This window comes from Arachis hypogaea, chromosome 8, assembly GCF_003086295.3.
Source record: "Arachis hypogaea cultivar Tifrunner chromosome 8, arahy.Tifrunner.gnm2.J5K5, whole genome shotgun sequence".
NCBI classification, from domain to species: Eukaryota; Viridiplantae; Streptophyta; class Magnoliopsida; order Fabales; family Fabaceae; genus Arachis; species Arachis hypogaea.
Genome location: NC_092043.1, coordinates 27,173,176 through 27,282,228, shown reverse-complemented (window position 1 = coordinate 27,282,228; position 109,053 = coordinate 27,173,176). Strand labels below are relative to the sequence as shown.

Genomic DNA, 109,053 nt, shown 5'->3' with positions numbered 1-109,053 from the left:
GAATTAGAATTCTCAAATGAATTCAAATCGTTCATTTGTAGTTGTTCTAAAGTAAGAAAAAGAGTTCAACTCTTAAGTGAATTCTAATTTCTAGCATTTCAAATAATCTCTCTAGGAATGAACGCGGATTGGATCAGATATAGGCAGAATCTTAATTCGATCTGCACTAAACCATCGGATCATATCCAACATCTACAGTTTTTAAGATTGAATCCGATCCGATCCGCATATTTGCGAATCAGATCGGATATCGATATATCCAAAAATACAAAAATATTTTTAAAAGCTTATTTTTATTAAAAAAATAACAAATTAGATGTTTCAACTGAGATAGTTTTTCTCGATAAAAACGTGAGTTTCCTACCACTTTTTTAAATAATATTGAATTTATATTATTGATATTTCAAATGTGTTTATTTACTTCATTTTAATTGTTCTTTGATTTTTGTTTGTCAATTCTAGAGAGAAAAAATACATGTTTCAGTTAAGAAGGTATGTGTCTCGATTTGTGAATTTGCTAAGAGAAAGAATGGCATATCAAATTACATATTTTGGTATTGAAACTTAGACGTAATGTGGGTAACTTCAAGACTACATATCAAGAGTATGTGGTGAATGTAACAGTCCAGACCACCCACTAGCACGATATTGTCCGCTTTGGCACACAAGGCCTCACGGTTTTGCCTTTGACGATAGGGATGATAGCCGAAGCCCCCCACACTCACTCACCAAAATGCGTCATGCTAGGGAGAGGTATCCACACCCTTATAAGGCATGCTTCGTTCTCCTCCCCAACCGATGTGGGACCTTACAATCCACCCCCCTAAGGGAGCCCAGCGCCCTCACTGGCACATCGATCCGGGTTCTGGCTCTGATACCATAATGTAACACCCTCACTATCAGAAGTCACGCTTCCGGCTGCACTACTCTGATAGAAAGAAGTATTACGACTACTTTACATACTAAGTACTAAAATAGGAGCCTGTGACTCGATACTGTATCACTGATTTCTTTGAAAACCGGAAATAAACACTTTATCTTAAGAAAAATACAAACAGGCATAGATAAACTTAAGGAGAAGATCATCTTACTTAGTAAAAAGAGAAAATATGAAATAAACAATTGAGGGAACTAAACAAAGTATAGTTGTTTGCGTTACCTCGAAACTCCGTGACTCCTTATAACCTCGTACACTTACCAAATTCACTTTCTGCGCACACAAACCGTGTCCCTAGAAACTAACACACAAAAAAAAAATAATTTCTTTATATAATTAAAACATGCTTTTATTTAAAAGTACTATTTAGTCTTTATTTATTTTTACCAGAATACCTTTAGATTTTTTCATTTGAACATAATTTGATTCTTTTGCAACATTATTCCAATTTTTATGCATATATATATATATATATATACTTAATTATGTATCTACGAACTCTTCAAACTTCCTAAAGCAAAATTTCTATTTTCATTTTAGTTAATTTTCATTTAATAAATTTCACGCCAATCATTTTAATTTGAATTTAATCTAGTACAACATAATATTTACCTTTGTTTAGTTTTTTTTTTGAAAAATATTGGACTTATATACTTTCTTTAGAAAAAGATAAACCAATTTCTTTAGGTTCAATTTGAAGTTGTTCTAAATTGTTGTACTCTCTTTCCTATTATTGCCCATGTCAAAATTCTTTGATTCAGAACTCCTTCTTAAGCTTTTGAATTAACTCCTTTTACACTACACTTCATTGCTTATATACATCTTTGTCCACATCGGTTGGGAAGGGGAACGAAACATGCCTTATAAGGGTGTGGATAAGGCCTTGTTTGCCAAAACGGACAATATCGTGCTAGTGGGTGGTCTGAACTGTTACAGATGGTATCAGAGTCAGAATCCAGATCGATGTGCCAGCGAGGGCACTGGGCTCCCTTAGGGGGGGTGGATTGTAAGGTCCCACATCGGTTGGGGAGGGGAATGAAGCATGCCTTATAAGGGTGTGGATACCTCTCCCTAGCATGACGCGTTTTGATGAGTGAGTGTGGTGGGTTTCGGCTATCATCCCTATCGTCAAAGGCAAAACCGTGAGGCCTTGTGTACCAAAGCGGACAATATCGTGCTAGCGGGTGGTCTGGGCTGTTACAAATGGTATCAGAGCCAGAACCCGGATCGATATGCCAACGAGGGCGCTGGGCTCCCTTAGGGGGGTGGATTGTAAGGTCCCACATCGGTTGAGAAGGGGAACGAAGCATGCCTTATAAGGGTGTGGATACCTCTCCTTAGCATGACGCGTTTTGACGAGTGAGTGTGGGGGGCTTTGGCTATCATCCCTATCGTCAAAGGCAAAACTGTGAGGCCTTGTGTGCCAAAGCGGACAATATCGTGCTAGCGGTGATATGGGTTGTTACAGTGAATTTAAACCAACGTACTCGTGCACAAACATCTAGAATCATCAAGTATCCCACAATATGTATTTAGTAGTTTTGTGAGTTTTGACACTCTGATCTCAATCCTTCTAGATTCGATTACATCTATTTGGTTGGTAAATTTATTGTTTTAAAAAAAATTATTGATAAATTTATTTATTTTATTGATTTTTTCTTATTAGCATAATTATTAACAAACCCTTTTTATCTTAATCTATTTTAAATATTATTGAACATCTTGCTGGAATTAGTAGTGAGAAGACTCTTGAAAAAGATCATAAATCTATTAAGTAGAATTTTATTGAATTGGAAGTCAATGATAGGTAATCAATTCTTTTTAGACTCTTTAGCTATATATTTAAACCTCTTATTTTTCATAAACATAATTTTTAGCGAATTAATTCAATTCCTTCAAAAAAAATTGTGAATCGAGTTCCTGAAAATATAATTCGCTTATAAATAGTTCATTTTGAATTAATTTGGATAACGTGTGAATAAAATAGAGTAAGTTAAATGGTACAAATTAGTTTGTTTAGAATAATTTTTTAACTGAATTTTTTAATTTTAGTTTATAATAGATTACAATAGCATGTCTATATTCCCTATGCAAGTATTTTTTTTAATATGAATGCTCATCTTTGTATGCTTAGTATTTGACAATTATTATTGCTCATGTAAAATGTCCTTCTAGATAGTATGACTGAAATTAAGAAGCAAACAGAATTGGCCGCTAAAATTTCAACATGAAAACAAAGAATTGAACATGATAACAATTTAAACATGATAATAATTCTTAATTTAAGTTTATCTACATAATAATAAATATATTATTTTATCTATATTTTAGCAATTTTTTAAATAATAATAACAATTAAAAAATATTATGCATTTGAAAGTTTTTGTTAATTAGGATGTATAAGAGTTTACGAAAAACTAAACTTCGAACTATTTTAATAAATAGAAGATTGATACACTATAAGAAAAGAGAGTTATTTTGACATGATTTTTTTTAACGGCCATAGTTAAGTATAAAAATTAATATGTATTTTTGACAAATATCACAAATGTCAAATTTTCTATGTTTTTTGATGAATAATTTGATTGTAGAAAATTACTCCTCAATTTTGATACTTATTTATTTTCAACTTATTCCATTATTCTTTTTCTTCGTTGAATTCCGTCAATTTCGGCATCACACTACTCTCAATTTAGGATCATATTACTCATTCTTCATCTTCAAAATCTCAGTTTATTTTTCAATTTCAAGATCTTATCTCATTTTTTGTTAAAAATTTTTGTTGAAAATTTTTTATGGTCAATAAGTGTCAAAATAAATAGTATTTTTGACAATTAATAAGTATCACAAAAAATATATTCTCAAATTTTTCTAACAAATTATTTTTGACGGCCAATATTTATCAAAATAAGATTTAAACTTTTTTTACAATTACTTATATGTCAAAAATATTATTTTTGACAAAACTTTTATTAACATATTTTCACAATTAAAATAGTGTCAAAAATTATTTTTTTGACGAATTTTAATTTTTTTTGACACATAATAATCCTAAAAAATTGTCTATATTATTGTAATGATATATAAGTTTTATATTTTAAAACAAATATTTATTTTATATTTTATCGGCAAATAATAATAGTTTTTTAAATTCTAACACGATGAATAAGGATGCAAGAAGTTTTTAATAATTAAGGATTCGTGTTAGAGAAAGTTACAAATCAAACGTATGATGCTAATATGCTTAGATTTCTTTTAATGTTCTTTAATTTAAGATCAATCATTTAGTTTTTTAACTAAAATACACAAACCGATCTAAGTTGTAAAATGACGCAAGAACGAAGAAGATTATATTATTTTAAAAGAGACATAATACATGTTTGGGTGTTATTATTTTGTTAAAAAATGATCTTTTTTAAATGAAAAAAAATTATTTTTTATTTTTTAATGTGTTTGGCAAATTTCTATTAATAAAAGTAAAAGTACTAGTAAAATAAAAAAAATGATCTTTTTTGAAAAGCTGTAATTTACATCTTTTTTTAAAAGATATTTTTTTCTTAAAAAAAATGCTTTTCATGTAATAAATAAACAAAAAAGTATTTTTATATTGTTATACTCAAATATAGTTGATAGATAAAAAAACCTTTTTACATGAGATATCCAAACATAAAATTACTTCTTTTAAAAAAAGATAACTCGAAAAAAGATATTTTCTTAAAAGCTCACCCAAATAAGCCCATAGTAAGATAACCATGACATATTATAATTTTCAAGAGTTAAGAGTCGCAGTAGTCTCAAGGTTTTAATTCTGGATGAAGACGACAATCCAAAATCATCAACAACAAATGTCATGTTTAAAGAAGTTTTTAATAATACTTAGGTAACAAAAATAATATTTTCATTTTAATAACATATTATGATAAAGTACAAATATTTACTGTAGATATAACTAATTTATCTATAACTCTACTTTTAGATTTGAAATGAAATGTGTAACAGGAAGCACAATATTATATGCCAATTGTTTTTCTAACGAGGTAAGTAAAATACTAGGTTGTCACATAAATTTTCATTAACCTTTTGTTTTAAAGTTTAGTATAAAATTGATATGATACTATTATAGTTATATATGTTCTTATTTTTTCAGATCTCTTTCCTTATAGTTCAAGAATATTATAGACTTCAAACTGTTTCATTTTTATTTTCCTTTGAATAGAGATAAAACAGCATATTCAGTATGTTTATTGTATAACGACGATGATAGTGTAATATTAAACTCGAGAAATTTATGATTATAAATATTATTTTCAATTTAACATGTTAAATTGAAATGTAAGCCTGTGTGCATCGCACGGGTTTAATACTAGTACACTTCTATTCTCACAATTTTTTCTATTCTTTTTCGTTCTTCTTTTAAATTTACGAAATCAAAGTTCTACTGATATTATTCTTTGTTCAAAAAATGGATCCAAACCAATTCAACTCCTTTTTTAATTACTTACAAATTTTTTCTTAAGTTTTGAATATCCAACAATCTCAAACTTCAAACTCTCAAATTTTAAATCAAAACTTCACACTATCTAATGCATTTCAAAGTTTAAATCCACAAAATTTTTCTAATTTCAATTTTCAAACTCCTTATAATAATTAATTTCCTATTTTCCAACCACATAATCAAAATTCACAAATACCACATTTTTTATTTTCATCCATATTTAACCCATATATCGAAAATGTTACTCCAACATCTTTGCCATTTCCAACTCAATTTAGTGCATCGAGACATAACTCATCTGGTGTTGGTGGCTCTTCTAACCCATCCTTTCAGACTCTGATACAATCTAGTCCAAATTCGTAATATTCAGATTTTGTCAACTCTCGTGAATTAGATGCTATCGACCTCAATGATGATGACATTGAAAATCGTAGGCAAGATAGTATTCAACACTGACAATAGGAAGAATATGAGATGTTGATCAGTTCATGGTTGAATGTTTCAACTGACTCTATAGTATTAGTACTGACTAAAAAGGCGAAACATTTTGGAGTCAAATTCACAGCTATTGTGTAGAATTTAGCACCGACATGAAAAGGAGGATAGTTGCATGTAAGAAACGATGGTATAAGATCAACAAGGCAGTTGCATAATTTACTGGTTGCTACAATCAAGCTAGTCGAAACATAAGGTGTGGTTCGAACGCTGATAATATAAAAGAGTCGATCTATAAAATTCATTCCACAAATTATGGTAAAAAATTCACTTTTGAGAGGCATTGGAATATGCTTTGTTTGGAGTAAAGATGGAGAAGGCAACTACCTACATAAAATGGAGGCTCAAAAAGAACCAAGGTTAGTGCAACTAGAGCATACTCATCATCATCAAATCCAAAAACACCGTTAGCTGACAAAATCAGAGTGGACTCTTTCGTTTGCCCACAAGTATCAAAGAAGAGCAAGAGAAAAGGTAAGGCAAAAGCAAATATCTGAAAATTTTAGCAAAAAGAAATCACCGTTGGCTGACAAAATTGGTGTTTATTCAATGACTAAGAAGAAGAAGATATTGATAGAAATTCTATCCCAACTCCTTATATGCATCATCAAAGATTATTTTGCAAATGAACCGGTGTATAATGCTAACATTTTTTTACGGGGGTTTTGAATGAGAAGACACGTGTTCATTTGGATAATAGATGCTCTCTCAAATGTCTATCCGTATTTCCAATAGAGGGTCAATGTAACTAGGAGAAAAGGCTTGTCACCACTCAAAAAATGCACTACTGTGATACGGATATTAGCATATGGTGTAGCAGCTAATGCTGTTGATGATTATGAGTGCATAGACAAAAACACCACAATTGAATGCTTGAAAAATTTTGTTGAAGGTGTCATTTTGGTGTTTAAGGATGACTATTTGCGAAAATCAAATTCAAATGATGTACGACGCCTACTATAAATAGCGGAGAGTCGTGGCTTTCCTGGTATGTTGGGCAGCATTGACTACATGCATTGGCAATGGAAAAAATTGTCCAAATGCGTGGAAATGTATATACATGAGTGGTTATCGTGGGGTTATAACCATAGTACTTGAGGTTGTAGCATTTTCAGACCTTTGAATATGACATGCGTTCTTTGGAGTTTCTGGTTAAAATAACGATATCAACGTGTTATATCGTTCATCAATGTTCGATGATATTCTAAATGATCGTGCTCCGAAAGTAAATTATACTATCAATGATAATAATTATACTATAGGATACTATTTAACAGATAGTATTTATACTGAATGGGCTACATTTGTCAAATCAATCTCAAAGTTACAAAGGGATAAACACAAGTTATTTGCACAATACTAAGAAAGGTAAAAAAAAAAAGACGTGGAGCGAGCATTTGGAGTGTGTCAAACACGCTTTGCAATTATATGTGGTCCAATACACTTTTAAAAAAAAAAAAAGCTTGCAAACATAACGAAAGCTTGTAATATATTGCATAATATGGTTGTTGAGGGTGAAAGAGACATTTATGCAGAAAATTTTGCTCAAACCTAGAGTATAACGATACCAAAAATGGCTTATCACAACCTTAGTTGGGAGAAGAATATTTTGCACCATACTATTAATTTCTCCAAAAAAATGTCCAACTTCAAAATAGACAGTAACATCCACAGTTGAAAGAGAATTTAATTAAACACATATGATAATTTCACAATACTTTTTGACAAATATAAAACTCTACTATAATTTTTTTATATTAAATAATTTTATAAATTAATTTAATCTCAAATTATATATTATGTATTATTGTTATATATAAAATTATTAATTTTTTAATAATAAATTACTTTTAAATCTATAAATTTTAATAATATTATTATAAAAATAGTAATTACATTAATTTTAACTTTTTTAATTAATTAATTCAATAGAGATTAAAATTAATTTTTAATAGAAAAGAGAGAATTATTTCGAGTTGGTATAAACCTATATTCTAGCACCAAAAAGAAAATGCTAAACATATAATAAGTCAAATGGATGAAAATTATTCCTCACGCTATACTATTATCCATTGCACTTATTTGAAAGTGCTTTGACTCGTGACTTAGTCAACAGTAGAAAATTAAATATATATCAAATTAGAAAATTAAATATATATCAAATTGTAGTGTCCTGGTAACATACATGGCTACGGTTATGGACTTATGGCCACATCCCACATTCCCCCCACACACAAAACCATACAGCAGAATTTAAATGCTTACGCATAACATATGGTTACGTGTGTTCCTGAATATGTCACCATGTGTCGGAGCCAATATTACGCGTGCAATTGTATGTGTAATGTGTGCAGTTAGTGTCTCTGAAATTAATAGATTAACGACAAACCAGACAGCCTTGAAATCAAATTCAAACAATGCATGTATGTTGAAAATTACATTAACATATTGATATTTCCATATATAGTTGACATGGCTATTATTAATTACCTTAATTCATTGCTTCGTGCCCAAGAGTTTCGTCAGGGATGAACAATAAAGAGGCTTAGCGACCAAGAAACATAAATTAACAGCTTGGTCTTTCATGATATGGATATGCATCCAAATATAAAATTATTCTTATCTATGAACATGCTACACGTTTTCAATTCAAGCTAACATTTAGCATGTCACCCCCAAGAAAGTTGACACCTCAAAAATGGTGTATTTCATTTAATTCATGTCTTTTACAATATTCCTAAATCGTATGTCATTATAGTTGATTAATTCACTTAAGCTGTGTTTGTTTGAGGTGAAAATGGGAGGAAAGAAAAGAGAAGTAAAAAAATTGAAAGGAAAATAGTTATTTTTTTTTGTTTGGTTAAGGAGAGAAATGAGAGAAAAAAAAATGGATGGAAAAATATTGGTGGGGTCCACTATTTTTTTTTCTTTCCAACAATAGAGAGAAAATGGAGAAAAAATTAATTCTCTTTCTCTACTTTTAATATTATTTTTTTATTTTTTTAATATATTTTATAATATAAAGATAAAATTGTCTTTTTATATTATTTCTTTTTTTCTTATTTTTCTTTCATCCAAACACATCTAAAAAAAATAAAAATCTACTCAATTTCTTTCCTTTTCTTTCTTTTCTTTCTATTTCTTTCCTCCTTATTTCTTTCCTTCCAACCAAACATAACCTTAAGGCATGTTTTTTTAAGAACTAGGTGCTGCTCAATGTTTTCAAAGTACGGTTTCAAATTTCAACTTCCAAAATATTTTCTCAAATTAATTGCATCTGATCTAATGATCGTACTACTTTAATAACCAAGGTATATGTTATCATGAAGTATTAATTTTATATCCAATTCTATCATATAAAAAGAATACGAGAGAAATGTAGTACATAAATCTCTTTTTGTTAAAAAATATCTTTTATTATATAATGTCGTATAAAAAATATATATTTTTGTTATTTTAAATATTTAAACACAAAATTTTTAATTAGAATATTTGATATTTACTATTTTAACTAACTTTATTATTATTATTATTATTATTATTATTTAATGAGCACAATAGTGTCTATTAATATATATACAAATTTCATAATAATTGTGGTTCTAAACAAATAAGAAAATTATATGTAAAATGTTATTTTAAATTAGTTGAATTTAAACTAAATAATTAATCAAACTATAATATTTTATTTCAAAATGGTATTATTCTATCTTATGTGACAACCTATCCGTCCATCTATCTATTTGTTTTTATTATATAAATATGATACCAAATTATTATGAAATAAGCTTATGTTATATAGTTACTTCCTATAAAAATTATTATTTATATTTATGAATAAAATATATTTTCTATCTCTGAAATTGATCAAAAATTTAAAATTATTTTTAAATTTTATTTTATTTTAATTTTATTCTAAAAAATTTTTATTTTCATAAATTATATTTCTAATAATTAAATTTTAAAAATTTAAGACTAATCCAATAATAATAAATGATAAATATGTTTGATTTATTTGTATTAAAAGTTATTGTTGTGAAGTTTTTTTTTTGAATTGATCATATTTTTTTAAAAAAATTAGTAGTTAGAAGTAAATTTAATGTAAATAAAAATTTTTTAAGACAAAATTAAAATAAAATAAAACTTAAAAATATTTTAAATTTTTTTATAAATTTTAAAAATAAAAAATATATTTTATCCTATATTTATTAATGACTAAGAACCTGTTTGTATGTTAAATAAGTTAAGAAAACAAATATCATAAGATATATTTTTATTTTATTTTATTTTATTTTATTTATTTATTTATTTTTTTTTGGTGCGCAAGTATATCATTAGCTTGTTAAGGACACGTAGCTCCCTAATAAATATTTTAATTTGAGGGATATGAGAGGTAACTCTTAAGAACAATTATTATAAAGATAGACAAATAGGATACCATTTTCCAAATTAATTTTAACAATAAAAAATAATTTTGACAAAAAATAATATTTATAGATAGAATAACACATTGTATATAGATAATCAAAATTTTTTGTTAATTTTATCAAAACTTAAGAGTTCAAATTTTGGATATAGAATTGTTTAAAAAAATAAAAAAAAATTGTAGCTACTATAAAATTAGTAAATAAAAAAAATGATTACACAATAATAGTCACATTAGAATGTCAAATTTATTAAAAATTTTGAGTTTCTAATAATAAATTAATATTTTTAGAGAATATCAATTAAATTAAGAATTTATACTTGATATAAGTGATTATAATTAGTTTCAAAATTTTAATGACCACAGTAAAATAATGAAAAGATAAAATATTAAAATTTTATCTACTCAATTTTTTAATTTTTGACAATAAATTGACAATTCAGATATAACATAGTTGCAGATTTACAATGATAATTAATTTCAGAATTTTGAAGACAATAATAAAATAACAGCAATAGCATCACAACAAAAAAATATCAGAATCTTTGAAGTATCAGAATCTCATCTATTTAGTTTCTGAAATTTCTGACAATAAATGAATGTTCTCAGTCAATACCAGTTAAATTAAGAATTCAGAGTTGACATAAATGTAGGTGATGATTAACTCTAAAATTTCAAAGACAACAATGAAATAACAGCAGCAAGATGATAAAAAAAAACAAAATTTTAGAATCTTATCTATAATTTCATCCTCTTAGCTTTTGAATTTCTGACAATAAATTCATATTTTTAAAGAGTACCAATCCAATTGAGAATTCAGATCACATGATCACATAAATATAGATAATGATTAGTTTCAGAATTTTTACGGATACAACAAAATAACAAAAAACCAAAAAATCAAAATCTTATCTATAATTTTATCCGTTTACTCTCTGAACATTTGACAGTAAATTCAGTTTCTTTAAAGAATACCAATCAAATTGAGAATTTAACTTAATATAAATACAGATAATATTAATTCTTGAATTTTAAAGATAATATTTAAGATAACATTTATGATAACAACAATAAAATGACAAAAAAAAACCAAAATTTCGTCTACGTAATTTTTAAAATTCTGATAACAAATTAATATTCTCGAAGAGTACCAATTAAATTGAAATTTTGGATCTAATATAAATCTAAAAGATTATTAATTCCTCAATTTTAAAGATAATATTTAAGATAACAACAACAAAATAACAAAAAAAAAAAATCAAAATCTCATCTACTTAATTTCTGAACTTTTGATAATAAATTAATATTGTCAAATAGTACCAATCAAAATAAGAATTTAGATGTGACATAAATACAGATTATAATTAGCTCTATAATTTAAAAAAAATAACAAAATAATAAATAAACAAAGCATCAAAATCTCACCCATAATCCATCAACCTTATATCAAAAGATAGAAGAAACAAAAACTTATGATTTTAGAATGATAAAAGTCAGCTTTCATGTCATACTTATTTAGGAAAACCAACAATGTTAAATCACACTCTTTCTCTTATATATTACTCACATTAATAACATTACAAGTGAAATGAGTCATTTAAGATTATTTCTTTCCAAACGAATAAATGTAGAAGTAGAAGTTAATTGTGTTTTTATGAATATGGAGGATAAGAATTGAATTGAAAAAAGCAAATGGCATGTGACAACAATTGTTTGACCAAATAATTTTCACTTGTTGATTCAAATGGGAAGGAAGATTCTTAGGAATAAAAAATCCAAATAGAGAAAATACTACTTTAATAGTCACCTCAGCCTCCAACACCAAACCATGCAATTGCTACTCAAACATTACTCAACATTGTTTGTGACCTTTCATCTCTCTCTTTCTCTCTATCTCTCTCTTTGGACTTTTATCAAATACTTACCTTGCAACCTGCAACCTGTAGCTGGCAACGAACTCCTCTTCGAATTCATGGTCAGTTTTTTTTCTTTCTCATTAATATACCATTTTCTATGTTGCTCCGCTCTTTCTGTTTTTACCATAGCTCTTCTGTTGCTTGCTCTCACTATTTTTTTTGCATGGAAACTGCCTCCACTTTTTTCCCTTTTGGTTTGACTTAACAGAGAAACTTTCGGTGTTGCTGAGTGTTTCTGTTTTCTGCCATGGATCCAAACCGCGTTAGGAACACCGATTACATAAACGCCTACGGATTCGGCGACGATGGTGGTGCTTTGCTTTCAGATTTCAATGATTGGGATCTACACCGACAATATAATCACCCTTTCGATTTAACTCCAAGTAATGCTTTTGATCGGTTTGACGCCGACACATTTGGCTTGCATGCACATGCGGTTTCGAATTCCGGAAGCTCGGAGCCGTTTGTTCCACCCTCTTCCGCGAGCCGTGTGGAAAAATCCATGCCGGGTTCAGCTTTTGGGGCTGTGGCTTCTATGCCGGATCCTTCCGTGGAAGACACGGACTTTTCTGAAACGGTGAGGTACATAAGCCAGATTTTGTTGGAAGAGAATTTTGAGGATAAGCCTTGCATGTGCTATAATCCTCTTAGCCTGCAAGATACTGAGAAATCGTTCTATGATGCCCTCAATCAAGAATTTCCCCTTTCCCCTAATGAGCACCCTCTTGATATTCATCAGAATCTGGAGAGTCCTGATGGTGTTAGTGCTGGAAGCTTCCCCACTGGTTCTTCTGGAGGTTGCAGCAATAGCAACAGCAGTAGCACTAGCAATAGCAGTAGTGAGAACCATTTAAGTTCTCATGACTTCAAGACCCTTTCTCCAGATACTCCTGTTTCCGGTGATAGTTCTTTGCAGTTTGATTCACATTCGCATTTGATTTCGCATGTGCCTTCTCAGCTTCACCTTCCTCAACATGCTTTGACTAGTATTGGTGATGGGGTGTTTGATTTGGATCCTTCTGCAACGAAGCTCTTGGCTCAGAATATCTTTAGTAATGCTGACTCTATCTTGCAGTTCAAAAGAGGGTTGGAGGAAGCCAGTAAATTTCTTCCCCCTGGGCCAAGGCTTTCCATTGGCCTGGAGAGCAGTAGCATGCATGCAGAAGAGTCAAAGAGAAGGGTGGAGAAGGCTGCAGTGCCAGTGATGGTGGAGAATGATGCTAAGGAGAGATCAAACAGAGTTGTTGCTGGGCCATATCACATAGTTCCAGCAACAACAAAAGCTGCAAAAAATACAGCAGCGAGGAGTCTGGATGGGGTGAAGAGTAGGAAGCATCATGCTCGCCAGGGCGATGATGGTGAAGAAGAAAGATGCAACAAGCAATCTGCGGTTAGTGTTGAGGAGGAAAGTGAAATATCTGAAATGTTTGACAAGGTGCTGCTTAGTGTTGAAAATGTCCCACTGTCTGCTGAACAGCAGGATGGATTGGTTGTGGATACACAACTAATTGAACAACCACATTCATCCGAGGGAGGGAGGAGTCGATCCAAGAAAAAAGGCAGGAAGAAAGAAACTGTGGATTTGAGAACTCTTTTGGTTCTGTGTGCCCAAGCTGTGTCTGCCAATGACCAAAGGACTGCTAATGAACTACTAAAGCAGATCAGACAGCATTCCTTGCCCTTTGGCGATGCATATCAGAGGCTGGCTCGTTACTTTGCCGATGGCCTGGAGGCACGCATGGCTGGCACTGGCCCTGGAATTCATATATTCTATGCCTCTCTCAGCTACAAGAAGTTCAGTGCTGCTGATTTTCTCAAGGCCTACCAAGTTTTTATATCTGCTTGCCCTTTCAAGAAATTTGCACATTTCTTTTCAAATAAGATGATTTTGAACATAGCTGAGAAGGCAGAAACCCTTCATATTGTTGATTTCGGTATCCTGTATGGTTTCCAGTGGCCAATACTTATCAAATTTATAGCCAAGAGAGATGGAGGGCCTCCCAAGCTGCGGATCACAGGAATTGAGTATCCCCAAGCTGGATTTCGTCCCACAGAAAGAATTGAGGAGACTGGACGTCGTCTAGCTAAATATTGCAAGCGTTTCAATGTTCCCTTTGAGTACAAAGCCATAGCATCAAGACACTGGGAGACCATTCAGATTGAAGACCTTAACATCAAGGACAATGAGGTAGTTGCTGTGAACTGTCTGGTAAGGTTCAAGAATTTACTCGAGGAGACGGTTGAAGTGAACAGTCCTAGAAATGCAGTTTTGAATTTAATCAGGAGGATAAACCCAGCTATTTTTGCTCAGACAGTCGTAAATGGTTCTTATAATGCCCCTTTCTTCCTCACACGCTTTCGGGAAGCACTGTTCCATTATTCTGCAATTTACGATATGTTTGATACTCTCATACCCCGAAACAATTCATGGAGGTCGATGCTTGAGAGAGAGTTTTTGGGTCGGGAGATCATGAATGTTGTAGCATGTGAAGGTCTAGAAAGGGTTGAGAGGCCTGAAACATACAAGCAGTGGCAGGCTAGGAATTCAAGAGCTGGTTTTAGGCAGCTACCACTGGATAAGGCTTTAATGGCCAAATTTAGGAGCAAGTTAAAGGAATGGTACCAACACCACAAAGATTTTGTTTTTGATGAAGACAACAACTGGATGCTTCAAGGTTGGAAGGGCCGGATTTTGTATGCTTCCTCTTGTTGGGTGCCAGCATGAGAATTATTCTTGTTTCAGAAACTCATGCTGGATTAGACGTATGATTCTATGAATCACTCCTAGTTCTTCCCCGTGTTTTGTTTTGTTCAGTAGTTATTTGATTTATGTGATGTAATAATGATCGTAAGAAGCTTATTATGTTCTTCTATGGTTTTAAGTTCTGATATAACTATGCTTTACTTGCTTAATCCTCAAGTGTTGTGATGAATATTCTTTCAAACGTTTCCACTGGTTCTTCTACCGGATACTTGTAGTGGACCTTCCCAGAATTGGACGAGATCCTACACTGCGAAGGAGGGAGTGTTAGTATAGGAATAGCTCTTAGCATGTTTGCTTGTATGTAGCAATCAAAATGCTCTTCAGGATTCTTTTTAACTCCCTAACCAACTTGTATTATAGTCATTTCTCATTTCGTATGTTACAAATAAATTGGTGAAATGTTTTTTGTAGGATATATCTTGTTTTGTGATGTAAGCTACCTATGAGTTGTAAAGTTGTAATTAACTTGAAATGGATTATGGAAGATTTTCTGTTCTGAAATTTCATTTTAGTGCAACTTCTATGAAATTTCATTTTAGTGCAACTTCTATGAATATTTCTCATTTATGCGCAGTTTCTCAATGTCTGGTAATCGGTTCCTCTAGAAGAGAAGAAATATCTATCTATTTGACTATTTGTTTACAATATGAACTAAAATATTGATCGGATGCAATCATACAAATGGATATCAGGATTTAATGCTTTTGCTGGGAATATCGACATTCTAGAAGCAGAATCTTCTGGAATAAAAGTTGGTCTGATGAAGGGATATGATCATGCTATTTGCTAGCCTGATTTTGCTACTTTTGTCTGTATTTCAGTGGATAATATAGTTGTTGTAGCATTACTTGCTACTTGGATTGGATCATACATGAATAGTTGAGTCCACTAGACCTTATATGTCATTGATGTTATTGAAAAGTTTGAGATAAATATTTTTTGATATTCTCCAAGAGCAAGATTCCCTTCACCCTTTGCCGAAAGGCAAAAAATTGATGCACTTTCCTGTTCTGTAGTGATGAACTGATGATCTCTCCTAGAGAGTTCGTCATTCTTTCTATATTAAATTTAACCTTTCATGTTTTGTTTTGTTTTGTTTTGCCTTGCTTTCTTAGCGGATTGGTTTGGCAATGTTTCGAATACTTCCATTGAGTTGTTCTTTGTAGTGTGTAGTGTAGGACACAGTTGTCCATGGAGCACCCTTTTAAAGACAAACAGTCAAATATCATGAAAATAATAATAATAATAATAAAAATAAGAACATTTTTGTGGTTAGAATATCCATCAGATTATTTTCTCTTATGACTATGAATGAATAATATTTTTTCCTTTGCTGAATAAATTAATATTAGTTTTTTGTTATGACTCAGATAATATGCATTGGCTACTACTGGAGGCATGAGTAGTTTGACGCTCAACTAATCAATTAATATTTAATTAACTGAGTGCATTTGGTGCAATCCATATATATGATTGTTTATTGCAAAAGCCGCCATGCTCTACATCCAGTGATTTATGGCTTTGAAAAGTTTTACTTGTCATTTCATACAAGTTACAATCAGATATGTGCTTGAATTTGGTATTCACAAAATTCACTTTGGATTCATAAATTTTTTAAATTATTTATTTTTATGGATATTATTCAATATATTTGGGGTCAAGGTTGTACTTTTGGTCCTGTATAATTTGAATCACATGTTTATTTAGCTCTCATCATCCGTGTATGAAGACAGTGACCATTACTAATTCACCAGGAATGACTGATTATTATAATTAATTATATCATTATTACAGTAATGATCATCATACAAACCTAAAGTCCAGTAGCAGATATTTACATATCTGAATTTCACTTGATACCATTAATTTTAACTGGTTATTATTCTAGCCAATTTTTTGACGACAATTATTGGAATCCAAAATCAATTATTAGAGACCTTCAACCTTATTTCCAAAAGTTAATAAAAAGAAAGTGGTTTGTAGCAATACCTCCTAGTCTAAAACGTGCTTAATTATTTAATTTAACAAATTAAATTTTCTTTGTTTGGATTGGCTTGGCTCCCACACTTTATTAGTATGTTACTTTCTTTTGCCAAATGATTTACATAATTGATATTTCCACTGAAATATTTTTAATAGTGTAGGTCATTTTGATCTCATAGGGGCATGAATCTGATTTTTTTAGGACAAACATTACTGTTAACTTTTAGATAGATGAATAAATATAAATATAAATAATTTTAATACATGGGAGAAATGTATAATTGAGTGGAGCTATTAGAATAAAACTGATTTATTATTACTCATAATTGAATAAAACTTTAATGTGTAAAAGTTAAAACTACATCCGAATAAATAACATGCATGTGAACATCCAGAAGCGACCTCCAAGTATGATTGATTGGTCACTATAGTAGCCGCCATGCATCTTTTTGTCAAACAGTCAAACTTGATTTAGTCATTTTTGTCATCTTATGATTTTTATTTTTTGTTTAAGTTTAAATAAATACATAAATTTAATTATAATTTTATTTTATATATTTTTTATAATTTTTTAATTAAAAAAATATATAACATAATTTTTTTTAATTTTTTGTACTCTTTATGTACTTTTTTAATTTTATTAGTGTGACTAAATATACATACATAGTTGTATACAATATTTGAAACTTCATGCTATAAATTTATTGTAATATATGTATTGAACACATCTAATTAGTTTGAGTTAAACAAAATCTCAAATTATTGCTTGCATCTATCCTACGAAATTTGAATATAGTATATGTAGAAAGTAATGAAAATAAACACTTCAAAACTAGATTTGTTATTATTCAATAAAATTTATACAAAATTCTTGATTGAAGAAACTAATTTCTTAATTAAAGGCTATTAATCAATCACATCAAGACTTAATTTGTTTTTAACTAAAACTTTGAATTTCTAACTAGGCTGAATTTGTGTCTTCAGTCAAAAAGAGTATTACTAAGGATGAATCAAAATAAATAAACATAAACTTACGTATATATAGTGTTTACAGTTATTTAATTATATTTATTATTTTAAATAATTATTTATATAATTAATATAAAAATAATTATTTTTATTAATATAGTATTGTGATTAAATATATTTTTAAAATTAGTTATTATAAAAAATATATTAAAACTAATTCAATTTATAATATCAAAAGTAGTGAAAAAAAAAAAACAAGACAAAGTCAATACCAAATATTATTTTCAGGACAATGTATCTGGATCTATCTTGTCTTGCCAATTTATTATCACCCATAATATGGTTGAAGTTTCAATTTTCGGGGAGATAGAAAAAGCCTCCTTTGAAATTTCACTTTTTTCTATGCTATGATGCAATGTTGGCAATGTTATTTATTTATTCAGTATTTTATTTATATATATATATATATATATATATATATATATTTTTTTTTTTTTTTCTTTTGACCAAGATAATGATAACAATTCAATGACTCTATTAGACTATTACATTGTGGAATCATAGGACCCAAGAAAACAAAATTCATTGGTGGTCCGGTACATTCACATTAAACTCGAATAACTTAGTGATCAAGGTTTCACCTCCATTTGCCACGTGTATACTTTTTACTACATTCACGGTATGGAGACGGGAAATCACATTGCACTTATCTCCCGTGTAACAAGACAATGACTTCTGTTTTGTTTAGTTGTTTATTTATTTTCGAATAAACTAAAAATTCAAAGTAAATTTAGTCATACTTATCTTATTGGCGAAGATTTATGTACATTTATTTTGTAGATAATTAAAAATTATTATATAATTTAATGTATATAAATAAATTATTAAATTTTTAATTATTAATTTTATATAAAAATAATTATATATAATTTTTATTTATTTTATTAAAGTTAAACTTATTTTAAAATTTTTAATCACTTATTTTCTTATAAAAACATGTGTTTAATATTTATAAATTTTTTGTTACATTATTTGTGAAAAAATTGATTATAAATTTATAATTGATTTAATTATTTTGATAGTTAATGATTTTATTATAAAATATAAAGTAAATTATTTCATAATTAAACTTTTAGATTTAGGAATATTTTTGTATTTTTTGTTTTTACTAAATGCATTAGTCTTCCTTCCAAATCTTGACATTGACTACTACTAACTTTAGTTGTTATAACATTAAATAATTGTACTAGTAAAATATCTAATAAAAATTACACTAAAATATAAAAGGACAAGAAGAGGTGATGGCTATAGCACAGCTTCTTTGATTGTTCCTCACTACAGAAATGGCTTAACTATATATATATATATATATATATATATATATTTACATTTATATTATTCTATAAAAAAGGGCTTGACCCAAAAAATAGCCTTATACCATAGCCGAATATAGGTTACTCTTCAACTTACACAAGTGTTTCATAGATACTGAACAATACTACTGTGTTCTATAGGATTTATCTCCTGTTATCATTGTCAGGTTCTAATGATGATATATAAATCATTGATTAATATCCAAAAATTAAGTTAAAAGGGTTAGCTATTTTGATTTTTGAACCTTTCTTGTTACATATAGATTATATCTTTGTTTAGCCTTAGATTCAATATGCTTTCTACCAATCCTTAGCTAGAAATTTCCCTGGTCATCTGCAACCAACAATGAATGGTTTTCATTCATCATCTTCATCTTCTTCCGGAACCATCTCAAGTGGAGATTCCACTGAGTCTATTAAATATTCCAACAACATCCTCAGATACATAAGTGACATCCTCATGGATGAGGAAGATGACTTGGAGAACAAACCCTGTATGTTGCAACAGTGTTTGAGGCTCCAAGCTGCTGAAAAATCATTCTCTGAGGTGCTTGGAAATTCATCAAATTCTCCACCATCTCAAGGCTGTGATGAAAGCAACCAAGATGGTGATTACTGTCGCAGCACAAGCTTCGAAAGCTATAGCAGCTTTAACACTGATAATAGCTCTTATGAGTTTGATTGGGTCAATCTTGTTGGCGAGTATGAATCGTCTTTGCTACAAGCCTCTCTTCTTGGTGGATCTTACGGAACTCACTACCAGAACATGGTTCCATTGATCAACAATGAAGAGGGATCTAGTCCTGGAACAAGGGAAAAGAGAAGCTATCAGGTTGATGATGACGCTTCATATGAACAAGGCCGAAGAGGAAACAAGATCTCAGCTACTGTTTTCTCCGACGAGTCAGAGCCACCAGAGATTCTTGATGAAGTGCTGCGTATCCGGTTTGGAAGAAGTAAAAAATATTGTTGTGTTGAGCCCTTATCGAAAAATGACATGCTGAAGATGCAGAATGTTGGATCCAATTCGAAGACAGCACGTTCAAAGAACAGAAACAGCAACACAGATGCAACTGTGGATTTATGGACTTTGCTAACTCAATGTGCACAAGCAGTGGCAGACTATGATAAGAGGAATGCATATGATACACTCAAGAGGATTAGGCAGCATTCTTCACCGTCCGGCGATGGACTCCAGCGTATGGCGCATTACTTCGCCATTGGCCTCGAGACACGGTTGAATGCCGGAACACCGTCATATCCTCCCCTTGATATGGCATCTGCTGCAGATATGTTGAAAGCTTACAAACTCTACGTTACAGCTTCGCCTTTGCAGTGGATGACAAATAAATTGGCAACCCAAACAATCAAGAACCTGGTTCAGAATGAAAGCCGCGTTCACATTATTGACTTTGGAATTTGCTATGGTTTCCAGTGGCCCTGCCTTATCAAGTATCTGTCAGAGAGAAACGGGGCTATAAAGCTTCGTATAACCGGAATTGATCTTCCTCAGCCGGGTTTCCGGCCGACGGAAAGGGTCGAGGAGACCGGAAGACGGTTGGAGACTTTGTGTAAGAGGTACAAGGTGCCTTTCGAATACAACTGCATTGCACAGAAATGGGAAACAATCAGGCTTGAGGATCTTAAAATAGACAGGAATGAAGTGACAGTGGTTAACTGCTTTTACAGGCTGAAAAACCTGCCGGATGAAACTGTGTTAGTAAACAGTCCAAGAGATGCAGTGTTGAAGCTGATCAGGAACATTAATCCAAACATCTTCCTGCATGGGGTAGTCAATGGCTCTTATAGTGCACCGTTTTTCCCGACTCGGTTCAGGGAGGCTCTCTTCCACTTCTCATCGCAGTTTAATATGTTTGAAGCTAATTGCCCCCGCGAAGATGCAGAAAGGATGATACTTGAGAAAGGGATGATTGGAAGGGATGCTATCAATGTGATAGCTTGTGAGGGAGCAGAGAGAGTTGAAAGGCCAGAGAGCTACAAGCAATGGCAGATTAGGAACAAGAGAGCAGGCTTCAAGCAAATTCGGGTGGATCAGGAATTGGTGAATGAAATCAAGGGAATGGTGAAGAATGAGTATCATAGAGATTTTGTGGTTGACCAGGATGGCAACTGGGTTTTGCATGGCTGGAAAGGTCGTATTTTTCATGCTCTCTCTGTTTGGGTTCCTGCATAAGCAGAAAGCAGTTAGTAACATAGTTTGGTAATGAGATTCTATACTTTGTTTTTATTTTCTTTTCTTCCTCTATGACGGTTGTATAATATAAGATAAATATTGATGTTTACATCCCTTCTTACTTGTATTAACATAGCAATCAATCAATCATATTCCCTTTATTTGTTTTAGACTTGGCTCAATTTTTTGGATATGAAAATTCTGCGTGTGTTTTGCATGGTTATGGAAGTGAGTGGTGCTAGATATAAATGTAGGGACAGTTTTTTTTAAACTATGAAGTAAAGAAAATGGATTGTCCTGATTTTTTTATTAAAAAAATTAAAGGAGAAAAAATCAGAGGGTTCTATTTGTACTTTTATTTTTTTTTGAAAACAAAAATTGGATGGTCCGATTTTAATATTAATTTTTTTTAATTATCTAAAACACAAATCGAAATCGTACGGTCCGATTTGTATACTGCAAATTTTTTTAATTTTTTAAACACAAATCAGAGGGTTCGATTTACTCTTAACACCACAACAACTATGTAAAACATCCATATACTCCATAATGCGTCCTACCCACTTTTCCTTCTATATCTAAATTAAAAAGTGTGTTTGCTTTTTCTATTGTCTTGTCATTAACACCTTCTAACCTTTTGGTGTAAAATTGTTTTCTCTTAAACAATGCAAACAAAATCAAGTTTAACTTCACACACCTAGTATAATTGGGATTTTTTCTATTTTTATTTTTTTTTAACCAAAGACAAAGTGAGATGAGGAAATTTAATTTGAATATGGAAGCAAATGAATGAAGTGCTGGACTCGCGTACGGGGAGGAGGGGTGTTTCACCTCGTTGTGGGATCAGAGGAAGCAGAATTCGGACTCTCCAAGTTGTGTCCCTTAAAATGTAAAAAAAAAAAAAATCCAAAACAAGAAAAACGAAGGGTCCGAATTCCACGTTTCAGATTTTAAATTCCATCAGCTGCAAATCGGACCATGCGATTTGTGAAGCAAAATTTTATCACCAAAGAACTCGCATGGTCCGAGTTGTGTACTCTGAGTTTTTTCAATTTTTAACACAAATCGGATCCTCCGATTTGTGTACTCTGAATTTTTTTCAACTTTTAAATACAAATCGGAGGGTCCATAATTTTAAAAAACACCAAAAATTATCATGTTAAAGTATATCACTCATTTTACTTCCATATCAAAATTTTTTAGCCGTGAGATGACATATATGATATATCAAACATGAAAATCATAGATGTATAATTTTCTGACCCTTGTTTAGGAAAAAAATAAAAATAAATTAAAAAAGACTTTGAAATTTAGACAAATAAACCCACCTAAAAGACTCATTTTCACTTTGATTTCTAGAAATATTAAGCTGATTGTTGAATTTTAGCTTCTTCCTCATTTAATTTCTATAGAGCCAATGCTTGATTGCTTGGTCATTAAAGCATTATCACAACAAAGAGCAAAATATTCAGAATAACGAAAAAGCTTTGAAATTATTGATCTTCACGCATATTTAGCATATGTATGATTTCTCTAAAGTTGATAATTCCAGATTAAAAAAAATTAGATACCAGATCTGAACGAAAACTTTTGGCATGTGCATGATTTTATCTAAAGTTAAGGGTTGGTATCTTATCACGAATAGTAACATATGTTTAAATTTGTAGGGCTAAAAGCCTTACCACACAAATTGTTATTGGAAGAATGGTAGAGGGTTATCAAAATTTATTATTTTTTGTTATTAGTATATTTAAAAGTATAAAATAAAGTATATTGTTAGATTATTCGACTAAAATAAAGTATATTATCAGATTACTCACTAAAAAAACTAGATTGAAAGAATTGAGTTAACTAAGTAATTGCAAAAAATAAGACTATATATTTTTATTGCATTGCTACTTTGCTAGTAAAAAAAAAAAATTATAATAACATTTTGATTAAATTATTTTATTGATGGATTACTTTATTTAAAAATATATATAAAAAATTAATATATTATTATAAATATTCAAAATATATAATAATTAATTTTTTGTGTTTATAAATATTTTTGTAATTTTTTTATCAAATAAATTAATCTTCCTTTTGAGCTTTGACCGTGCCTACCACTAACTCATCCTCTATAATTGATTGTTAATATAGCAGTAATGCTTAGGAGTCATAATTTAATTTTTAATTATCTTTTTAATACTTAAATGAGTAAGAATATAAATATATATTATTTTTTAAAATTATAAAAAAGACAAAAAATTAAAACTTTTCTATTTAAAAATTAAGAAGATAATTAAGATGAGTTATGATTTTTAATGATGTTTTTTAAAATAATTGTACCATTAGAATATGAAAATGGCAAGTGGGGGTGGTGGCTATGGCACAGCTTCTATGAAGGTTCCTCACCACAGAAACCGCTTAGTTTCATGTGTATTTATATTATGCTATAAGAAGGGACTTCACCTCAAAAACTAAGCATAGACCATATCTGAAAAGCAGCTGATTACTCCTCACTTAGAATTCATAGATACTGAATAATACTACTTTGTTCTATAGGGTTTATCTCCTGTTATCATCATCTTCTAATGATATATCATTGATCATTATCCAAAAATTAAGAGGTCAGCTATTTAGATTTCTGAATCTTTCTTTTTCCTTGGTAGATCTGTTCTTAAGAAACAACCTTGTTACAGAATAGATTCTCTCTTTGTTTAGCCTTCAATTCAATATGCTTTCTACCAACCCACATCTAGAAAATTTCTCTGGTCATATCTCACTGTTTTCTAATCAGGAACCAATAATGAATGGTTTTCACTATGAGGGTTCATCATATTCACCTGGAACCAGCTCAAGTGAAGATTCTGCTGAGTATAATAAATATTCCAACCCCATCCTCAGATACATAAGTGACATCCTCATGGAGGAGGAAGATGACTTGGAGAACAAACCCTGTATGTTGCAGCAGTGTTTGAAGCTCCAAGCTGCTGAAAAATCATTCTCTGAAGTGCTTGGAAATTCATCAAATTCTATACCCTCTCAAGGCTGTGATGAAAACAACCGAGATGGTGATTATGGTCGGACCACCAGCTTCGAGAGCTATAGCAGCTGCACCACTGATAATAACTCTTATGAGTCTGATTGGGTCAATCTTGTTGGTGAATATGAATCTTCTTTGCTACAAGCCCCTGATAATGACTCTTATGAGTCAGATTGGCTCAATCTTCTTGACTCCCCAAATGATGGATCTTCTGAAATTCACTACCAGAACATGGTGCTACTGACAAACAATGGAGAGGGATCTCGATCTGGAACAACAGGAACAAGGGAAAAGAGAAGTATTCAGGTTGATGATGATACTTCTTATGAACAAGGTCGAAGAGGAAGCAAGATCTCAGCTGTTTTCTCTGATGAGTCAGAGCCACCAGAGATTCTTGATGAAGTGCTGCGTGTTCAGATTGGAAGAAGTCAATGTTTATCTGGTGTTGAACCCTTACCAGAGAATGAGATATCGAAGAGGCAGAATGTTGACTCAGTTGGATCCAGTGGAAAGACGGCAAGATCAAAGAAAGGAAGCAGCAGAAATAGCAACACAGGTGCAACTGTGGATTTATGGAGTCTGCTAACTCGGTGTGCACAAGCAGTGGCAAACTATGATCAGAGGAATGCATATGATACACTCAAGCAGATTAGGCAACATTCTTCACCAGCTGGGGATGGAATGCAGCGTATGGCGCATTACTTCGCCATTGGCCTTGAGACACGGTTGAATGCCGGAACACCTTCATATCTTCCCCTTGATATGGCATCTGCTGCTGATATGTTGAAAGCTCACAAACTATATGTGACAGCTTCTCCTTTGCAGAGGATGACAAATACATTTGCAACCCAAACAATCATGAACCTAGTACAGAATGAAAGCTGTGTTCACATTATTGACTTTGGAATTTGCTATGGTTTCCAGTGGCCCTGCCTTATCAAGCGTCTGTCACAGAGAAATGTGCCTATAAAGCTTCGTATAACCGGAATTGATCTTCCTCAGCCGGGATTCCGGCCGGCAGAAAGGCTCGAGGAGACTGGTAGACGCCTGGAGAATTACTGTAAGAGGCACAATGTGCCTTTCGAATACAACTGCATTGCACAGAAATGGGAAACAATCAGGCTTGAGGATCTTAAAATAGACAGGAATGAAGTGACAGTGGTTAACTGCTTTTACAGGCTGAAAAACCTGCCGGATGAAACTGTGTTAGTAAACAGTCCAAGAGATGCAGTGTTGAAGCTGATCAGGAGCATTAATCCAAACATCTTCCTGCATGGGGTAGTCAATGGCTCCTATAGCGCGCCGTTTTTCCTGACACGGTTCAGGGAGGCACTCTTCCACTTCTCGTCACAATTTGATATATTTGAGGCTAATGTCCCCCGCGAAGATGCAGAAAGGATGATACTTGAGAAAGGGTTGATTGGAAGGGATGCTATCAATGTGATAGCTTGTGAGGGAGCAGAGAGAGTTGAAAGGCCGGAGAGCTACAAGCAATGGCAGATTAGGAACAAGAGAGCAGGCTTCAAGCAAATTCGGGTGGATCAGGAATTGGTGAATGAAATCAAGGGAATGGTGAAGAAAGAGTATCATAGAGATTTTGTGGTTGACCAGGATGGCAAGTGGGTTTTGCAGGGCTGGAAAGGCCGTATTCTTCATGCTCTCTCTGCTTGGGTTCCTGCTTAAGCACTTAGTAACTTAGTCTTGTAATGAGATTTTACATTAGGCCGGTTGAAACAATACCATAAAAGTTCTGTTGTAATATTTTCTTCCTCTATGATTGTAAATATCTAGATATTGATGTTCAATTCTCTTCTTACTGATATTAACCTGGGAATCACATTCCCATTGTTATTTTAGTTATGAAGCACAACAAACTTGCTTTATTACTGATCACCACAGAAGCAAAATGACTTAAAGTAGAACACACAATATTATTAATGATCAACTGTAACACATATTATAATAATATAAAGATAAGGTAAACGTAAAATACATGGACTTCTGGCCTAAAATCATGGTAAATCATGAACCTCAACTATAAATTCAGATGAAGAGGTCAAAAAAGCAGATTAGTTGAATTACAAATACATTGATGTATCTAAAAATACAAAACGTACAAACACAACTAAAGCACGTCACGGAACCAAAACTAACATCTTGTAAGCAATCCACATGTCCAGTGAACTCATCTTTTTTGTTTGGCTTTTGACGATCGAAGGACATTCCAGTCCAGCTTATCTACATTTGGTTTTCTAAAAGTGCCCAAACTATTTTTTGGAGTAGATTGATTATCAACATCATCATCATTCTTGGGTGATTTGTTTGGATATTGTTCTTCACAATTAACTTCAGCCTGTTTCCTTTTCCCATTGCCATTAACACGTTCCGAACCTTCTGTTGTAGAGTTGTTTTCTCTGAACCAATGAATCAAATTTAAGTTCACACAGTTAGTAAAAATTTCGGCCTTTTCTATTTTTATTATTTTCATTTAACCAGAGAAAGTGAGGATGACATATAGGAGACATGAAAATCATACATGTATAATTTTCTGATCCTTGTTTGGGAAAAAAAGGGAAATAAATTAAAAAAAACTTGGAAGTTTAGACAAATAAACCCACCTAAAAGACTCATTTCCACTTTGATTTCTAGAAATATTAGTTTCAGCAGCTGGCTGCTGAAGTTTAGCTTCTTCCTCATTTAATTTCTACAGAGGCATTGCTTTGTCATTAAAACATGATCACAAGAAAGAGCACAATATTGAGAACACGGAAAAAGCTTTGAAACTATTGATCATTCACACTCACATCAACAGAAGGATTAAAACTTTGAAATGACATACGACCTCTTGCTGCCCCTGGATGGGGATCACCTTCCATTATGACCACACTGAATAGGAAAATAAAACAGCAATGAAAATGATAGTTCCAGGTTAAAGGCAAATTATATATCAGATCTCAATGAAAAATTTTAGCATATGCATGACTTCATCTAAAGTTGTATCACGTAAGATATAATAACATGTCCAAATTTGTAGGGATAAAACCACCCAACAGTAGATACCCATATTCGTCAGACCAAAAGTAATTACTGCCAACCATCTTAGAACCTAGAAACAATAGTTATTCTCCAAAGCTTAATTATCAATATTAGAAGAACACCGCTGATTTAGTAAGCAGCAATCAAGAAAAACCAATGCCATTACAATTCACAAGTTACTACGAGGATTCTGACTGTTCATTGTTCAGTAGATGCAACTCAATGTTAAATAAGAGTTAAGACCACATAATTGCAATTAGGAGGTTTTCTCCTTTGAAACATGGGGAGTTTAATTCATTATACACCAATCACTAAAGTAAAAGGCTCAATTCATTCAAGAATCAGGAGTTTCTAGGAAGTGGGCAGTGGAATGAAAATTCAGTAGGTACACACTGTCTTCTGTGTCATAGAACACAAATCAAATTATTGTACAGAGCTGCACAATTTTTTTACTTCACCAAGAATTTTCATATTTTTGTGTGGTTTCATCATAACAATTCCAGAATAGTCCAAAGGCTTGATGCTGATGTTTGTCTTCACTCTTCACTCTTCACTCATCATCAAGCACATTGAAAATAATGAAATAAAATGGGGAAAACATGGCGCATAGATAACTCTAAGATGCATACAACTTTGAAATTTCAAAAACAATAGCTAATCTGTAATCACTAATCATAAAACAATGAGCTGAGAATTCAATAATTCAGTAAAAAATTGTTGAGCTGACAAATAAGCTACATTAATCAAATATGAGAGAAGAAAACGAAAAAAATACCATCTTCGAGTAACGGTGGTAGTTGCAGCGAGATCAGGTTGGAGTTCCTCTTTCTTCGTTTTCTCTTCTCTCAGCGCCGCCCTCTGCATGAACTGCACAATATCCAAACAAAAACAACCAATAACACCGTTACCTCCCCCTCCATTAATCAAAACAATAAATTGTCGTTAAAAGAAGCAGCAGCAGCTAAGATTTCAGCTCAAAATTGGAATCTGGAAAACAAAGGGGGCAAAAAAACAAGAGGGCGTTTGCATGTTGATGTTCATTTTTACCTTCAAGTTCCTCAAAGTGCTAGAAAGCTCTCGCTTCGCCATAATTATAAACTTGCAGCTTCAAAGTCTCAGTCTTTCAAATTCTCTCTTCGGCTTCTCCACAAAAAATCAACAGAATGAAAGAACGAACCTTAACCTAGCTAACAAAATTATTAATTACTGGAAACTGATTATCTGTTCATTTATCTTTTTTTAGACATAATTGGGCCGAAAATAATAAATGTGGGCTTGATCCAATCCAGCCCAGGTTTGGGCCCAAAAAAGGGAGAGAGGTTATCTTGTTATGGAAGCCGAAGATTTTTTTAATTTTCACTGAAAACCAAACGGCAGAGGTCCTAAACTATAAAAACAGCGAAACCTTGTGTTTCTGTGTTCATCACTTTCCTCCAAAGTGAAAACTAGCGACCACACTGTGTTTCTTCTTCCAGGTTGTTGTGACATTACCGATCACTCATTCTTTCTTGTTTTCTCTTGTTACGCTCACGTTTCTTCTCCTTTTACTCTCTATGAAAGAAAAAATAAATAAATAAAGGAAGCACCTTTTCCCCCTCTTTTGAGCTGGTGGATTTTCATAGGATTCATGGGTTTGTAGTGAGATTCTATGAGCTGCATGAAATTTTGATTCTTTATCTAAATATGTTTATTTATATGGTGGATTATTTTGGTGTTTGTTTATTTGGTTCAGGAGCACTTTCTACTGCGTGGAAGCTTCTCCCTTTTATCCTTAGCTATGGTATGATCACTAGTGTTTTTCTTTCTTTCCTTCTTTCTTTTTTTGTGTATTCTATAGTGCTGGATTAGATTCTGAAAATAAAGCATAAATTTTAAACTGGAATGGATTGAAGACTTCGTTAATCAGTGTCATTGAATACTGTCTTACACTCTTGCTGTCCCTACCTTCTTTTTTCTTTTTAATTTGCTGTGACAGTTTTTTTTTTTTAACTCTTTTGTTCTGGTTTCTGTGTCGAACATTGCAGGCTTTCAGTGATGATGACCAAGATACAACGTTTGAACAGATATATCGTTGTTACCCTGTCTCCTTCATCGAGAAGGTACCTCATTGTTTTGACTTGATGCATCTCATAACTCTCTTTCAAGCCAAAGCTTTCCATTCTATTCATAAGACATTGTATACATTTCACTTAGATTTGGGTTTATATCTGCACTTTGTAATAGCACCCCTTGCTGGAAAGAAAAATAAATAAATAATCATAATGGGATCTCAAACTGATTATTATTTCTCTTGATCTTATGCAGTCAAATCTGGAAAAGGGTGATAAAAGTATGTGACATCTTACATTTTGCATCTTTGGTATTATAGAAATTTGATGTATTTATTGTGCTTATAAAATTTCTCATGACAATTCTTGTTGCCCCCAGTCATCATGCCCCCTTCAGCTCTCGATCGCCTCGGTTAGTTGTTATTCTCTGGTTTCCACCAATCAATTGTTGTTTTTCCCACTCTTGAATTACCTGATTTATTCATCTGAAGACTTGTCGTGATATTTACTAATGATGTTTTTCAGCATCCTTGCACATAGACTACCCTATGTTGTTTCAGCTTAGCAATCCTTCCGCTGGGAAAGTCACTCACTGCGGTGTCCTTGAATTCGTATCTGATGAAGGGATGATATATATACCATATTGGGTATGTGATCTCCTTTCCTTGATTTCTTTAAAATATTTTTTACCCAATGAAATCACTTATTCTTACAATTGCTAGTTTTTTTTTTTCCGCCCATATCGCCAGATGATGGAAAACATGCTCCTACAAGAGGGAGACACTGTGTGTGTGAGAAACACCAGCCTTGCAAAAGGAACATATGTGAAGCTACAACCTCACACCAAGGACTTTTTGGATATCACCAATCCAAAAGCTATGTTAGTATTCTTTATACTTCTCCTACTTCTTCGTCTTCTTTTGGCTCAACTGATATTTCCTTTCTTTCGCCTGGTTGACAGCCTAGAGACTTCCCTAAGGAATTACTCATGTTTAACAACCGGTGACACTATAATGGTTGCTTATAACAGCAAGAAGTATTACATTGACATTGTTGAAACAAAACCCTCTCCTGCAGTCAGTATAATTGAAACAGATTGTGAAGTTGATTTTGCAGCACCTCTTGATTATAAAGAACCTGAGAAACCAGCACCCTGTGCTCTATCCAAAAGGAAACATTCGGAAGGTTGTCCCTCGTCAATCAACTTTGAAATATTCAGAAGAGTTTGCTCAGTTTTCTTTAGTGCAAAATTCTTTAACAGATTTTAAGTTTATTCTTTACATTTCAGTTGAAGATGATGAGCCACCAACGACAAAGGTTCCGCAATTCAGTCCATTCACCGGCTCCGGAAGACGTTTAGATGGAAAACCTTCAAGTTCAACACAATCAGCCGATCAAACTTCCTCTCCAAACAAAAAGCAGAAACAAAGCAACGATGAAACGGAAGGCTCTGATTCTAAATCATTGAATACCACTTCACGTAGACATTCTGGAAAACTTGTGTTTGGGTCAAATGCAGCTAAATTTGACACTCAGAGACCACTGCCGAAGGTAATTTTTCGCCATATTAATCTCCCGGAAAGACAGAAAACCCTTCAATTTCTGGTTCATTGATTACCATTATTTGTATTAACATTTACCTTTCTGAAAGTCCAGCTAATCAATTTTTCTCTCTTATTATTAGGCTTCTGAGAATATCACTAAGCAAGATTCATCACAGAAGCAAGAAGCACCGAAATTCCAAGCTTTCACGGGAAAGAAGTATTCATTGAATAGTTGATCCTTATTAAGCTTTTTTTTTCTATTGATTATTTTGGATATAGTGAAATAGAATTGAGCCTGCTTTCATTATGGCATATCATGATTCTTCTTGTGTAGTATATTGATCATTCTTAGTGTAGTAGTACCTCTTGAATCATGAAATTATCACATCTAGAAACTAAGGAATATCTCTTGTCCATAATAGCTACTACATTTCGGACTTATTTGTGATGCTTTATTAGCCAATTATTTTCTCAATTTCTTCTCATTACTTAATATTTTGTGCCACAGAAGTATTTGGCTTTGCCTTTACAAAAGGAAATAACAAGTTGCTAATAGAAACTCAGTTATATAATCATAATCTCATTCTTTCCAATAACAATAACATTATTGGATGGTTAACAAAGTAGATGTATAATAAGCTTAAGCTATGACAGATGTTTCAATTGAAACCTTCCTAGAATACTTGACCCCTTCAGATTTCTCAGCAGCTTCCCACAGTTCTGGAAATGCTTCCTTCATATTATGTATACTCTCTAATGCATGATCCACTCCTGCGGTTCTAACATAAGTACCCACCTGCATTCATATTATATTTGGATTTCACATGAAATGTATAGATTTGTATGGATTTAAATGCATACTACAATACTAAATGGACATCAAAATAAAACCTAAAACAAGTTCACTTTAATGCTAGTCATTATGAAAAAACCTAAAACAAGTTTACTTTAATGCTCATAATTGTAATTATGGAGTGAGTAATTACCACTACAGTGTGAAGGCCCAATGATTTGCCCGTAGCTAAATTGCGGATACTGTCATCAAAGAACAACTACAAAAGAAATGAACAATGATTTCATCTGTCACTAAAGGATAAAGGGAAATGATAATTGGTATATGTTGATTGTTATAGAAGAATGCAAAGAGCAAGATAATCATGTAAAAGGTTAAACTAAATTCGAATTAGATACAGAAGAGATTAACAATCTTACTGTTCTTTGAGGGTGAATGTTTGCCAAACTAAAAACCTTTTCAAATGAATCTTGAAAAGGTTTGCAGACTACTGGGGTCCTTGGAAGCACAATATCAGAATCAGGCTTACTCAAATACTCATAAAAATCAAATATTCCTGTGCTAATTGCTCTACTTCCATTGCCAAGTTTGTTCTCAGGATCATTCAACTTGTTGAATGGGTTTAATGTTTCAAAGCTTATGATCCTTTCAAAGCAATCCTCCAGTCCAAGCCTTTGAAGTACTCTACCTGCATGTGCCTCATCTGAGTTTGTGAAAACCTATATAGCAAATAAATAAATAAAATGATCCACATGTAGTACAGAGATTTTATAAACCATGTGTTATTTTCATCCATTTGAATAAATGAACTTACAACTTTTCTGATAGGCAAGCTTAGCAAAATTCCCTTAATAATAGGGTCAGGTTTCAGCAAATTATATGGCAATCTCCCATGAACAAAGCTTTTCAACACAAAAAAAAAAAAAGAAAGAAAAGAAAAATTAAGATGCCTGTTTCATATAACTTGATTATACTAGAAGATGGTCAAATAGAAACACGACAAATTTGTAAAGGCATTTACCCATGAAAGTCATCATAGTCAAAGTCATATCCAATTGCCTGGTGAGAAGAAAAGAGGCAAAATGACTAATTAAATTCCATCACAATTGCATATATAATATTAACCATTAATAAGAAGAAAAAGGGAAAAAAAAATATTAATGAAGGTTAATTGAGTTGTACCCTGAGACCAGCCATTGTTGTCCCATAAACCTTGTATAGTGAATAGCATAATTCAGGAACTTTAGCATCCTCTATGTCAAGTGTTTGAAGCATGTAATCTGTGCAATGATTCAATTAAACAATCACAACTTGAAATACAATCCTAGAAACTATCACACTTACAAGCAATCAGATACTGAGATCATAAAGTGGTTAACTGATTGATTACCTTGAATATTTTTTGTCACATGCGCTGATAATCCAGAACTAAAAGGATAAAGGGTATCATCAAGATCTGAAAATATAAAACAAAATGTAAATATAAACACGAAAAACTATAAGTGATTAAGTCATCCAGGTTCTAGAAGTCTTACCAAACAAAAGACAATCATATTTGGCCTTTGAAACTTCCTGGAACTGATTCCCGTTTTCCATTTTAGATTCTAGAGGCTAAATTACAACGATCCAGCAGAAAAAAATAAATAAATAAGAAAAAAAGATAACCACCACTTTAGATACAAGAATGAAACTGCATATTGTTGTGTGAAGAATACATAAAAATTTTCTTTCTTGTGTAATGCTTAAGAAGGAGGAAAAATGTGCATTCCAAGAGTGCACATTAGAAAAGTAAATCAGTAAGGAGTGCCATTGAAAACTGACTTCAAATTCAAGAGACCATATATGTGCTAATTTCCAAATGGAAACTAAGATGGTAACATCAACACATAACTGATAAATAAAAGAAGTAAATCCATAAGAGTGTTGAAAGTGGCAGGTTAAATAGACTCACAAACTAAAACACAGTTTCTGATAGTGTAGAGTCTCAATCATAAACCAAAAAAGAAATGATGATAAATGAAAAAAAGATATTAAAGCACTCACATTTTTAGTAAAGAGAAAAACAACAGAATGAAAGAGTAATACACTACACTATGGCAGATAGAGCATGAAAACTAATGGACTTACAGTAAATAAAGGTTTCAGCAGAGAAAGAAGGATTGAAAGATTTAAGAAAATGGAGAGAAGGGAAAGGGAAAAAGAGGGTTAATAAAGGAATGGCGTTGAGTGATCAATGTGTAACAGTTCAAAGTTGACGATCCTGTTATAAAGAAGTAGAAAACGGAACAAACTGAAAAGCTTATGACACATCACTTCTTTTTTAGTTGTACCACGTTGTCCACTCAAAACTTGACACGTTGCTTGCTTCAATGTTTCAGCTTCCACCACCTGCCCTTGTCCTTTTACTTTGTTCCTACGCGGCAACGTCCATTGAAGGTAATTGATTCTGCAACTATCAATTAAACAAAGCACTTTAGACAAGTATCCCACGTGGTGTTGTTAATGCTTCCGAAAAAAGCTTGTATAATCGTGTTGTTTTCTGAATTTCTTTTGCTGCTATAGTTAATAAGAACGAGACTCTATTTAAAAGAAAAAGAAAGTTGGGGAGAGTATATGCCAAGTTAAGTTAAGGCCAAACATGGCAGTGTCGGTGCTTTTGTTTTATTGAGTAAAATCAAAAGGTTCATTTTCATTGGTAAATAAATAGTACGAGTCATTTTCTTATGACTTGAGAAACTAGAAAGAGAAATGGTTAAACTATATGACTTCATAAGATTTTAATACAAGATATGTTGAGAAATAAAAACAAAATTGCATGTACAATGAGAAACAGAAACTTCAATGTTTTAAGACTCTCTCCCCTATCCTATGATTTACCATGGGGTCCTTGCCCATTGTTGTCATTGTCCAGTTGAAAATCTTGCTTGAAAGTATCATAATGGTTGTGTTCATCACTAGACTTGAATGGTCTTTCGCCCAAAACTTGAACCAAATCATCCCTGTATAGCACTTCCTTTTGTAGCAGCAACTCAGCAATTTGAGCCACTTGATCCTTGTGTTCCTCAATGAGGTTCACAGTACGCTGATATGCTTTGGCAACCCATTCTCGAACCTCGGCGTCGATGAGGGCGGCGGTGCCGTCGCCGTATGGTTTGGTCATCCATTCTCCTCTCTGAGGGAAAGAGAGCAGACCAACTTTGTCACTGAAGCCATACACTGTTACTTGGTCATACATCAACTTAGTCACTTTTTCCAAGTCATTTTGTGCTCCTGTTGAGATTCTTCCAATCAGAACCTGCATTTGGAAACCAAACTATCATTAGTCTCATGCATGCATGGTTTTCAAGGTTGGTAAACAACATCTCATGAAGAAGATACCAATAAAGAACTAGTTTCTACTCATTGAAGAGAACTGATTTTTCTTCCAAATTAATCCTCCTAATAAACGTCTTTCTATTTAGAGAAAGAATTTATTATTTTTTAAGATTCCAAGGCACTTATTTCATCTACTATATCTACTTTTTCCTTCATTTGCTATTCAACATGATATTTAGAAGGATTATTAGGAGGCTATATCATTGTTCTAGGAAACAAAAATTAGTGTAAACATGAAGGGAAAAGAGAAAACAACCTGCTCCGCAGCCCTACCACCAAGGATCCCACAAATCTCATCAAGAAGCTGCTCCTTTGTCATTAGGAGATTCTCACTGGGAACATACTGGGCAAACCCAAGAGCTGCTGTACCGCGAGGAACTATGGTTACTTTCAACAATGGTTGAGCGTGTTCCAAGAACCATGCTGCAACAACATGGCCAGATTCATGGTAAGCAACGGTACGCCTTTCCAACATGCTTACTACCTGGTTGAGAAACATACATTCCAATGTGGAAGCTCAGTAGAGGGGCCAGGGGGAGTGTTCCATTCCAAATAGGTTCAACATTTTTCAATTTAGTGCTACTTCAGTGTCAGTAATGAATGTTCATATTCAATTATTCATAAATAGACATAATCATCATGAGTTCCATGGTATGAAGTATGAACTCTAAAGACTACTTACCATGTTCTTCTTCTCCAATCCACCAATAATCCTATCAATTGCTGCCTCAAAATGTTCCATAGTGACGCAAGTCTTCTGGCTTCTTGCAGCAATCAGTGCAGCTTCATTGCAAACATTGGCAATGTCTGCTCCAGCAAATCCAGGGGTAAGTGCTGCAAGCCTCTGTGAATAATATGACGGATCATGGTCTAGTTTGATCCTCTTCAAGTAGATTTGAAATATCTGGTTGCGACCCTTAATATCAGGCCTATCGATGCTAATCTGGCGATCGAATCTGCCAGGCCTAAGCAGAGCTTTGTCCAAGATATCAGGTCTATTTGTGCCAGCAAGCACAACAATCCCAGAAGTGGTTCCAAAACCATCCATCTCCACCAACAATTGATTCAATGTACTTTCGCGCTCATCATTGCCACCAGAGAAGCTTCCACGTCCCCTAGCTCTACCTATTGCATCAATCTCATCAATGAATACTATACTTGGAGCACATTGCCTTGCTTCCTGGAACAAGCTTCTCACCCTTGAGGGTCCAACACCAACAAACATCTCCAGAAAATCAGAACCAGATATAGATAGAAAAGGCACACCGGATTCCCCTGCAGTTGCTTTTGCTAAGAGTGTTTTCCCTGTGCCTGGAGGCCCAACAAGAAGAGCACCTTTTGGAATTTTTGCACCAAGTTCTTCATATTTCTTTGGATTCTTTAAGAAATGCACAAACTCCATGATTTCTTGCTTTGCCTCATCACACCCAGCAACATCTTTAAAGTAGACCTGAAAAAGATTGAATCTCAAACTGGATACAGAAATCAACATCCATCTTATTTACAAAGGGAAAATCATAAGAGATTCAACCTTGTTTTTTGCATGTTTATCCACTTTAGTTACACGGGCTTTTCCTAAGTTGAAAATTCCACTAGCACCTCTGTTGTTGCCCCCACCAACACCAAACCCACCTTGCACTCTTCTCCCCATATACATGAGAGATCCCAAAAGCAAAAGTGTTGGAGCAAATCTCAATAACTCTTGGTACCAATGAACGTCAGAAGTATATGTAACAGGAATATAATCATGAGGGTGAATGTTGAGTGCTTCCTGTGCTTCCTCTAGCTTCTCCTCGAAGGACTCGACGCTGCCTATGATGAAATAGTATTTATATTGGCCTCCAGTTTCAACTGTTGCAGGAAGGGTTTTCCCTTCATCAACATGATCTCCTGTTCCATTATGGTGAGAGCCCTTTACATAGATTTTGGCAACTGACTTATTTGAAACAACAATGTGGTCTACTACGCCTTCCTCCAAAAGCTTTGTTTTAAACTCTTGGAAACTAATCTGCAAACAATCGAAGTTCCATCCATGTCAAGAAGAGCAGTGAAACATAAGAAACTACAAAATTCTGGCAAAATGAGGAGAGGTCTCATTGCCAGTAATCACATTGTTAGGTTCATGTTTTTAGCTATCAAGCAGGGACACTACTCAAAAAATAAAAGTCCTATTAACTGGTAATATATAAACACAATTATGCTTACCTTCTGGAGTTCATGTTCAGGTAAAGGAGCAGATGAAAGAAGTACCAACATCATCAGCAAAGGTGTGATGATATTGTGAAGTAGTTTCTTCAAATTCTCTTGAAATTTTTCATGATTGTCAGTTTTGTTATCTTTGTTTGTGTTGGATTCATCTGAAATGAAAATAAGATATCAAGTGTTTGAAGTATTCATCAATAGCTGTTATGCAAAGTTGAGAGAGCTATATATCAATCCATTAGAACTTCAACCTATTAGCATAAGCATCTACCAAACTTGATATTTTGAACGCAAAAGTACACATTAGGCAGACACTAATCAACAATGTCACCTAATACATTAACTTGATACCTTCTTTAGACTTAGATTTCTGCTGATCTTCTTTTGGAATTTCTTTCTTTCCCTTGGGATAGTAGTTCTCATAATCTGCCAAAAGAGAAATGCAATAAAAAATCAAACTCAAGAAATGACAGTATTAGCACACTAACAACAGCCACAATGCATGCAATGAAAATTGCATCAGCACACAACAAAAGGAAACACTTTTTTCCTTGCACTTACTTTTTTTCTTTGGGGCATTATTAATGCTGGAAAAGAGCCGATGAAGCCTATGCAATATTAAATTGGAAGCGAAACCATTGGTAATAGTAGTAGCAGCAAGAAAAGGAGCTCCTCCGAATGAAGAAGAAGCAACATAGCCATAACCCTTCAAAACGGTTGCTCTTCCAGCATCGCGTTGTAACAAATTCTATAAGCATATATATAAATATGCATCCACACTTTTTTATTTTTTATTTTTTCCTAAAAATAAATGAATGAAATAATGCAAACACTTGAATTCAAGAGAAAACATAGCGGGAGCAAAAGAAAACAAAAGAACAAGAAGGCTCACTTTAGCACGAGAATAGCGTGATAGGGAGTGACCAATCCTTGAAGCAATCATGCTTATTGCAATCGTAATCAATCAGCGTTGTTATTATCTTCTGTGGTTCTTGGCTTTGTTTCAACATACATAATGGAAAAAGTTATAATGGGGAACGTAAATTGAATAAATATTGATAAGCTAAGATTATTGTTGAGGATGAACATGGCGTAATTTGAATGTCAGGTTTCTTTTCTTGTTTATTTTTGGAAACGCCTCTTTCATTCATTCATTCCATTCCGCTAAAAGAACGAACAAAAGAAAACGATACGAGAATTTATACGTTTCGTTCTTTTTTTTAAAATGGGATTGAGTGGCCCACTTGTTTCCTGTTTTATTTCTTTAAGGTTAATATCAATTTGGACTTGACCAAAAATTACTTGCCTTGGACCTTTAAAATGTTTCTAATAGCAACCAATTTTAGTAACTTTGGTAAACAATTTAAATAAATTCTTTCAAAAATAAATTAAAATATAAATTTTTTATTAATTAATAATTTATAAATAAATTATTTTATATTTAAATTTTTTATTATAAAAATATTTGTTTTAAAATTGTAGCATTTGAATAAATGACACAAAAAATACCATTTTTTTATACAAAAGAATGAATATTAAAATAATAATGATAATAAATATCTTTTAATAGTAAATATTAATTTTACATAATTTAAGATCTAAGATTACAATCGATTAGGTAGTTAATTTTTTATTTATCCTTTTATTAGCTTTATTTATTTTTTTTAGTATTTTTAGCATTTGGTTCTTCTGACGTAATATCACTAGAAAATAATTGTATTTTATTTACAATTTTATTAGGTAATTGTATAATTAGTATGTGAAATTTTATTGTGTATAATATAGTAGGTAAAAATAGAAAATAAATATGAAATGTATGTTATGTATATTTTGTTGTTATTTTTTATTTTTACTACCTGTGTTAGAATTTTTTTTTAAATGAAGAACTTGTTATAACAACTACAAAAAAAAATAGCTAAGCTATATAAAAATAAAATTACATGTAAAATTAAACTGAGATTCTACATCACACACAATATTAAATATAAATTTAATAATAAAAATAAAGTAATAAAATGATAAAAAAATACCTAAAAAGGACTTATGCTGCAGATGATTTAGATGAAATATTGTGTGAAAATAATAGTAGAGGATTAATACTTCTAACGGATGAAATATTGCGTGAAAATGATGATAAAAGGCTAATATTTTTAACAAAAACAGAAAATATTTTTTACATAATCAAAAATAAAAGTGGCATAATAGTCTCTTTTATTTTAAAATAAAAAAATTAATAAAAATAATAAAATAATTTTTTAAAATAAAAAAGTCATATTTTTTATTTTTTAAAAAATTCAAGTTAACTTTTTAAAAAATTAAAAATATTTCTTAAAAATAATAGCAAATATGCATAATGTGATTTTATATAATTTAAAAGTAAAAAAAAGTTTTTGTTAAAAATTATCTAATTTATTTGATAAAAAAATATATTAAGAGTTTAAATTCTACATCTTTAAGTGAAATTTAAATTCATCATAAATTAATAATTAAACTATTAGACTGAGAAATGCTGGGACAACAAAAATTCAGAAAACTTTATAGCTTTGGCGGTGGATGGCGCGCATCCCTGGAAATTGAAAACTGAAGGGATAGACATGTCTTGCTTGGGTTGGCGCCACGTTTAAGAAAAGTGATGGTCACGTGTCATTACAACAACCACACACATTTACTCCTCTCTCCTGGCGCCTTCCAGAACAAGCCACTCAACAACGCATACACCGCCATTAATTTTTTATTTTTTTCCATTTGACATTTGAAATTCCCAAACGGATAATTATTGATAATAATAATAATATAAAAACAAGAAAGTTCGTACCACATTAACATAAACAACAACATATGCTGTAGTCCAGTTTAATTTAGTCACTACTCATCATCTTCCACTTTGCTCTAACTCTCTTCTTTATTGATTATTTATTAACTATTATTAACATAAATTCTTTCCACTTGTTTCATTTTGTCTAGACGGTTCTCCTTGTTTAGTTTGCATGATGAGTAGCGATGGAGTTGAACTTGATGGAGGGTGTTCAACGCCTAAGCGGTGGGAGTGCCGTATACCAAGGGCAATAGTGCCACCGCCACCGCCAAAGAAGAAGCCTTTTTCCTTTCCGGGGAAGGGAAAGGGAAAACGAGATCCCCCCAAGAATGGTTATTTCCAGCCATCTGATCTTGATTTGGAGGAGCTCTTTTTTCTCGTGCATCCAACTCCAACTACTGCTTAGCTTATCTTAGCTTAATAGCTTCTATATTAGTTACTTCTCATATTAGAGTACAGCCAATCTCTTCTTATATATATTACTAGTCTTTTTGGGAGTAAAATTATGTATATGGTGCATGGGGAGTATATATGTGTGTGTGTGTGAATGTAGATGTTGTAGTTTTTTGTGTCATGTGCTTAACTGGTTATGTTAGTGCATATATCAATATCATGTTGTAACTTGATGCATGCCACCATGTTGCTCTAGTAACTCTGCTCATCATCTTATATATGGTTGATCATTCTTTTCTGATCTTTACTGGTTATGTTTGTACCGACGCAAATGCACAAGCCAATTACAGTTTTCTGTTTTCCAGAATCATAGAATTATTTTAGGAGTATTATATGCATCAATTTTTGCGTATATTATATGTGCTCATTTTTTATTTTTTTTTTTTTGTCAGTGGATTGGACAACTCCTAATTCTAAGTACCCCAATCCTCCTCTTAGGTGCGCATTTAATACAAAAGATGGCTTTTTTATGTTTTTGGTCAGAAAAGATGTTAGCTTTCAAGGGCCATTCATGTGGTGTTCTCTCTTTTTAGTTGGGCTCGTAGAGAAGACAACCCTGATGTTTAATAGAATATTATGGCCCATTGTTGCAGAAACATGTAGAACGAAGCCCAGATTGTTATAAGAAAAAAACACAATTGGAAATGGACTTGGTGACGGGGAGTTATACATATTTTCTCAAGTTATTCTAGGTTCGCTTAATGAATGGCCATTTTGAAAAAAAATAAAATAAAAAGGTTAATAAGCTAGAAATAAAAATGGCGGAAACCTAAGAAATAGAAAAGTAAACCAATTTGGATTGATCTGAATTTTATCTTGTATATGTACTAATTTATTAGTTGATCATAGATTTTGAGCGGCAGATTATTTGTTGGTTTGTCGGGCTTATCGTAGACAAAGTAAAAAAGTCCAAAAACTATGAATAACCAAAAATATGAATAACCAACACAAAAAAAAAAACGAAGAAATACGAGGAGAATATGTAGAAAGTAGAAACTCGAATACATGCATAAAAGTACATATATGTTAATACCAACATATAAGAGAAAATATTTAATTTGTTCTTATATTCGAGTTTTAATTTAATCTTTGAAATTTTAGTTATTTTAATTTAATTTTTAAATTTTTAATTAATTTTGTGATAAAATTTTTTGTGGGAATTATTGGACTAATGTGATTAAAATTTGAAGAATTTAAAATTAAAATTTTAAGAATTAAATTAAGACTCGAATATAATTTTAAAAATCAAATTGAGTATTTTCTCCAACATACAACATAGCATGTGATACATGTTTTTATTTTTTAAAGGTAGATTATGACACTTTATTTTAGCATCCACAAGATAATCTAATATAATTGATTTGGCAGTCATAAAAAGAAGAGAGAGATTCATGATGCGTTGTAGCATGAGTGTTTTGATCAAAATTTATGTAGTAGTTTATTAATCTATATCTTTTTATAATAGTTTAATTCATAAGCATAGATCAATGTTATTTATTTGGACTTATTATTTTAGCGCGCAATCCGAATTAGTGGCATAGCTCAGCAATAAGATACATTCAATGTCATCACAACTTCACAATTCACTCATATACCCTAACCCTAGTATTATTTAGCTTAACGTGTAAGCTTGGTCTTAAACTTTTCATACTCTGTGATTCCTGCTAAACATAGATTCCGCAGTGTGTGTTATGACGCATTCTTTATTAACATCTGTAAATGCTAGTGATTATTTAATTTGTTGGAAGTAAATTGGAAATTAACTATAAGGTCTAAACTCTACAGGTCTTCTCTTATTATGCTGTGAATGTTGCTAATAAGGTCACATTCTAGCTTTAATTTATATTCTTTGCATATGCTTAATTCCACTGCTATATACTATTTGCATATTTTCATTTAATTTATTAGATCTAAATTAACCATTTTTTCCGCGCTTCATGGTCATGTTACTTCTACTCTAATCCCAATTACTGATTAATATATACGTGCACTATTATTTTTGATTTTTTTCTCAAATGATAATCTTAGGCTTTACGTTTTGCTTATTTAATCAACTTTCGGTGCTTGATATTAGAACACTCAACACTATATAAAAAAGCCTTGTCACACGGGATATTTGAGACTGCTAATAGGCTAGTTCAAGGGTTCCCCTCTCTCTCTATATATATATATACACATCTGAATTGTGTGAATTATCTTATATCCAAATTAGTGTTTTAATCTATCACAGTCATTATGTGCGGGTGCAGCAGCATCAAGATTCACAAACCCTGATAAATTAGGAATTTATGAGAATCTTGATGATGCTGCATCAGCAAATTATGGCTACCACCTTTGCATCAAAACTTGAAATTATGCATCAAGCTAAGGTATGTGTATGACTGAATTGACCCTTGCTATCTGTGTAACTTGGTTTTGGATTTTGGCATGAATGTAACTAAGGTGATCCATCGTTCTATACAAATGGAATTAAACTATATATATGTAGAAATATCATATGGCTAAGCTAAGGCATCATCATCAGTTGAGAAACTCAACTAGCTAGCTTGCTAGTCTAATCGTGTTTATATATTATCTTAGATTATTAAGAATTGAAGATCATGATGATGATCATATCTTGACGTATAATCAAACTATTATTGGAACATAATCTTCAATAGTTTACAAATTGATAAAAGGATTATTACTCGTTGATCTCCTTACAAATATTTGTTAGTTGTCTGATCCAGGGTAGTAGATATGTTAATTTGTTTTAGAGAACTAATCAATGTGATCGCTCTTCTCTAGTATTGATTTTTTTTTATGTCATTAGACGTAAATCTTTGTGTATCTGTCATTCTGTCTTGAATTGATCTTTCCAGCTTGGAAGTTTTTTTTTTTTTTTAATCTTTTTATTTTTATCATGAGCTTGGAAGTTATATAATGGTTAACTTTTAGTATGTTCAGATTTCATATTCAGAGTGAGTAGAACTGTGGAAGGCTGACAAAACCTGACATTAAGGCATAAAAATGGAATAAGTTGGGCTCAGATTAAATGGGCTGATCATGTTATATGGTATATGGATGCCGAATTTGTGGGCAGTTGGCACTACTGGCCCAGCCCCAAACACTACTGGCTAACCTAAAAATAAAACAAAAACAAAATGGCCCTACCCACCTCAGGAAAAAAAAAACAAGAGCGAGATTTTATTAAATTTAGTTACTCAAATAAAAATTCCAAAAAAAAAGTTACTCAAATAAAATTTACTCTAACTCTTTTAGATCACGGCTATAGCGTGTGAAAGAGTTAATACTCGTATAATCGTATTACCCGTTAGAAGTTATGCTTGCGTCTCAATCTAGCTTTTTTTTTTGTCGTAGAATTGTTAATAATGTGAGATGAACTAACAACTATTTCACTAAATTTTTTAACGGATATCTAAAATGGCAATTGATTTTTTTTTTTACCTAAATTTGCTTCTAACAAAACATTTAAAATACAATCTGTTCGGTTAGTCGGTTATCAGACGGGTTGAGGTTGTTTATCGGGTGTGATGCTAGGTCCCAGCCTTAACCTGAGGACGGGAAGCGTGAGCGGCCGACTTGCCGGTTCTTTGTGAGCGAAGGGGGTATCACCTGCAATGACCCTCCGACGATCAAGTCAGTATGTGAGCAGGTGGTGAGGGGGTAAAGTGATTGTGACGCACCTTGGGGGAGGGATAGGACCCTTCCCATATATATGTGTTAGAGGTGGGTCCCGCATGAGCAGACTCATCTTCTGCAAAACTTCCTCTTGCCAACTGTTGCCAGGTGAGCTGGCTCCCAGGACGGAAGAAGCTCGGGTCATGGTCCGGGCGTGTGGTGCCCTGCGGGGTGGTCGTCCAGACCCGACAAAGGCGCGTGCTGGTCGGGTCGGTCATGGGGCCAGCTGGGCTGGGCCGCAACACAATTTTTATTTTACTTAAGAATTAATTTTTTTATAGAGTAAATTTAGATAAAAAGTTGAGTAAATTACTATTTCTATCCATAAAAGTTGAAAACGCTGACAAATTTAGCCATAAAAAAAATATCATTTGTACCCATAAAACATGGATTTTACACAATAAAATTATCCAAACATTAAAAAATCACATAAAACTCTCAAATTACGCTTATCATCATCCGCATCATCTTCTCCTCCCCACTAACTATTCCATCATCCTCATCTGCTCATCACCTTACCACCACCACCACCACTAACCCCATCCTCTCTCTTTCACCCTATGAAACACGGACATTTCGCTGAGTTGCCGTATCTGTGTGTTAGACACATTTAAGACACGACATTCACCGACACTCGTCCAATACGCGTGTCTGCTGTGTCCAACCGTGTCTTAATAAAAAAGTAAAAAATTCTTCTCCGAATATGCTTGGACACACCTAAATACCATCACGTGTCAGCGTATCCAATCTTGTTCTTAACATATATTCTTGAAATAATTTAGATATAGTATATATTATTATTTATCAAAATAAAAAATATTTTAAATATTTGATATAATTAAAATAAGATATTAAAAATAATTAAAAAATTAATTTATATTTGGGTTAAGCACGATTTTGGTCCCTAACACAGAGGCCGAAAATTTATTTCGTCTCCGACCTTTTTTTTTGCTACAAAATGGTCCGGAAGTTTTCAAGTTGTTTTAAAATCATCCTTCGGACAATTATACCCTCACCCCCTATCACAGTTTCATCATCTCCTCTCTTGCTCTGCTTCTTCATCTTCTCCATCCGGGCGCAGTGATTCCCATAAACTTGTTTTCATGGTAATTCTTCGGATTTAAGTTGGGATCAAATTCAAACTCGTTTACAAAACTTGCAGATTATAAAAAACGGACCAAGATACTTAAACAATAATCAACAAATTCAGCAGCATCCAATATTCCATATTCAATCCAAACCAGAAGCAGAGATTCACCCAATCAACAGAACATGATATTACAGCAACATCAACAAATCAGAATATACATCAAGCAAAAAATTCAGATATTCATTAGACAACAATTTGAAAATAGATCTACGAGCAGAAAATTCCACAACAAATTTTAATTATGTAAGACAAACAAGAAATCCAGTTCACACAGAAGAAGAAGAAGGATCAGATTTCAATTTACTAGTTCAACCACAGCAGCTATAAGCAACGTCAACAGAAATTACAAATCAAGCCACAATTCAGTACAGGCGGTGCGGGTCGTAGAGCAGCAGCGAGAACGCGGGGAACAGTGACGAGCGGCGAGGAGAGCAGCGAGTAGGGAGGAACAACAGCGAGCGGTGAGGGGCGAGGCCGCGAGGACTAAAAGCGGCGAGGACCAAAAGCACCGGCGGCTGTGGCGACAGTGGCAGCAGTGGAGGACGCGAATCCCTCTCTCTCTATTCGCGGTCAACGAAGGTGGCTCAATGGCGGCGACGACCCAGTACGACGACGCAACTCAACGGCGACGACGGCGACTCCATCCCCCCTTTCCCCCTCGTGATCCCTTCCCCCATATGACCCTCTGTTTTCTTTCTTTCTTTTTTTATTTATTTTATATTTTATATTTTTTAATCAAGTGTAATTTAGTAATAAAAAATAAAATTTTGGTAAAAAGGACGATTTTAAAACAAACTGAAACTTTCGGGACCATTTTGAAGCAAAAAAAAAAACGTCGGGGACGAAATAAATTTTCGTACTCTACGTTAAGGATCAAAATTGTACTTAACCCTTTATATTTTAATATCAATAAAATATCAAAATATCATTACGATTTATCTAAAAAATACTTTATATTTTATATGTATGCATGCCCCGTGTTTTATAAGATTTTAAAATCCGCGTGTCCTGTGCCGTGTCCGTGTCAATATCCATGCATCATAGCTCTCATCGCTGCCGTCCTCCTTCTGCCGTGGCCACCCCTCCTTCTCTCCTTCCTTGTCTCGTCTTCGCTGACTAGAGAACCTTCGCTCCAGCCCCTGCTTTGCCACCGCCAGCAACCCTAGAGCTACAGTGCCCCCACTCTCCTCTCTTCACCGGCGACTGGCCACCGCACCAGCCGCCACCACTACGGTCCCCTTTGCGAACCAAAATCATGGCGAGCTCTCTCTCTCTTTCTATCTCTTTCGCCATCTGTTTTAAACCACCAAACCCTAATTCACTTCTCCTTCTCCTCTTCTTTCCCTTTTTCTTTCCTCTTCAAGAACTAGAGACCTCCGAACCACCATCACAGCCCTGTCATCATCGCCGTCCGCACTTCCAGCCGCCAGAACCGCCGCGAACTACCGTCGTCTCTACCATATGCGATAAACCCGAGCCACCCTCACCATCCCAGTCATTCTTTCTCTCGGTCTAGACCACCGCCAATTAGCCAATCACCAGTCTCGCACTTCCTCCACCGAACCCTAACTCAGCCCCTGTTCTTACTCTCTCTTCTACTCCCACAAACTGCCAACGTCGTTACCATCATCATCAGCTTCTCAGTCGCCGAACCTTCAGAGTAACTACCGTAGTTAGCATCTCTCTCGCCGAAATAAAGTTGAAACAGAACAAGCTCACTCCTGCCTCTCAGAATTTGGCTCAGGTGAGGATTGCTCAATTCATTCAATTTCTCACAAAGTCTATTTGAGTTTGGCAATTAATTTATTTTAGGAGAATTAGGTGGTAGTACTCTATTCTAAATTCAATAAAATGTTAAAAACGATGATGATAAGGGTAATTTAGAATTTTTATGTGATTTTTTAATGTTAATACAAATAGTCATTTTTTTTTATAAATAGATCTATCAGCATTTTTAACTTTTTTAGATAAAAATAATAATTTACTCTTAAAAAAAATTCACTACGTGTGAGTCATAAATAACATGATTGAATAATTTAAAATATAAAAATAATATCAAGATGTGAATATAATTTCAAGGACAATTTTTTTTTTTAGTCGTTGGATTGGACAATCCCCAATTCTAAGTACATCAATGGATTGGACAACCCTCAATCCTAGGTACACAATATACACCCACACACTCCTCACATATTTACCAACTTTTTTTTTTCGGTTGCAGCTGATAGGACTCGAACCCGAAACCTTTGAGATGGGGAGGGGGTGGAATGAGCTATGGCTCATTGGCATTTCAAGGACAAATTTAGATATTAATACGTGCATAGAACAAAAAATTTGATGGTTTAACCCGTGGGCTTGGGCTATGAAATTTGACCCATTTGATCATGTACATGCGAAGTTATGCGTCTCAGAGCTTTTAAAGTTCAAGAAAATTTTTAAATATTTCAAAAACATTGATGTTTTATTTATTTTAAGAGTTAATTTTAACTATATATATTTTATAATAAAAATTAATAATTAAAATATTAAAATATTGAGATTACTAAAACACTTAAAAAAATTGGAATGTTTATGGAAGATTCAAAAAGAAAAAAATGCTTGCAGAATATTCAAGAAAAAATAGCTTCTGATACAATGTTAAATAAGAGCAAAGAAAAAAAAAAATACAAAAGTACAAGAAATATTGTATAAATATAAAATGAATTTGTTATTGATTCAATTAACCATTCCTTTATATATAGAAATGTTAATTTAACTAACTCTGTACTTCTTTTAACTAATTGCCATAACTAATTTAGTTTTTTAATTGACTTGGTAATTTAAGTACCGATTATATGTAATACATAGTATAGCGAAGAAACCTTGCTACTCAAGTTCAATCCCTTTCAGCGGTTAATAATAGATCTTCTCCACGCATATTCCTATCTATTTAATATACTAAAATTGGATTTTTCCTCAACTACTAAATATGACGTATCGATTTCTCATACATCCGTTTTTTCTCCAAAACGAATAAAATTTTTTTTTTATTCTAAATTATTTATTGTAATTATATTATAATTAATACTAAATGAATAATATATAATTATACTAATTTAGCAACATATTTTCATTATAATTATATCAAATTAATATTTAATACACTATTAAACTACTTATAATTGAACATAATAGATAGGTTGATATCTGGTGCGTTCAAAAATTAGAGTATAGTTCGGTTTTGATTTGATCGTGTCATAGATCAAGGAAGATTAATAGAAAGAAAAAAAAATTGAAAGTAAAAAAGTAAAGATATTTTATTAATAAAAGAGAGCACATAACTGTGTTTCGGCGTATGAACTTAGCTTAAATACACCTTTGAGAAAAAGATATTCCTTGACTGAGCCGTGGTTTTTTATTCCGAGTTATACCTCGACTCGGATTACTAGACAAGAACATTTGGCGTCCACCGTGGGACCGAGTTTACTTAACCCCACTACCATTTTTTCTACCGAATTATTTATCCTATTTTAAAGGTTATAATCAATAGTAGAAGAGTAAAATAATTCACCTCGGAAGCTAAAGCCGCGGTGATAAACACCCAAAGCTCACCAGACGCGATACATACATTTTGTGGCAATACAAGTACAAGGAATATTTTTTTCTCAAAGGTGTATTTAAGCTAAGTTCATACGCCGAAACACAGTTATGTGCTCTCTTTTATTAATAAAATATCTTTACTTTTTTACTTTTAATTTTTTTTCTATTAATCTTCCTTGATCTATAAGCCATTTAGTACACGATCAAATCAAAGCCGAACTATACTCCAACTTCCAAACGCACAAGACACCAACCTATTTATTATGTTCAATTATCCCTAATAACCGACTATAAAGATCAGACGCTCAAGCTCAAGTACAACACACAAGTAATACTTTGATGCAATCATTCAACTTCAAAATCAATTAATCAATCCGAAAAATACCAATAAAAAAAACAAACTCAATTAGCAATGATCGTTACTTTGACACATGGGTGATGGACTCATCTCTTTTATTTTTTCTATTTTACAATAATTTATGCATGTTTACTTTCAACCCATTTTATTTATGTTACAAATCTTTATTATTCACTCAATATTCAATAATTAATTGCTTTGGGCAAGAAATTCGTCAATAAATTATTGTGGGTCGAAAAAATTCTCAAAGACAATTGATCATTACATTCTCGGATCATACAATCGATTCGATCAACGAATACGAACGAATTTTTCAGTTCGCGTCAATCAAATACTATATGCCATCCATGAAAAATTGTTCTCAAGCAGAAAAGTATCCCACATAATTATATTGATCGAACAACTCTTACCATTCAATTGTTTTTGAATAAATATCAGCACTAGAAAAAGTTATACCTCGGCTCAAATTACTAGACAGAAACAAGTGTATTAAAAAAAATTAAACTTATTTTTTAATAAAAAAATGGAAAATTAAATGTTAATGTAATTTATTAAAGACTTTTTATTTTTTTAAAAACTATGAATTTCTTATTTGTTGTTTTTTCTTTTCGTTTTATTAACCTAAGAATTACTGCTACGATACAGCAGACCAACATGGACACTTTAAATTGGTTTTTATGGTTAAATTAGTCAATAATTACATTGCTAAAAGAATCGGATGCAAATTTTCCCATCATAAACAATTTCTTCATGGGATCATTATAAGTTTGTTGAGGCTGCTCATACTCGTACTCAAGAATCAATGAAACTTAGCCATTCACTAAGTATTTTGTCTTAAAAAAACTCTGGAAAAAAAAAACACCTTACTTATTTAAAGTGAAATTTATGCTATGATAAAATAAAAATAAAAATATTTACAAAAAAAGTCTAGTAACTTTATCCTACAAAAGTCTAAAACTAATTTAAAGGTGCTGCAAATTTAAAGAGTTATGAGAAACTATTAAGATAGTTAATAACTTAAACACACATTGATGTATCTCATCTATAACATCATTTTTAAGGTGTTAATTTTTCTCAATCATTTTTCAAATAAAATAACATAACACTCAATTTACCCTTCAAATGAACACAAATAAAAAATACTTCATTTGGATTCTATCATGCCATTGCGAGGTTAGATTTGCAAGCGCAATAAACTAAGTGCACGGCTTTCATAGTTCAACCAAAATATATAAATGATAGGTCATATTAATTGTACGTGTACTTAATTTTATGTACTGTGTTTATTGAAAAATAATTAACTTTTTAGATAACTTCTTTTTTTTACTTTTTGACTTATTAATATATCTTAACACACTTTTGTCCAGAAACATTAAATTTTTCAAAGAATCAAAGAAATGAAATAAACTATATTAGGTTAAGAAGGAGGATGCATTTGCTTTTTTTTTTTAAGAGAAAGTTTAGGACCAGTAATTTTATTAAAATTTGGCCAGTACTTAACCATAAAAAAGAAAGTGAGCAATCTTACACCATTAGATATAATCTCACACCATTAAAAATATTAATAATGACTAATTAATGACTATAAATTACGAAAATTGCTAACCCCTAATATATTTTTTTTAAATAACATTATAATATACTCTCTTTGTTCTCAAATAAATGTTTAATTCTAAAATGTTATTTTTCATAAATAAATAATTATTTATAAAAAATAATATAATATTTTTATTTTTCAGTCATAGACTCATAGTCCTTACTAATACTACTCTAATCAATATTGGAATAAATGGTGAGAGAGAATAAATAGACAAAGTAATTAATTTTTCTAATTCTAATATATTTCAATCATTTTCTAATCTAAATATAAAAACTGAAAAAAAAAATATAGCAAATCTGACAGAAAAAGGCCTAATATTGATGAATGACATTACAAGTGAAATCTTTAATGTTAGTGAAATCTAACTATTAAAACTATTAGAATATGGGTATATATAATATACTTAAAATTTTTTTTTATATTATATATAAGAATATAATATAATAATATAAGATATGCATGATGTAATTTAAAATTTTAATTTTTTTTTTTGTTGATCCTAACTCAGTTTTTTTTTTCTATTATCTCTCATTACTATCTAATAATTTTTTCTACTTTTGATACAATATCATCATGTCACCCTTCTGTTGTATGAATGGAAAAAGACAAATTTGATGAGGCCCGTAAATTAAAAGTTAATTAGGTTGTGTATGTTCAACTTGAAACCAGATTTAAATAAGTAAATAACTCCATTATGAGAGAATAGGCGTACGTATCGCAGTATAGTGGAGACTGACTTTTTTCATTTAAATGAAAAAATTAATTATTTATCAATTAAATTGAAACACAAAAATATCTCATTTTAAGTATTTAGTTATGTTTTTACAATAAAATAATGCAAAAATGAAATATTAAGCTTTTGCAACACAATCCTGCAAAAACCTTGCGCCTTTTCCTCATCTATTGCTGCCCTTTGTAATGATGAGTCCTTGTGTTTAAAACTTAAATCAATTGAATTGCAATTAAGTTCTGTAAAATAAAATAAAAAATCCGTAAAAATTCACATGGAGTTATTTTAATTTTATGTGAAATTAAGATTTGAGAATCGTTAGATAGTAATTTAGTTAAACATATTAAATTATTTAATAATATTCAATTATTAATTTTATATAAAAATAACTGCATATTAATTTTTTTAAAAAATTTGAGGAGAATTAAAAATTATTTTTAAGGTAAACCCAATGAAAAAAAATTTAAATCATTTCTTAGTTTTTAGTTATTTGAAACAAAAAAATTGATTTTATATCTAATTCTAATACTTTTAAAGAGTTCTAAATACACCCTTCTTTTTACTCTAAAATTTAAGATTTAAAAGAAAAACATAGATATTTTAAAATCTATAGAATGAATATATAAAGAAAAATATCAAAAGAATAGCTAAAATATCAGTGTCTAAATTTTGAATTCAAAATTAAGATAAATCAACTCACGTTTAAGACCTCTTGTAAGACAAATTTATTATTATTACCTAACTACAGTCTACCACCACAATTAGTCCTTTACTTATTCATTTTTGAACCAAGAAACCTAGCTCATGCATGAAGGATTCTAGTGGTCATATAAAATTATGGTTAATTTTATAATGTTTATTATTTAGTAATTAATATTTTCTTAATTTATTTTTAAAATTTTAAATATTTAAAAATTATTTATTTTAATATATTTAAATTAAATATTAATTTTATTTTTTTTTACTAGTTTAACATCACTATAACAATCACCTAAGGTGAGAAGATCCACTTGTGTTTCTAGTCTCACTTACCCTAAAATTAAAAAAGCTTGCCTAAAAGGCTAAAACATACATTTTGCAAAATCTCTTAAGCTATGATATGTACTTTTGGATTAGGATTGATCGTTATATATGTTATATTTGATTATCGGTCTAAAGTCATATAATTATTTTGAAAATGTATTTTATTATATAAATAACTGTTAGGATTTGGTTGAATTAGTCCCACATTATTTAGGATGGCAAATGGAGTGGGTGGCCTAGGCTATAAATATGAGGCTAAGTTCTCCATTTGTTTTTGCACCAGTCAGAAACACTTTAAGCTTGTATCTGATTTTTCTTTTTCTCTGTACTCTTTGATTAGAGAGTGTTGTGAGGTGTAGTTAGATATTTGCTTTGAGAGAGTGTGGGTGTACTGGGGTGCCGGTGAGAGAAAGAAGTCTATGTGTTGTAACAATTTTCACATAGTGATATTCTCTGGTTGTCATTTGACAACGGCCGTGGTTTTTTCTCCGGTAATTGGAGTTTCCACGTTAAATTCTTGTGTTGTGATTGTGTCTATTTTATTTCTCTGTCAAAGGTGTTTTCTCAAGGGGGAATGGTGTCTTATTCCCAACAATAACAACAATAATATAGTGTCTTTTTTTTCATTTGGTAAAACTATATAAATTAAAAGATACTATTGCGTTTTATTATAAATTATATTTTATATATACTGAATTTATTTATGTTTAAATTACAAGACGTTTATTTATATTCTATACTATATAACAGGAATACAAGAAAAATCGGTGTCTCATTTTTTTTAAATACTCTTTGTTATATATAATTTATAAAAGATATTATTTTTAAAATTTGAACCATGACTTTTCGTAATGTAACTTTTTAATTATTATTTTTATGGAAAAAAGTTTAATAAACTTTTTAATAGAAAGTCGTAAAAGACAAAGTTATCGTCGACTAAAAAGGCTAAGGTCTCCGTATATTAAAAAATTCAAATAATAAATTTTTTAATTATTATTTTTATGGAAAAGAGTTTAATTTTTTAGTAATAATTAATTTTAAATTCATTATCTAAAACTTGAAAATTTTAATGTGTATACTTTTATATTTAATTAGGTGTTAAGTTTATTGTACAAATAAAAAAAAATAATTTTTATGCTTGCTATTTGAAAATAATATTTTTCTCTCTATATATAAAAATATAATTAGATATTAGTATAAAAAAAAACTATATAACTATATTTCAATTTTAATTTTAATTGTAATTAGAGATATTATATTCATTTTGATTAATTGTCAACTAATATATATTTGTGTATAAATACATGTGTAATTTAACTCATTTTTAATGTGACTTGCATTTCAATATGTCTTCTATATTGATGATTAATTTTAATGAGTAATTTTAACATATATACCTAGAATTATATTATTTTAATTATTATCGATTTCTATAATTTCATCAAATTTATAATTAAGTTCTTCCTATTTAAAAATTTATAATTGATTTTTTATATACGTAACATAGACACGGACATAAAACACACATACATAGCTAATTTCAAATATTTGTTAGACACTTATATTAATATCTTAAAAGTTTATAGATATTAAAGTACAAATTTAATTTTTTTAAATAAAATATTTTAATGTTTTTTTAATTATTTAAATATTTTATTTTATTAATAATTAATTATACATATTATTTTCAAATTCTTTCTATTTTAACCACTGTGTTCATCATCTTTTTCTTTTGTGTTGGATGAATTTTGAAATATTTTTAAAGAAAACATTTTAGGTTTTTTTTTTTTCTAGAAACTATCAGTAAGAATCATTTTAAAATTTTATTTAGTATTAGAACATAATTATAAAATTTAAAATAATAAGGATAAAAATTTAGTGGAAGTGAGACAAATACCAAGATGATGATTTTCTTAAATGACAAGAATAAAAGATAGATTCCTTTGAGATATATCTATCTAAAATAAAATTACTTAAAACACCTCTATATTTACGTCTACTTACATCATTATCAATTTATCATTAGTATAATATAAACTTAAAAAAAACTTTCAATTAATAATTAACCGATTTAGCTAACTTGTATTCTTGAGAATATATATTAAAGTTACTAATATAGAAATTTTAAATTTTTTAATAAAATTTCAACCCCTAAAATTTAGTACTCACAGACAATAACACTATAATTTAACAATATAGTAAAGAATTAAACAATGGACTTGTATTATATATATATATATATATATATATATATATATATACAAAAGAAGAGTCCAAGAATATAACATCTAAACAAACTATGAACATAACAAAGTGTATGATGCTACAAGAATAGTTACTAGTTACTACTGCCTTTTCTTGAGGACGAAGTTCTTCTCAGGTTGCTTTTCCCAAAAATAATTTGCAGTCTCTATCCATCGGGGGATGAACCAACCACCTCTTCTCTTTCACTGCCCACTGCGCCTTCATAGTTCCGGCATCAGTAGCCACCACATGTGTCACGGAGGGGTCAAGTTCCATTAAACAAGTGGCTCCCAACTGCTCAGCCATCTTCCAGAGTGATGGTAATGCTCTATGACAAATACGGCTGAAAACAATCACACATCCGCTCAAGACTTCCCTTCGAGCTGATTTTAAAATCTGGAAAAAATGAATTGATTGTAAAAACCAAACTAATTGACTAAAGTTTTACATTAGAATTACAAATTAACCATAAATTTGCAATGAAAAAGGATATATGACCACCATAACTACCTCTCTTACATCTCGTTCAGCAATATCTTCAAGCTCCTGCAAAAGATTCACCACCACACAATTTTAGCTTTATATTAGAGATATCAAACTTTTTTTTTTTCAGATTGACAAAGTGAAAAATGACATACATAAAAGAATTTGTAATGAATTTGTTTAAGAACTTTAAGGATTTTGGCAAGTGCTCCTTCAGCTTCGTCTTCGTCACTCTTCAATTCAGCTAAAGATTTGCAATTGAAACCAAACTGCCGGCAACTTGAACCAAAAAAGTGATATCTTTCCATCAAAATCAAATTATCTCTATGCTTCATCCATGCCTACATCATTAGCACCGACATTAAGATGGAAAGATACAGCTAAATTAAACATAAGACTCTGACAATGAAGCACTTGAATTAAGTAATTCAGCATTACTTGACAAGTGTAGATGCACTTACTTGTTCTGTATCATCAAGAATTACAACAGTACTTTCTTGCCCCCAACACAATATCAAGACCCTTCTGATGCTTTTGAGTGCCATCATCTCGAGAAATCACCTTTGCATTGAAGTATTCTCCTTGAGGATCAAGCAGCTTGGCCATCTCTAATGCATAGGGTCGATCACCCATGGTGTATATGTACATCTCAAACATTTCACTTGCTTCTCTTAAAAATGTGCGGACAAAAGGCCTCAACTTGGTCATCATATGCATTTTGTCCAATTTGAAAAGGCTACCCTTGGAAACACCTAGTTGATTTATTACATATAAATTCAGAAATGCAACATAAATGAAGAGCCATAAAAACCCACGAGGCCAAGCAAATGGCGTCAAATAAAGTAATCAACTAATAGTTGTTAGAAAATACACACATCATAAAATGAAGAATGCAAGTGAGTCTAGATGACCCAAATTTAACAAAATACAAGAAATCAAGTTAGCAACATGCCAAACTATTCAACAATTTAAGAAATGCCAGTTTTAGGACATGACTTTAGTTTTATAGTGACACGCTATTCCAAAGATGATTATATATGCAACATGGTCCTTGCAATTGCAAAATAACAAGACATCTTTGTGTTTATCAACATAGTGACACACTAAACACGAAGAAATCATTCATATGTCCAGAAATTACCAAACAAAATCCAAAAAGTATATCTGCCAGCATAACAAAATTTGACAAACAGATATTCTGATCAGAACACAGCATAACTATAGCATGCATCTAGCATTCACATTGAATATCAGGGTCTTTTGATATAAAAAAAAAATACATATCAACAGCAAGGCACATCGAATGACATATACCTCTAAGAGAATCTGCCTGGGAAATTAAATGCAACTCTTCAGAGTTCAAATGAGCAAGATGAGTGGAATTTAATAGAGTGTGATCTAAATCGAGCACTAAGTACAACTTGCTACGACTACGCAAATTATTCGTATCTGTGTTGCGCAGTCTAGATATCTCCTCATCATAAAGTCTCAGTCCCTGCAAATACAGAAAATTTCCATCACTGTTTTTTTGAACCAACTCAACCACACGGCTGATAAAAACCCTGAAAAGGAATATATAGGATTTCAGATTTCCTAAGACTACGAAATGTATGTGCAGTTCAAAATCCACTACCCTAAACCCTAAACCCTAAATGTAAATACCTATAAATCATAAAGTAGGAATTAACATGGAGCCTCAACAATATAACTTGGACCTGATTCATTGTTGTAAACTTATTGAATACACTAGCATATTATGTTTTATTTATATTAGGGACAATTATTTCAAATACACTAGCCAAATTTGTAATTCTACAAACTATTGTGCATCATTGATGTGCATACCTTGTGTATGTAGCCAAATTTCACACCAGATTCACCCTCCAACTTTTGCCCACAAAGTATACACAAGTTTCCAAATGAACCAGGATGTGTACACGCAACACTCATCTGCATCCAATAAACCAAATTAAAAAGTAAAACCCATAAACAAAGAGATTCCACAAAACAGAACCAAATGGCAAAATATAACAGGACATCAAACAGCAGCTAGATTCATAGAAAGCCAAGTGTAAACACAGATAATCTTCAAAGGCAACATCTTAAACTTCCTCCACACTTCCAACCCCAGCAGCAGATTCAACGAAGAAAGGAACCAGAATGCGCAGTGGCAAGAAGAACGAGTAGACGCGGATGGAAATAAATAAATAAATAAATAGCATGCATGTTCATCAACAATACATGGCTTGTTCATCAATTCACAATGCACAATTGCATATAAACCAGATTATTGTACCAAACCCCCAATTTAAAAACCCTAAAATTGGAACCCGAAACCACCCAAATTTCAGAACCAAACGGAAATCTATAGATACCTTCTCCACGATGTGAGCGCAGAGACGAGGATGGTGAGGGGGCAGCTGACGATCAATGCAGGAGGGCGCAGCTGACGGTGAGTGGCGAAGTCGTGAGTGGTGAGTGGTGAAGGAGCGACGGTGAGTAGGGAAGGTGAGTGGCGAAGGTGAATCGGAGGTGAGGGCGCGCCTGATAGTGAATCGAAGGCTTTCTCTGATTGTGATTAGTGCTTTGGCGGGAAAGGGGAAAAAACTTTAGGTGAACCTCCGTTCAGAGAGAGAGAGAGAGAGAGAGAGAGAGGGCAATGGATTCTCAGTCTCAGGTTGCAGTAGCTCTTGCTCTTTCCCTTCTTGGTGGCCTCAGTACTTCCTTCGGTACTCTCTCTCTCTCTCTCTCTCTCTCTCTCTCTCTAATCACTTTTACAACTCTAGTGTTCTTCGTCTTCAGCTTCAGCTTCACACCCACGTGCTCCTTTTTCTTTTACAGGTGCCCTTTTTGTAGTGATCAATCCAGCTCCTAATTTGAAGATGCTTGGCTTATTACAGGTGCCCCTTTCTTCGCTTCAAATTTCGGAATTGGAATGCATGTATGATGTTTGTTGATTTGCTTAACTGAAAATGCCTTTCATTTCATTCCTTGCAATGAAGGGTTATGCAGCTGGTTTGATGCTTAGTATTTCCTTCTTTGACCTTGCTCATAATGCTCTCAACTCACTTGGCTTCCTCAAAGGGAAGCTCTGGGTGGGTAACCTTCTCTTTCTCTGCACTTAACTACTTGGTGATTCATGTCATGTTCTCTCATTTTAGCTGACTAAATTGTTTTTATCTTCTCACTCCTGTAGTTTTTTGCTGGCGTATTATTCTTTGGTGTTGTTGCCAATTTTATCCCTGAGCCAACACTTGCTCCCATTTCCACTGACAAGAGTAGAAAGGTTTATATCAAATGATTGTACTGTTTCCGCTCTATTGTTGAATTTGCAAACTGCCATTGCACCACTCATCTTGTATATTTCATAGAGATATCAAATTTTCATGAATATTATCGCATCCTTGAAATTGGAAAAATGGGGATGGAGGAGGCAAAGATATCATGAAAAAGCATCCGCCAAGTTTGATTCAGTGGAATTATTACCGCAGTAGGTATGATCGTCATCTTGTCTCTATAAATGTATTTTTCAGTGTCTTTAAAGTTTAATTTTTACTTAATTCATTTACCAGGTATAAGTTTGCACAACTTTCCAGAGGGAATGGCAGTGTTCCTTGGTTCAATTAAGGTACCCAACAAACTATTCATGTGCATATTCATCTGCAAGACTGCAACTTTTATCAACAATTGTTGAATTATTGCTTTAATAATTGCTGATATGCTTGTTAATGTTGCTTCCATTTGACATTTGTTTCATGATTCCTTTCCATAGGGCCTTCGTGTTGGCCTCAACTTGGCGTTGGCCATTGCTCTGCACAATATCCCAGAGGTATAGATCTTGTGACAGAACCTGTTTACTGTAGACATGGTAGATATATTTCAGTGATGCAATTAGAAATGAATGAAGAGCAATGGTCATTATGATATTTTCTTTTGTTCAATATTTTAAGTTTCATTTGAATAAATTTTTTACTGTGTTTAGATACACATTATTTTCCAAGAAATACAGTATTTTTTGTTTTGTTTTCAAATCTCCCGATAGGCCATAGCTGTGATTGTTACTTAGAAATTTTAGATATTGTGAATTTACTAAGGTGAACCTACTGTGATGATTTCTTTTCTTTCACTTGTAGCCTATCTATTCCCTAGCAGCTTAGATCCTGAGATTTTGGAGGGTTTGCTTGGATCAGGTTCGCCAAACACAACTTGTTGTCTTCTAGATGCCCCAGTTAGATTTTTAGCATCCATGTTTTACATGCATATTTGTTTTATAATGATTCCAGTTGGTGGAGTTATGGCCTTTCTGACCCTTCATGAAATGCTGCCATTGGCTTTCGATTATGTGGGACAGAGACAATCTGTTAAAGCTGTCTTCTTTGGGATGGCTTTTATGTCTGCAAGGTAACACCAATAACCTCGTTCATTCTATTGTTTTTTGTTATTCTGATGAAAGATTTGACGCTTTCGAGCTTCCAATTTCATGTCTTCATGTAAACTTATTTGATTGTTATGATCTGTTTAATGCATGTCCCGTCTGTACATATTGAAATGTGAAAATTAACATCATCTTATATCACAAAATCTCTGCTTAATGTTTCTACCTGCCTTTTCTCTGTGTATCCGCTTAATGGTGTAAAGTGTAAACATTGTGAATGTGCAGCCTATATTTTCTAAGTATCGGCTTGCCAGAGGACATGAGCTTGTAGCTGTGAAGGAACAATCTTAGTTTCTTTTTCTGAATGTGATGAATCGATTCCAAAGTATTAATGTGGTGTCGCGTCTTGCTGATTCTGTCACCAGTGGCATGGCAGCAATATTCCTTCACCGGTGAGTATCTCAGTGACAATAATGCACAACCATCAACCATACCTAACCTATGACTATAGGTTTCCATTGTAGAACGAATGTACAGAGAAAAAATATATATTTAAAGAATAAGAATATTCTGTCTTTATTCTTTAACCGAATTCCTGTGCTACTGTCTCATCAATTAAAACTTAAAAGTCTGCAGACGCTAAATTGCACAATTTGCTGATTATTATATCATGTTTGGTTATTTGTGGCATTGGGGTGTCACAAACATCATATACCATTTCCCAAAACTATGTTGCATTTTTTTTTTTTTTTGATTCAGCAAAAGTATGTTGCATATCAAAATACTAAGTGGTACCTATGCTTAACATCTTATGGGCCTATTTTGTTACTATTATATGGAACTTGATGAAATAGTAACTATGATGAATCTTTCAATGTGCCAATGTGGATTGGAAGATTATGTGCATGTTTGGTTCCACGTTTCATCATCCAAATCTCCGATTATTTTTCTCGAATGACGAGTTCAGATGTTTGGCCCATTCTCCTCTCTTCCTTATCAACATTGAGTTACTTTAAAACGGACGTTCCTAAAAAGCAAGAAAATGTTGCTTCGGTTTGGGGTCCATTTTTTCCATTCAACTTTCAAATATGTGATTAAAGTCTTGTATACACTTCTTAAATTTATTCCTTGTAATATTATGTTTTTTTTTTAAAATATATTCTCTGGGGATTAATAATGAATTATATTTATTTTCATCTTTTATGTGTCTCTATTTTCAAATGCTTCAAGCTTATGTGGGTGCTCACTGAGTCTTATGATATATTATCTTAGGCTATGCCTCGGTGCATGGTCAGATCATGGTGAAAGGACTGGGGGTTTTTATGATTGCAATCGATATGAGGCAGCAAAACAAGAGGGAGTGGTATGGGGCACAGAAAGACTATTGTTGCACATTCTTCCCCTCAATTATATTTCAAATAATATCTGCTGATGATCTAAATTTTGTTCCATGTAGTATGATGAAACTGAAAGAAGAAGAGAAATGGCAAAGAATTCATTGGAGAGGTACACGCATTATTATGAGCGATGGGCCAGCAGTCAATCCGTACGCACTACTTTATACTTATCAGTATTCTAGGAAAATGTTTTCTTCACATATCTAAATTCATTGATTAGTTTTATATTTGGCTAGTATTCTTATTATGTTATATGCTTTATGATTAATTTTCTTTCTATGGCAGTCGAGGCAAAAAGCTCTTGCAGATCTACACCAGATGCAAACTGTTCATGTATGTTACATAACATTTGCTATATTTTGCATTAGCTTGTATCTGTCTTTTGCAACTCTTTCAGAAAGAATGTTATATAAGATTGCACATTTTTCTTTTTAGTAGTACATGTTGCTGCTTTTGTAGTCCATTGATTATTTCAGTGTCAAGAGTCTGTTTACCTTAGAAGCTCTTAAACTGCTGCTCTAGAATCTTCATTCTTCTAAGTAGAGCTTAATATGGGATTGCCAGGATCATAAAATCACCATGGAATCCTTGTGTTTTTTGGCAGATTGAAAAACTTAGTGATACACAATGCCAGCCGGAGTCACAGCTTAAGTTCATAACTGAGGCCTGGCTACAGGTAAATAAGTGTTATAGTTTGCTTGCCATTTTTTACTGTTGTGAAAAGGCAGTTTCCTAATCCCTATTTCATGTTTACAGATAGTTGAATGCGGACGGGTGCTGAAGTGGACGTATGCATATGGATATTACTTGCCTGAGCATGAACATGCTAAAAAACAGTTTTTTGAGTACTTGCAAGGTTTTATTCTCAACCTGAATTTAATTAGGAGCAGCGTCTTGCATTTGAAGTGGTTCCTGCAAGTTTGATTTTCCAGTCCATTTTTTTCATCAGGTGAGGCAGAATCTGGTTTGGAGCGACTTCATCAATGTGCTGAAAAGGAACTACAGTAGTTCCTTAATACTGATGGCCCATCTAAAGAATTCAATGACTTCCGCACAAAACTAGCTGGATTAACCAGGTAGATATTGCTTGTGTTTTTGTTGATCATTTGCTTTGTTGCCTGTTTTTATTAACGAGTTTTTTCAGTTATGATCATCGAACCTATTTTGTTTTGGCAGTGTAACTAGAAACTACTTTGAGAATTTGGTTAGGGCTTTAGAGAATGGTTTATCTGATGTGGATAGTAATGGAGCTGCTTCAAGCAAAGCGACAAGCTCTAAAAATGCAGCAGGGAGCAGCAAGGGGAGAGGTGGAAGAGGAAAGGGAACTCTTCGGGCAAGCATGGCTAGTAGTAGAATGACCGACGATAATCATTGGTCCTGTGAGCAATGTACCTATGCAAATGCGAAATCTGCCACCACGTGCCAGATCTGCAACCAACAGCGCCGATGAAAATTCCGGCCCGCCTTTAGAAACCCCTGTACATCTTGTAGACAAGGCCAAGGCACCAATTTACTTCTCCTAGTTATCATATGGTGGATGCATTTTGCAAGTCTATTTAATGTGAACAGGATGTTGGGCGGTGTCACTCAAAAAAAGATTCCTCCATTCACTCCTAATTTGAATACCTACCAATTTGATGTATATAGTGTCTTTATCCTAAAATTCACGTATGGCCTTATGGCGTTTATGCTACAGGCTTACGTAACTGAATATATACAACACATGATAAACACAAATGTGCTTGTTTGTGTCTCGATTTCCTCTTTTTTTTTTTTTTTTTTTTTTTTAAAGCAAATCATCTGATATTGCTTCTATAAGATACATTCAGTTATGAAAAAATTCAGGGCTGGTTGTTTTTTTAAGAAATCATGACGAATAAAGGACCGTTTTGAAAGGAACATCATACCAACATAGCCTTACATTTATATCACCTGTGAACTTTTATAGTTACATTGAGAATTTGGCACAGTTCTGTTGCATTTTGTGCTGTGCGCATTAAATTCTATGATACTAAAAGTTTCAAGGCACTAATATTCACTGCAAACAAACAAGAATGTTGCTCCAGTTAGGCTCAACCTTATTTAATTAACATTCATCATTATACGTTATGTTAACAGAAAAGTCTTAAAAGTGGACCGAGTCTCTATGTCCACTCCCATTCTTAGCTAACTCCACAAAATCAAATACATAAAACAATATAATATTAATACAACGATTCATTATTTACGCCCCTGGTAAAGTTTATGTATGCAATCCGCCATTGGCCAATGGCAGACAAAGTTTGTGTGTGCAATCAAATACTCTAGAGTAAGTTTTCAGAATCAATAGTGATATCAATGGAGGTCAAAGCACAATCTTTACATACAATGATCAATGTTCTGTTCCGAAGCACAATTCAAAATTGGATAGAGTATAAACAATCAACGTACACAAAAAAAGAAAAGAAAAACTGAATTATCAATGTAATAAGCATAGTTCAAATCATAAATGGAAAACATTTGAGAAAATTAACAGAGGGCATTGGAACTATTTTCCCTTTGACCACCAGGTCCAAAAAAAATCAAAGAGACCACCAGTTGTAGAGGTGGCCATCTTCTTTTTCTTCTTATTCTTCTTCTTTTTCTTCTTCTTTTCCTTGGCGCTCTTTTCCTCATAAGTTTCAGCTTCATCATTTTTCTTGGTGCTCTTTTCCTCAGAAATTTCAGTGTTCTCTTCATTTTCTTTCTTAAAACTCATCATAAGAAGCTAAAGGAAAAATTAAAAAAAAAACTTACAAAGTTAGTGAGTTCTATACAACACGACAGAAGTTACAAATAAGTTGCAAAGTTTCTTACAACTACGGTGTCAGCAGCTATCAATCTGTCGATGAAGATGCTACCAAACGCCATCCTATTAGGCCCAGCTAGCATGACGTTCAGCCACCAAGATGCACCATCTTCTTGACCCACACAGTTTCCGGTCAAGGAGAGAATCTCAAAGTGTCCCTGCACAAGGATTTAAGAAAGGCATGTAAATAAATGAAATGAGAAGAACATAAATGGAATAAATGATTATTTATTTGTACATCATATGTACCAGAATTATTTGAGTTCAGGTTGCTGAATTCTGCTGTTGATATATGTCCAGAAGCTGAAATGATACAGCAGGAATGACTGATTGATTTAAAGAGTTTCAATAGCTTCGCTTTCACATCCTGCGCCAAATTTAAAGAAAAATTAATTCTTGATTCATAATTAACAGGTGTAATATAATAAAAATTTTAAAAGTGTGTATGATGGTACCTCTCCAGGATTCACATACAACTGAAAAGGGACAGGTCTTCCCAAACCTTCTATTTTAAAGCAATCTTCACAATAAATTCCAAAAATAAGACTACATACTCAAAGAAACAAAAAACTTGAAACAAGAAAATATACTAACCAATTTTTTGTGTTTGCATGGTCAGGATCTGGAACATCAGAAAATCAGAAAAAATTAACCATCAATAAAATTAACTCTCAAAATCAGAAAATCAGAAAACAGCAACAATATTATTTCAGATGATCAGCAACAACATTATGTCAAATAATCAGCAACTCAGGATAATAAAAAATTAACAAAATCAGTAGTTCAATACTTAATAGGCAGCAACTCAGAATCAGTAAAGTAGTAAACCCAGCAACTCAATCAATATTATTTCAGACGATCAGCAACAACATTATGTCAAATAATCAGCAACTCAGGATAATAAAAAATTAACAAAATCCGCAAGAACTTGTTGCAAATTTGCTTTGGTGGATTAGGATTAGGATTAGCAGCATTAATTAGCAACAAACAAAGCCAGCAATAATTAGGAGCCAGCAACTACAAATCAAAGCAAAACCAGCAACTACAAAACAAAGAAGTATCCATAACCAGATACGAAAGTAAAGACCAGCCACAGTACATTGAAAAATCAAAAAATTATGACCATATCTAAATTCTGCCACCAACATTCAGCAACAAACAAAGCCAGCAAAACCAGCAATAATTAGGAGCCAGCAACTACAAATCAAAGCCATTAGCAAATGTCAACAAAAAAAATTAGGAGCCATCAGCAACCAGTAAACCAGTAAAAGTGTAAAACACTAGCCAAGGAGCAATTAGAAAACACTAAACAGAGTAACAATAAATTTGAAAACAGAGAAAACACTAAAACACTAACCTGGGTAATTAGTTAATTACAGATCCATCAACAAATACATTCATAAATTAGAAGAACCATGTGACTGACTATTATTCGAACTAGGTGGATTAGGATTAGCAGAATCATTTGAATTAGGAGGATTGGTAGACGAATTATTACTCAAACAGGCATTATCAGCAATGAAATCCTGGACTAGGATGAGTTATTAATGAAGGTAAAATTGACACAAAGAAAGTGTGCTGTATCTTTGATTTCTTTGATCTACTTTGTTTTGATTTTCTTAATCAAATGATTGTCTTAAACCAATGGCCTGAACCCATGCTTGATATGCAGTAAATAACTTCTTTCAAATAGACATAATCCTGGTAATAATTTTAGTTGAAACTATGATCTACCTACCATACAGAACAACAAAAAAAGCAATAACAAAACTGCTGACCAAAAATAAAAATACATATTAAGAACTGATTAATGAAAGTATGAAACCAAATACATGTTGATCCAACAAACTAAACCAAACAAAAAGGAGAAAAACTATGAAGAAAAAGATACAAACTAAACCAAACAAAAAGGAGAGAGAACAAACAGTATATACAGGTATACACAAACACACACACACACACACACACACACAAAATCAAAGAATCAACCAGCCATTTTATGCAGAACAGGAGAACATTAGGCCCACAGGAGAAAAGAGATGGCCATTGGTGTACATGTTTAGTCTCAGAGACTGAGAGACAGAATAATGTAAAATACTACCAGAATAATTCTAAGCAAACTTCATTATTCAATGTGTATATCCTGCAGTAAACCATTATACAACTAATGTGTATTAGAAGCGGGTGATACATATTCAACTATTAATTGTTTTCTTATTAGTGTAAACTCTAAGAGTTCAAACTACAGGTCCCTCTATAGGTGAGCCATAAATACTTTGAAACTTGAAAGCAAAAGTTTTAGAATAAAATTAATTTTGGTGTGTTGCTCTTACTCTTCTGCAAACCTTTATCCTCTCCTCTACCCTTTCTCCTCTCCTTTCCTGTGAAGGAATCGTCTAATCTTACCCACCGCCAGTAGCACCTCCAAGGGTCCGAACAACGACGGTGCATCTCCTATTCTCCATCGGTTCACTTCGTGGCGCCAGTTGCTCCCCAAGGTTTGTGACTTTGCTGCCGTTTGCGCGCCCGTGGTTTGCGTCGTCACCGTCGTCACCGTCTCGGAGCTGTGTCTCTGGTCTCTGTTCTTTCTCTCTCAACAAACTTGGTATCTTTTGTCAATTAACCTTATTTGCTTGTTAATCTTGTGAAGAAAGATTGTAACTTGGTTGATTCTAGTGGTGGAAAGTGTGGTTTGGAAAATGGTGTTTGTGATGATGATGATGATGATTGTGCAATGGTGAATGGTGAGGTTGGGGAAATTTTGGTTCATTCAGATTCTGATCCAAATTGTGGTGTTTATGGAGAAACCCAGAAGTTGTTTGCTGAGAAAGATTTTAACTTGGTTGATAGTGCTAGAAAATTTGGGCCGCGAAGTGATGGTGCATTTGTGAATGGTGAAGTTGAGAAAAGTTCCAATATTTCAAGTTTTGATACTAATTGTACTGGAAGGCCTCTATTATTTAGGGTGGGTGTGGTTGGAGGAATTATAGAACATTCCCAGAAATTTTAAGATGGGAATATGAAATTCCTATGTGTGGTTCAAAATTAAAAAAAACATTCTAAGGTAACTTTTATTCCTTGGAATTGAATTACCACTCATTCAATTCTTATCTCCTCTGGTTATCTTTCATTCCAATGGGAATGGAACGTAAATAATGAAACAAAAAGACTAAATTACTCCTATTATTTAATACTATATTTTACTTCTTCTTCATTTTTTTTGAAGAACTAAACCCTAGCAGAGCAGTTTTTTCCCAAATCAGTGAGCTTCACCAACGCCACCGCCACCGGAGTCGGCACCAGCACCGGCACCGGCACCGCCGTTACTCTAAACGGAAGATTCGTCTCTTTATCTTCTCCGATTCATGTTTGCACTGCTTTTCTCTGTGAATTTTCTTCGAATCTCATATTAAGGTTTGAGTTTTTTCCCAAATCAGTGGAGGCTTCACCAACGCCACCGCCATCGGAGCTACACCGGTGCCACCGTTACCTTAAACGGAAGACTGGTTTCCTTCTCTTTTTCAAGTTCATGTTCGCATTGCTTATCTCCGCGAATTCTCTTTGAATCTCTCGTTAAGGTTTGGATTCTTTTTATGCTTTCTACATCATATTACACTAATTTTCTGCAATAGACTGCTAATTTGATTAGTTATTTTTTATTTTGCTTGATTTCTTATACGCTCTTTGTGATTATGTTGCATGCAAACAACATGTTTGATGATTTGCCTCAATAAAGAGTTTAAGCTTTTGACATATTTTTACATGCTTAATTTGGCTTGAATCTGACAAAAACATATTTTTATATGCTTAATCTTGTCTTAATTTGGCTTCCCGTGCTGTGTACTTCATGAGCCATGCTACAATGCACTACTAAGCTTGCATTACTATTGCTCTGCTTTTTTATCCTGTTGTCTTGATGAATTTTACATACTAGTAACAATGTAAAGTTGTTTTGGTGCCAATCTAATTTTCAGCTACTGGATCTGTGGGATCTAGTTTTCCAGTTTTAAAATGTATTTTGGTGTGCATGTTCTGGTATACTTATATGTTCTGGTAATATTTGTTACAGTTTCGTATGATAGTGCAAGTTTGTTCAATTATTCAATCTGCATGTTTACAGATTTTGGCATATAACAAGAAGCCCTTTAAGTTTTCCTCCGATGCTTCTTCAATTTATTTATTATGTTTTACTTGTTTGTTGATATATTTTAGATTGTTTGAAAATTGAATTAGCCAACTTACTTAGTGGAACAAGGATCAGTTGTAATTGTATTTGTTGAGAACTGATATTTCCATACTGCTATTACTAAATTTGATATGTGATCACCGGTTCTTTTCTTTCTTATTAACAGCAACTCGGGAGTGGAATGACTCTTGTATAATTCCTATGTGCAGTTAATGTTTTGATTCAAGTGATTTGAATAAAGTCTTGAATTAGATTGAAGGATAACTAGGTGAACGAGCATTAGTGCATTACCATTAATGTGCATGTAAAATTCTCTAAACCACAATGAACTTTGATTTATTTTTTCTTGATTTGATAAATCTGAATGTTAGTTTATATATAAAAAATGAATTCGAAAAGGAAAAATGTAAATTTTGGTACTACAATCAATTTCAAGATAAGCGTTACCGTGAAGACCTTTGTGTAGTGCTTAAACTTCCTTGGACTCATATGCTACCTGCTGTTGATAACGATTGCCCATGGAAAGCAAAATGCCTTTCTCTTCAAGTATTATCCAAGCTAGGCCCAAACTTGAGCAGCAGTGTTGTTCTTGAAGTTTTAGATATGGGTCTGCATGATGAAGCTGAAAAAGTAAGAACTGAAGCTGTCATTTCTATGCCAGTGATGCATTTCTGGTCTACTCTTGATATATCATCTCCTGTCATTCAAAAGATTGAGTAAGTAACTAAGTAAATGTTTTTGCGTACATGATTTAGATAATGTGTTTGGTCAGGCTTGTTATTTGGTTAGTTTCATTGTAGCTGTTTGTTTAACGTGAAGGCTCTCATCGACGAGATGTTGATATTTGAATTGCAGGAGGTAATTGAAAGAACATGTTTGCTATTTTTTTTTTTCTTTCCTCCGAACTGTTGCTTCCTTTTTCTAGGATGATTATGTCTGGAACAAGCATTTCTTTTTCCTTTTCTATCTTTCTCTCTTTTTTTCCCCATCATTTAAAATTCAAATGGCAAAATCTTGTTCTTTGAAGTGTGTTTCCCTTTTATACCTCTATTTTTCATCAAGATTGTTTGATTAGAGGTTTTCTGTTTCCAAAGTTTTTCCTGTTCCAATATTATGACAACTGCTCCTGTTCTTAAGCAGTTCTTTTGCCATTATGTATGTGTCAGTTAAATTTCCCATCACATTGATATATGCATGGAGGAAAGTTGTATCTCTTTTATAACAAATGATGCACAGACAAATCTTCTGCTTGTTACATTTTCCCTATCTGTTATGCAGGTACATAAAGAGAGATAATGAGAAGGTAAAGAAATTGGTTCTCATAACACTTGGTCTGTTGTCATGCCTTTATGGATGCAGAGGAGCTACCTCTGGCTTACATACAGATGAATGCCTATATGGTGAAATCATTGTTGTTTTCTCTAACCATGTTGGAGATTATTTTGGTGTCTGGTTTCTTCTGAGCATTTTGGTGCCAAGGATGATTAGCAAAAGAACCATAGATGGAGCTGCTATTCAATGTGATACAAGCCTGATGATTGTAACTAAGAACGGAGATTTGAAGATTGCTTTTGTTGAAGTCTGACCACAGTTGGGCTCCAAAAGAATCTTGTGAAATAAACCAATCTATGTTGGAGTAGATGGAGAGATCAACTTGCACAAGAAATGTGAAACCAATGGAGGAGAAGACATCACACTCAATAATTGAAATAATTTTTCTTTGTGAGGTTGTAATATTGATTTCATTTTGTTGATGTGTTTGTGTTCTTGTATAAGAGTTGTGCATGTATGCTTATTAGTGCTAGTAATTTTTACTTTTGAGACTTCTTTGTAACTTTCATTTGCATAATAGTAATGCTTTTTTAGTAAATTTAATTGTGATAATGTTAATTTTAATTAAAGATATTTGTTATTAGGGGTATTTTAGTAAATTTGAAAAGATTAGAATCGATAATAATTTTAATTAAACATATTTTTATTAAGGGTATTTTAATAAATTTTTTATTAGAAGTTTTTTTGTAAATTCAACATGTAAAAAAATAATAATTTTAATTAAACATATTGTTATTAAGTGAAATTTAGAATCAATAATAATTTAACTAAAGATATTTGATATTGGGGGTATTTTAGTAAATTTAAAAAAATTAAAATTAATAATAGAATATTTTAGTAAATTTTAAAAAAAATAGAATCAATAATAATTTTAGTTAAACATATTTGATATTGGGGTATTTAAGTAAATTTTAAAAAAATTTAGAATCAATAATTTTAGTTAAACATATTTGATATTGGGGGTATTTAAGTAAATTTTAAAAAATAGAATCAATAATAATTTTATTTGAACATATTTGATATTAAGGGTATTTTAGTAAATTTAAAAAAATTAGAACCAATAAACAATTTAACTAAAGATATTTGATATTAGGAGTATTTTAGTAAATTTCAAAAAAAATTAGAATCAATAATAATTTTATCTAAACATATTTATTATTAGGGGTATTTTAGTAAATTTATTATTAGAGATATTTTTTAAATTAAAAAAATAATGTAAAAAATAATAATATTTAATTAGCTTTATATTTAATTTTAGTCATTAATATTTTAATTTGAATGAATAAGGATAATTTTGACATATTACATAATATGACTAAGAAATTTAAACTCAACCAAACAAAAATTTAGTCATTCCTAAGATTATTACATAATATTCCAATACATCAAGTTTTATAAACAAACATAAAAATCTTATATTCCAAGTAATTTCATTCCTAGACATTATATTTCTAAGAATAATATTTTTGGGAATAAAATTTAATCTTTCAACCATTAAGCTTGACACTGCTGCTTCTATAATAGGAGTAGTTCTCCATTGTTTTTGCATTGCTTCGGATATTAATATTTTTTTTGGTTTTAAAATAAAGCATCATAAGGTTAATTTATTGGATTTCACTAGAGACACTAGATTGGAGTTACAAGAGAATCCCCATATTTTTTCCAGCCTTAAACATAGTGATCAACGTAACCTTCACTTCTTAGTTGACAATAAAATTAAAATATTTATAATCTCACCGCGCATATGCACGGGCCACTTCTAGTTCTCATAAATAAAAGAGTATGTGGCAACTTGCATGCATGGTCACATTAGCTATAGCAGCGGCCATATTCCAAAACCACTAAAGATGTGACCTTGATTGTTGACCATTCTTTGACCAAATTAACTTATACCCACCAATAATGGCCGCACGTTAGTCTCAACTTTAATAACTACCCACTATGTATAACTACCTAAACACACTCTAATCACTATCATGTTCTTGTGCTTATATATACAGACCCTGCACTTTGCATTTGGTTTATCACCACTTTTTGCTTCTTCAACATCCATTCTTGATAAAGCATGTGACATCTATTTAAATGTGTGATTCTTTTCATCATCCTGTGTACCACAGCTGCGAGGGAGTTCAAAGTTGGTGATCACTTTGGTTGGCCTGTTCCTGATCCCACTGACACTTCATTCTACACCCATTGGGCTGAAAGAAACAGGTTCCAAGTTGGAGATTCTCTCGGTATATATCTATCTCTATATCTATGGCATTTGCACTTAGACTTATGCAACTTCTGAACGTTAATTTTCTTTGTTTTTTGCAGTGTTTGAGTACGAGAATGACTCAGTTCTAAGTGTGGAGGAATGGGACTACTTTCACTGTGACGCAAGTAACCCCATCACAGCCTTTGACAACGGCAAGAGCATTCTCAATCTTGATAGCCCTGGTGCCTTCTACTTCATCAGTGGAACCGCTCATCATTGTAGCAGAGGACAGAAGCTTCTTGTGGAGGTTATGTCCCCACAACATCATCCAGTTCCAGAATCCCCACCACCCTCTTTGCTTGCACCTCAAGGTATCTCGCCGTTGCCGATGTCTCCTTCGCCTGAAGCCTTCTCCCCAGTGGCTTCATCTCCTTATGATAGCATAGAAGAAGATTCAGCCTCTATTATGCTTAGTAGTTCAGCAGTTATGGCTCCCTTTGCTACATTTTTGGTTGTGTTACTCTTAGCACTCTGAATGTATTATCTCTTATTATGTTTTTTTTTTGGAAATCCCTAGTTGTTTAGGCATTAGTGCATTATCATTTAACCTATTCTTTTTCTGCAGCAGAGACTTTGATATATTGTATGGATTTGTATTGTATTTAATTATTTATTTATGATCATGCCTATAGTTTCTCTCATTTAAGTTTCTTTTTCCCTCTTTTGTGCTCAACTATTTTATTAGCTTAGTCATTGTTACTTAAGTAGAACATTCAGCTTTCTACTTTAAACAAATAAAGTTTTAAGCAAATAAATTTGAAGACTAAGAAATGGTAAAACTAAACCCTGCATAGACCAAATATACAAATGTGTATACAGGGTCAAAGTATTCCCATGGAGTGCTATGAATTGGTAAAGAGAACTATTCTATTCCTAATTTTATGAGGTTGGACAATTCTGAATTAAATCTGAATTTAAACAATTTTGAATTCAAATTAAGCAACTTTGTAATACCATATATTATATATATTATATACTATATATAACAATAGATTAAGATCAAGTAGCTTTCTAGGCATTCCTGTATGAAATACTTTGGAATGTATACACATTGGCCACTATTATAGGGATGGTGACAAATTATTTTCATTATGAACCAAATTAAGTTAATCAATATGAATGATAGCCATGTAAATAAGAGCTCTCAACATCTGAGTTTTGACTCTCTCCATCAGAATTTGCACCTTCCTTTCTTGTCTTTTTCCACTTGAATTTCCTCAGCCAATGTTCAACCAGCATCACACTAAGACCAATGAAGATTGTCCCAAGAGAGCCACAACCAAGTGCTATCAGCATCACAGATAGCCACTGCATCCCTTCACTATGTGGCAAGATCACCCATGTTGCTGTAACATAACCACTTGCCATAAATGCAATAGCCACCCACATAACCTTGTGAGCTATACTCAATAGTCTCATATGTGGTTTCCTCTTAAAAGGAATGATACTAACAAGAACAATGACTATAGATAGAGAAGTGAATAGTGCTATGTCGTTGCTTATTGCAAAGACTTTAAAAGCTGTTGTATTACTCACCATTGACTTTCCCTTAAAAGCTGTTGTATCCCTCCATAAAACTTGCAATTCTGATGCATTAGAGAAACTTTGCAGGAATTGAGATGCTTCTTCCACAGAGGTTGAAAGAGAGTGCAATAAAGTCACCAAGCATCTTCCTTGCAGCTCCACCATTGTTATTGGGTTCGGCCATGTCTCCTTCTTTTTCAAAATTTTCTGTCAGGTTTTCTCCAGAGAGTTGTGCTTTAGCTTCCCTTAGCTTCCTCTTCAGAGTCCTTTCAGGTTCAGGATCTGCTTCAACAAGAATGTTCTTATCCTTGTTCCTACTCATATGAAAAAGAAGAGAACGGAAAAATAATAGGGATCTTCTTTGTCACAGTACAGAGAGGTTCCTTTATGTGAGTAGAAGAAGAATAGTGTAGAGAAAAGAGATGAATAATCCAAACACAAAGATGAGGATAGGGTTCAAATTATGTGTAGAAGAGAAGTGTTAGTAATTAAATAAATAATAGAAGGAAATGAGAGAAAACAATTTTCGAAAGTTTTTAGAAAAATTTAAAGTTAAAATTTAAAATAATTAGTTAATTAAAAAGAATTTTGAAAAAGAGGTGGGAGATTTTTGAAAATTAGAGAGAGGAAGGTAGTTAGGTAGTTTTGAAAAAGACAAGAATTTTAAAAATAAAAAGATAAGATTAATTGAAAAAGATTTAAAAATCAGTTTTGAAAAGATAAGAAGTTTGAAAAGATTTTGAAATTGATTTTTGAAAAAGATATGATTGAAATTTATTTTAAAAAAGATTTTGAAAAAGAAATTTAAAAAGATTTGATTTTTGAAAATTAAAATTGATTACTTGGCTAACAAGAAACTAAAAGATATGATTCTAAAATTCAAAGATTGAACTTTTTTTAATAGGCAAGTAACAAACTTTAAAATTTTTGAATCAATCACATTAATTGTTAGTAAAGTTTTTGAAAATATGAAATCAAATAAAAAAATTTTTTGAAAATCATTTTGAAATTTTCGAAAATATTAAGAAAAAATAAAAAAGTTTTGATTTTTGAAAAAGTTTTGAAAATATAAGATTTTTAAATTGAAAATTTGACTTGACTCATAAAAAAAAACTAAATTTTAAAAATTTTTGACTGAGTCAACTCAAAATTTTCGAAATTTATGAGAGAAAAAGGGAAATATATTTTTTTAATTTTTGAATTTTTAATGAGGAGAGAGAAAAACATGAAAAAAGACTCAATGCATGAAAATTTTGGATCAAAACACATGATGCATGCAAGAACACTATGAATGTCAAAATGAACACCAAGAACACTTTGAAGATCATGATGAACATCAAGAACTTATTTTTGAAAATTTTTTAAGAAAAGATGCACATGCAAAACACTAAACTTAGAAAATTTTCATGTATGGACACTATGAATGCAAGAATGCATATGAAAAACAACATACAATGCAAAACAAGAAATTCACAAGATCAAACAAAGAATATCATCAAGAACAACTTTGAAGATCATAAAGAACATATGCATGAATTTTCTAAAAATGCAAGAAAAAAGAAAAACATGCAATTGACACCAAACTTACAATTTGACACTAGACTCAAACAAGAAACACAAAATTATTTTTGGTTTTTATGATTTTATAAAATTTTTTTTGTATTTTTCGAAAATTATTTTTAGAAAAATGCAAACAAATAAAAATTTTTTGAAAGGTTTTTGAAAACTTTTTGAAAAAAAAATACCTAATCTGAGCAACAAGATGAACCGTCAGTTGTCCAAACTCGAACAATCCCCGACAACGGCGCCAAAAACTTGGTGCACAAAATTGTGATCGTTCATTCTTTGGTGTTGTTGCCGGACCAAAAGCTTGGCACTGATGTTACCGGAAACGAATACGAGATTGCAAACATATCCCCAGTAACGGCGCCAAAAACTTGATACGCACGTTCATAATATTAATTCTTCTTCACAACTTCGCACAACTAACCAGCAAGTGCACTAGGTCGTCCAAGTAATAAATCTTACGTGAGTAAGGTTCGATCCCACGGAGATTGTCAGCTTGAAGCAAGCTATGGTCATCTTGCAAATCTCAGTCAGGCGGATTCAAATGGTCATGGTGAATTGACAATTAAAATATAATTAAAATATAAAATAGGATAAAGATACTTATGTAATTCATTGGTGAGGATTTCAGATCAGCGTATGGAGATGCTTTTATCCATCTGAACCTCTGCTTTCCTACTGTCTTCATCCAATCAGTCATACTTCTTTCCATGGCAAGCTGTATGTTGGGCATCACCGTTGTCAATGGCTACTTCCCGTCCTCTCAGTGAAAATGGTCCAAGATGCTCTGTCACAGCACGGCTATTCATCTGTCGGTTCTCGATCATACTGGAATAGGATTCATTAATCCTTTTGCGTCTGTCACACGCCCAGCACTCGCGAGTTTGAAGCTCGTCACAGCCATCCCTTCCCAGATCTTACTCGGAATACCACAGACAAGGTTTAGACTTTTTGGATCTCAAGAATGGCCATCCATGGATTCTAACTTCTACCACGAAGACCCTGATCACATGATCAGGAGGCTAAGAGATACGCATTCAAGCTCGTTTGCAAGTAGAACGGAAGTGGTTGTCAGTCACGCGTTCATAAATGAGAATGATGATGAGCGTCACATAATCATCACATTCATCATGTTCTTGGGTGCGAATGAATATCTTAGAGAAGAAATAGACTTGGTTGAATAGAAAAACAACAGTACTTTGCATTAATTTATGAGGAACAGCAGAGCTCCACACCTTAATCTATGGGGTGTAGAAACTCTACCGTTGAAAATACATAAGTGAAAAGGTCTAGGCATGGCCGTGAGGCCAGCTCCATGATCTAAGAACTAGATGTCCAGAGATATATTCAAAAGATGTCATCCCAAAGATGTAAATACAATAGTAAAAAGTCTTATTTATACTAAACTAGTTACTAGGGTTTACAGAGATAAGTAAATGATGCAGAAATCCACTTCCGAGGCCCACTTGGTGTGTGCTTGGGCTGAGCTTGAGCTTTACACGTGTAGAGGCTTCTCTTGGAGTTAAACGCCAAGTTGTAATGTATTTTTGGTGTTTAACTCTGGTTTGTGACGTGTTTCTGGCGTTTTACTCCAGAATGCAGCATGGAATCATCATCTAAACTCGGCCAAAGTATGGACTATTATATATTGCTGGAAAGCCCTGGATGTCTACTTTCCAACGCAATTGAGAGCGCGCCATTTGAAGTTTTGTAGCTCCAGAAAATCTATTTCAAATGCAGGGAGGTCAGAATCCAACAGCATCAGCAGTCCTTTGTCAGCCTAAATAAGATTTTTGCTCAGATCCTTCAATTTCAGCCAGAAAATACCTGAAATCACAGAAAAACACACAAACTCATAGTAAAGTCCAGAAATGTGAATTTTGCTTAAAAACTACTAAAAATATACTAAAAAGTAGCTAGATCCTACTAAAAACTATATAAAAACAATGCCAAAAAGCGTATAAATCATCCGCTCATCAATGTGCTCCTGTGTCATTCCGCCATCAGCCATCCCTTTCACCTTCTCTCTCACGCAACCTACGTTTCCTTTCGGCAAATCGCTCACGCAACCTGCCTTCTTGATGGATTTGTTTGAACAAGTAATGATTAGTTGGAACCCTAGGGGCTTTGCTTTCTTCTCCTACCTTCGTTTCGTCTGCTCTATGAAACTCTGTGTACGAGCTCTGTTTCTTGGTGATTTGCTTTGGCGTCGTTCATCGCAGGTTAGGGGTTTCCCGATAGAGTCTCAAATTGAAGATCTCCAATGAATCAATCAGGTGTATCCAAACTTATTTTCCTCTTCATGCTTTTTGTTTTCCTTGATTGTGTACATCTTTGTGATCAATTTTGGTATCTGTTCCACGGTTAGCCCAGATTTTATTCTCTAGGGTTTGTGAAATTCCTAATTGTGGAAATTGTGATAATTTTTCGTATCTGTTCGACGGTGAAGCCAGCTCTTATTGTCTAGGGTTCGTGAATCTTTGTGATCAATTTTGGTATCTATTCCATGGTTAACCCAGATTTTATTCTCTACGGTTTGTGAAAATTCTTAATTGTGTAAATTGTGATAATTTTTTGTATCTGTTCGACGGTGAAGCCAGATCCTATTGTCTAGGGTTCGTGAAATTCCTAATTTGTAAATTGTGTCTATGTGACTTGGTTTGTTTCTGGGTTCATGTTCTTGGTTACATTCTTTGGAAGTTGCTGTTAATTTTGAGGATGGTCTATGAATCTGTTTCCTCTTCTTCATTTCGTTTTTTAGATTTCGTTGGTATGATTATCATTTCCCCTTTTGCTAGCTGTTAAATTGTTTGTTGCATGTGGTTTGTGTATTTCATCAATTGTTGGTATTTTATAATGATTATAAAGATTGTCTTCTTACTTACCTTAGGTATGAGGTTTCTACCTAATCTACTTTCTCCATGGTGATGTGATTGACAGAGTTTTTTCATCAAAGTTAGTTTATAGACCCAGCTTCTCTTATTCAAGTTTTGCATTTCCAATATCATTATCTCCTATTCAAGTTTTGCATTTGAATTTCCATTCTCATTCACTAATTCCTTTGAATTGTTTGGGCTGAATGTAGCAATTTATAATTTTTCTGCATTTAGAATCATGTTCTCTTATCTGAATTGGTTTATAATTTTTTCTACATTCAGAATCATGTTCTCTTATCTGAATTGGTTTGTTTCTGGGTTCATGTTCTTGAATACATTGTTTGGAAGTTTCTGTTAGATTCTTTGAAAATTGATGAATCTATTTTTAATTTTTTACTTTGTGTATATTCAACAAATCCATTGAGTTTTTATACTGTTTTCTGCACTGTTTGTGTCACTGGAGAATTCTCTTCTATATAATCTACTATATAATCTATTTGATGAGTGGTGATGTGATTAATAGGACTTGATTCATAGCTTCTTGCTGATTTATTTGCATCTGATGAAACCTTTTGTTAGTCAACTCAGTTGCATTTCAATTCATTCCCAATTCCATTCCTTCCTGTTCAAGGTATTAGGTTTCAATCTCATCCGTTTCATGAATGTTGATGTGATTGACAGATTTTTTATTGATGTTTGTCTATACTTTTTTTCCCATTCAGCTGCTGTTTCCAATGTATCCCTAGCTAACACATTTACCAACTCTCATTGCCATGAGTAGAATCATTGTTTGGGGTAGCTGATGACTGCCTTCCCTATCGTATAATGATATGTAGGTACACTGTAGTAGGTATGGTGTGATATTCCAATTTTTGGTCCCTATTTGTTGATTTCTTGAAAGTTTCACCTTTTTTTTCCTATTTTTGTATTGGTTCAGGTTTTGCTCCTATGATTAGTTGCCTCTATACCATTGAATGGAGATGCATATGGACTCAGATTTTGTTTTCCCTCCATTTTCATCCTCAATTTGAATTCAAAAAGGTGAGCCTTGTGTGCTGGATTTTTTCTATAAAAGGATGGTTGGTGAACTACATTCAATGCACAAACATTCTGCTGTGTTCTATTTCCTCCTAAACTTTGTCTATTTCAGAATTTTTTTGTTCACATTTTTATCTATTTCATCAATTTTGTTTATCTCCTTTCTTTCCTCTGCAATGCCTCCTCCATTTGATATGATTTCCAAGATGCATCCTCCTAGAGAGACTTGGAGGCTGAAAGTTAGGGTTCTAAAGCTTTGGGTTGTACCCTCTTTTGGTAACCATGAGGTTCCTAACACAATGGAGATTATTCTCCTTGATGAGCATGTTAGCCCCTATTAGCTTCTCTTTTAAATATGGTGTTAGTTGTTGTGTTTTTAAGTTTTCAAGTTTAAATTATGTATTTTACTAATCTGATTTTGTTATTTTATTGGATTTCTAGTGTGGAAAAATTCAAGCTACAATTAAGAAACCACTCCTTAATAGGTTTAGGGATCATATAGTTGAAGGTCAAGTTTATAGAATGACATACTTTATTGTTGTGTCAAATCATGGTAGTTATAGAGCAACTTCTCATGAATTCAAATTGGTTTTCCTTCACCGAACCACTGTTGTAGCTGTTGATGAAGATGTTATCCCTAAGACTTGTTTCAACATGTTACCTTTTTCTGAGCTGCTGAACATGACCCAAGATTATGATTTTTTAGTTGATGGATCTATCTTCTTGGTCTGCTGTTATTCAAGTTTTTTTAACAAATGCTTTGAATATTTAATAGGTTGTGTTTATTTGGAATAGATGTCATTGGTCTTTTAACTTCAGTGGGAGAAGAGAAAGAATATGCAAAAGAGGGGAAAATTGTGAAAATGATTGTGCTGGAATTAACTTCAAAAGAGTATGTTGATTAAGTCATTTCTCCTGGTTTCTCTTTATGTTTTAATCATCTTTTTCCTTATTTTCTGTTTCATTCTTTGTCATGTTTTGAGTTTCAGTCTTACAGTGCGCTGTGCATTATTTGGGGACTATGTTAATCAAGTAAATCATTTCCTTGCCTCTGGCTATGTGGAGCAGCCTGTTGTAGTCATTTAACTCGCAAAAGTCAAGTTCTTTAAGGGTACATTGTTTGTTTTCTGTACATCTCATTGCTACTCTAGGTGTTGTCTCTAATAAAGTTTGCTAGACTCTTTCTGTGTTGCTGTGTAGGTCAAGTAGGCCTTCAAAATGTGATGTATGCCACTCAAATGTTATTTAATCCTGATCTTCCTGAAGTTGTTGAATTCAGGCAGAGATTAGCATGGTTTATTTTGTTGATTTTTTTATTGTATTCTTTATTTAGAACCAATCTGGAGTAACAAGTACAAGTGTTTGCATCATTTTTTTTAGTATGGTTGAGCAAAGTGTCAATGATACCCAGCCACTGTTTATTGCAAATGAGGGTAAAGTTGTCTCCTTGGAAGATGATTTCATGCGTTTAACTAGAAAATGCACTATTGAAGAGCTTCAAGATAACAATGAGGTTGTCTCCTTTTGAGTTAGTTATGTTTATGTTTATTTTATATACAAATGAACTGAAAAAAAAATCAAAGAATAATTTCCAAATCTGTTTTTTCATTCATATTGTTAACAAATTTTGGAATGCCCATTGCATATGAGGGTTCTTTTATCATATTTGGTACAATCCAAGGTATTGTTGAGGATGGAGGTTGGTGGTATTCTGCTTGTGTGTGTGGAAAGGGTATCTATCCTCAAAATGATGCATATTACTGTGATTTTTGTTTGAAGCACATAACTAATGTGACTCCAAGGTCAGAAATTTTGTTCAAAATGTCTTTTCATTTTGTCTTGTGGATTGTTTATAAAAATAATGTTTCTTGGTATTATTTATTCCAAATCATTGTGTTTCTTTTTTTTTCTCTCCGCAGATTTAAAATTAAAATAACAGTTGAAGATCATAGTGGGGAGGGTATTTTCCTTCTCTTTGATCGTGAGGCATCTTATTTACTTAAGAAATCATGTGCTGACTTGTTTACTGAAGTTCAAAGAGATGCAAGTATATGTTCTTAGTTTTCTTTTGTGTATTGTTCACTTTATGGGATGTGATATCTATTATTTAAACTCTGTATTTCTTATGTATTACTTTCAAAATAGCTTGTATGTGGGGATACTTATCCTCCCATATTCCAAGGGCTCATTGGAAAGAAATTATTGCTGAAGGTTGATACCAAAGGTGTGCCACATGATGCATTTTATGACACTTTCCGAGTTAGGAGAATATGTGATGATCCCACCATTATTACCATGTTTGAGCTTCTGGATTATGATGCTGATGATGAGTCTACTCCAAAAAAGGTTACATATACATATAATTATTTTTAGATTGTGTAAATTCATGTTTTGTTCCTTTTTTTATTGTGCTATGGTGAATTTTTCTTATAGTCTTATGTATTTTTAAACTGTTGTGGCATATGAATAGGAGCCTGATTTACACAAATCTGTTCCCTGTGGAGAAGGGGATATTGGTATTAAGAATGAGTCATCAAAGAATTTTATCAAAAGTGAGAAAGTTGCTGGTGAGTCTTCTGGGATTTTATCTAAATCCCCAGTTTTTATAGATTTTCTGGCTGAAAAATAGCCTGCTGTTTCCGGAGGGACTGATTTTGCTTCCTTAATTAATGGTGAACATGGAAAAGATGAGAAAATACCCAGCAATGATACTGTTAGTGATGATCTTTCTGCTGAACTGGATATATTGCTTAGCTCACCAGAAAAAGAAACTCATATGCTGTTATATAATGTTTTTTCCTCCTTCCTATGTGTGCTGTTTCTAAATGGATTTTGCATTTTTTGAGTGACTTTCGTAGCTTTTGTTAATTTCTTTGTCATAGGAGGTATTGTCCCACGTTATTGATGCACCTTCCCAATATGGAGAGAAGCTTATTCATGAAAATCATGTTGTCACCACCAAAGGCAAGAGAAATCTGAATCCACAATTTGAAGAGGCGGCTGCTGATGCAGATGGGCGTGGGTTCAAGAATGCCAAGGTTAATGGAGTTTGATTTAAGGTGTGGAATTGAGCTGCTGTGTCTAGGTGTAGGTAGTTTATATAGTATATCTACAAGTGTTTAGGAAGGCTTGTGATTCCAAATACATCAAAATGTAATCATGCTGGCTAGATGGTATTTTGATTTGACTTTTTTGGATTGTGTCCAACAAATAGGATTGTCAGATATAGGGATTTTCCTTTTGTGTTGGCTCGGGTCATCTACCAACTAGGTCTATTCTCAACTCCTTCTTTTGTAATAGTGACTTTGCTAGGGATTGGACACATTTTCAATGTTGTACCCTCTTTAAGTTACATACTAGGATATGTAGTCAGATGTTGGGATCCTCCTTATCATAGGAGAGATAGCCATATGTAACTGTGTATATCACTATCACTATTTTAATGAAATGCGGCAGTTCTTATTTTTATTTCGTTATTGTACAACTTTATCTTTTCATCTCAATTAGTTATTGGTGTTGATTATAATACTTTTTTTTTCTGCGTTATCAAAGGTATGCATGGTTATATAAGTTCTTTGTTGGTGTATTTCACAAGTTCTCCTCCCAGCCACCCCTTCCCCTACCTTTTTTTTTACCCCTTGCTTATAGGAACTTAACAATGTGATGTGTTTTTGGGAATGAATTAGGGGTAGTTCTTGCGATTGATGTTTCAACCTCTTGTTTTATTTAGCACGAGTAACAAAGATGTCTCATAATTCTGTTCGTGCTAGAGAATATAGGCGGAATTCTTTGAAAAGAAAGCGAACACAAAGTCACTATCGAAATGCAAGAGGTCAGTACTGAATTGACCTTCATGATACTTTTAGTGTTTTTTGCTCCAACTTTCAGTGATTTGATATCTATGGGAGTCTTTGTAATTTATTTTCGTTTTATAATGTTTTAGAGGTCCTCGATTCCTCATCCCTACTCTCTCTTTGAATGATTATTTGGTAATTTTTATTGCTCTATTTATATTTTTGTAGTTAATATTTGTGTTCTTATTAATTTATCTGTTTTTTTATATTATTCCAATGTTTCTGTTTGCTTTTATTTTTTAGAAAATTTAGTTGAGGTGTCCCAGAATGTTAATTAGCGTTCAAATCTTGTTTTGTCAGGTATAATATTATCTTTAAGTATTTTATCCTTGTCCAATTTTGTTTTTGTTAAATTATATTTTAAGTTCTTATGATTTATATCTAATAACAGATTGGTTTATAGATTTATTATTATTTTTCTACACTTTTACGCCTAAAAGGTTTATTTTAACTATTAGGGCCTGTTCCGAGGGTTACTTGAAACTGTAGGTCGATCTCGAACGAAATCTTCTGTACTGATCGGCGATGACGTGTCCGGCTTGTGGGTGGTGGCCGGAGCAGTCGCGTCCGACTTGTTGGACTGGTAATGCTGCTGATCCTTTGTCACCGGAGGGTGGTGGTACCTGCAAGGGACTCTGATGGTTAAGTTAGCAAGGGTATTAAGCAGGTTTTTAGTAGAATCAGAGTATGAGTTATACCTGGGTGCTCCAGTGTATTTATAATGGTGAAGAGTGACTTTCTTTGGAGATAAGATGGTTATCTTATCTTATCTTATCTTTGAGTGAAGTCATCTTCATCTTCAAGGGAACCGCCCTTATCTCTATAGGCTTGGGCTGCCTTTGGATTTGGGACGTGTTCCTCTGTTTGGGCCCTTATTGGGCTTTCCTGGTGATTTGGCCGAGCTCTTGGAGAAGGCGTCAGATAGTCCTGACCTGAAGAGGTCGGTTGGCTTGTCGTAGATCATCCCGGGTCAGACATCTCGACCCAGGGTATGAACAGTGCCCTTGCTCGAGTGCGGTCTTCCTTTTGAGGTCGAGTCCTTAGTTTTAGGACTTCAATCCTTCTCTGGTGAAGCGGAGCTCGAGCATTGTCGATTTCTTCTTTGTAGAGTTTTCCCTTGAATATGGAGCGTTTTTTTTCTTTTCTTTATTTTTGAAACAGACGTTCCTTGCCTTGGGAATGCGCGAGGATTTTTTGATGCCCCATTAACTTCTTAATGCTCCGTTTCTTTTGCCTCCTGCTTTCATTTTTGAATTACACCAACACTTTCTCTTGCTTGCTGTAACTTCCCCTTTTCTCTCTATTCTTCTGTTTCGTTTGGCTTGCCTGGGACTTGCGTTTTTCACGCTTTTCTCTGTGACGCCCTTGGTGGTTGTTGGTGCTTCCTTTGAAAGGCAATTCCGGATTTTGCCTTTTCGTCTTCGACTTCTTCAGCATTTTGCTCCTCTTTCAGGTTGGTTCTTCTTCTTGTTTCTTTCTTTTACTTCTTTCGTCATTCTTTCCTTATGTTTGCATTGTTCTATTCTTGGCCTCAGTTTCGGTTTTGCTTGAGTTTACGTTGGAAAGCTTGAACCTTTTCGTATTACCGTGTTTAGTTGTCACTGTAATGTGTGCTTTGGGAGTCTCCTCAATTTTGAATGATCCTTTTTGCGTTCGGGGTTTTTATTGTTTTTGCATGCCTTTTCTAATTTTGAATATGCATGTCGTAATTGAGGCTCATGAACTGCTTAATTCTGAAGAAGATTGTGCCTTTGCTGGTTTCTCTTTGTTTTGTTTTGATGTCAATAGTTTTCTTTGCTGATAACGATTTTCTGATGACTTTGGGATTTTCTTCTCGGAGCTTTGTTGGAAGAGGGTTATTTTCTTTGCTAAGAGATTTGTTGGGATGTAGCCTTGTAGATTTTTCTGAGTCCTTACTTTGTTACTGGTCCAGGGGTTTTCCTTTTACTGTTTGTGTGTTTGAGTCATGTTTCATCCGAGCTGATTTCTTTGATTTTGCCCGAGTTATTTTTGGTTAGTAATCCATTTTCTTTTTCTTGCTGTAGGACTAGTTGACCATGTCTTCTCGCAAAATATTGTCGAGACATCTTCCAAGGTCCTTGAGGGTATGTCCGACTGGCTGGACTCCCTCGTCCGATGTGTGTTTCTGTAGTTAATTTTGAGTTCTGCGCGGAGCTTAGAAAACATCACCGAATCTGTAGTAATAGAGATCAGGAAAAGAACTATGAATTGGTAGCGCCTGACTCTGATGAGAGGGTTTGCTTTCCTGCTTTGACCCAGGGGGAACGTCCATTCTTTTATGCTTTTGACTATTTTTTTAGCCAGCTGAACATTACTTTTCCTTTTACCTCCTTTGAGACTGACTTGTTATGGTCGTGTAACGTAGCTCCATCCCAGCTCCATCCAAACTCCTGGGGCTTTATCAAGATCTTTCAGTTGCTTTTCTAAGAGTTGGACGTCAAACCTTCTCAGACTCTCTTTCTTTATCTCTTTGTTTTGTCTAAGCTCGGGATTTTCTCAAAAAGGAAAGCCTCTTGGATTTCCTTTCGATCTGCCCAAGGACATAAAGTGTTTGCTATGTATGACGAGTTCTTTAGGGACTTTAAGAATTACTTTTTTAAGGTCCGAGCTGTTGAGGGAGCTTGATGAGCGGATAATTTATACGCTTTTTGGCATTGTTTTTAGTATATTTTTAGTATGTTTTAGTTAGTTTTTAGTATATTTTTATTAGTTTTTAGTTAAAATTCACTTTTCTGGACTTTACTATGAGTTTGTATGTTTTTCTGTGATTTCAGGTATTTTCTGGCTGAAATTGAGGGACCTGAGCAAAAATCTGATTCAGAGACTGAAAAGGACTGTAGATGCTGTTGGATTCTAACCTCCCTGCACTCGAAGTGGATTTTCTGGAGCTACAGAAGCCCCATTTGCGCGCTCTCAACGGCGTTGGAAAGTAGACATCCTGGGCTTTCCAGCAATGTATAATAGTCCATACTTTGCTCGAGATTTGATGGACCAAACTGGCGTTCCAAATCAGCTCAAAATTGTCCGGCGTTAAACGCCGGAACTGGCACAAGAATGGGAGTTAAACGCCCAAACTGGCATAAAAGCTGGCGTTTAACTCCAAGAGAAGTCTCTACACGAAAATGCTTCAATTCTCAGCCCAAGCACACACCAAGTCGGTCCGGAAGTGGATTTTTATGTCATTTACTCATTTCTGTAAACTCTAGGCTACTAGTTCTCTACAAATAGGACATTTTACTATTGTATTCTCATCGGGGTAGCTATCTTTAGTCTTATGCTATCATAGATCATGGGGCTGGCCTCACGGCCATGCCTAGACATTGTTCTTATGTATTTTCAACGGTGGAGTTTCTACACACCATAGATTAAGGTGTGGAGCTCTGCTGTACCTCGAGTATTAATGCAATTACTATTGTTCTTCTATTCAATTCAGCTTGTTCTTATTCTAAGATATCACTTGTTCTTCAACTTGATGAATGTGATGATCCGTGACACTCATCATCATTCTCATCTATGAACGTGCGCTTGACAACCACCTCCGTTCTACCTTAGATTGAGTGGATATCTCTTGGATCCCCTAATCAGAATCTTCGTGGTATAAGCTAGAATTGATGGCGGCATTCAAGAGAATCCAGAAGGTCTAAACCTTGTCTGTGGTATTCTGAGTAGGATTCAATGATTGAATGACTGTGACGAGCTTCAAACTCCTGAAGGCTGGGCGTTAGTGACAGACGCAAAAGAATCAATGGATTCTATTCCAACCTGATTGAGAACCGACAGATGATTAGCCGTGCCGTGACAGGGTGCGTTGAACATTTTCACTGAGAGGATGGGAGGTAGCCACTGACAATGGTGAAACCCTACATACAGCTTGCCATGGAAAGGAGTAAGAAGGATTGGATGAAGACAGTAGGAAAGCAGAGAGACGAAAGGGACAAAGCATCTTCATACGCTTATCTGAAATTCTCACCAATGAATTACATAAGTATCTCTATCTTTATCTTTATGTTTTATTCATCATCCATAACCAATTGAATCTGCCTGACTGAGATTTACAAGATGACTATAGCTTGCTTCATACCAACAATCTCCGTGGGATCGACCCTTACTCGCGTAAGCTTTATTACTTGGACGACCCAGTGCACTTGCTGGTTAGTTGTGCGAAGTTGTGAGAAGTTGTGATAAAGAGTTGAGATTGCAATTGAGCGTACCATGTTGATGGCGCCATTGATGATCACAATTTCGTGCACCAAGTTTTTGGCGCCGTTGCCGGGGATTGTTCCGAGTATGGACAACTGACGGTTCATCTTGTTGCTTAGATTAGGTATTTTTCAGAATTTTTAAGAATGAATTCTAGTGTTTTAAGGTGATGTTTTCATCATCGCCAAAGCTGATTGATTCTCATCAATTTAGCTCTTGAATGCAATGTCCTGCTGAAGCTTGGCTAGCCATGTCTAATTTCTTTAGACTAAAACTTTAGACTAACATTGCATGATTCCTGGAATTCTCATTAAGAATTTTGATACCTCTATTTTCTTTTCCACTTAATTTTCGAAAAAGCACAAAAAAAAAACTTCAAAATCATAAAAACCAAAAAATATTTTATGTTTTTTGTTGAGTCTAGTGTCTCATGTTAAGTTTGGTGTCAATTGCATGTTTCTATTCTTCTTGCATTTATTCACGTGTCTTCATTAATCTTCAAGATGTTCTTGATGATTTCCTTGCTCTGATCTTTAAATTCTCTTGTCTTGAGTGTTTTGTTGTTTCTCATATGCATTCTCATTTTGTTAGTGTCAGTAGTATACAAACTTCTAAGTTTGGTGTCTTGCATGCATTGTTTATTTGATTTTAGTTGCATTTTGATTATTCCTCATTATTAAAAATCTAAAAATTTTTAATTTGTGTCTTTTCAAGTCAATAATACAGAGAATTGAAGATTCAGAACATACAGCAAAGGAATTACACAGAAAAAGTTGGGCGTTCAAAACGCCCAGTGAGGAAGGCAAACTGGCGTTTAAACGCCAGCCAGGGTGCCTGGCTGGGCGTTTAACGCCCAAAAGGGTAGAGCTTTGGGCGTTAAACGCCAGAATGTGCACAAGAGGGAATATTCTGTTTTCAATTCAATTTTTTTCAAGTTTTCAAAATCTTTTCAAAATCAAATCTTTTTCAAATCAAATCTTTTCAATCAAATCTTTTTCAAAATCAATTTCTTTCCATTTTCAAAAATACTTGCTATCAATTAATGATTTGATTCAAACATTTCAAGTATGCTGCCTTTTCTGTTGAGAAAGGTTTAATGTCTGAATCATATCTTTTCTTGTTAGCCAAGTCATTAATTTTTAAAATCAAATCTTTTTAAATTGTTTTTCAAATCATATCTTCTCAATCACATCTTTTTAAAATCATAACTTTTCAATCATATCTTTTTAATCACATCTTTTTCAAAATAGTTTTCAATCATATCTTTTTGATTTCTAATTTCAAAATCTTTTTAAAAAATCACTTGATTTCTTTTCCACTCTTAGTTTTCGAAAATCAATTAGTATTTTTCAAAAAATTTTTTAAAAATCTTTTTAATTTATTTTCAAAAATTTCTTCCCCTCTTCTCACATCCTTCTATTTATGGACTAACACTCCTCCTTAATGCACAATTCGAACTCCATCTTTCCTTGATAAGTTCGAATTTTCTACTTCTTCCTTCTACTTTTCTTTTCCTCTGACACCTCAAGGAATCTCTATACTGTGACATAGAGGATTCCATATTTTCTTGTTCTCTTCTCTTTCATATGAGCAGGAGCAAAGACAAAAGCATTCTTGTTGAGGCTAACCCTGAACCTGAAAGGACCTTGAAGCGAAAGCTAAGAGAAGTTAAGGCACAACTCTCTGTAGAGGACCTAACAGAAATCTTCAAAGAAGAAGACATGGCAGCCGAAAACAACAACAATGCCAACAATGCAAGGAAGGTGCTGGGTGACTTTACTGCACCTACTCCCGACTTCTATGGGAGAAGCATCTCTATCCCTGCTATTGGAGCAAACAACTTTGAGCTTAAGCGTCAATTAGTTTCTCTAATGCAACAGAATTGCAAGTTCCATGGACTTCCATTGGAAGATCCTCATCAGTTTTTAGCTGAATTCTTGCAAATCTGTGACACTGTCAAGACTAATGGGGTTGACCCTGAGGTCTACAGACTTATGCTATTCCCTTTTGCTGTAAGAGACAGAGCTAGGATATGGTTGGACTCACAACCTAAAGAAAGCCTGAACTCTTGGGAAAAGCTAGTCAATGCCTTCTTGGCAAAGTTCTTTCCACCTCAAAAATTGAGTAATCTTAGAGTGGAAGTCCAAACCTTCAGACAGAAGGAAGGAGAATCCCTCTATGAAGCTTGGGAAAGATACAAACAATTGATCAGAAAGTGCCCCTCTGACATGCTTTCTGAATGGAGCATCATAGGTATTTTCTATGATGGTCTGTCTGAACTGTCCAAGATGTCATTGGATAGTTCTGCTGGAGGATCTCTTCATCTGAAGAAGATGCCTACAGAAGCTCAAGAGCTCATTGAAATGGTTGCAAATAACCAATTCATGTATACTTCTGAAAGGAATCCTGTGAACAATGGGACAAATCAGAAGAAAGGAGTTCTTGAGATTGATACTCTGAATGCCATACTAGCTCAGGACAAGATATTGACTCAGCAAGTCAATTTGATTTCTCAAAGTCTGTCTGGAATGCAAGCTGCACCAGGCAGTACTAAGGACGCTTCATCTGAAGAAGAAGCTTATGATCCTGAGAACCCTTCAATGGAAGAGGTGAATTACATGGGAGAACCCTATGGAAACACCTATAACTCTTCCTGGAGAAATCATCCAAATCTCTCATGGAAGGATCAACAGAGACCTCAACAAGGTTTCAACAACAATAAAGGTGGAAGAAACAGGTTTAGCAATGGCAAGCCTTTTCCATCATCTTCTCAGTAACAGACAGAGAATTCTAAGCAGAGCCACTCTGACTTAGCAACCATGGTCTCTGATCTAATCAAAACCACTCAAAGTTTCATGACTGAAACAAGGTCCTCCATTAGAAATTTGGAGGCACAAGTGGGTCAACTGAGTAAGAAAATTACTGAACTCCCTCCTAGCACTCTTCCAAGCAATACAGAAGAGAATCCAAAAGGAGAATGCAAGGCCATTAACATGATCCACCTGGCCGAACTAGGAGAGGAAGAAGAGGCAGTGAACGCCACTGAGGAAGACCCCAATGGACGTCCACTGGCCTCCAATGAGTTCCCTAATGAGGAACCATGGGAATCTGAGGCTCACACTGAGACCATAGAGATCCTATTGGATTTACTTCTGCCATTCATGAGCTCTGATGAGTATTCTTCCTCTGAAGAGGATGAGTATGTCACTGAAGAGAAAACTGCTAAATACCTTGGAGCAATCATGAAGCTAAATGACAAGTTATTTGGTAATGAGACTTGGGAGGATGAACCCCATTTGCTCACCAAAGAACTGAATGACTTGTCTAGGCAGGAATTACCTCAAAAGAGACAAGATCCTGGGAAGTTTTCAAATACCTTGTACCATAAGCACCATGACCTTTAAGAAGGCTCTGTGTGACTTAGGGTCAAGTGTAAACCTCATGCCTCTCTCTGTAATGGAGAAGCTAGGGATCTTTGAGGTACAAGCTGCAAGAATCTCACTAGAGATGGCAGACAACTCAAGAAAACAAGCTTATGGACTTGTAGAGGATGTTCTGGTAAAGATTGAAGACCATTACATCCCTGCTAATTTCATAGTCCTGGAGACTGGGAAGTGCATGGATGAATCCATCATCCTTGGCAGACCTTTCCTAGCCACAACAAAGGCTGTGATTGATGTGGACAGAGGAGAATTGATCATTCAAGTGAATGAAGAATCCTTTGTGTTTAAGGCTCAAGGATATCCCTCTGTCACCATGGAGAGGAAGCATGAAGAGCTTCTCTCAAAACAGAGTCAAACAGAGCCCCCACAGTCAAACTCTAAGTTTGGTGTTGGGAGGCCACAACCAACTTCTAAGTTTGGTGTTGGGAGGTTCCAACATTGCTCTGAGTATCTGTGAGGCTCCATGAGAGCCCTTTGTCAAGCTACTGACATTAAAGAAGCGCTTGTTGGGAGGCAACCCAATGTTATATTTATCTATTTTCCTTTGTTATTTTATGTTTTCTGTAAGTTGATGATCATGAGAAGTCACAAAATCAATTGAAAAAGCAAAAACAGAGTGAAAAACAGAAAGAAAAATAGCACACCCTGGAGGAAGACCTTGCTGGCGTTTAAATGCCAGTAAGGGTAGCAAATGGGCGTTTAACGCCTAGTCTGGCACCATTCTGGGCGTTTAACGCCAGAAAGGGGCACCAAACTGGCGTTAAACGCCAGGAAAGGGCAAGAAGCTGGCGTTAAACGCCAGAAAGGGGCACCAGCTCGGCGTTTAACGCCAGAATTGGCATAAAGAGCATATTTGCTCGCCACATGGTGCATGGATGAATTTTCCTTGACACCTCAGGATCTGTGGACCCCACAGGATCCCAACCTACCCTACCACCCTCTCTCTTCTTCTTCACCCATTCACCAATCACCTCAACCACTCTTCTCCAAAAACCCCTCACCTATCAAATCCCATCCTTCTCTTCACCACTCACATCCATCCTTCATAAAACCCCACTCACCTCACCATTCAAATTCAAACCACTTTCCCTCCCAAACCCACCCATTCATAACCGAACCTTACCCCACTCTCCACCCCTATATAACCCATCTTCACTCCTTCATTTTCACACAACCTAAACACTACTTCTCCCCCTTTGGCCGAACCACAAAGCCATCTCCATCTCCTCTATTTCTTCTTCTTCTACTCTCTTCTTTCTTCTTTTGCTCGAGGACGAGCAAACCTTTTAAGTTTGGTGTGGTAAAAGCATTGCTTTTTGTTTTTCCATAACCATTTATGGCACCTAAGGCCAGAGAAACCTCTAGAAAGAGGAAAGGGAAGGCAAAAGCTTCCACCTCTGAGTCATGGGAGATGGAGAGATTCATCTTAAGGGTGCATCAAGACCACTTCTATGAAGTTGTGGCCTTGAAGAAGGTGATCCCCGAGATCCCTTTTAAGCTCAAAAAGGGTCAACTTTGATCAAAGGTTGGACCAAGTCCTCATAGACATCTGTGAAGAGGGCGCCCAATGGAAGAGAGATTCAAGAGGGAAGCCGGTTCAACTGAGAAGGCATGACCTCAAGCCCGTGGTTAGGGGATGGTTGGAGTTTATCCAACGCTCAATCATTCCCACTAGCAACCGGTCCGAAGTTACTATAGACCGGGCCATCATGATTCATAGCATCATGATTGAAGAAGAAGTAGAAGTTCATGAGGTTATAGCCCAAGAACTTTATAAGGTGGCGGACAAGTCCTCTACCTTGGCAAGGTTAGCCTTTCCCCATCTCATTTGTCACCTCTGTTATTCAGTTGGAGTTGACATAGAGGGAGACATCCCCATTGATGAGGACAAGTCCATCACTAAGAAAAGAATGGAGCAAACAAGAGATCCCACTCATCATGAAATCCCTGAGATGCCTCAAGGGATGTATTTTCCTCCACAAAACTATTGGGAGCAAATCAACACCTCCCTATGAGAACTAAGTTCCAACATGGGACAACTAAGGGTGGAGCACCAAGAACATTCCATCCTCCTCCATGAAATTAGAGAAGATCAAAGAATCATGAGAGAGGAGCAACAAAGGCAAGGAAGAGACATTGAGGAGCTCAAGCACTCCATAAGATCTTCAAGAGGAAGAACAAGCCGCCATCACTAAGGTGGACCCGTTCTTTAATCTCCTTGTTCCTTATTTTCCTATTTTTCAAATTTTATGCTTATATTTATCCATGTTTGTGTCTTGTGATCATTAGTGTCTTAGTGTCTATGCCTTAAAGTTATGAATGTCCTATGAATCCATCACCTTTCTTAAATGAAAACTATTTTTATTACAAAAGAACAAGAAGTACATGATTTCGAATTCATCCTTAAAACTAGCTTAATTATTTTGATGTGGTGACAATACTTTTTGTTTTCTGAATATATGCTTGAACAGTGCATATGTCTTTTGAATTTGTTGTTCATGAATGTTAAAATTGTTGGCTCTTGAAAGAATGATGGAAAAGGAGAAATGTTATTGAGGATCTGAAAAATCATAAAAATGATTCTTGAAGCAAGAAAAAGCAGTGAATATTCAAAAAAAAAGAGAGAGAAAAACGAAAAAAAAGAGAGAGAAAGAAAGAAAGAGCAAGCAGAAAAAGCCAATAGCCCTTTAAACCAAAAGGCAAGGGTAATAAAAAGGATCCAAGGCTTTGAGCATCAGTGGATAGGAGGGCCTCCAGGAATAATATCCTGGCCTAAGCGGCTAAACCAAGCTGTCCCTAACCATGTGCTTGTGGCGTGAAGGTGTCAAGTGGAAACTTGAGACTAAGCGGTTAAAGTCGTGATCTAAAGCAAAAAGAGTGTGCTTAAGAGCCCTGGACACCTCTAATTGGGGACTCTAGCAAAGCTGAGTTACAATCTGAAAAGGTTCACTCAGTTATGTGTCTGTGGCATGGATGTATCCGGTGGTAATACTGGAAAACAGAGTGCTTTGGGCCACGGCCAAGACTCATAAAGTAGCTGTGTTCAAGAATCAACATACTTAACTAGGATAATCAATAACACTATCTGAATTCTGATTTCCTATAGAAGCCAATCATTCTGAACTTCAAAGGATAAAGCGAGATGCCAAAACAGTTCAGAGGCAAAAAGCTACTAGTCCCGCTCATCTAATTGGAGCTAAGTTTCATTGATAGTTCGGAGTTTATAGTATATTCTCTTCTTTTTATCCTATTTGATTTTCAGTTGCTTGGGGACAAGCAACAATTTAAGTTTGGTGTTGTGATGAGCGGATAATTTATACGCTTTTTGGCATTGTTTTTAGTATGTTTTTAGTATGTTTTAGTTAGTTTTTAGTATATTTTTATTAGTTTTTAGTTAAAATTCACTTTTCTGGACTTTACTATGAGTTTGTGTATTTTTCTGTGATTTCAGGTATTTTTTGGCTGAAATTGGGGAACCTGAGCAAAAATCTGATTCAGAGACTGAAAAGGACTGCAGATGCTGTTGGATTCTGACCTCCCTGCACTCAAAGTGGAGTTTCTAGAGCTACAGAAGCCCAATTGGCGCGCTCTCAACGGAGTTGGAAAGTAGACATCCTGGGCTTTCCAGAAATGTATAATAGTCTATACTTTGCCCGAGATTTGATGGCTCAAACTGGCATTCCAAATCAGCTCAAAACTGCCCGGCGTTAAACGCCGGAACTGGCACAAGAATGGGAGTTAAACGCCCAAACTGGCATAAAAGCTGGCGTTTAACTCCAAGAGAAGTCTCTACACGAAAATGCTTTAATGCTCAGCCCAAGCACACACCAAGTGGGCCCGAAAGTGGATTTTTATGTCATTTACTCATTTCTGTAAACCCTAGGCTACTAGTTCTCTACAAATAGGACAATTTACTATTGTATTCTCATTGGGGTAGCTATCTTTAGTCTTATGCTATCTTAGATCATGGGGCTGGCCTCACGGCCATGCCTAGACCTTGTTCTTATGTATTTTCAATGGTGGAGTTTCTACACACCATAGATTAAGGTGTGGAGCTCTGCTGTACCTCGAGTATTAATGCAATTACTATTGGTCTTTTATTCAATTCAGCTTGTTCTTATTCTAAGATATCACTTGTTCTTCAACTTGATGAATGTGATGATCCGTGACACTCATCATCATTCTCACCTATGAACGTGTGCCTGACAACCACCTCCGTTCTACCTTAGATTGAGTGGATATCTCTTGGATCCCCTAATCGGAATCTTCGTGGTATAAGCTAGAATTGATGGCAGCATTCAAGAGAATCCGGAAGGTCTAAACCTTGTCTGTGGTATTCTGAGTAGGATTCAATGATTGAATGACTGTGACGAGCTTCAAACTCCTGAAGGCTGGGCGTTAGTGACAGACGCAAAAGAATCAATGGATTCTATTCCAACCTGATTGAGAACCGACAGATGATTAGCCGTGCCGTGACAGGGTGCGTTGAACATTTTCACTGAGAGGATGGGAGGTAGCCACTGACAACGGTGAAATCCTACATACAGCTTGCCATGGAAAGGAGTAAGAAGGATTGGATGAAGACAGTAAGAAAGCAGAGAGACGAAAGGGACAAAGCATCTTCATACGCTTATCTGAAATTCTCACCAATGAATTACATAAGTATCTCTATCTTTATCTTTATGTTTTATTCATCATCCATAACCAATTGAATCTGCCTGATTGAGATTTACAAGATGACCATAGCTTGCTTCATACCAACAATCTCCGTGGGATCGACCCTTACTCGCGTAAGGTTTATTACTTGGACGACTCAGTGCACTTGCTGGTTAGTTGTGCGAAGTTGTGATAAAGAGTTGAGATTGCAATTGAGCGTACCATGTTGATGGCGCCATTGATGATCACAATTTCGTGCACCAGAGCTCGACCATTTTTCTTAGAAGCGAATAATGAACCTGCCTTCCCCTTGTGTTGGCAAAAGAACGTTGTGGTGTCTCGATACTCATGTGGGATGCATGACGAGGTCGAGCAGGCTTTTGTGAATGTTTTGGAAGATATTTGGGGGGAACCTCCCCATCTTGATACCAAGAGATTTTTGGGGGACCCCTCCCTTGTCCGAACAGTGTTGGGTATTGACCGACTTATTTTTGCTCTGTTTTACTTTGCTTCTTTCCTTTCCAGTTTGTAACTTGCTTCTTTGGTTGATTTTGTTTTCTCAGAGATGGCTAAGACCAATGATTCCATGAAAGCCTTTAAAAAGGCTAGGAAGGCTACAGCTGCCAGAATATCTCAGCCAAGGTGGCTGGGGAAGTATCCTCTCATGTTCCTCCAAAATAGCCAGTATCGAGCTCTCCTGGAACGAAGAGGATGATTCCTACCCCTCGGGTTCATTTGATCGATCCTCCCCAGGCTTCTGCTGTTACCTCTTCTCCTACTGCCGTTCCTCCTCCAAAAAGACAGAGGACTGTTGAGCCCTTCAACCTAGATGCCCCCGACTTCGATGCTGTCGGGTTTGTTGATCAACAAATTGCTCCCTATGGTGTCATTCCTACTGACGATGTTTCCCTCCTTTGTTACTTTGACTTCATTACCCGGATTAGCATTAAGATGGCACATATGGGGGCGGCTCTATATCGAACTGCCCAGGATCTTCCTATTCATGCAACGAAGGATTTTATGGAGGAGGCCAAATCAGAGTTCGACCGGATCAAGGGTTTGAAGGAGGAGCTTGAAGTGAAGGTGGCGAAGCTAGAAAAAGAGTTGGAGGGTGAGAAGACTCAGGCTACTACCTTGGCGGCTTCTGCAAAGTTGGCTGAGGATACGGCGCTGAAGCATAAGGAGAGCTATGTCACAACTTATGGAGAGATAATGGATCTTAGGGCGAGTTTGGAGTCTGTTCGAGCTGACTATGCCGAGCTCCGTGGTCATCTTGTGGGCAGTGTAAATGCTGCTTATGAGAATTTGAAGGATCAAGTTCGAGTTCTTGCGCCCGAGTTTGACCTCACCCTTTTTAGCTTGGACAACATTGTAAAAGATGGTAAGATTGTCCCTGATGATAACGATGATGTCGACCCTCCTCCTGCACCATCTGCCAAAGCCTCTATTGCCCCGCTGTTCCGAGGGTTACCTGAAACTGTAGGTCAATCTCGGACGAGATCTTCTATACTGGTCGGAGATGACGTGTCCGGCTGGTGGGTGCCGGCCAGAGCTGTCGTGTTCGACTTGTTGGACTGGCTGCACTGCTGATCCTTGGTCACCGAAGGGTGGGGGGTACCTGCAAGAGACTCCGATGCTTAAGTTAGCATGGGTATTAAATAGGTTTTTAGTAGAATCAGAGTATGAGTTATACCTGGGTGCTCCAGTGTATTTATAATGGTGTGGAGTGACCTTTTTAGATAAGATAAGTTAGTTATCTTATCTTATCTTATCTTTAGGTGCGGTCAGCTTATCTTCAAGGGAACCGCCATTTTCTCTGTAGGCTTGGGCTGCCTTAGGATTTGGGTCGTGTTCCTTGATTTTGGGCCCTTCTTTGGGCTTTCCTGTCGGTTTGGCCGAGCTCTTTAAGAAGAGGTCGGATAATCTGACCTGAAGAGGTCGGTCGCCTTGTCGCTAAACACCCCGGGTCGGATAGCTCGACCCAGGGTATGAACAGTGCCCCTGCTCGAGCTCGGTCTTTTTTGAGGTCGAGTCTTAGTTTTAGGACTTCGATCCTTATCTGGTGAAGTCGAACTCGAGCATTTGTCGACTTCTTTCTTTGTAGAGTCTTTGTTTTTTGAATGTGGAACGTTTTCTTCTAAAAGCACGCACTTTTGTATTAGCGCTCGGTTCTTGGGAATGTGCAAGGGTTTAATACCCTTATTAATTAATTTTTAATGCCCCGTTTCCTTTGGCTCTTTTATTTTGAACTTTACACACAAAAACGGTTTCTCTTCTTCGTTTTACTTTGTAACTTCTCCCTTTACTCTCTCACTTTCTGTTTTCACCTGAATTTTGCGTTTTTGCGTTGCGGCGTCATTTGGCGATTTCTGGGTGTTTTTCTTTGCTCGAAAGGCGATTCCGTCTCTCCATCTTCAATCTTCTTCGAAGTTTCTTCCTTTGTTCAGGTTGGTCTTCTTTTCATTATTCTTACCATTTTTTCTAGTAAAGCTTTGATTCTGACTGAATGTATGTTGGAAAGCTTGAACCTTTATGGTCTTGTGTTTGTTCGTTACTGTGATGTATTTTTTCTGGCTTCTTTTTGTCTTTGCATGTTTTGCTGCTGCTTCTGGTTAGTTCTTTAATGCTTGAGTTTTGTGAACTGCACTTGTTGTCTTCTGAAAAGATTGCCCCTTGATTTTTGCCTTGTCGATAGCTTTCCTTGCCACTGAACTTTTGTAGAAGATAACGATTTTTTGATGTTTTTGGGGGGACTTTATTTCTCTGAGTTAAAAGGGTGCGTCTTCGATGATTTCTTCTTTGATACCTTTTATTGCTTGATAGCTTCGTTTGTTAATCGAACTGGGACGGTGAGCCTGGGAGATAATTTATTTTGATGGCTTTGTGGTTTCTCGCCTTCTTCTCAAAGTGTCGCTTTAGTTGCAGAATAAAGAGGGATTTATCGTTTTCCTGTTAGGATGTATCAAGATGTGAGCTTGTAGGTTTTCCTGAGTCCTTGTTCTGTGCCTGCCTCCAAAGGATGCCCCTGGATCTTTGGTGTGGGTCCTGGGGTTTCCTTTTGTTGTTTGTACTGCGCTGATTTATGTTGGTCGAGCTGTTTTGTCTTACCTTCGAGATGTTTTTTAGTAATCCCATTTTCTTTTCTTGTTTATAGGACTAGTTCACCTCATGTCTTCTCGCAAAAATATTGTCGAGACGTCTTCCCAAGTCCCTGAGGGCATGGCTGATTGGGTGGATTCCATGGTTCTTCTGTGTGTTTCGTTGGTTGATTCTGAGTTTTGTCAGCAACTTAGGCAATTTCATAGGATTTGTGGTAATGGTAGTGATGAAAAGAACTATGAGCTTGTGTCTCCAAATTCTGAGGAGAGGGTCTGTTTTTCTACCCGAATTGCTGGAGAGCGCCCCTTTTTCTACGCATACGACTTCTTTTTTAGTCAAATGAATATTACTCTTCCTTTTACCCCTTTTGAGACCAATCTATTATGGTCCTGTAACGTAGCTCCATCCCAACTTCACCCCAATTCCTGGGTTTTTATAAAAATCTTTCAGTTGTTGTGTTGTGAGTTCGGTATCCCTGCTTCACAATCCCTCTTCTTTTATCTCTTTGTTTTGACAAAGCCTGGGGTGGTTAAGAAGAAAGCCGCTTGGGTTTCTTTCCGAGCTTCCCAGGGAAAAAAGGTTTTCTCGATGTTTGATGAATCTTTCCGTGACTTCAAAAATTACTTTTTTAGGGTCCAAGCTATTGAAGGAGCTCGGCCCTTTTTTCTGGATGAGAATGATGAGCCCGCCTTTCCCCTTGGAATGGCAAAAGAATGTAAGGGTATCTAGATATACATGGGAAATGTTAGATGAGGCTGAGCAAGCTTTCGTGACTGTGCTGGAAGAAAACTGGGGGCAGCCTCCCCATCTCGACACAAAGAAATTTTTAACCAACCCATCTCTCCTCTGAGCTGAGCTGGGTAGTGGTCAATTTTTGGTTTTCCTTATTTGTCGAGTTTATCTCTTGCAAGCTCTTTTTTGATTCGTAACTTGGTTTCCCGCTGTTATGTTTTGTTTGCAGAGATGATTAAAAATAATGAATCTATGAAGGCCTTCAAAAGGGCAAGGAAGGCTACTGCAGCTCAAAACGTCTCGGCCAAGGCGGCCGGGGAGGGGTCATCCCAGGTTCAGTCGAAGTCGGCCGTACGGAGCTCACCGGGGGCGAGGAAGGTAATCCCTACTCCCCAGGTTCATTTGGTCGATCCTCCGCAAGCTTCTGTGGCTACTTCTAGTGCTCCTCCAAACAAAAAACAGAAGACAACTGAGCCTTTTAACCTTGATGCCCCTGACTTTGACGTGGTTGAGTTTGTTAATCAGCAGATTGGTCCTTATGGTACCATCCCCACTGACGATGTCTCTCTCCTTCGCCATTTAGACTTCATTACTCGGAGCAGCATTAAGATGGCACATATGGGAGCTGCTATGTACCGTACTGCCCAAGATCTTCCCCCTTCATGCTACCAAGGCCTTTATGGAGGAGGCTAAGCGGGAGTTTGACAGAATGAAGGGTTTGAAAGGAGGAGCTTCAAATGAAGGTGGCCAAGCTGGAGAAGGAGTTGGAGGGCGAAAAGGCTAGTTCTGTTGCTTTGGCGACTTCTGTGAGGTTGGCTGAAGACACGACATTGAGGCACAAGGAAAGCTATGTCACATCCTACCGCGAGGTAATGCGTCTTAGGGAGGAGTTGGAATCGGCCCGGGTTGATTATGCCGAGCTCCAAGGTCACCTTGTAGGCAGTGTAAATGCTGCTTATGAGAATTTGAAGGAGCAAGTTTGGGTTCTTGCTCCTGGGGTTGATCTTGATTTATTCAGTTTGGATAATATTGTGAAGGATGGCAAGATTGTCCCTGATGACCCTGATGACGAAGATGTTGAACCTCTTCCTGTGCCGGTCGCCAAAGTCACTATTGTGCCAACTTCTTCTGCTCTTTCAGCTGAGATTAGTCACCCCGAATCAGAACCTGATTGCCAAGTCTTAAATCGGGATGACGGGACGGTGGATGCAGTGCCTCTTCAGACTCGCCCTCCTTCACCCCGTGTCGATGCTGCCGAGAAGCCTTCAAACCTTGAATGACGTTTCTAAGTGTTTATGTGGATAGCCCGGCTTATGGGCTTTTAAACTCTTTTTTGTAGATGATGTTGACTGTTGACACTCTGTTAGTTGCTTGTTTAGCAACTTCATTTTGAAAAATAAAGTAGCTTCCAAGTTCTTGGGGCTGATTTGGGTAGCCTCTTGAGCTTGTTTTTATTATAACATCATGCTTTTAATATCATGTCGGTTTTTATTTATCTTGGTACCTTTTTTAGGTTTTTGGCAGTGTTGGAGCCTTGTTGCTCGACCTCTTTGGATTGCCTTTGCATTTCCTGCTTGTGGCTTTGATTCCTTTGAGGCTTCTGAAGTTATTTCTAGTAATCCTATTTTGTTTGGACCTTTTATGAGGTCTCTGCTAGGTATTACTTTTTATAACTTTAGCATTTTTGGGAGGCTGACTTCGTCATGTCAGGTCTTTCTAAGTTATTTTTGTAATCCTCTTTTTTAGACCTTGTTCAGGTCTCTTTCAAGGATTACTTCTATAACTTTTATGTTTTGGGCCGACTTCATCATGTCGGGCCCTTCTAAGCTATTTTTGTAATCCTCTTTCTTGGACCTTGTTCAGGTATCTTTCAGGGATTACTTTTATAACTTTATATTTTTTGGGCCGACTTTGTTATGTCGGGCCTTTCTAAGTTATAGTAATCCTCTTTTATAGGGTTGGCCATACCTCTTTCCAGGGATTAACTTATAACTTTGGTTATTGCGACTGGGCCTACTTCTTTACGTCGGCCAGTCTTTAAGTTAATTTTTAGCAATCCATTTTATTAAGACCTCGTCAGGTCCTTTCTACGGATCACTTTCGATAACTTCTTGCATTATTCTGTTTTCATCTTTGCCGATTTGTAGAAATTGGGTTTAATCCACGTTTGGTCGACCTTTTAATGAATTTGGTTTTTATCTCTGTTGGTCTTTATTGTGATCGTGCAGTGAATTTGATTTCACTTTCTGCCGATCTGTAGCTTTGTAATCGGACGATGAATGTTTCAGATTAATGCGGCTTGCGAATTTGTAGAAGATCTAAACACTTTTTTATTCAAAAGAAAATGCAGATATATACATGTGGAAGCTTTATCCCTCTAAGTTGGGCGATTTATGGGTCTTGGCTTGGCGCCTCATTAAAAAATCTTTTCAGGAAAAAGAGTGCGCCTTGTCCTAAGATCCTTTATCATCCCTAACTATAGTACCTTCTTAGGTTGCAGGCGTGCCATGACCTAGGAAGCTCTCGCCCATCAAGTTCGGACAGTCTGTAATAGCCCTTTACAAGTACCTCTATAACTCGGTAAGGTCATTTCCAGTTTGCTGCCAGCTTTCCTTCTCCAGGTCAAGTCGTTCCGATATCATTTTGGATTAGGATGAGGTCGTTCTCTGAAAAACCCAGTGGCACTACCCTTTGATTATATCTCGAAGCCATTCAACGTTTTAATGCCTCTTCCCTGATTCGAGCTCTTTCTTGGACTTCTGGAAGTAGGTCGAGTTCTTCCCTTTGAAGTTGGGAGTTAGCTTTTTCATTATAGTGGACCACTCTAGGTGACCCTTCTTTAATCTCCACTGGGATCATTGCCTCCATTCCGTACACTAATCGAAAGGGTGATTTCTTTGTGGTGGAATGTGGCGTTGTTCGATATGCCCATAGGACTTGTGGGAGCTTTTCCGCCCAGGCTCCCTTTGCGTCCTGTAATCTCCGTTTTAGCCCAGCCAATATGACCTTGTTGGCAGCTTCGGCTTGTCCATTGGCTTGGGGATGTTCTACGGAAGTGAACTGATATTTTATGTTCAAGTCGGCCACTAACTTTCTGAAGCCTGCATATGTGAATTGGGTGTCATTGTCTATGGTGATGGAGTATGGAACCCCAAACCTTGTGACAATGTTCCTATATAGGAATTTTCGACTTCTTTGAGCAGTGGCGTTGGCTAGAGGTTCTGCCTCGATCCACTTTGTGAAATAGTCTACCCCTACTATGAGGAATTTAACTTGTCCCGATCCCTGAGGGAAGGGTCTGAGAAGGTCGAGTCCCCATTTTGCGAATGGCCAAGGTGATGTCACGCTGATGAGTTCCTCTGGCGGGGTGATGTGAAAGTTGGCATGTTTCTGACATGATGGACATGTCTTTACGAACTCCGTAGCTTCTTTTTGCAGAGTTGGCCAATAGAACCCTGCCCAGAGTATCTTTTTGGTAAGTGCTTGCGCTCTGAGATGATTGCCACAGATGCTACTATGTATCTCTTCTAGGACTTCTTTTGTGTTGGAAGTCGGTACACATTTTAACAATGGTATTGAGATTCCTCTTTTATATAGGGTATTGTTTATGATAGTGTAGTACATTCTTTCATTTTCAAAACCATAACCCCTTTCACTCTTGTTCTGTTTTAAATTTTGTTCTCTGCTATGTTCCTGTTATACTCATGGTAGCATGTATCTCTAATTTAATTCAGCCTCTTTGCTTCACCTGTTTGTCTACTGCAATCATCTAGAATATTGGCGTTAGTGCTATTACGGATTTGTTGGAGTTGCTATCGGTGAGTCCAATGGTACTTCTTTATTTCTGGAGTGATTCTTTCCTTGATTACGGTCTATTTACACATTTTATTGTTAATGTTATGCTTGCTCTGATTCGGTTATGGTATATACCTTGTTTTGAGATCCTTACCTTGAATTGCAAAAGTGAGTGAGTATGGTCTTAGCCTTCTCTTTTCAAATAATTGTTTGATTAATTCCAAATTATTGGTTAAGCATATCAAGATATGCAGATGTAGAACTAGTATCTAATTAATAGCTAGGATTTTGTACCTAAATAAAAGATTTTGATGAAAGGATAAAGACTATATGCTTTACTGATTTAAATATTTGAAAACCCCTCAACTTGCTTATTGTTTGGCTGGATTTTTGGCTTGGAAGGATTCCACATTCTAACTTGTAATTGGTATCCAAATTGTTGTGGTTCCTTTTATCTCTATCATTCCTTTTGAACTGCATTTTGTTACAGATATTCAACTCAAAGATTAGTTTTCAACCACAAATGATGGTGCTCTCAAGGTTGTGGTTAATGCTTGTGATTAATGATGGAGGGTGCTGTGAATGTGGTTATGGGAAATGCTCCTGAAATTGAGGATACTTTACTTGCAAGTCCTCAGGTTCTGTCAGCATGAGATTTTAAAAACATATTATGTTACAGGTATAATTGATCAGCTGAATAAACTTTTCAACCTTATTTAGGTACGAAAAATCACATTCACATGCTTAACAGCTGTTGGAAAGAAATTGATGGCAGGTTCTGCTGAGACAGTAAAAAAAGTATACTAAGATGTTCAGATGAATTTTTTCATATAAAAGATCTAGAAAATTTTATTCAAATGGATTTCTACCCAACCTGATGTAATATTTAATTTTTTTTTCTTCTCTTAATATTTTTAGGTATCTTTGGAACTTGGTGGCAATGCACCGTGCATAAATTTTGATGATGCTGACATTGATATTGCAGTTAAAGGAACTGTAAGTTAAAGGATGAAATACATGTCGATTAAAATGATGATTTTGTTTAAGCTGTTATTTGTAAAGATATGATGTGTTTGATTATGTTAAACAGTGACAAGTGATTCTTACAAAAATATTCTATCATAATTTGGAAACAATTAGTATAAATGATCGTAATTATTATGATTGTTTAAGTTAATAGTGTGAGATTATCCAGTTTTTTTTAATAAATTGCTTTGTCAAGGTCTAAACTCTATTCTTCAATTGTTACATCGATAGGTGGAAACCATCAAAAGAATTGCTGAGTATATTACTCAACTGAAAAAGAGTTGGCAAATGACATGGTAAAAATTTTAGAGTTCGTATTTATTGTTGAATAATGCGAGTATAATTTTTTGTTTTTCCTGTGAATTTTTAAAGGAAAAACAAATCTTGTTTCTTAAATTAGTGTTTTTTGGTTGGTGGTCTTTTCAGGTGTGTGGCACTTGTGTGGCACTTATTAGAAGTTTCTCGATGAGAAAGGAGCTGTATGAACATGATGGAGTTTGTAATTTGTAGTTTACATTTTGGAGATTTATAATTTCTTGTTTTTTTGTCCTATGTATCTATCTAGTTCATTAGGATTCTTCAATGTGTCTTGTTAGTTTGTACTTTAAAGTTTATATATGTTGAAGATTTATAAAATAATCTTAGTTAAATGAAAGATATTTGAATTATCTATGTTATTATATATTATATAAATATTGACTTGTTGAGTAAATTAGTTAATATCTTAATTAATTAAAAATAATATAATTTGGCAAATTATATGTGTAATTTGTATTAAAAAAATTATTACAAAAATAAATAGTATTTTGTAACTAAAGAAAAAAATGTTACAAAATCAAGTTATATTTTGTAACAAAATTTTATGATAGGAAAAAATATATTGTCACCAAAAATATTTTGAAGATCAAAATTTGTTATCACATTTGTAATGATTTTTGATTTTTTGCATCAGAAAAATTTGTTACAAAATATTACTTGGAATTGTAACAGTTCCATTTTTTGTTACAAAAACTTTTTGTAACGGGATATACTGCAATTGCCCTTTTTTTATTACAAAATCCTTTTGTTTCAAAATTTTAATTTTTTGTAACAATTTTTTTTGTTACAAATAGTTTTTCTTGGGAATGATCATGAATCCACACATGCATACAAAATTCAACTTATAATTTGACCTATTTTTGACTATGTAACACGATTCCACCAAAAAAAACGACAGATAAACGGGCATTTAAAAAACTATTTGAAATAAGTTAGAAGACAAACTTATATGATGGCCACAGGTTTCAGGATCACAATTGTAGACACCACTACTGTCTTAGACGATAACCCAACCTAACCCATTACATGGTAAGACCTGCAATAAGCCATACACTCATTGAATGTTACTATATAAGAAGAAAAACAAATCGTGTCAATTATCTATTGTGGTGGCTGCATGATATGTCATGGGAGTCACCAAATCATCTGTCTATATTGTCATCCCCTTCTCCTTCCTACTCTTACAGAATTGCTGAACATTGAGTTATAACATGACTGCAATGTTAAGCATTCATGTCATTAAAAAAAGGTTGTTATTTTCTGGTATTCGAACGACTTACTACAACATATTAGCCTTCATATGCTATTGAAATTAGCAAAGAACTTCGATAACTAACTCACAAAAATATATACCATAAAACATATATGTATCTATAGGTAAAATAAGAACACATCACTAGAAACATAATCAAATTCCAACTATGTTGCCCATATCAAAGAAACGGCATCGACAATTTTTCCTTTAAAAGCTTCAAGCAATTGTGTGTCTACATTCTAGTAGAAAAATTCACAAAGAAGGAAATTATTCTTAAGTTTCTGAACCTAATAGAGGTGTTTCAGATTTTGGTTTTGATCTAATCATTAGACTTTGTTGATGAAGCCTCCTTCTCTCTTGTAGCTACTTCTCTAGTCTTCTTACTCGACTTTGTTTCTCTATTTTTCTTGTTCAGCAACTTCTCTAAATTTACTATTCTTTCCTCTACATGGGCTATCAAGTTATCCATTCCCAAATGTTCTTCAATATCATTCTGCTTCCCGTCACCCAATTCCCTTGTAGCGTCCCCCGCTCTGACCCTTACAATGTGGTCATCAATCCAGACAAAGAATTTGCAATGTATTTCTGTCACCTAAATCGAATAGATATACAATGAATGTATGATGGTACAAAACACTCCAATTCAATCTAATCTATATATGTCACTGTAATTAATTTAGTGGTTGGTAAGTATGACGAAAATTAAAACCGGACATTTTCAAATAATCTTACCGAAAATTAATTAATGCATAGACTCGTGGGAACCGGGAACTATAGGGTGTTTGCGAATAAATGGTAGAATTATAAAGGGAAGTTCTATCTTCTGAGCCTGACCATCCCTTGTGCATTTCACATGTCCACATGTGGGACTCATTCCCATCCGATATGGTCACCGGTAACTATTTTTTATTTAAATTAGAAGCGAGACTTGAATCCGCGATTTTTAAATGAATATGAAAAGATTATATGTTATTTAAATTATAATTAGTTAGTAGCCACAGATAACTATTTTAACAACGACCAATGTGTTTATTAATGAAATATGTACATTAATAACAAATATAATGTGAACTAAGAAGGTAAATATTTTATGTTTAAATTAAAAAGTAATGGATTTAAATCTTATACATTACAAAATTTTTTTATGGATTATATATTGGTAAAAGGTATTTTAACAAATAAAATTATATATAAATCTTTTTCATATTTTCATTATGCATAGTAAAAATAGATTACATTATTATATGTAAAAACCCAAATTCACATCTACCAAAATATATAATGGCAAAAAAAATTATTTCAATATTCAAAAATTAATGCTGTATAAGTATAATAATGCTTTATCTCGCTTCAAATCTCTAATATATTTCAACGATAAAATAATAAAAAAATAAATTAAAAATATTTTGTACATTCTAAAAATTAATAATTAAATTAGTAATTACACATTGATATATACATATATACATTATTTTATATATTTTTAGTACATATTTTATATTAGAATATATATTTTATATAAATAATTAATTTATATTAATTTTTAATATATACATAATATAAGTTAGATATGGGTATATCACTAGAAGTCCGATACATACTGTGAAATGATATATTTCTGCAAACTTGTGAAGAATTTTTTGGGGTGACGAATATTTTACACCAACCACAGCAATCCACGTGACATGATGTTTGACCATCCACGTCATGTTTTGACTAACCTAATTGCATAATAAATTGAGTACTGAATTTCTCAGAAAACATCACAGCAGGCTCGAATTTTTCACCGGCGTGCATACCAGTCAACAATCTTCGCTTTCACATTGACTCAAATAGTTCTTGCATGCCCTACTAGCAATAAAATTGCTGTGTATCATGTACCTTCTAATTTTCTATCACTAATTTTGTTTACCAATGATAATCATGCTTAGATGCATGTGACTCTTAAAAGGTTTTCTTTTTTTATTTCTTTAATAATATATATGACCGGTCAAATTATTACTATCTTCGTAACAAAAGTTTGTTTCCAAATCCTTAGATTCCTTTTAGACCACCCATTTCACTTTCATATGCCTTGCTTCATTTTCAAAATTTTATCTTCTATTTTTCTTTTTCTCTTGTTGATTTAATTATTTCTTTAACCAAAGTCTGTCATAACTGCAGTACTATGATCAGGATTCAGAGCGGCGAAAATATCCATTAAAAATTATTATTATCATAACAAAAAATATAAATCAATTGCCGCGCACATTAGCACATGGTAAACTGATCAGCAGGGCTCTCCAGTTGAAAATATTAAATTCAGAAGACAAAAAAAATTTAAATTACCACATCAATAATCAATTAACAATTGATCGAGTAGTTAGTTTATTCATCTATTTAAGTAATTTTATATTAGAGATTCAAATCTCATTTAATACATATTAATAACAAATTTTTAAATAAAATTTAAATTTACAATAAATTAATTTTTAACTTATCGAATTGAGAGATACTAAAAGCAGCTAAAAATACTACCAAAATAAAAAAAAATAGCCTCACTGTTCTAACTACTGCTCTAAACGCTAGTTAGTTCCCATGGCATGTGCCTTTGAATTGAAGCCTATAATAAACAATAATTATTAAGTTAATGATGATGATAAACAATATATAATTAGTGATGGTCACAAAATTAGCAAAACTTATTTGTAGGTATTGTGGTACGTAGGTGATGCATTTTCTTTGCATGAACAATGGAACTATGGAAGGGATAGAATCAATTCACGCATAGGTCAAAAGTGAGAAATAAAAATATAATTAAGAAAATGAGAAAAGATGCTTTAGCACCGAATCCATGGACATAAGAACTAAGAAGCATGGAGTAAATTAAAGTTCCATGATATTTGACCGTATTAGCCACTTGCTATAATTAATTAACCCCTTACATGTTTCTTCAATTTTTTTAAAGATAGAGAACAAAGATTATGAAAGGAATATATTATTGTATGTCTTGTTTTGCATCATTGCATCCTATAATGTGATTTAGATTTTCACCAATCCTTAAAGGAAAAGAACAAGATTCAAAATCGAATTTCATTAGTGACGCATGATGAACATACATTATTATTCTCAATCTCATCATACTCATAATCATGACTCACGCCTTTATTTATTCTTTTTATTTTTTTTTGGGACTACTAAACTGCAAACAAGCAAGGCACTATACAATAGTGTTATATATGAATGTGACATTATGAATTGGATCATCAATTAAACTAAAAATAAAGTTATTAATACTATTATTAGTGGAACAAGGTATCGATGGAGGAACAGGGTTAATTAGGCGCACAAGGCTCCACATGAGGACCAGCTAATAAGATATGGTAAGTATAGGGCAGCATTTTAATTAGTGTCTAGTGAGTCCCCATTTGGGAACCGTACAAGATTTGTGTCACCGGATAAGTAAGAATCATTGCTTATCTGATCCATGAGAATGCATTGGACCATTGGACATAGTCTCGTGTATCAGTAGCTAGTCCCACCAGCCACCACGCTCTGCAAAAATGGCCTAGAACACAGTGTTTTAATTAAACAAGGACTACT

The 109,053-nt window shown here is 34.1% G+C and overlaps 11 protein-coding genes, 2 long non-coding RNA genes and 1 pseudogene across 23 annotated transcripts; 9 read left to right on the top strand and 5 right to left on the bottom strand.

Annotated features, from left to right (window-relative positions):
• The first annotated feature begins 11,870 nt into the window (after positions 1–11,870).
• LOC112706692 (scarecrow-like protein 34) lies at positions 11,871–15,182 on the top strand. The gene is made up of 2 exons (XM_029288430.2): positions 11,871–12,328; positions 12,478–15,182. Exon 2 carries the CDS (start codon positions 12,517–12,519, stop codon positions 14,992–14,994), a length of 2,478 nt encoding a protein of 825 aa, XP_029144263.1. The 5' UTR covers positions 11,871–12,328; positions 12,478–12,516; the 3' UTR covers positions 14,995–15,182.
• A 4,140-nt stretch (positions 15,183–19,322) lies between these two features.
• LOC114924316 (scarecrow-like protein 14) lies at positions 19,323–21,722 on the top strand. Its single transcript, XM_029288429.2, has one exon. The coding sequence runs from the start codon at positions 19,705–19,707 to the stop codon at positions 21,550–21,552; it is 1,848 nt and encodes a 615-aa protein (XP_029144262.1). The 5' UTR covers positions 19,323–19,704; the 3' UTR covers positions 21,553–21,722.
• Positions 21,723–23,908: 2,186 nt separating this feature from the next.
• Positions 23,909–26,385, top strand: LOC114924315 (scarecrow-like protein 14). The gene is made up of 2 exons (XM_029288427.2): positions 23,909–24,164; positions 24,335–26,385. The coding sequence occupies exon 2, from the start codon at positions 24,344–24,346 to the stop codon at positions 26,261–26,263; it is 1,920 nt and encodes a 639-aa protein (XP_029144260.1). The 5' UTR covers positions 23,909–24,164; positions 24,335–24,343; the 3' UTR covers positions 26,264–26,385.
• A 102-nt stretch (positions 26,386–26,487) lies between these two features.
• On the bottom strand, positions 26,488–28,869 carry LOC112706691 (uncharacterized). The gene is made up of 5 exons (XM_025758114.3): positions 28,664–28,869; positions 28,392–28,483; positions 27,385–27,466; positions 27,199–27,284; positions 26,488–26,994 (listed from the first exon to the last, which is right to left on the bottom strand). The coding sequence occupies exons 1-5, from the start codon at positions 28,703–28,705 to the stop codon at positions 26,766–26,768; spliced, it is 531 nt and encodes a 176-aa protein (XP_025613899.1). The 5' UTR covers positions 28,706–28,869; the 3' UTR covers positions 26,488–26,765.
• A 124-nt stretch (positions 28,870–28,993) lies between these two features.
• Positions 28,994–31,683, top strand: LOC112706689 (uncharacterized). 2 transcript variants are annotated; one of them, XM_025758110.3, is made up of 10 exons: positions 28,994–29,094; positions 29,349–29,396; positions 29,641–29,715; positions 29,921–29,945; positions 30,044–30,076; positions 30,190–30,311; positions 30,414–30,544; positions 30,626–30,849; positions 30,953–31,215; positions 31,349–31,683. In XM_025758110.3, the coding sequence occupies exons 2-10, from the start codon at positions 29,394–29,396 to the stop codon at positions 31,442–31,444; spliced, it is 972 nt and encodes a 323-aa protein (XP_025613895.1). In that variant the 5' UTR covers positions 28,994–29,094; positions 29,349–29,393; the 3' UTR covers positions 31,445–31,683. The 2 variants fall into 2 exon arrangements, with proteins under 2 accessions (XP_025613895.1, XP_025613894.1); XM_025758109.3 differs by having other exon boundaries at positions 28,999–29,091.
• Positions 31,684–31,758: 75 nt separating this feature from the next.
• LOC112706690 (uncharacterized protein C24B11.05) lies at positions 31,759–34,263 on the bottom strand. Of its 2 annotated transcripts, XM_025758113.3 has the most exons (9): positions 34,129–34,263; positions 33,537–33,612; positions 33,392–33,457; positions 33,184–33,281; positions 33,023–33,060; positions 32,816–32,903; positions 32,421–32,720; positions 32,195–32,260; positions 31,759–32,004 (listed from the first exon to the last, which is right to left on the bottom strand). In XM_025758113.3, exons 2-9 carry the CDS (start codon positions 33,595–33,597, stop codon positions 31,849–31,851), a joined length of 873 nt encoding a protein of 290 aa, XP_025613898.1. In that variant the 5' UTR covers positions 33,598–33,612; positions 34,129–34,263; the 3' UTR covers positions 31,759–31,848. The 2 variants fall into 2 exon arrangements, with proteins under 2 accessions (XP_025613898.1, XP_025613897.1); XM_025758112.3 differs by lacking the exon at positions 34,129–34,263 and having other exon boundaries at positions 33,537–34,098.
• A 62-nt stretch (positions 34,264–34,325) lies between these two features.
• Positions 34,326–38,724, bottom strand: LOC112706688 (ATP-dependent zinc metalloprotease FTSH 8, mitochondrial). Of its 2 annotated transcripts, XM_029288426.2 has the most exons (9): positions 38,471–38,724; positions 38,140–38,326; positions 37,930–38,004; positions 37,582–37,733; positions 36,908–37,384; positions 36,059–36,826; positions 35,633–35,860; positions 34,879–35,296; positions 34,326–34,453 (listed from the first exon to the last, which is right to left on the bottom strand). In XM_029288426.2, exons 1-9 carry the CDS (start codon positions 38,519–38,521, stop codon positions 34,404–34,406), a joined length of 2,406 nt encoding a protein of 801 aa, XP_029144259.1. In that variant the 5' UTR covers positions 38,522–38,724; the 3' UTR covers positions 34,326–34,403. The 2 variants fall into 2 exon arrangements, with proteins under 2 accessions (XP_029144259.1, XP_072057786.1); XM_072201685.1 differs by lacking the exon at positions 34,326–34,453 and having other exon boundaries at positions 34,623–35,296.
• A 1,680-nt stretch (positions 38,725–40,404) lies between these two features.
• Positions 40,405–41,519, top strand: LOC112706687 (uncharacterized). 2 transcript variants are annotated; one of them, XR_003155837.3, is made up of 2 exons: positions 40,405–41,284; positions 41,380–41,519. It is a non-coding gene; the product is annotated as an uncharacterized lncRNA (long non-coding RNA). The 2 variants fall into 2 exon arrangements; XR_011865017.1 differs by having other exon boundaries at positions 40,434–41,284; positions 41,440–41,519.
• A 13,654-nt stretch (positions 41,520–55,173) lies between these two features.
• On the bottom strand, positions 55,174–58,264 carry LOC112706683 (RNA polymerase II C-terminal domain phosphatase-like 4; annotated as a pseudogene).
• Positions 58,265–58,284: 20 nt separating this feature from the next.
• Positions 58,285–59,135, top strand: LOC112705160 (zinc transporter ZTP29). Of its 2 annotated transcripts, none has more exons than XM_072201683.1 (4): positions 58,285–58,423; positions 58,536–58,594; positions 58,697–58,789; positions 58,891–59,135. In XM_072201683.1, exons 1-4 carry the CDS (start codon positions 58,354–58,356, stop codon positions 58,993–58,995), a joined length of 327 nt encoding a protein of 108 aa, XP_072057784.1. In that variant the 5' UTR covers positions 58,285–58,353; the 3' UTR covers positions 58,996–59,135. The 2 variants fall into 2 exon arrangements, with proteins under 2 accessions (XP_072057784.1, XP_072057785.1); XM_072201684.1 differs by having other exon boundaries at positions 58,697–58,793; positions 58,891–59,025.
• Positions 59,136–59,138: 3 nt separating this feature from the next.
• Positions 59,139–60,400, top strand: LOC140173173 (zinc transporter ZTP29-like). Its single transcript, XM_072200178.1, has 7 exons — positions 59,139–59,184; positions 59,267–59,322; positions 59,467–59,523; positions 59,645–59,702; positions 59,828–59,884; positions 59,978–60,095; positions 60,355–60,400. Exons 1-7 carry the CDS (start codon positions 59,139–59,141, stop codon positions 60,398–60,400), a joined length of 438 nt encoding a protein of 145 aa, XP_072056279.1.
• LOC112706684 (probable E3 ubiquitin-protein ligase ARI7) lies at positions 59,261–63,203 on the top strand. 3 transcript variants are annotated; one of them, XM_072201679.1, is made up of 12 exons: positions 59,261–59,322; positions 59,467–59,523; positions 59,828–59,884; positions 59,978–60,095; positions 60,355–60,521; positions 61,342–61,432; positions 61,526–61,575; positions 61,752–61,799; positions 62,031–62,142; positions 62,223–62,322; positions 62,416–62,542; positions 62,643–63,203. In XM_072201679.1, the coding sequence occupies exons 5-11, from the start codon at positions 60,439–60,441 to the stop codon at positions 62,472–62,474; spliced, it is 543 nt and encodes a 180-aa protein (XP_072057780.1). In that variant the 5' UTR covers positions 59,261–59,322; positions 59,467–59,523; positions 59,828–59,884; positions 59,978–60,095; positions 60,355–60,438; the 3' UTR covers positions 62,475–62,542; positions 62,643–63,203. The 3 variants fall into 3 exon arrangements, with proteins under 3 accessions (XP_072057780.1, XP_072057779.1, XP_072057778.1); XM_072201678.1 differs by having other exon boundaries at positions 61,526–61,615; positions 62,071–62,142; XM_072201677.1 differs by having other exon boundaries at positions 61,526–61,615.
• A 576-nt stretch (positions 63,204–63,779) lies between these two features.
• LOC112706686 (uncharacterized) lies at positions 63,780–67,026 on the bottom strand. Its single transcript, XR_003155836.3, has 6 exons — positions 66,627–67,026; positions 64,888–64,915; positions 64,749–64,813; positions 64,543–64,660; positions 64,302–64,451; positions 63,780–64,212 (listed from the first exon to the last, which is right to left on the bottom strand). It is a non-coding gene; the product is annotated as an uncharacterized lncRNA (long non-coding RNA).
• Positions 66,498–70,349, top strand: LOC112706685 (serine/threonine-protein kinase ATR). 4 transcript variants are annotated; one of them, XM_025758107.3, is made up of 4 exons: positions 66,498–67,357; positions 67,520–67,871; positions 68,646–69,195; positions 69,758–70,349. In XM_025758107.3, the coding sequence occupies exons 3-4, from the start codon at positions 68,804–68,806 to the stop codon at positions 70,062–70,064; spliced, it is 699 nt and encodes a 232-aa protein (XP_025613892.1). In that variant the 5' UTR covers positions 66,498–67,357; positions 67,520–67,871; positions 68,646–68,803; the 3' UTR covers positions 70,065–70,349. The 4 variants fall into 4 exon arrangements, with proteins under 4 accessions (XP_025613892.1, XP_072057782.1, XP_072057783.1 ...); XM_072201681.1 differs by having other exon boundaries at positions 66,513–67,357; positions 68,946–69,195; XM_072201680.1 differs by lacking the exon at positions 66,498–67,357 and having other exon boundaries at positions 67,499–67,871; positions 68,646–68,783; positions 68,946–69,195.
• The last annotated feature ends 38,704 nt before the right edge of the window (positions 70,350–109,053 follow it).

Coding starts and splice junctions, on each gene's coding strand:
- LOC112706692 (XM_029288430.2), top strand. CDS start 12,517: ATGGATCCAAACCGCGTTAGGAACACCGATTACATAAACGCCTACGGA.
- LOC114924316 (XM_029288429.2), top strand. CDS start 19,705: ATGAATGGTTTTCATTCATCATCTTCATCTTCTTCCGGAACCATCTCA.
- LOC114924315 (XM_029288427.2), top strand. CDS start 24,344: ATGAATGGTTTTCACTATGAGGGTTCATCATATTCACCTGGAACCAGC.
- LOC112706691 (XM_025758114.3), bottom strand. CDS start 28,705: ATGGCGAAGCGAGAGCTTTCTAGCACTTTGAGGAACTTGAAG. Junction 28,484..28,663: donor GCACTTTGAGGAACTTGAAG/GTAAAAATGAAC, acceptor GATATTGTGCAG/TTCATGCAGAGGGCGGCGCT. Junction 27,467..28,391: donor ACCACCGTTACTCGAAGATG/GTATTTTTTTCG, acceptor TTTCCTATTCAG/TGTGGTCATAATGGAAGGTG.
- LOC112706689 (XM_025758110.3), top strand. Junction 29,946..30,043: donor TCTGGAAAAGGGTGATAAAA/GTATGTGACATC, acceptor TGTTGCCCCCAG/TCATCATGCCCCCTTCAGCT. Junction 30,312..30,413: donor TGATATATATACCATATTGG/GTATGTGATCTC, acceptor CCATATCGCCAG/ATGATGGAAAACATGCTCCT.
- LOC112706690 (XM_025758113.3), bottom strand. CDS start 33,597: ATGGAAAACGGGAATCAGTTCCAGGAAGTTTCAAAGGCCAAATATGAT. Junction 33,061..33,183: donor CAACAATGGCTGGTCTCAGG/GTACAACTCAAT, acceptor TCTTCTCACCAG/GCAATTGGATATGACTTTGA. Junction 32,005..32,194: donor TGGGCCTTCACACTGTAGTG/GTAATTACTCAC, acceptor ATATGAATGCAG/GTGGGTACTTATGTTAGAAC.
- LOC112706688 (XM_029288426.2), bottom strand. CDS start 38,521: ATGATTGCTTCAAGGATTGGTCACTCCCTATCACGCTATTCTCGTGCT. Junction 35,861..36,058: donor GATTGGAGAAGAAGAACATG/GTAAGTAGTCTT, acceptor TTTCTCAACCAG/GTAGTAAGCATGTTGGAAAG. Junction 35,297..35,632: donor GTGGTAGGGCTGCGGAGCAG/GTTGTTTTCTCT, acceptor TTCCAAATGCAG/GTTCTGATTGGAAGAATCTC.
- LOC112705160 (XM_072201683.1), top strand. CDS start 58,354: ATGGATTCTCAGTCTCAGGTTGCAGTAGCTCTTGCTCTTTCCCTTCTT. Junction 58,424..58,535: donor TGGCCTCAGTACTTCCTTCG/GTACTCTCTCTC, acceptor TTTCTTTTACAG/GTGCCCTTTTTGTAGTGATC. Junction 58,790..58,890: donor TCCTCAAAGGGAAGCTCTGG/GTGGGTAACCTT, acceptor TCACTCCTGTAG/TTTTTTGCTGGCGTATTATT.
- LOC140173173 (XM_072200178.1), top strand. CDS start 59,139: ATGAAAAAGCATCCGCCAAGTTTGATTCAGTGGAATTATTACCGCA. Junction 59,703..59,827: donor ATTATTTTCCAAGAAATACA/GTATTTTTTGTT, acceptor TTTCACTTGTAG/CCTATCTATTCCCTAGCAGC. Junction 60,096..60,354: donor ATGGCTTTTATGTCTGCAAG/GTAACACCAATA, acceptor GTGAATGTGCAG/CCTATATTTTCTAAGTATCG.
- LOC112706684 (XM_072201677.1), top strand. CDS start 60,461: ATGTGGTGTCGCGTCTTGCTGATTCTGTCACCAGTGGCATGGCAGCAA. Junction 61,433..61,525: donor CAGCAAAACAAGAGGGAGTG/GTATGGGGCACA, acceptor TGTTCCATGTAG/TATGATGAAACTGAAAGAAG. Junction 61,800..62,030: donor ACCAGATGCAAACTGTTCAT/GTATGTTACATA, acceptor TGGGATTGCCAG/GATCATAAAATCACCATGGA.
- LOC112706685 (XM_025758107.3), top strand. CDS start 68,804: ATGAACTTTGATTTATTTTTTCTTGATTTGATAAATCTGAATGTTAGT. Junction 69,196..69,757: donor CCTGTCATTCAAAAGATTGA/GTAAGTAACTAA, acceptor TCTGTTATGCAG/GTACATAAAGAGAGATAATG.